The sequence below is a fragment of the Neoarius graeffei genome, chromosome 13 (assembly GCF_027579695.1).
Source record: "Neoarius graeffei isolate fNeoGra1 chromosome 13, fNeoGra1.pri, whole genome shotgun sequence".
In the NCBI taxonomy this organism is placed as follows: Eukaryota; Metazoa; Chordata; class Actinopteri; order Siluriformes; family Ariidae; genus Neoarius; species Neoarius graeffei.
The window spans coordinates 43,834,817-43,950,780 of NC_083581.1; the positions used below are offsets into that span (position 1 = coordinate 43,834,817).

A 115,964-nucleotide genomic window follows, 5' to 3' on the forward strand; every position below is an offset into this window, starting at 1 on the left:
GAGAAATAAAAAAATTATTATTATTATTATTATTATTATTATTATTAATTATTTAATAAATACTTTGAGATTACAAATAATGGGCCTCATCAAACTGGATACAAATGAATTTATTTGTGAATTGTTTGTATGAGTGTTTACACAAGAAATTTGGTGTTCAAGAAAATTCCATAAATTTGGAAAAAAACATTTTTGAAATGTATTTATCAAAACCACATCCTCAAGTTAATTCACTAGGCCAGGAACTAAGAGTAACATCAAGAATATTTAATGAAAACAAGTCCCTATATGGTGGCAGCACGGTGGTGTAGTGGTTAGCGCTGTCGCCTCACAGCAAGAAGGTCCGGGTTCGAGCCCCGTGGCCGGCGAGGGCCTTTCTGTGCGGAGTTTGCATGTTCTCCCCGTGTCCGCATGGGTTTCCTCCGGGTGCTCCGGTTTCCCCCACAGTCCAAAGACATGCAGGTTAGGTTAACTGGTGACTCTAAATTGACCGTAGGTGTGAATGTGAGTGTGAATGGTTGTCTGTGTCGATGTGTCGGCCCTGTGATGACCTGGCGACTTGTCCAGGGTGTACCCTGCCTTTCGCCCGTAGTCAGCTGGGATAGGCTCCAGCTTGCCTGCGACCCTGTAGAACAGGATAAAGCGGCTACAGATAATGAGATGAGATGAGAAGTCCCTATATGTCACATCACATCACATTATCTCTAGCCGCTTTATCCTTCTACAGGGTCGCAGGCAAGCTGGAGCCTATCCCAGCTGACTACGGGCGAAAGGCGGGGTACACCCTGGACAAGTCGCCAGGTCATCACAGGGCTGACACATAGACACAGACAACCATTCACACTCACATTCACACCTACGGTCAATTTAGAGTCACCAGTTAACCTAACCTGCATGTCTTTGGACTGTGGGGGAAACCGGAGCACCCGGAGGAAACCCACGCGGACACGGGGAGAACATGCAAACTCCACACAGAAAGGCCCTCGCCGGCCCCGGGGCTCGAACCCAGGACCTTCTTGCTGTGAGGCGACAGCGCTAACCACTTCACCACCGTGCCGCCCGTCCCTATATGTTATCAGCATTAATTTTTATTAAATTAAAACGAAATAAAGGGATTATTAAATGGTATTATTTGATATTTTAACTCGTGAATTTTACTGTATTTGTTTGTTTGTTTGTTTGTTTGTTTTTGGGGGGGTTTAAAAAACACCACTTCTTTCAATTTTAATTCTTGCAACACATTTTCAGAATGTTGGGACAGTAAAGCATTTAACTCTTTATAATGTTGCCATTCCTTCACACAAAGATGTTTATGGACTGAAGACACCAAGTGATGAAGCGTTTCTTTTTTTGTTATTTTGTCCCATTCTTCCTGCAGGTCTTAAAGTGTGCAACAGAACGGGATTGTTAGTGTATATTTTTCATTTCAAAATTCACCACACATTCTCTCTTGGGGACAGAGGGAACAGACACCCTCTTCTTCTGCAGCCATACCTTTGTAATGTGTGCAGAATGTGGTTTTGCATTGTTTTGTTGAAATATCCCTGGAAAAGATGTCACCTTGAAGGCAGCAATGTACTTTTCTGCATTAATGCTGCCATCACAGAAGTGTAAGTTACCATTTCCAAGGGCATTGACACAACCCCATAGCATGACAAACCCTGGCTTTTGGACTTGTTCCTGGTAACAGTCTGGATTGTTCTTTTCATCTTTGGTCCGGAGCACATGGCATCCATTTCTTCCAAGAAAGACCTGGAACACTGATTAATCTGACCAGAATACACGTTTTCACTGTGTGATGGTCCATCCTAGAAGTCTCTGAGCCCAGAAAAGTCAATGGCGCTTCTAGACACAGTTAACATAAGGCTTCCTTTTTGCACAGTAAAGTGTTAACTGGTATTTGTGGATGTAACTCTGTATTGTAGTGCTGGACAAAGGTTTGCCAAAGTAATCCCGAGCCCATGTGGTTATATCAGCGATAGATGAATGACGGTTCTTGATGCAGTGCCGTCTGAGGGATCGGAGATCACAGGTGTTCAGCTTAGGCTTGCGTCCTTGCCCTTTACGCACCGAAATTCCTCCAGATTCCTTGAATCATTTTGTGACATTATGACCATAGAGGGTGAAATATCCAAATCGCTTCTTATATTTATTTGAGAAACATTGTTTTTAAGGGCAGCACGGTGGTGTAGTGGTTAGCGCTGTCGCCTCACAGCAAGAAGGTCCGGGTTCGAGCCCCGTGGCCGACGAGGGCCTTTCTGTGCAGAGTTTGCATGTTCTCCCCGTGTCCGCGTGGGTTTCCTCTGGGTGCTCCGGTTTCCCCCACAGTCCAAAGACATGCAGGTTAGGTTAACTGGTGACTCTAAATTGACCGTAGGTGTGAATGTGAGTGTGAATGGTTGTCTGTGTCTATGTGTCAGCCCTGTGATGACCTGGCGACTTGTCCAGGGTGTACCCTGCCTTTCGCCCGTAGTCAGCTGGGATAGGCTCCAGCTTGCCTGCGACCCTGTAGAAGGATAAAGTGGCTACAGATAATGAGATGAGATTGTTTTTAAGCATTTCAATAGTTTTCTCACACATTTCTTGACAAACTGTAGATGCTCAGCCCATTTTTGCTCCTTAAAGACTAGGCCTTTCCTGGATACTGATTTTTACCAAATCATGATTACAGTCACCTGCTGACATCACCTGTTTCAAATCACATCATTATTTAATTGTTTTACCTCATTACTAGCCCTAAAATCCCCCGTCCCAACTTTTTTTTTTTTTGGAATGTGTTGCAGGCCTGAAATGCAGGAATGGATGTAAATTAACAAATGAAATGAAGTTGACCGGACAAAACATGAAATATCTTGCATTCATATTGTTTGTAATGAAATACAAGTCAAAGTAAATTCAGAAGTCACTGCTTTTTTTAATTGCATTTTGCACATTGTCCCAACTTTTTCTGATTTGGGGTTGTATTTATGCCGCATACAAACTGAACTTAACAATATAAAGTCACTGTGTAATTTCAGGAAATGATTATGTGGGTGGGGCGGCACAGTGGTGTAGTGGTTAGCACTGTTGCTTCATAGCAAGAAGGTCCTGGGTTCGAGCCCAGCGGCCAGCGAGGGCCTTTATGTGTGGAGTTTGCATGTTCTCCCCATGTCTGTGTGGGTTTCCTCCGGGTGCTCTGGTTTCCCCCACAGTCCAAAGACATGCAGGTTAGGCTAACTGGTGGCTCTAAATTGACCGTAGGTGTGAATGTGAGTGTGAGTGGTTGTTTGTCTCTGTGTCAGCCGTGCAATGACCTGGAGACTTGTCCAGGGTGTACCCCGCCTCTCGCCCATAGTTAGCTGGGATAGGCTCCAGCTTGCCTGCGACCCTGTAGAACATGATAAGCGGCTACAGATCATGGATCGATGGATTATATGGGTGAGTTTTTACAGAAAATATTTTAGGTAAGATCAGAGGAGATATGTAGGAATTTTAGGCTCATTACACCATTTTTGTTGAACTTATCCTCCAGGTTTAAGATTAAACTCTTTTTATTTGATAGTTTATGATTCATTAATAACAAGATTGTTGATGAGATGGAATGAACTCTGGTTTGCCTGAACCACACTCATACACTTGTGCGTGTTTGTATGTGTGACAGTTAGAGCTGTACCTGTGTAGTAGGGGAACACTGCTACTTTCTCCAGATGTCAGGAAAACCATGGATCTGGTCTTGACCTGCCAGCATGATTTGACACAGACCTTCAGTATATTACAGGTAGGAAGAATAGGGCTTCAGGAATTTTCAATGCCTGAAGTGGGGTGTGGCCTCATGTGCCCTTAACTGCATTTATTTATACTAACACCAAGCAGGTTCCCTTAATCCCTTCCCCGACTGCAGTAAGAATAAGTCGCCCCTACTTCCCCACTTCTATGACGTCATCAACAAACAGCTCCAAGTTAGAAGAGAACCATTAAATAGGGTTTATTCAATTATTTGGCCAGTGTAAAAAAGATAATAAGAATGAAAAGAGGAAAATACAGTATGACCTTATACTGTCAGTAAATTAGAAAAATAGCCACAAAAAAATGGTGAAAAATGACTCATACTGTACTCATCCAATCAGACACTCTCTAGAACACATTTGTCCCACCCCTAAACAAACTGTGTACTGTAAACAAATTGCTTTACAGTAGCAGCAAGTTAGCGTCAAACATGTTGTTTGTGCAGTTGTAGTTGTGCCATTCCCTGCATTTTATTCAACTTATTTCCAAAAAGTTTTCCAAAAGAAGTAGAAGAAAGCACAACTTTATTCATCACACACTTGTGAAATTTCCTCTCTGCATTTAACCCATCTGAAGCAGTGAACACACACTCGTGAGCAATGAGCAGCCATGCTAACAGCACCCAGGGAGCAGTTGGGAGTTAGATGCCTCGCTCAAGGGCACCTCAGCCCAAGGCCGTCCCATATTAACCTAACCGCATGTCTTTGGACTGTGGGGGAAACCAAAGCACCCGGAGGAAACCCACACAGACACGGGGAGAACATGCAAACTCCGCACAGAAAGGCCCTCACCAGCTGCTGGGCTCGAACCCAGAACCTTCTTGCTGTGAGGCGACAGCGCTAACCACTACACCACCATGCCACCCTCATTCCTCAGTACAGTTTTATTTTACTGCCTATTATTTACGTCAGTCTTTTGGTAAGTCATTGTGGAGTGTATTTACATTCGGTAGAAGGCATGGCCTATCTTCGACACTATCGGCTCTTGTGGAAATCAGTCGAGCCCTTTGACACACCTCATCCCTTACTTCCTGTTTCACCCTGTTGTTGATGATTTTGCGAAAACAGCATTAACCAGAGTGTATTATTCCTTTATTTATTCATTCTTTATGTGTAAATCCATGCTGGGAATATACCGTACAGTCCCAGTCAAAAGTTTGGACACACTTACTTATTCATAGTAATGTGTGTGTCCAAACTTTTGAATGGTACTGTATGCCAAGCCTTACTTTGTCTTGGTTACATAATATTTGCATTGTGGTTATACTTTCTGATCAAATCTACTCGAGAAAATAAAATAAAATAAATAAAGTGAGCACACATGTCTATGACTGGAGGGAATTCTGTATATATTTACTGCTATAATCTTTCTTTCTCTCTCTCTCTCTCGCTCTCTCTCTCACACACACACACACACACACACACACACACACACACACACACACACACACACACACACACACACACTTACCTCCAGGCTGGGTAAGATTAGGAATCCAATCATCATCACTTTCTTCAGTACAGGAATGAAAATTACAGCCTTAAAGGCATTCATATGAAGCTCATTACATACAACTCACTTTCTACATAATTATTTCATCCATATTCTGTATCACAAGGTTCTCTCTGCTCTTCCTTTTTCCTTTCGTTCACAATTAATTCCAAACCCTCCAGAATCTTTAGTGAGCAGCACATGAGCCATCGTTTCACAATATGACCAGTTAGAATGAGGACGCGCCAACTGGTGAGCTGGTGTCTTGATACACTCCAAGCCCGAAAGCAGTATGAACTTTAAAAATATCAAGCAAGTTCTGAGCTGTTGAATAAATTCCAAGAAGAACTGATTGTCATGCTCCTGTTATCCTCAAATTACAGTGGTGCTTGAAAGTTTGTGAACCCTTTAGAATTTTCTATATTTCTGCATAAATATGACCTAAAACATTATCAGATTTTCACACAAGTCCTAAAAGTAGATAAAGAGAACCCAGTTAAACAAATGAGACAAAAATATTATACTTGGTCATTTATTTATTGAGGAAAATAATCCAATATTACATATCTGTGAGTGGCAAAAGTATGTGAACCTTTGCTTTCAGTATCTGGTGTGACCCCCTTGTGCAGCAATAACTGCAACTAAACATTTCTGGTAACTGTTGATCAGTCCTGCACACTGGCTTGGAGGAATTTTAGCCCGTTCCTCCATACAGAACAGCTTCAACTCTGGGATGTTGGTGGGTTTCCTCACATGAACTGCTCACTTCATGTCCTTCCATAACATTTCGATTGGATTAAGGTCAGGACTTTGACTTGGCCATTCCAAAACATTAACTTTATTCTTCTTTAATCATTCTTTGGTAGAACGCAGACACGGGGATAACATGCAAACTCCACACAGAACCCCCATCGGTCACTGGGCTCAAACCCAGAACCTTCTTGCTGTGAGGCAACAGTGTGAACCACTACACCACCGTGCCGCCCTGTAAGAAATTAGTCACCACATATTCAAAGCTACAAGTGAGTAAGGCAGTATGGGAGGTGGGATTAACTTTTCTATATTCATTCTTATGGAATGTAATAAACTCAAGAGATTGAGATGATTATGGTTCCTCACAGTAATGTTGGTCTTCATGGTTCAGAAAAATTAAGTAGCATAATTTTAACTTGGCCTTAAATTATAACTGGAATATTACGGCACATTTTTGAATGAGTGATTGAGTGAGTGAGTGAGTGTATGATTGAGTGAATGAGATAGTGATCGAATGAATGAGTGAGTAAGTGAGAGAGAGAGAGACAGTGTATTGGTGAAAGTGAGAATAAAAAACGCTTTATAAACCTGGTACATGAGGTGCTATGATGCATAATAATTTAAAGTGTGGTAATTATGGGACCTGAGCCATTTTAAGAGCAGGATTTGAAATGTTCAGCACACTAAGAAGGCTTTTTATTCCTTCATGCTTCAGGAGGTAATTAGTTGCTCATTATAACTGACGTGGAACCTAAACTGCAAAGAGAGAGAGAGAGAGTGTGCATGAAAACATCATGTGACTTTATGGGAGCTTTCACTTTACAGTAACACAGGCCATGAACAAGTCAGATCAAAAATATCTTTAATGATTTTTTAACCGGCGGCACGGTGGTGTAGTGGTTAGCGCTGTTGCCTCACAGCAAGAAGGTCCGGGTTTGAGCCCCGTGGCCGGCGAGGGCCTTTCTGTGTGGAGTTTGCATGTTCTCCCCGTGTCCGCGTGGGTTTCCTCTGGGTGCTCCGGTTTCCCCCACAGTCCAAAGACATGCAGGTTAGGTTAACTGGTGACTCTAAATTGACCGTAGGTGTGAATGTGAGTGTGAATGGTTGTCTGTGTCTATGTGTCAGCCCTGTGATGACCTGGCGACTTGTCCAGGGTGTACCCCGCCTTTCGCCCGTAGTCAGCTGGGATAGGCTCCAGCTTGCCTGCGACCCTGTAGAAGGATAAAGCGGCTAGAGATAATGAGATGAGATTTTTTAACCAATTTCCTTCTCATCTCATTATCTCTAGCCGCTTTATCCTGTTCTACAGGGTCGCAGGCAAGCTGGAGCCTATCCCAGCTGACTACAGGCGAAAGGCAGGGTACACCCTAGACAAGTCGCCAGGTCATCACAGGGCTGACAGACACAGACAACCATTCACACTCACACCTACGGTCAATTTAGAGTCACCAGTTAACCTAACCTGCATGTCTTTGGACTGTGGGGGAAACCGGAGCACCCGGAGGAAACCCACGCGGACACGGGGAGAACATGCAAACTCCGCACAGAAAGGCCCTTGCCGGCCACGGGGCTCGAACCCGGACCTTCTTGCTGTGAGGCGACAGTGCTAACCACTACACCACCGTGCCGCCCGAGATGAGATTATTATTATTATTTTACACAATATTTAACCAGGCGGCACGGTGGTGTAGTGGTTAGCGCTGTCGCCTCACAGCAAGAAGGTCCTGGGTTCGAGCCCCGGGGCCGGCGAGGGCCTTTCTGTGCGGAGTTTGCATGTTCTCCCCGTGTCTGCGTGGGTTTCCTCCGGGTGCTCCGGTTTCCCCCACAGTCCAAAGACATGCAGGTTAGGTTAACTGGTGACTCTAAATTGACCGTAGGTGTGAATGTGAGTGTGAATGGTTGTCTGTGTCTATGTGTCAGCCCTGTGATGACCTGGCGACTTGTCCAGGGTGTACCCCGCCTTTCGCCCGTAGTCAGCTGGGATAGGCTCCAGCTTGCCTGCGACCCTGTAGAAGGATAAAGCGGCTAGAGATAATGAGATGAGATGAGATATTTAACCAAGGCTCCATTCCATGCAACTTCATGAAACTCCGGAGCTTCAAGGACATGACACAGAGGGATTAGACTGAGAAATAAACAACTCAAATTACATTTAAAAAGCAGAACAGGTAGACACATGGCTGAGATTTGAGATTTCCCACAAGTCAGCTGGTGCATAGAGCTGAAAATATCAGAGGGGCAGAGTTATCACTCATCATGAAGCACGAACATGATCAATATTGTGCTGTTTATTATTTGTAAAATAACAAAAATAAAATCCATGATATGATGTCACTCAGGATTTATTATCACAAGTAAACAGAAATGCCTTTAGCACACATATGAAGCTTTTTGCTTGCTACCAGATTTGAGAAAGTCACTCTTTATGTCACTGATTAGCATTTCAACAAAAAAAAAGCAGATTTCTCAAGATGCATAGCAAATAAAGAAAAAGGCTTCAAGGCAATGTTAGCATATGGTCGCTAATTACAGGCCATTAGGCGTTAGCTTGTAAAGTGCAAAAGCAAACACAGTGTTTGCATATGTTTGCTAATGTTAATTATAGCCTGAATTGATATTTTAGTAAAATCATAATTAAGGGCAAAACAATGATTTTTATGTTACCCATACTGTCAGATGTCTCTTCTACTTATTGGATGAAAAATGAGTAAAAGGATGAATAAATGTAGCAATAAATATGCCATAATAATTTTACAGAAATACATTCATTCATCTGTCTTTTTCCTGGTCAGAGTCATAAGGTTGTTTTGTTTGTGCATTTAATATTGTAAGTGCAACCCTGATAGTGCTCAGTATTCAGACTGGAAACATGGCCGCTCTCGATATTTACACAGGTTTCTTTACAGCAACGTGAGACTGGGGTGTGGTCTGTGCAAAAAATAAATAAATACATCATAAAGAAAGTAGCTGCATGTTGTGTGTTGATGCATTTGAATACCTGAAATGATGGTGCTGATGTACACATGGGCTCAGTTGTCAGATGGCTTGCATAACGTTAACCCTGAGAGTGTGATCCTAATGTTACGATTGATATTCATACTGTATTTGGGTGTCGGTGATGATATTGTACTCATTTTACTCGTAAAAATTCTCTGATGTAAGATGTCATGCTAATGAGCAGATGACACGAAATGACTTCACGATTAAATATCTGACTGACTTTAATTATGGGCAGCACAGTGGTGTAGTGGTTAGCACTGTCGCCTCACAGCAAGAAGGTCCTGGGTTCGAGCACAGAAGCCGGCGAGGGCCTTTCTGTGTGGAGTTTGCATGTTCTCTCCGTGTCTGCATGGGTTTACCCCAAAGACATGTAGGTTAGGTTAATTGGTGGCTCTAATTTGACCGTAGGTGTGAATGGTTGTTTGTATCTATGTCTCAGCCCTGCGATAACTTGGCGATTTGTCCAGGGTGTACCCTGCCTCTCACCCATAGTCAGCTGGGATAGGCTCCAGCTTGCCTGCGACGCTGCACAGGATAAGTGGCTACAGATAATGGATGGATGGACTTTAATTATCTTAATTAACTTCGTACGATACAAGTAACCTGATAAAACATTTTAAAGGTAAAACGCAGCACAAGGAGTTCATCATCAGCAGAAAAAAATCTCTTCAAATGACACTACGTCTTATCCAGCATCTCATCTCATTATCTCATTATCTCTCGCCGCTTTGTTCTTAATGATCAGCGGAGATTCTGATGCAACTGGGGTACCTAATGTACCTAGTTATCTAGTTCATTTTAAAATCAGCTTGCGAACATTATAAAGAATGAGTTTAGTCATGTAATTGGACACACTATTTCAACTGGGGAAACATAAACGCAGATAAATAAAATGTTCCATGACATCACTGACTGACTACTACTCACAAGGTTATACATTTCAGGATGAGTAGCGGTGTTGGTCTAGGTATTGAAGAATACCAAAAACATGCACTCACACACAAGTGCCAGTGAGGTCTCCCTACTCTTATGCCTTCAAAGGGCCATTTATTACATTGAATGTGAATCTTACAGAATTAGTTTTGTGAAAATAAACAAAATGTACTCGCTGTTCTCAACATGGCTTTCAGGCAAATCAGTTGCATTTGTTTATCAAAAATAGCATGATAAGTTATCTGGATACAGATTGTGGCTCACCCAACAACAGGAAATAATAAAAGTAGTAAAACAGTGGTGTGTTACCTGCTGTAAAAAATAAATAAATAAATAAATAAATAAATAAATATACAGTGCCTTGCAAAAGTATTCATACCCCTTGAACATTTTCACATTTTTCCACCTTACAACCATGAACTTCAAAGTTTTTTATTGAGATTTTATGTGATAGACCAACACAGAGTAGCACATAATTGTGAAGTGAAACGAAAATGATAAATGGTCTTCAAAATTTTAAACAAATAAAAATCTGAAAAATGTGGTGTGCATTAGTATTCAGCCCCCTGTACTCTGATACCTCTAAATACAATCCAGTGCAATCAATTGCCTTCAGAAGTCATCTAATTAGTTAATAGAGTCCTACTGTGTGTAATTTACTCTCAGCATAAATACACTTGTTCTGTGAAGGCCTCAGTGGTTTGTTAGAGAACACTGAAGAACAAACAGCATCATGAAGACCAAAGAACTCACCAGACAGGTCAGGGATAAAGTTCTGGAGAAGTTTAAAGCAGGGTTAGGTTATAAAAAAATATCCCAAGCTCTGAACATCTCAAGAAGCACTGTTCAATCCATCATTCAAAAATGGAAAAAGTATGGCACAACTGCAAACCTACCAAGACATGGCCGTCCACCTAAACTGACAGAGCGAGCAAGGAGAGCACTGGTCAGAGAAGCAGCCAAGAGGCCCATGATCACTCTGGAGGAGCTGCAGAAATCCACAGCTCAGGTGGGAGAATCTGTGCACAGGACAACTATAAGTCGTACACTCCACAAATCTGGCCTTTTTGGAAGAGTGGCAAGAAGAAAGCCATTGTTGAAAGACAGGCATAAGAAGCCATGTAGGGGACACAGCAAACATGTGGAAGAAGGTGCTTTGGTCAGATGAGACCAAAGTTGAACTTTTTGGCCTAAATGCAAAGTGCTATGTGTGGCGGAAAACTAACACTGCTCATCACCCTGCACACACCATCCCCACTGTGAAACATGGTGGTGGCAGCATCATGCTATGGGGATGCTTTTCTTCAGCAGGGACAGGGAAGCTGGTCAGAGTTGATGGGAAGATGGATGGAGCTAAATACAGGGCAATCCTGGAAGAAAACCTGTTGGAGGCTGCAAAAGACTTGAGACTGGGAAGGAGATTCACCTTCCAGCAAGACAAATGACCCTAAACATACAGCCAGAGCTACAACCCCGATTCCAGAAAAAGTTGGGACAAAGTACAAATTGTAAATAAAAATGGAATGCAATGATGTGGAAGTTTCAAAATTCCATATTTTATTCAGAATAGAACATAGATGACATATCAAATGTTTAAACTAAGGAAATGTATCATTTAAAGAGAAAAATTAGGTGATTTTAAATTTCATGACAACAACACATCTCAAAAAAGTTGGGACAAGGCCATGTTTACCACTGTGAGACATCCCCTTTTCTCTTTACAACAGTCTGTAAACGTCTGGGGACTGAGGAGACAAGTTGCTCAAGTTTAGGGATAGGAATGTTAACCCATTCTTGTCTAATGTAGGATTCTAGTTGCTCAACTGTCTTAGGTCTTTTTTGTCGTATCTTCCGTTTTATGATACGCCAAATGTTTTCTATGGGTGAAAGATCTGGACTGCAGGCTGGCCAGTTCAGTACCCGGACCCTTCTTCTACGCAGCCATGATGCTGTAATTGATGCAGTATGTGGTTTGGCATTGTCATGTTGGAAAATGCAAGGTCTTCCCTGAAAGAGACGTTGTCTGGATGGGAGCATATGTTGCTCTAGAACCTGGATATACCTTTCAGCATTGATGGTGTCTTTCCAGATGTGTAAGCTGCCCATGCCACATGCACTAATGCAACCCCATACCATCAGAGATGCAGGCTTCTGAACTGAGCGCTGATAACAACTTGGGTCGTCCTTCTCCTCTTTAGTCCAAATGACACGGCGTCCCTGATTTCCATAAAGAACTTCACATTTTGATTCGTCTGACCACAGAACAGTTTTCCACTTTGCCACAGTCCATTTAAAATGAGCCTTGGCCCAGAGAAGACGTCTGCGCTTCTGGATCATGTTTAGATACGGCTTCTTCTTTGAACTATAGAGTTTTAGCTGGCAACGGCGGATGGGACGGTGAATTGTGTTCACAGATAATGTTCTCTGGAAATATTCCTGAGCCCATTTTGTGATTTCCAATACAGAAGCATGCCTGTATGTGATGCAGTGCCGTCTAAGGGCCCAAAGATCATGGGCACCCAGTATGGTTTTCCGGCCTTGACCCTTATGCTAATTCTTCCAGATTCTCTGAATCTTTTGATGATATTATGCACTGTAGATGATGATATGTTCAAACTCTCTGCAATTTTACACTGTCGAACTCCTTTCTGATATTGCTCCACTATTGGTCAGGGCAGAATTAGGGGGTTGGTGATCCTCTTCCCATCTTTACTTCTGAGAGCTGCTGCCACTCCAAGATGCTCTTTTTATACCCAGTCATGTTAATGACCTATTGCCAATTGACCTAATGAGTTGCAATTTGGTCCTCCAGCTGTTCCTTTTTTGTACCTTTAACTTTTCCAGCCTCTTATTGCCCCTGTCCCAACTTTTTTGAGATGTGTTGCTGTCATGAAATTTCAAATGAGCCAATACTTGGCATGAAATTTCAAAATGTCTCACTTTCAACATTTGATATGTTGTCTATTTTCTATTGTGAATACAATATCAGTTTTTGAGATTTGTAAATTATTGCATTCTGTTTTTATTTACAATTTGTACTTTGTCCCAACTTTTTTGGAATCGGGGTTGTACAATGGAATGGTTTAGATCAAAGAATATTCATGTGTTAGAATGGCCCAGTCAAAGTCCAGACCTAAATCCCATTGATCATCTGTGGCAAGACACTCTCCATCCAATCTGGCTGAGCTTGAGCTATTTTGCAAAGAAGAATGGGCAAAAATTTCAGTGTCTAGATGTGCAAAGCTGGTAGAGACATACCACAAAAGGCTTGCAGCTGTAATTGCAGCAAAAGGTGGCTCTACAAAGTATTGACACAGGGGGACTGAATACTAATGCACATCACATTTTTCAGGTTTTTATTTGTTTAAAATTTTGAAGACCATTTATCATTTTCGTTTCATTTCACAATTATGTGCTACTCTGTGTTGGTCTATCACATAAAATCTCAATAAAAAACTTTGAAGTTCGTGGTTGTAAGGTGGAAAAATGTGAAAAAATTCAAGGGGTTTGAATACTTTTGCAAGGCACTGTATATATATATATATATATATATATATATATATATATATATATATATATATATATATATATATATACACACACACACACAGTACTGTGCAAAAGTCTTAGGCATCCTTTTTTTTTATACAAACGTTATAGATTTCTATCTTATGACTTCTACATTATGGAGTCAGTACAAAAACATTTTAGAGTTCCAAATGTTTGTTTTCCAGCACAAAATTAAATGTTACAGAAATTTTTTTTGTATCTGAGCAGCATATTACATAAGAGAGCACTTTTCAGATTAAAAAAGAAAACATAATGAAGGTGACTGGGTTTTGGTGCAAAATGAAGAAGCGAGTGTGACAGTCAAAGTGTCCAGAAGAACTGCGGCTGGTTCTGTAAGATGCTCAGTAAAACGTACAGCTCATTTCCTTATCAAACTGCACTCATTGTACCTGAGACTATTTTTTTTTTAAAGCAAGGAGTCGTCTCACACCAAATATTGGCTTTGTTTCATTTATTATGGCTTACTGCTGTTTATAGTATTTTTTTTAGGTTGAAACATTTAATTTCATTATTTTTAAGCCAGTTTTCATCTACAGCATTTCATTGCATGTGCCTAAGACTTTTGCACAGTACTGTGTATACACAAGTGGCAGTGTGAAACCAAAAAAGCTTGGACACGGGTTGTACTTTTCAGACAGAAGCGCATGAAGAGGCAGTCTCTTGGCCACTACGGGTCTCCATAAGACTGCCATATTTTTCTTTAAATATATATTCTTTTCTTTCCTGTAATTTAGAGCGAGTCCATAGTTGTTAACATACGACCCGTTTTTGCAGGGCATCCCCTTGTGGTCTGCAACTTGAGCGGTATGATAGAACGCAGGATAGGGTAGGATGTTCTTTAGAAGTACCAAAGTTTACGAATCAGAGCTGTAGGTGGCAATTTACTTTATGAAGGTCCCTCGATGTTAATGGTGGTGACGGTGGCCATGTGGCAGCGCTGAAACAAGCGCTCCGGGTTGGGTGGCTGGTTGTCACAGTGCAGTTTGCCTCTCAGAAAATGCTTACGGAAGCCTTGAGGTCCAGATGGAGCATTACTCGAACCCTCTTGAGGACCGGCCTCAGACCCTGCATCGCAAACAACAAACATTTTGAAAACTAAATCAGTGTGTCATTCCACAAAAATTAAGAAAAATGTATAAACATGTTTTTTTCTTTTTAACATTAAGTCTGATAATGTTCACTTTAAACTTATCAGTCTGTGCAACTTTGAAACTGACAGTGTTTGTTTACACAACAGAGAGTTTGACTGTTTAGTGTTCACTTTTTCAGACGTTCACTTTTTCAGCTGGGATAGGCTCCAGCTTGCCCATGACCCTGCACAGGATAAGCGGTTATGGATAATGGATATTAGCTCATTTTGAATTCGATGGCAGCAATACGTCTCAAAAAAGTTGGGTCGGGGCAACAAAAGGCTGGAAAAGTAAGTAGTACTAAAAAGAAACAGCTGGAGGAACAAGAAGGTCCGGGTTCGAGCCCCGTGGCCGGCGAGGGCCTTTCTGTGCGGAGTTTGCATGTTCTCTCCGTGTCCGCGTGGGTTTCCTCCGGGTGCTCCGGTTTCCCCCACAGTCCAAAGACATGCAGGTTAAGTTAACTGGTGACTCTTAGGGATGTCCCGATCAGGTTTTTTTGCCCTCCGATCCGATACCGATCATTTGATTTTGAGTATCTGCCGATACCGAGTCCCGATCCAATACTTCTTATAAGCCATAAAAAATAAAGACAAGGAAAGAAACGGATCCAGGATGTTCCTCATTTTTTATTTAACACCTTATTTTAACATCCAACAACTCCGTTAGCAAACAGAGCACTTACGTGAGGCAGTTTCAACAATAAATAACAAATTTAAAAAAATAACCTTAAAATACCTGGCAGGAATGTAAACAAATAAAAAAAATAAAGTGCCACAGTGCCGGTAATTTGCTTTTAAGAACACATCTCACAGTGGTGTACAGTAATTTCAATTAAGGAAATGAACGTTTTTCTTGATGAAAACAAGCATTTCTACCCTTTCAGGTTTGAGCCCGTTTCTTTTGTCATCCAACAAAAAAAAAAAAAGATCTCATGCTTTGCTTTCCGCTTCGAACTGCTTCCGTGTTCAACTTTGCCGGCAACAGGCAGCCAATAACCAATAGCGTCTCCGCTACAAAGTGATGTCATGCCGCACGCGTTGGTGTTGCTGTGTTGAGACAAGAGGTCTGGTCTCACTCTGTGCCAATGCATAGCTATTGATGTGTTAAAAATGAGAATATATTATATAGATATATATCCGATCCCTGATCGGGAGGCAATGCCCGATTCCGATCGAGTCTGAAACCATGTGATCGGGCCCGATTTCCGATCACGTGATCGGATCGGGACATCCCTAGTGACTCTAAATTGACCGTAGGTGTGAATGTGAGTGTGAATGGTTGTCTGTGTCTATGTGTCAGCCCTGTGATGACCTGGCGACTTGTCCAGGGTGTACCCCGCCTTTCGCCCGTAGTCAGCTGGGATAGGCTCCAGCTTGCCTGCGACCCTGTAGAAGGATAAAGCGGCTAGAGATAATGAGATGAGATGAGCTGGAGGGACATTTTGCAACTAATTATGTTAATTAGCAACAGGTCAGTAGCATGACAAGGTATAAAAAGAGCATCTTAGAGAGGCAGAGTCTCTCAGAAGTAAAGATGGGCAGAGGTTCACCAATCTGCGAAAAACTGCATCTACAAATTGTGGAACACTTTCAGAATAATGTTCCTCAACGTAAAATTGTGAAGACTTTGAATATCTTATCATCTACAATCAGGCCCGGATTTAGCTTTACCCACCAGGGTGGGCAGGAAGAAATGATAGGGGGGCGCCCCTCGTCGGAGTCAAATCCCTCAAACTTGCTGCTAAAAAACTGCTATTTGCTACCCTCTGCATTTGCCCAGGCTTGGGACTGGCACAAGTAGGACATTGGCTTGTGTCCCGTTGAGGCTGCATTCATATGTTTATCTATCTATCTATCTATCTATCTATCTATCTATCTATCTATCTATCTATCTATCTATCTATTAATTATCATATCTATCTATTAATTGTCATATCTATGTATCTATCTATTATCATATCTATTTATTAATTAGGCTGTCTGTCTGTCTGTCTGTCTGTCTGTCTGTCTGTCTGTCTGTCTATCTATCTATCTTTGTCTATCACATCAGTTTCACACCAGTATCATGTTTATCTATCTATTTATTAACTGTCTATCGATCTATTTATTAGTTATCTCTATCTAGCTATATATCCATCATTTGTATATCTTTGTCTATCACATCAATTTCACACCAGTAGGCCTATCATGTTTATCTATTTATCTATTTATTAGTCTGTTGTCACCTATCTATTTATTAATCTATTTATTTATCTGCTATCATGTATCTATTCACTAATTATCATATCTATCTATCATTTATCTATATTTGTCTATCACATCAGTTTAGCATTTGTATGTCTATCTTTCACATTAGCTTATCTGTCTATCAGTTACATTTGTATCATGTTTATCTGTCTATCACATATGTCTCCACCAACACCAACATCCTTTTTATATATCTTAGCATAACATCAGTCTTCTGTTTGTCTTTGCAAAAATTCTCACAAATTCATCCATGTCCAATGTATTTGTTATCGATTTCTCATGAGCCAAGATGACCAAATTTCTTTTTCTGCCATGCAACATGGTGCGACGATAGGGCGTTAGGACACGTGCCAGCATGGAGAAGGAACTCTCACATGAAGCTGAGGACACACCAATTACCAGGGCTGTCACATACAACTTGTGCAACACAGGAAAAGCCGTCTTATACACCTCCATGCATTTACACACAGTGGACAGGTCTGTTTCCTTTGGACATTCCTTGACCAACATTGGCTTTGCAACAGTAACCTCATTTTTCAAAGTCAAATAGTCTTCTCCAGTTCCAGCAAGTGCATGCAGAGGCTGCAATAAGGTGGAGTCTAGAAATACACTAGATGCAGGTACTAGGCTGGATATGGCTGTCATTAAGTCTAGATTCTCTTTTGAGAATCTGCTTTCCAATTCTGAAATGGCCCTGTCAAGGATGTTGAGTAGGGATCTTTTGAGAGACTGAGTGGGGGTGATAGTGGGGTTATCCGAATCTGTATGACCCACAGTTGAGAACACAACACTTTCACCAAGGTGTTTACTCAATGTTCTCCGTCTTTTTGGGTGATGTGACTCATCCTCATCAGTTAACTGAGAATGCTCAGTCCAGCAATGGTCTTTACGGATGTCTTTCAAAGACTCAAGTGAAGCACTAACAACCCCAGTAGCAGCACACATATCCACAGATTGAGACTGAAAAATTCCATTTGCTGGTTTCAAGACACCAAGCACCCGCACTAAAAAGTTGCCAGTCTCAAAGAAATGTGTCCTCTTTATTTGAATTAAAAGGCCTGATGCCTCAGTGCACAAATCAACTGAGGCCTCATCATCCTCGGCAATCTCAGACAGGATAGTACAAAGACGCTCTTCATTCTCCACAATGGACCTTGTCACATCATAATGGCTTGTCCAGCGAATTTCAATTAGTCGTCTGAGACAAGGACCATCATACCTTTGTGACACATAGTGGTGACGAAAGAAGTTATACAGGGAATTACAGAGGTCAAAAAACCTTTGGGCACATGGTCACCCTGCATAGCATGCACAACCACTAAATGCAACTGATGGTTGTAACAGTGAACATATGGCACATATCTACCAACCTTCTTTTGCAGTAGTGCTTGGACACCACCTCACACTCCACTCATCACCGAAGCACCATCATAACACTGGCTAACTATACTGTCAGCACTGTAGCCAGCATCAGAGAGATGTTTTAGTATTTTGGTGCAGATGTACTCTGCATCAAGTTGATGCAAGCTAAGTAAGCCAATCAGATGGTCCTCTGGTATGGAATTACTTACAAACCTTATCATTATGGACAAATTCTCAATATTACACCTGTCCCTTGTTCCATCACTTTTCACACAGAATCCTGCAGAGTCAGCTTCTGAATACCTCTTCTTGATCTCTGCCTGAACCATGCTGGCTAGTGTTTCAATTATTTCATTTTGTACATCCTTAGATGTGTAGGTAGCATTTTTTGGTATGCCTTTGGCAATAGCAGCTAGCTTCTCATCCTTCTCTAAGGTATAGGTAAACAACTTCAAAAAAAGACCAGAAGCAATATCATCACCTTCACTGCTGTCAGGGTGTATTAAGGTTTCTTTCGTTCCACGGAGTCCCAACTCATTAACACAAAGAAACTTAATAATGTCACCAATACTTCTGATATAGTACCGGTTCCTTTCCAGCGCTGTCTTTCCGACCAGCATGCTGTCAATTGTCACCCCTGTCACATCTCTAGATTTGTGTTCAGCCCAGGTAGCTGCAGCCTGTACATGACAGTAGCTGGACGCATGTTTCTGCAGTCCCCTGCCACTTTCGAGTGCTGCTTTCCAATTAGTAAAACCTCACACGGTAAAAACAACATCCTTTTCATTACCGGCTTTGCTATATTTCCGACAAGGGAAACAGAAACATGCGTCTTTTTTAACGGAGTACTTGAGCCATGGCCGTGTGCAGTACCAGGTAGGGTTAAACGCACGTAATGTGGCACCAAATGCACGTTTTGGGTATATGGTTAAAACGGGTTGGGATGGTACATCTTCGTTCAAGTCTGTGCTAAGTGGTGGGGCTGAGGCAGTGGAGTCTGGGGTTGAGACATTGGTTGTGGTGGGTACACTAGCCTCTGTATTCTTGCTAGATGTGCCACTGCTACTACTACTGCGAGGGGCACATTGTTCGCCAGAGGCAGAAGCAGCACTAGGCTTGCTTACAGGCTTAAAGAAATTGTACATTTAGCTCTTCAGTCAGCAGCAGTCGGGTGCACTGAGAGAGTGAATGACTCAGTACGTTTACATGCGCATCCAAATCGAGCTGCTGTCGGTAATCGAGCTAAGGGTCCCAGCAGGGGTGCCAGAGAAATCCAGTCCTACATGCATACTGTGAAATCGAGCTATTGAGTGAGGTGCATTGTGCACCCGAGCCACAGGTGGCGCTACACGCTCCATCGTGTTGGTACACTTCCGGTTGTCGTCATGAAGAAGAGCTATTCAAGAGTATAAACAAAGGGACTACAGGTGGAAATTAGCATGTACTGCTATAACCTGGTACAGACATCTGTCCTTACCACAAGGATAATGTTTAATTTGTACACTGTCCCTTTTAAAAATAAACTCTAAACTCTAAGAAGAGTGTTTGTAGTTTGTATGTATGAACAGAAGTGTTCCTAATAAAGTGGCAGCTAAGGTGAAGTGTCATGCCGACCGAGGCTGTTGTGTTTCCCACTTGTGGTCTCGTCACTCGTCACTTCCGGAAGGGGCAGTGCTGAAGTAAGTAGATCGAATACGTAGCTCGATAGGGTTTACATGCACTAAGGCCCAATCCCAATTCTAATTTCTACCCCTACCCCTCCCCCTTCCCCTCCGCCTTCCCCTTGGCCCTTCCCCTTGAAACTGAGCTACAAGGGATAGGGCTTGAAATTCAACCCTTACGTATTGGGATAGCCCTTCAACGATTGCATACGTCATCGCGTACCTCCATCAGTGTTTACGTTAGCAAAACGCGACGCGTCATTGGCTGCGACCAGCCGCTACAGTCAGAGCCAGAGGCAGAAATCTCTGCTGGCAGGGTGTGATTTGTTAACTAACACCACTGAATGGGATATCTTTGTCGCTTCGTGCACCACATCCGACAGAATGAGGTGTCAGAACACTCATGTAAACAATAAAAGCGAGAATAACGGAACAAAACGTACGCAGTCAAGCAACCGAAAACAATACTCACTCCCAAAGCTTTTTAGCAGCAGCTTGGATTTCAGAAATCGCTGCTCATTCTCAGCTCGAAAGCGAATCAAGCGGCGTGTTTCCTCTGGATAACAACTTAAAACACGTAAATAATGGAGAAAATACATTTATGACAATCTTTCGCCGCGGGAACCGCCATCTTTCTGAAATCCGCATGAAATCTCGCTGAAATCCGCATGGCATTGTGGGAAATCACTCAAACCCCTTCGTTCGGAGTCAGCTCCAGGAAAATCTCCGTTTGGAGGGGTACAGAAGCCCTCCCCCTTCCCCTACCCCTCCGCGTTAACTGGGATTGGGATACCCCTACCCCTTCACGTGAACGCGCAAAATGGAGGGGAAGGGCCAAGGGGTTGGTCCAAGGGGTGAAATGGGATTCGGCCTAAGTAGCTCGGCAGAAATCGCATAATCTAGGTCGTGTAGCTCGATTGCGACAAATCAAGTTCGGTTCAATTTCAGCCTAGCTAAGGTGTTTACATGCCATTTAGAACTTCGATTTCAGACAAGCAACGGCAGAAATTCGATTTTCTCTATGTGCATGTAAACGCACTGATTGTAACTGTAACTGTGAGTGTGTGTACGTGTAGTAAACTTTAGGAATTCGCTTCGGAAAAATCAACGTCTTCTGTGTCTGACAGAAATCTCTGATTGAATCATGCATCCGTTGCTGGGGGTGTGGTTATGTATAGGGTTGTTTTTTACATGCAGCTCATTGGTCTCAGTGTGTCCTGTGTGTTCTGATCTGACAAATGTGCACCTTTTGCTAGCCGTCGTCCGCCCGTCAGAGCCGCTACCAAGTCATACAGTTATCGTGGTATTTTTTTTAAATATTGACAGAATGTACATATACATTCCCCATATCTTGATTGGGTGGGCAGGACTCACGTTTGGGTGGGCACTGCGCCCCCTACATCCAGCCTTGGTGTGTGTGAGTGTGCAGAAAGAAACTGGCCACCCTACTGCTGCAAGTCTGGCCAAGTCAACCAAACCAAGTTCGCATCAAGCTCGAATCGGGTTTGGCAGTGACAGCGATGACTCAAAGTACATGAACGTACCCAAGTCTATGTTGCTGTAGTGCACGTTGTCAGGGAACATGTTTGCCACACTTCCACCTTTCCTACCTTTCATAATATCTGTAGTAAGGAGGCATAGCCTTGTTTAGAACAGCTGTCCCAGATGAAGAGAGCCAGGTTTCAGTCAAGTGTACCAAATCTAACTCTATTAGGGTTAGCCATGGCCTAATGGTTAGCGAAGCAGCTTTGGGACCAAAAGGTTGCTGGTTTGATTCCCTGGACTTGAATGGCTGAAGTGCCCTTGAGCAAGGCACCTAACCCACAACTGCTCCCCAGGCTGCTCTGGATATGTTGTATGTCGCGATCTGGATAAGAGCGTCTGCTAAATGCTTGTAATGTAACACATGATCTGAGATAAGTTAATTAAGAAAAATGTTTTGTTAAGAGCTACTCCAACCTTATTAGGTCATTCCTCTGTTACAGAGCTTAGTGGAATGCAGAATGCAGGTTCTGGCGAGCCCTAAATGAGATTTTCCTAGGGAGTCTGTTTGATATTATTTGCTCAAAAACTCAATATTAGACTGCTGCATAACCTCAGTTGTGTCTATGCTTAGTACAGTATGTCATTTTTCTGATGCAGAGGCTTGGGATAGTCATAAAAATGTAAGAAACTTTTAAATGTTCTCAGCTAGAATAAAAGTTCAGTTTAGGTGCAGACCATCTTTCCTGAAAAGTTTGGGTCTGGCCTAGAAGGTGTCCTAGAGCTCATTGTAATGGATGGTTTTGGATGTTTTGGATGCACACCACTGCTTTAGCCAGTCATTTAAAGCACTCAGGCAACTGAACACCTCATCTCATCTCATTATCTCTAGCTGCTTTATCCTTCTACAGGGTCGCAGGCAAGCTGGAGCCTATCCCAGCTGACTACGGGCGAAAGGTGGGATACACCCTGGACAAGTCTTCAGGTCATCACAGGGCTGACACATATGGCCCTTTTCCACTACCCTTTTTCAGCTCACTTCAGCTCACTTCAGCCTGACACGGCTCGCGTTTCGACTACCAAAAACCAGCACGACTCAGCTCGTTTCAGCCCTGCTTAGCCCCTAAAACTCGCACCGTTTTGGAGTGGGGCTGAAGCAAGCCAAACCATGCCGAGTGAGGCTGGGGGCGTGAGCAGACACTCCCCTGTGCACTGATTGGTGAGGAGGAGTGTCCTCACATGCCCACACACGCCCCGCGAGCGCGCTGGGATCTGTAAACACCGCAAACCCGGAAGGAGAAGAATTACGAATTACGAGAATTTCTGAAGCCTTATGCGCCTCGCCTCATCTATACGCTCTTGCCAGTATCTGTTGGCGTTGTCGGTGACAACAAGCCACAGCACCAAGACCAGCAACACTAACGACTCCATGTCCTCCATGTTTATTGTTTACTATTCGGGTCGTGAGACTACCGCTTAAAAGATCACTGAATCAGTGACATACAGAGCATCGTGGATGAGTTCGCGGAGCGCAAGGCTCGTCGTATGCCCTTCAAATAATGCGCGCAGTAGGCTATTGATGTTTTATTATGAGCCATGTACAGTATGTCACCTAATGTTTTTTTGTTTCTGAGTTACATGTTCGTTTGAAGGACTTAATGTACAAAATAACATAGTTGCACCCCGTAGTGTTGAAATTGGTAAACACAGTGCATTCAGTGAGGTTTGCACTGCCCTCCTTTTATTTCTGACTCTTCCTGTCACCGTTGCAACCTCTGAGCGCTCATTCGTATGCCCTTCAAATAATGTGCGCAGTATAGGCTATTGATGTTTTATTATGAGCCATGTACAGTATCCTAATGTTTTTTGTTTCTGAGTTACATGTTCGTTTGAAGGACTTGATGTACTAAATCCGGTAGTGTTGAAATTGGTAAACACCGCAGTTGCGGACATTTTGTAGCCTAAAATGATGTTATGATAAGCTTTAATAAAGGGCCCGGTCATTTGCCCCGCCCCCGGCCCGGCTCTGACTTATTTCGCCACTGTCACTGATGTCACTGTTTGCGCTGCTTAACAACATCACGTGACGTCCACCCACTTTCGCTAACTCCACCCAATGTGTCCACCCACTTCCAGCCAGCACGGTTCAGCGCGGTTGTAGTCGAAATGCAACTCCAACAGCCCCGCTCAGCTCGACTCAGCTCGACTCGGCACGGCACGGCTCAGCCGTGTTTGTAGTGGAAAAGCGGCATTATATACACAATATCATGATGTCATGCTAGTTCATAAGCTTGAATGGTTGGCAGAGGAGCTAGCTATATCAATTTTAGCTAGCAGTTCATTTATTTGTTCAGTTTTGGTTGTAATAATTGCTCCATAAACTACTTATTAAGAACCGGGTCAAAAACGACCCGAACACCACAAGTGCTATATTTTTAATTAGAGCATAACAGAATTTTGGAAAAAAAAAATTTTGTTTTATTTTGTAAAAATACAGGTGGCTGACAAAGTCAGAAAGCCTTGAGGCAAGAATCTAAACCCAAGGGCTTCGTTTACAAAGTCAAAGTTGAAAACGGGTCGGTGACGACCCGAACACAAGAGGAGGGATATATACAATATATGTAAAATGGAAAACAAACAAACAAACAAACAAACAAACAAAAAAAAAAAAAAAAAAAAAAAAAACAAGGGGTTTATGAAAGGTTAACTTCTGCTATGAATGTGTACAGTATATTTGCATGGGGATTGTTTATATATTTCAGACATTTTTGTAACAAGGACAGTTCATTCTTAAGAGCAGGCCATGAAGGGGGGGATTTGGCATATCGACACTTGTGTATGTAATGTTTTGTAAAAATAATGAGATTATTCACCAAAAAGTAGGTATCAGATCTACAGATCGGCTCAGGCGCCTGCTGGTGACGTCACACTATGTGATTGGCTGGACCGTTTGAAGGATGACGTACAAGTTTGTGGTTGGTCTGGACAAATTACGGAAGTAGTTATCGCGGGATTAGGTTTTGTGGGATTTCATGTCATTTTCATGTCGCGCGCATTGCGTTTTTGTTGAACACAACTTCAAAATAAAAGCAATGCACATTCAGTCCATGCATGAGGTAAAATTAGAAAATACGTTTATTTTGTAATTTCTAATTAACCTTTCGCGGACCGGTCAGAATGAACCAAAGGGCTGGATGCGGCCCGCGGGACGTAAAATGCCCAGGTCTGAGCTAGTGCATGGCTAGCTTCTCTCACCATGTCACCATATTGCAGTTAAAGGCCAAGGCAAAACCTGCCAAATGCATGATTGTTCAAATGACCACACTTCCCTTGTTTGATTATGGGGATATATTTTATAGGTTGACATGCAAAGGAACACTTTAAAATCTCGACACAATCTATCAGTCTGCTATCCGATTTGCTCCCGAATGCCTCCTTCATACACCACTGCTTTCTGCATTCTCTGGTCAAATGTCCCTCTGTGCATACTTGTTGCAACATCCATTGGTTTATGCTTATTTATAAAACTCTTTTTGGATAAACCACCCCATTTAAGTCAGTAATTGTAGCCAATATCTGTGCTCAAGTACAAGACACAGCCTTCCCTTTGCATCAGAGTAAAGACCCCTAAATCCATCACATCCTTTGGCCTGTTGCTATTCCAGTGCACTCCTGCTAATGACTGGAATTTGTTACAAAAGCACTAAAAGTGAATAATTTCATCTTAATCACTGCTTTTAAGGGCCCACTTGTGAATATTTTTTCATGATACTTGTAAAAGTATTACATCTGTTTCATTAATTAGCCATTCTTCTTTATTATGTCTGTCTTGTGGTTTTTGCATGTATGTGTTTTATTTCTTTATTTATTTCTTTATTTAAAAAAAAAAGGTGTATGTGTGTGTCCCCATACCTGCCACCTGCAGTGTGAGACCATTATCAAGTCCCCGGGGTTTGGTGGCGATGAATAGGTAACAGAGCACACACAATGTGATGATGAAGGCCAGCAGCACCACAGCAGCTATGGACAAACCCATCAGAGCACCAACACTGAGAGAGAGAGAGAAAGAGAAGACTTTATTTTTCACATGCACACTCAAACACAATGAAATTCATTCTCTGCATTTAACCCATCTGAAGCAGTGAACACACGCATGCACACACACCGAGCACACCCAGGGCAGTGGGCAGCTATGCTACAGCACTTGGGGAGCAGTTGGGGGTTAGATGCCTTGCTCAAGGGCAGTTCAGCCCAAGGCTGCCCATGTTAAAAAATCAAATCAAAGTCCTTCCCACACCATGTGGCGCATAGGGCAGCGCCGATCTCAGTTTCCGTAGCCCTCAGCCTCTCGCCTATTACATAGCTAGGGCATACCTGTCAACTTTGAGGTTTGAAAAAAAGGGATATTTCCCAGATTTTTAACTCAAAATAAGGGAAAATTTCAGAAAGTCATACCCTTCACCAAAAGTGGGTGTGTAGTTGAATGGGGGCAATTTTCTATCTAGTATTTGTGATTTCCTGTACTCTGGCGCATGTTGGTGATAGCCAAGACCCAAACTCAATATGCTTATGGTTTATAGAGTGCATTTGTGAATAAACTATACATTTATTTTTATTTGCTTTCAGTGGTACCAGTTATTTCCCAAATTAAGGGCTAAAATACGTATCTTATGTTAAAATAAGAAATGTCATTATATAACCAGTCAATAAATTCAATTCCATTGCAATTTATTATGGTTTTACCATAATCATGGCCTCGGAACACTAGATAGATAGATAGATAGATAGATAGATAGATAGATAGATAGATAGATAGATAGATAGATAGATAGATAGATAGATAGATAGATAGATAGAGTAATAAAGAGTAATATAAAATATTAAACCAAGAGTGATTTAAAATGGGTAAGTTTCAGATAGAAAATAAAATAGACAATGAGTGGATAAAACAGTTAATACACCAATTAGTTTACACTAGGCTATTTATGAGGTCTTAGCCAGGACATACTTAATGTAAACATGTGTAGCTTACCTTTGATTATTTGGGAGGCTTTCGTTTTCCCCATGGAAAATTTCTTTGCGATGGAAGAGTCTGGGAACATTCCAGCCACGCACTTGTTGAAATCATCAAAGAAAGAGAGGCTAATGTTTTTCTTAGCTATTAGCATCGCCATCTTCACCTCAGACCTAATCAGTGTTGCCAGATACTGCTGACGTTTTCCAGCCCAAAATATGTTCAAAACCCACCAAAATGCACTTGAAACCGCCCAACTTGGGCGGTAAACCGCCCAATCTGGCAACACTGGACCTAATCACTTGTTCAGCCTCGCCTCCAGACGTAGTTATGTAATGACTGATGCCTGAGAGGGTGGGGACGTGAATTCATGGCCCGACTTCCTGCTGTCAACTCCTGTCAGAGGCGCGTCATGAATTCTGGACCTACCGACTTTTTTATATTGTGAAAATACGGGACTTTTATCTCATCTCATCTCATTATCTCTAGCCGCTTTATCCTTCTACAGGGTCGCAGGCAAGCTGGAGCCCATCCCAGCTGACTACGGGCGAAAGGCGGGGTACACCCTGGACAAGTCGCCAGGTCATCACAGGGCTGACACATAGACACAGACAACCATTCACACTCACATTCACACCTACGGTCAATTTAGAGTCACCAGTTAACCTAACCTGCATGTCTTTGGACTGTGGGGGAAACCGGAGCACCCGGAGGAAACCCACGCGGACACGGGGAGAACATGCAAACTCCGCACAGAAAGGCCCTCGCCGGCCATGGGGCTCGAACCCAGGGCCTTCTTGCTGTGAGGCGACAGCGCTAACCACTACACCACCGTGCCGCCGGGACTTTTATATAATGTCAAAATGCGGGATATTTTCGGGAAAATAAAAAAACGGGAAGACAGCAGGAAATAAGTCAAAATAAGGGATTTCCCGGGAAAAACGGGAGGGTTGACAGGTATGAGCTAGGATTACAGTGGGAGGCTAGTCCTCTGGTAACCACAAGAGTTTGACTCCCTACTCACATCTGTATTGTGGCATGCCTCACCAGATGGCAGTAGGTACCATTTTTATGATGGTCTTTGGTATGACACAACCGTGAGTAGAACTCGCGATCTCCCGATCGAGAGGCAGACATGCTAACCACTAGGTCAACTCGCGGTGCCCCATGTTAACCAAACCACGTCTTTGAACTGTGGGGGAAACCAGAGCACCTGGAGGAAATCTACACAGACACAGGGAGAACATGCAAATTCCCCTGTCGGCCACTGGGCTCAAACCCAGAGCCTTCTTGCTCTGAGGCGACAGTGCTAACCACTACACCACTGTCTCTCTCTATCTCTCTCTCTCTCTCTTTCTCTCTCTTTTACTTGGGGGTTTGGTGTTATTGGAAAATAATCAACTTCAAGGTGGGAACAGAAACTACACTTCATCACACTACTCCATGATCCCGTGTTTTATTCCTTTTATATCACAGCAGTGTGTCAGTGATTACAATCTATTATTTTATTAAAGAATGACATGATCAGGTTAGCACTGATAGTGGCACAGGGCTACAGCACCTATAAACCACTGCACACAAAATGTTCACATCATGCACCAAGTCAGATGATCACAAACACCTGAATCATATTTATGCACACTGAGCACTAGTACTTTTATGCCTCTGCCACCGTAAGGTGCAGGAGGCATTATGTTTTCGGGTTGTCCATCTGTCCATCCGTCCGTGCGTCCGTCCGTCCGTCCGTGCGTGCGTCCGTCCCAAAACCTTGTGAACGCGATATCTCTAAGGCAAATGAAAGGAATTTCACCAAACTTTCACCATTTGTGCATTTGGGGACAGAGATAAACTGATTAGATTTTGAGATCAAAAGGTCTAAGGTCAAGGTCACTGTGAGGTCAAATGTCTGTCTGAAAACCTTGTGGACACAATATCTCCAAGGCTGATACAAGTAATTTCACCAGGTCAAGATTACTGTGAGGTCAAATGTCCATCCCCAAATCACAACTTAATAAGGTGTGTAGTCTACCAGGTGGAGGCATCCCCATCGACGCCGTTGGCATCGAGTTCTCATCTCATCTCATTATCTCTAGCCGCTTTATCCTGTTCTACAGGGTCGCAGGCAAGCTGGAGCCTATCCCAGCTGACTACATGCGAAAGGCGGGGTACACCCTGGACAAGTTGCCAGGTCATCACAGGGCTGACACATACAGTAGACACAGACAACCATTCACACTCACATTCACACCTACAGTCAATTTAGAGTCACCAGTTAACCTAACCTGCATGTCTTTGGGCTGTGGGGGAAACCAGAGCACCCGGAGGAAACCCATGCGGACATGGGGAGAACATGCAAACTCCACACAGAAAGGCCCTTGCTGGCCACGGGGCTCGAACCTGGACCTTCTTGCTGTGAGGCGACAGCGCTAACCACTACACCACTGTGCCGCCCGGCATCGAGTTCTATCTTTTTTTATGTTTTTTATGCCTCTGCCACCGTAAGGTGCAGGAGGCATTGTTTTCGGGTTGTCCATCTGTCCGTGCATCCGTCCGTTCGTGCGTCCGTCCCGAAACCTTGTGAACACGATATCTCAAAGGCTAATGAAAGGAATTTCACCAAACTTTCACCATTTGTGTGCTTTGGGACAAACATGAACTGATTAGATTTTGAGATCAAAAGTTCTAAGGTCAAGGTCACTGTGAGGTCAAATGTCTGTCCGAAAACTTTGTGAACACAATATCTCCAAGGCGAATGAAAGGAATTTCACCAAACTTTCACCATTTGTGCATTTGGGGACAAAGATAAACTGATTAGATTTTGAGATCAAAAGGTCTAAGGTCAAGGTCACTGTGAGGTCAAATGTCTGTCCAAAAACCTTGTGAACACAATATCTCCAAGGCAAATGAAAGGAATTTCATCAAACTTTCACCATTTGTGCATTTGGGGACAAAGATAAAGTGATTAGATTTTGAGATCAAAAGGTCTAAGGTCAAGGTCACTGTGAGGTCAAATGTCTGTCCAAAAACCTTGTGAACACAATATCTCCAAGGCTGATATAAGTAATTTCACCAGGTCAAGATTACTGTGAGGTCAAATGTCCATCCCCAAATCACAACTTAATAATGCATGTAGTCTACCGGGCGGAGGCATCCCCATCGACTCCGTTGGCGTCGAGTTCTATCTAGTTAAGTCATGTTTGTGTAGAACTCTTTGTATAGCGCTCTAAAACCTGAGTATATCCCATGTCTTAATCAGAAAATGCTAAATTTGGAATAAGGCCAAACTCAGAATATCCATCCATTATCTGTAACCGCTTATCCTGTGCAGGGTTGCGGGCAAGCTGGAGCCTATCCCAGCTGACTATGGGCGAGAGGCGGGGTACACCCTGGACAAATCGCCAGGTTATCGCAGGGCTCCAAAAGGAATATGCTATTTACATATCAAATACATGTCATATTCAGAATAAAAGTAGAGTACGAGTGTGCATGTAGATATACTGATTGTGTAATTTAAACAACTGATGAAGAATTAAGCTTTAGTCAATAGAAAAAAAATTAAACTCCCTCAAAGAGAAACTTTAATCCTTTAAGTTAGATCTCGGAGCCTTTTAACTGTCCTACAAATAAAATGTGTTTCTACAAAGGATTATGATTTTTAAATATACAGTATTGTACAAAAGTCTTAGGAACCCTATTATTTTTTCATACAAACTTTGCTATAGATTTCTATTTTATGATTTCTACATTATCCAGGCAGTACAAAAACATTTTAGAGTCCAAACGTTCATGTGGCAGCGGGGGCGTTGCCAAGCAGCAGTCTGTGAATGGAGGGCGGGGTCGGGGAAGGTAAGTGGCTAAGTCATTCCACCTGCTGTCAATTAATGTGTGTGTGTCTCTGTTTGTTTGTTACAGGGACGAAGCATAAAAGGAGAGAGAGAGCAGAGAAAGGGAGCTCTCTCCCCAACCACAATGCATGGGTGTGAGTGAGTGAGTGAGTGAGTGAGTGAGTGAGTGAGTGAGTGAAAGCAAACAAGCTGAAAAGCCCAAATAAAAGATATTGTACAAATATCAACTCTCACCTGCCATGCTTCTGTGCTCCACCCACATCAGGAACTGTTACAGTGGTGCCAAAACCTGGGAGCACAGAAAGGAACCACCCCATGGAGTCCCTGCCATTCAAAGAGCTCATCCTTGCCCTCGCTACCGCCCAGCAGAACCAGCATCAAGCGCTGATCGCCCTCCGAAAGGAGCAGGAGCAACGCTTCGAAGCCTTGATGCTGGCCCAGCAGGAAGATCGCCAGGCGTTCTGGCACCGGCTCGCGTCAGCAGGGGCGTTGACCACCGCTGCCACCACCATCACAAAGATGGGACTGCAGGACGATCCGGAAGCATTTCTCGCTCTTTTCGAGCAAGTAGCCGAGGTGTGGGGGTGGCCGCTGGAGCCTTCTCCCACTCCTGACTGGCGAGGTGGAGCTCGCAGTGCAGCAGCTCCCCACTGACAGCTGGTGGGTCTATACTGACCTGACAAAAGCCATCCTGCAGCGGCTTGGCCGCTCCCCGGAGCAACATCGCCAGCGCTTCCGGACGCTGGCATCGGAGGAAGTCAGCCGGCTGTTTGCATTCGGCCAGCAACTCCAGGACGCCTACTGGTGGTGGGTGAGGGTGGGAAACCGCGATGCCGATTAGATCATCGATCTGGTGGCACTGGAGCAGTTTGTCTTTTGACTTCCAGAAGGAATGGCGGAATGGGTCCAGTGTCATCACCCGGCGTCACTGGAGCGAGCCATCGAGCTGGCGGAGGACCATTTGGAGGCGGCTCCGATGGCAGGCAGACGAGGCATCTCCCCTCTCTTCTCTTCTCTCTCTTTTCTCCCCCTGTCTCTCCCCCCCCTCCCCACCCTGTTCCCCTGCCACAGAGGCGGTGGCTGGCTCCTCCCCAGCCGGCCTGTCGCACCCATGGTGTCCTCCCCTCTCCTGTGTCTGTGTTGTCTCCCCCTCAGGTGAGTGACACCCATAACACCAGTGCAGAGGGAAAGCCTGGGCCGGTGTGCTGGCACGGCGGGGAATCAGAGCATCTCCAAGGTCAGAGCTCCGCAAGGGAGGTGGGTGCTGTAATCCGGATCCCCGACATGCCAGAAACCGCCCCTGATCGGGCCGGAACGTATCTGTAGCGGTTGCTAGGCGTGGGTGGAGCACAGAGGAAGGCAGGACAGAGATCAGGTTCGTATAGGGTTTTTTTATTGTCAAATTTTCAGTCTACACAATGTATTATTCGGAGGCTAGAGACACAGACTAGCGGCTCGTCCGGTGATGATCTCCCCTGCTCTCCGCGCTCCTTCCCTAAATAGGGCGCAGTCACTGGGAAGACACACAAACATAGGTTAATTGCCATCAGGTGTAGTGATTCTGCCAGTTACCTTCCCTGACTCCGTCCTCCTGTCACAGACTGGCGCTTGACCACGCCCCTGCTGCCACATACCCCCACCGCCCGACTCAGGCCGGGCGGTTGTCCGGCCTGCAGGCAACCCCCCCCCCCTTGACGGGAGAGGAAGTCCACCATGACCATCTGCGCCCCCGGCCTGTAGATCACCTTAAAATTGAAGGGTTGGAGTGCCAGATACCAATGGGTGATCTGCGCATTGGCATCCTTCATGCGGTGGAGCCACTGGAGGGGTGCGTGGTCCGAACAGAGGGTGAAAGGGCGCCCCAGCAGGTAGTAATGGAGGGCGAGGACCGCCCACTTGATCGCCAGACACTCTTTCTCGATCGTGCTGTAGCGCCCCTCATGCACTGACAGCTTCCTGCTAATGTACAGGATGGGGCAGTCCTCCCCTTCACCTCCTGGGACAAAACCACCCCCAGCCCTCTGTCCGACGCATCGGTCTGCAACACAAAGGGGAGAGAAAAGTCAGGGGAGTGTAAAAGTGGCCCCCCACACAGTGCAGCCTTCACTTCAGAAAAAGCCCGCTGGCATTGCTCCATCCACCGGACCGGATCTGGTGCCCCCTTTTTAGTGAGATCAGTCAGCGGGCTGGTGACGTCCGAATAATTAGGTATAAACCTACGGTAATAGCCAGCCAGCCCCAGGAACTGTTTCACCCCCTTTTTGGTCTTGGGCCTCGGGCAGGCCGCAATCACTGCCGTCTTATTAATTTGGGGACGCACCTGCCCGTTGCCCAAGTGGAAGCCCAGATATCATACTTCCACCCACCCAATCGCACACTTCTTTGGGTTGGCTGTGAGCCCCGCTCGTCTCAGCGACCTAAGGACGGCCCTCATATGTTCGAGGTGCCTCTGCCAGTCATTACTATAGATGATGATGTCATCTAGATAGGCGGCCGCATAAGTGGCGTGAAGGCGGAGGACTCATCAGCCATCAGCCGCTGAAACGTAGCGGGCGCCCCAAACAGCCCAAATGGAAGGGTGACAAATTGGTGTAAACCAAACGGTGTGGAAAAGGCCGTTTTTTTCTCGGGATAGTGGAGTCAAGGGGATCTGCCAATATCCCTTCATCAAATCCAGCGTCGAATAAAAGCAAGCAGTGCCGAGTCGATCAAGCAACTCATCAATACGAGGCATCGGGTATGCATTGAATTTAGACACCGCGTTGACTTTTCTATAGTCCACACAGAACCGGACCGACCCGTCGGCCTTGGGTACCAAGACCACCGGGCTGCTCCAGTCACTGTGGGACTCCTTGATGATGCCCATTTCGAGCATGGTCTCAAGTTCTTCCCGAACCACCTTTTTTTTGTGTTCCAGTAGCCTGTAAGGGCGGCTACGCACTACTACCCCCGGGGGCGTCTCTATGTGGTGCTCTATGAGGTTAGTGTGACCGGGCAGGGGCGAGAACACATCCGAAAACTCGGTCTGCAACTGGGCGACCTCCGTGAGTTGGGTCGGGGAGAGGTGGTCTCCACAGGGGACCGGAGAGGTGCATGATGCCAATGCCCCCTTTTGAACCTCTGGCCCCAGCTCCACCTTCTCCGGAACCACTGACACCAACGCCACAGGGACCTCCTCATTCCAGAGTTTAAGTAGGTTGAGGTGGTAAATTTGTAGTGCCCCACCCCTGTCCGTTCGCCTCACCTCATAGTCGACGTCCCCGACTCGCCGTGTGACCTCAAAGGGCCCTTGCCACTTGGCGATCAATTTGGAGCTCGATGTGGGCAACAGTACGAGTACTTTATCTCCTGTTGTAAACTCCCTAAGGTGCGTACCCTTGTTGTACAGGCGGGCTTGCCGTTCTTGGGCCTGCCGCAAATTCTCCTGGGTTAGGTGGGTGAGCGTGTGGAGTTTTGCGCGCAGGTCCATAATGTATTGAATTTTGTTCTTACTTTGTGAAGGTCCCTCCTCCCAATTTTCCTGCAGCACGTCTAGGATGCCGCGCGGCTTATGCCCATATAATAATTCGAATGGGGAGAACCCCGTGAAGGCTTGGGGGACCTCTCGCACTGAGAACAACAAGGGCTCGAGCCAATGATCCCAATTACGTGCGTCCTCACTTACGAATTTTTTAATGATATTTTTGAGGGTGCGATTGAACTGTTCCACTAAACTGTCCGTTTGTGGGTGATACACACTGGTGCGGATCGGCTTAATCCCCAATAACCCATACAGTTCACGCAGTGTCCGTGACATAAATGTGGTGCCTTGATCAGTCAGAATCTCTTTCGGGATTCCAACTCGGGAGATAACGCGGAAGAGTGCCTCCGCAATACTGCGTGCTGAGATATTGCACAAAGGCACTGCTTCCGGGTATCGCATTGCATAGTCCACCAGAACTAATATAAAGCGGTACCCTCTTGCTGACCGATCTAATGGCCTGACAAGATCCATCCCAATTCTCTCAAATGGGGTCTCGATTAATGGGAGGGGGCGCAAAGGCGCTTTTGGAATGGCCACCGGATTTACTAACTGGCATTCGCGGCATGCCGTGCACCACCTACGAACATTGCCGCGAATCCCCGGCCAATAGAATTGGGCCATTATTCGGGCTAGTATCCTGCCCTAAGTGTCCAGCCATGGGATTAAAATGAGCCGCCTGGAATACCAATTCCCGGCGGCTCTTTGGAATTAAAAGTTGCGTGACTCGCTCTTTAGTCTGAGTGTTCTGCGTCATTCGGTATAACCTATCCTTCATAATCGCGAAGTAGGGGAAGGACGGGGTGGCATTCGGCTGGAGCGTTTGACCATCGATTACTCTCACTTGGTCAAACACATGTCGCAGAGTCTCGTCTCGCAACTGCTCTAATGGGAAATCGGCGAGGGATTCCCCAAGAGAGAGAGGAGGGGCCGGCGGCTCCTCACTCTGATGCGGAGATGATGTAGACGGCTCTGCAACAGCTGCTCCTGCCAAAGCGACACCAGGACCTCCCCCCGTTAAATGGCAGGACCCACTCTTGACTAAGTGTGTCATCAAATCCCGAAATCCCGGCCAATCAGTCCCCAAAATTAAAGAGTGGGTAAGGTGAGGATTAACCGCCGCCTTCACTATAACTTTTTCCCCTCTGAAAAAAATGTGGACTGACACCAAAATGGTAGCGGTGAACATCCCCGTGCACACACAACACCTTCACCCCCTGTGCTCCCCCCAATGCCTCGTTTTGAACCAGGCTTTGGCGAATTGAGGTCTGATTACAACCAGAATTCACCAACGCCTGATATGTAGCCCCTTGGATACTCACCGGTATGCGATACACTCCGGCCCGATTGAGGGCGGCCTCTGGCGCATCGGGGATCCAAACCACCGCGCCCACTTCCATTGCCGTGCACTGCTGTTGAAGGTGGCCCGGCTCCCCGCAGTGCCAGCAAACCGGCCTGGGCTTTCCCTCTGCACCGGTGTTCTGGGGCTCACTCACCTGAGGTGGGGGAGAGACAGACACAGAAGGGAGAAATGGGAGGGCACCACGGGTGCGGCGGGCCGGCTGGGGTGGTGCCGGCCCCTGTCTCCGCAGTGGGGGAATGGGGCAAGGACGGGACACAGAAGGAGGGGGAGAGAGAGAGAGAGAGAGAGAGAAGAGGAGAGAAGAGAAGATGCTGTCTGCTGTCCTGCTGCCAGAACAGCCGCCAAATGATCCTCCGCCAGCTCGACTGCCTCATCCAGCGACGCCGGGCAGTGGCACTGGACCCACTCCACGGTTCCTGCTGGTAAGTGAGCGATTAATTGTTCCAGCACCACCTGGTCGATGATCCCCTCGGCGTCGCGGTTGTCGGCTCTCAACCACCGCCAGCAGGTGAGAGCTGCTGGCCAAACATGAACGGCCGGCCGACTTCCTCCAAGCGTAAAGCTCGGAAGTGCTGGCGCTGTTGCTCTGGAGTGCGCCCCACGCGCTGGAGGACGGCCCGGCGGAGGTCTGCGTAGGCCAGCCGGCGGTCGGCGGGGAGCTGTAGCGCGGCCAGCTGTGCCTCTCCCGTTAGGAGGGGGAGGAGGTGCACCGTGCGCTGCTCCATCGGCCACCCCAAGGCTTCTGCGACTTGTTCGAATAGCGTGATGAAAGCCTCGGGGTCATCCTGTGAACCCATCTTGGTGACAGTGAGGGGAGACGGGCCCGCGGCCGGAGTGCTGGTGGACCCTGCCGATGCGAGGAGGTGCCGGAACGCCTCGTGGTCTTCCTGTTGGGCCAGCACCAGGGCTTCGAAGCGCCGCTCTTGTTCCTTCCGGAGGGTGACGAGCGCCTGGTGCTGGCTTTGGTGGGCCGTGGCGAGGGCGTGGACCAGGTCGGCGAACAGGGAGGACTCCATGGGGCTGATCGGCTGGTGCTCCACTCTGAATTCCCGGGTTTCAGCACCACTGTAGCGGTTGCTAGGCGTGGGTGGAGCACAGAGGAAGGCAGGACAGAGATCAGGTTCGTATAGGGTTTTTTTATTGCCAAACTTTTCAGTCTACACAATGTATTATTCGGAGGCTAGAGACACAGACTAGCGGCTCGTCCAGCGATGATCTCCCCTGCTCTCTGCTCTCCTTCCCTAAATAGGGTGCGGTCACTGGGAAGACACACAAACACAGGTTAATTGCCGTCAGGTGTAGTGATTCTGCCACTTACCTTCCCTGACTCCACCCTCCTGTCACAGACCGGCACTTGACCACACCCCTGCTGCCACAGTATTGCATACTGGTGAGTATCCAAGGGGCTACATATCACGCTTTGGTGGATTCCGGTTGTAATCAGACCTCAAGTCACCAACGCCTGGTGCAAGGTGAGGCATTGAGGGGAGCACAAGCGGTAAAAGTGTTGTGTGTGTGCACGGGGATTTTCACCATTACCCTCTAATGTCTGTCCAAATTCTATTCCGGGGCCAGATGCATAGAATAAAGGCGGTGGTTAGTCCCCGTCTCACCCACTCGTTGATTTTGGGTACTGATTGGCCGGGATTTAAAAACCTAATGGAATATTTAACACGCAGTGGGTCCTGCACTAGTAGGTCACAGGAAGATCCTGGTGTGGCGTTGACTGGAGAAGCTGTCGCAGAGCCGTCTATGTCAACACCGCGTCAGAGTGAGGAGCAGCCCGCTCCTCCTCCCTCTCTCGGGGATTCCCTTGGGGATTTCCTGTTAGAGCAGTCGCGAAACGAGACTCTGCGGCATGTGTTTGACCAAGTGAGAGTAATCGATGGTCAAACTCTTCAGCCAAGTGCAGCAACGACCTTCCCCTATTTTTCCATTATTAAAGATAGATTGTACCGAGTGATGCAGGACACTCAAACCAAGGAACAAATAACCCAGTTGTTAATCCCAAAAAGCCGTAGCAAACTCGTGTTCCATGCGGCTCACTTTAATCCCATGGCTGGACACTTGGGGCAAGATAAAACATTAGCCCAAATAATGGCCCGATTCTATTAGCCAGGGATTCGCGGGGATGTCCATCGGTGGTGTGCGGCATGCCGTGAATGCCAATTAGTAAATCCCGCGGCCACTCCAAAAGTGCCTTTACGCCCTCTTCCTCTAATCGAGACCCCGTTTGAGCGAATTGGGATGGATCTTGTAAGGCCATTAGATCGGTCAGCACAGGGATATCGCTTTATTTTAGTTCTAGTGGACTATGCAACGTGATATCCGGAAGCAGTGCCTCTCCACAATATCTCAGCATGCAGTATTGCAGAAGCGCTCTTCCGCTTTATCTCCCAGGTTGGGATTCTGAAAGAAATCCTGACAGACCAAGGCACTTCGTTTATGTCACGCACACTGCGCGAGCTGTATGGGTTACTGGGGATTAAGTCTATCTGCACCAGTGTCTATCACCCACAAACGGATGGCTTAGTAGAGCGATTTAACCAAACACTCAAAAACATAATCCGTAAATTCGTAAGTGAAGATGCGCGTAATTGGGATAAGTGGCTCGAGCCCCTGTTGTTCACAGTACGAGAGGTCCCGCAAGCCTCCACGGGGTTTTCTCCCTTCAAATTATTATATAGGCGTAAGCCGCATGGCATTCTGGATGTGCTACGGGAAAATTGGGAGGGACCTTCATCGAGTAAAAATGAAATCCAGTATGTTCTTGACCTGCGCGCAAAACTCCACACCCTCACGCACCTAACCCAGGAGAATTTACGGCAGGCACAAGAACGTCAAAGCCGGCTGTATGACGGGCACGTGCCTTAGAGAGTTCATGCTGGGAGACAAAGTGCTCGTATTATTGCCCACGTCAAGTTCTAAATTAGTCGCCAAGTGGCAAGGGCCCTTTGAGGTCACACGGCGAGTCGGGGACATCGACTATGAGGTGAAGCGAACAGATAGGGGTGGGGTACTGCAAATCTACCACCTCAACCTTTTAAAATGCTGGAATGAGGGGGTCCCCGTGGCGTTGGCGTTGGTAGTCCCAGAGAAGGCGGAGCTGGGGCCAGAGGTAAAAAGGATAACATCTCGGACCACTCCGGTCCCTTGTGGAGACCACCTCTCACCGGCTCAACTCACGGAGGTAGCCAAGTTGCAGAAGGAATTTTCCGATGTGTTCTCGCCCCTTCCTGGTTGTACCCACCTCATAGAACACCACATCGAAACGACCCCGGGGGTGGTAGTGTGTAGCCGCCCTTACTGCTTACCTGAACACAAGAAAAAGGTGGTTTGGGATGAACTCAAGGCCATGCTTGAAATGGGCATAGTCGAGGAGTCCCACAGTGACTGGAGCAGCCCAGTGGTCCTGGTTCCCAAGACCGACGGGTCGGTCCGGTTCTGTGTGGACTATAGAAAGGTCAACGCGGTGTCTAAATTTGACGCATACCCAATGCCTTGCATTGATGAGTTGTTTGATCGGTTAGGTGCTGCTCGCTTTTATTCAACACTGGATCTAACAAAGGGATATTGGCAGATCCCCTTGACTCCTCTATCCCGAGAGAAAACGGCCTTTTCCACACCGTTTGGATTACACCAATTTGTCACGCTCCCTTTTGGGTTGTTTGGGGCGCCCGCTACATTCCAGTGGCTTATGGACAGGGTCCTCCGCCCTCACACTGCCTACGCGGCTGCCTATCTAGACGACATCGTGATCGACAGTAATGATTGACTGCGGCACTTGGAACACCTGAGGGCTGTTCTAAAGTCGCTGAGATGAGCGGGCCTCACAGCTAACCCAAAAAAGTGTGCGATTGGGCGGGTGGAAGTACGGTATCTGGGGTTCCACTTGGGTCATGGGCAGGTGCAGCCCCAAATTAACAAGACCGCAGCAATTGTGGCCTGCCTGAGGCCCAAGACCAAAAAGGAGGTGAGACGGTTCTTGGGGCTGGCTGGCTATTATCATAGGTTTCTACCTAATTATTCGGATGTCACCAGCCCACTAACCAATCTCACTAAAAAGGGGGCTCCAGATCCGGTCCAGTGGATGGAGCAGTGCCAACAGGCCTTCTCTGAGGTAAAAGCTGCACTGTGTGGGGGGCCACTCTTACACTCCTCTGACTTCTCTCTCCCTTTTATTTTGCAGACTGATGCATCAGACAGAGGGCTGGGGGCCGTTTTGTCCCAGGAGGTAGAGGGCGAGGAGCGCCCCGTGCTGTACATCAGCCGGAAACTCTCGATGCGTGAAAGCAGGTACAGCACAATCGAGAAGGAGTGTCTCGCCATCAAGTGGGCAGTCCTCGCCCTCCGATACTATCTGCTGGGGTGCCCTTTCACTCTCTGTTCGGACCACGCACCCCTCCAGTGGCTCCACTGCATGAAAGATGCCAATGCGCAGATCACCCGTTGGTATCTGGCCCTCCAGCCATTTAAGTTCGAGGTGATCCACAGGCCGGGGGTGCAGATGGTGGTGGCGGACTTCCTGCCCCATCAGGGGGTGGAGTCAGCTTCAGGCCGGACAGCTCCCCAGCCTGAGTCGGGCGGTGGGGGTATGTGACAGCGGGGGCGTGGCCAAGCAGCAGTTCGTGAATGGAGGGCGGGGTCGGGGAAGGTAAGTGGCTAAGTCATTCCACCTGCTGTCAATGAATGTGTGTGTGTGTGTGTGTGTGTGTCTGTTTGTTTGTTACAGGGACGAAGCATAAAAGGAGAGAGAGCAGAGAAAGGGAGCTCTCTCCCCAACCACAATGCATGGGTGTGAATGAGTAAGGAATGAATGAATGAATTAATGAATGAATGAAAGGAAGCAAACAAGCAAGCAAGCTGAAAAGCCCGAATAAAAGATATTGTACAAATATCAACTCTCGCCTGCCATGCTTCTGTGCTCCACCCACATCAGGAACTGTTACAGTTCATTTTCCAGCACAAAATTAAATGTTACAAAAAAGAAATGTTTGTATCTGAGCAGCATATCACATAAGAAAGCACTTTTCAGATTAAAAAAAGAAAACATAATGAAGACTACTGGGTTCTGTTGCAAAATTAAGAAGTGAGTATGACAGTCAAAGTGTCCAGAAGAACTGTGGCTGGTTCTGTAAGATGCTCTGTAAAACCTACAGCTCATTTCCTTATAAAACTGCACTCATTGTACCTGAGACTACTATGTTTTTTTTAAAGCAAAGAGTCATCTCACACCAAATATTTACTTTGTTTCATTTATTATGGCTTACTCCTGTTTATAGTGGGTTTTTATTATTTTTTTATTTTTTAAAAAGTTGAAATATTTCATTTCATTATTTTTAAGTCAGTTTTGGTCTACAGCATTTCTTTACATGCACGTAAGACTTTTGCACAGTACTGTATATGTATTTCTGTTAAAGCATCTAATTTACAGCATTCAAAGTCTGATAGCATTTTGAAGTGCTTCAGGTGAAAAAAAGAATTTCAATTTTATTTAAACAAACATTTCAGTTACAAAAATTTCAAAATTTCTTTCTCTCAATTTTTACACCTGGAAGTTGTACAAATTACTCTACATTTACATCCATCTCCAACCAACCTGTGACTGACATGTTACACTTTTTTTATAGTTACAGTGGTGCTTGAAAGTTTGTGAACCCTTTAGAATTTTCTATATTTCTGCATAAATATGACCTAAAACATCATCAGATTTTCACACAAGTCCTAAAAGTTGATAAAGAGAACCCAGTTAAACAAATGAGACAAAAATATTATACTTGGTCATTTATTTATTGAGGAAAATGATCCAATATTACACATCTGTGAGTGGCAAAAGTATGTGAACCTTTGCTTTCAGTATCTGGTGTGACCCCCTTGTGCAGCAATAACTGCAACTAAACGTTTATGGTAACTGTTGATCAGTCCTGCACACTGGCTTGGAGGAATTTTAGCCCATTCCTCCATACAGAACAGCTTCAACTCTGGGATGTTGGTGGGTTTCCTCACATGAACTGCTTGCTTCAGGTCCTTCCACAACATTTCCATTGGATTAAGGTCAGGACTTTGACTTGGCCATTCCAAAACATTAACTTTATCCCTCTTTAACCATTCTTTGGTAGAACGACTTGTGTGCTTAGGGTTGCTGTCTTGCTGCATGATCCACCTTCTCTTGAGATTCACTTCATGGACAGATGTCATGACATTTTCCTTTAGAATTCGCTGGTATAATTCAGAATTCATTGTTCCATCAATGATGGCAAGCCGTCCTGGACCAGATGCAGTAAAACAGGCCCAAACCATGATATTGCCACCACCATGTTTCACAGATGGGATAAGGTTCTGATGCTGGAATGCAGTGCTTTCCTTTCTCCAAACATAACGCTTCTCATTTAAACCAAAAAGTTCTATTTTGGTCTCATCCGTCCACAAAACATTTTTCCAATAACCTTCTGGCTTGTCCACGTGATCTTTTGCAAACTGCAGACGAGCAGCAATGTTCTTTTTGGAGAGCAGTGGCTTTCCCCTTGCAACCCTGCCACGCACACCATTGTTGTTCAGTGTTCTCCTGATGGTGGACTCATGAACCTTAACATTAGCCAATGTGAGAGAGGCCTTCAGTTGCTTAGAAGTTACCCTGGGGTCTTTTGTGACCTCAATGACTATTACACACCTTGCTCTTGGAGTGATCTTTGCTGGTCGACCACTCCTGGGGAGGGTAACAATGGTCTTGTATTTCCTCGTATTTCCTTGTATTTCCTTGTATTTGTACACAATCTGTCTGACTGTGGATTGGTGGAGTCCAAACTCTTTAGAGATGGTTCTGTAACCTTTTCCAGCCTGATGTGCATCAACAACGCTTTTTCTGAGGTCCTCGGAAATCTCCTTTGTTCGTGCCATGATACACTTCCACAAACATGTGTTGTGAAGATCAGACTTTGATAGATCCCTGTTCTTTAAATAAAACAGGGTGCCCACTCACACCTGATTGTCATCCCATTGATTGAAAACACCTGACTCTAATTTCACCTTTAAATTTACTGCTAATCCTAGAGGTTCACATACTTTTGCCACTCACAGATATGTAATATTGGATCATTTTCCTCAATAAATAAATGACCAAGTAGAATATTTTTGTCTCATTTCTTTAACTGGGTTCTCTTTATCTACTTTTAGGACTTGTGTGAAAATCTGATGATGTTTTAGGTCATATTTATGCAGAAATATAGAAAATTCTAAAGGGTTCACAAACTTTCAAGCACCACTGTATATTTGATGTTGTGGGACGCCTGTAAAACTGTCATGTTATAGCAGCTATAAACAGCTGTTTCCTCATTAGCTTCTCTTTTTCCTTCTCTTTAAGTTAAGACAAAAAAGCTTGTGATTTCCTGTTACAGAGAAGCTGAAAAGAACTGTAAACTCTTCTGTCCTGAAGATGTCAGAAAACTTAAAATTACAGTGGATTGGGTGGCAGTCGAAGGCAGGGGCCTCGACGACCTGATCCCCGGACACAGCGGCTGGCTGTTGGGACATGGAATGTCACTTCGCTGGGGGGGAAAGAGCCTGAGCTTGTGCGGGAGGTTGAGAGGTACCGGCTAGAGATAGTCGGGCTCACCTCCACGCACAGCTTGGGCTCTGGAACCCAGCTCCTCGAGAGGGGCTGGACTCTCCACTTCTCTGGAGTCGCCCGTGGTGAGCGGCGGCGGGCTGGTGTGGGCTTGCTTATAGCTCCCCAGCTCAGCCGCCATGTGTTGGAGTTTACCCCAGTGAACGAGAGGGTCGCCTCGCTGCACCTTCGGATTGGGGAGAGGGCTCTTGCTGTTGTTTGTGCCTATGGCCCAAATAGCAGTATAGAGTATCCAGCCTTCTTGGAGGCCCTGGGAGAGGTACTGAGGAGTGCTCAGACTGGGGACTCCATTGTGTTCCTGGGGGACTTCAATGCTCACGTGGGAGATGACAGTGACACCTGGAGGGGCGTGGTTGGGAGGAACGGCCTCCCCGATCTGAACCCGAGTGGTGTTTTGTTATTGGACTTCTGTGCTAGTCACGGTTTGTCCATAACGAACACCATGTTCGAGCATAGGGGTGTCCATAAGTGCACATGGCACCAGGACACCTTAGGTCGGAGGTCAATGATCGACTTTGTAGTCGTTTCATCTGATCTCCGGCCCTATGTCTTGGACACTCGGGTGAAGAGAGGGGCTGAGCTGTCAACTGATCACCACCTGGTGGTGAGTTGGATCCGCTGGCGGAGGAGGAAGCTGGACAGACCTGGCAGGCCCAAACGTATGGTGAGGGTCTGCTGGGAACGTCTGGCCGAGCACTCTGTCGGGGAGGTCTTTAACTCCCACCTCCGGGAGAGCTTTTCCCAGCTTCCGAGGGAGGCGGGGGACATTGAGTCTGAGTGGACCATGTTCTCTACCTCCATTGTGGACGCAGCTGTTCAGAGCTGTGGCCGCAAGGTCTCCGGTGCCTGTCGTGGCGGCAATCCCCGAACCCGGTGGTGGACACCGGAAGTAAGGGATGCCGTCAAGCTGAAGAAGGAGTCCTATCGGGCCATGTTAACCTCCAGGACTCCCGAGGCAGCTGACGGGTATCGGCAGGCCAGGCGTGCTGCAGCTCGGGCAGTTGCGGAGGCAAAAACTCGGAACTGGGAGGAGTTCGGGGAGGCCATGGAGAAGGACTATCGGTCGGCCTCGAAGAAATTCTGGCAAACCGTCCGGCGCCTCAGGAGGGGGAAGCAGTACTCTGCCAACACTGTTTACAGTGTGGGTGGGGAGCTGTTGACCTCGACTGGGGACATTGTCGGGCGGTGGAAGGAATACTTTGAGGATCTCCTCAATCCCACCGTCATGTCTTCCACTGAGGAGACTGAGGCTGATGACTCAGAGGTGGACTCGTCCATTACCCAAGCCGAAGTCACTGAGGTGGTTTGCAAGCTCCTCGGTGGCAAGGCACCGGGGGTGGATGAGATCCGCCCTGAGTATCTCAAGTCTCTGGATGTTGTGGGGCTGTCTTGGTTGACACGCCTCTGCAACATCGCGTGGCGGTCAGGGACAGTGCCTCTGGAGTGGCAGACTGGGGTGGTGGTCCCTCTTTTTAAGAAAGGGGACCGGAGAGTGTGCCCCAATTATAGGGGAATCACACTTCTCAGCCTCCCAGGGAAGGTTTACTCCAGGGTACTGGAGAGGAGAATTCGACCAATAGTCGAACCTCGGCTCCAGGAGGAACAATGCGGTTTTCGTCCTGGTCGCGGAACACTGGACCAGCTCTATACCCTTCATAGGGTGCTCGAGGGTTCATGGGAGTTTGCCCAACCAGTCCACATGTGCTTTGTGGATCTGGAGAAGGCATTTGACCGTGTCCCCCGTAGTTTTCTGTGGGGGGTGCTTCGGGAGTATGGGGTTCGGGGCTCTTTGCTAAGGGCTGTCCGGTCCCTGTACGAACGGAGCAGGAGTCTGGTTCGCATTGCCGGCAGTAAGTCAGACCTGTTCCCAGTGCATGTTGGACTCCGGCAGGGCTGCCTTTTGTCACCGGTTCTGTTCATAATTTTTATGGACAGAATTTCTAGGCGCAGCCAGGGGCCAGAAGGAATCCTGTTTGGGAACCACAGGATTTCATCTCTGCTTTTTGCGGATGATGTTGTCCTGTTGGCTTCTTCAAACCAGGACCTTCAGCATGCACTGGGGCGGTTTGCAGTCGAGTGTGAAGCGGCTGGGATGAGAATCAGCACCTCCAAGTCCGAGGCCATGGTTCTCGACCGGAAAAGGGTGGCTTGCCCTCTCCAGGTTGGTGGAGAAGTTCTGCCTCAAGTGGAGGAGTTTAAGTATCTCGGGATCTTGTTCACGAGTGAGGGAAGGATGGAGCGTGAGATCGACAGGCGGATCGGTGCAGCCTCCGCAGTGATGCGGTCGCTTTACCGGTCCGTTGTGGTGAAGAAGGAGCTGAGCCAAAAGGCGAAGCTCTCAATTTACCGGTCGATCTACGTTCCGACTCTCACCTATGGTCATGAGCTTTGGGTAATGACCGAAAGGACAAGATCGCGGATACAAGCGGCCGAAATGAGTTTCCTTCGCAGGGTGGCTGGGCGCTCCCTTAGAGATAGGGTGAGAAGCACAGTCACTCGGGAGGAGCTCGGAGTAGAGCCGCTGCTGCTCCACATCGAGAGGAATCAGCTGAGGTGGCTCGGGCATCTTTTTCGGATGCCTCCTGGACGCCTCCCTGGGGAGGTGTTCCAGGCATGTCCCCCCGGGAGGAGGCCCCGGGGAAGACCCAGGACACGCTGGAGGGACTATGTCTCTCGGCTGGCCTGGGAACGCCTCGGTGTTCTTCCCGAGGAGCTGGCCGAGGTGTCTGGGGAAAGGGAAGTTTGGGCTTCCCTGCTTAGACTGCTGCCTCCGCGACCCGGTCCCGGATAAAGCGGAAGAAGACGAGACGAGACGAGACGAGAGAAGCTGAAAAGAACTGTAAACTCTTCTGTCCTGAAGATGTCAGAAAACTTAAAATTACAGCTTTACCTCTGACTGTTACACTGACACTGGAGGCTCCTTCCATAAATGTTACATAAACATTTATTTATTTACTACTTACAGAAACACTTCACCATATCAACAATTCCACATTATGTTTTTGTGGCGAGTCCACTGTACAAGCTCCTGGCTTAAAGTTCGAGAAACAGAAATTATGACATTTTTGTAACCGAAGTGAACAAAAAAGAAAAATGAGTTTTTTCCAGCCTGACGGATCATTCCATTTTTCATTCCTTCTGAAGCATTTTCCAATATATCATTCTCTAAATGCTGTGGGTTTAAAGCTTTAGTATATTTCTTCTTCCCATAGCCTGCAAGGGCTGTTACAGCACCACTGATGACATTTTAAAGTACATATCCTGGACCAATTTCTTTTTTTTTTAAATATAAAAGTATGTCCCTTTACACACTCATCCAGAAGAGTAATTTTGCACAAAGCCATCTGTCTACAGCAGAAAAAAATTAAATTAAACGCATCTGGAAAAATCCCAAGGGAGTCTGGAGCCAGATTCGTGACGTTACCTGTGGATCCACCAGCAGGCTGAGAGAGCTTGCACGGTTTCAGTGCACAGCCTGTGTAGATCAAGTTTAGCAGCGAGCGATTTTGCATTGAAATATGGAATTGTCACCTGAGCGCAATGTTACTTCACCTTTGGATGAAGAATATAATGAGATGTCAGAATTGGGGCTTCATTGGTTTGGATTTGATGATGATTCAAGTAGTGAAGATGATGGAGACAACACTGGGGATGTAAATAATACGGTTGTTTTCTCATAAACAAACCAGCGCTGACGTAGGATTCAGAAGGAGGCATCCCGCACGTGACATCACGAAAATCAGTGTTTCCTGGAAAATTCAAATGCCAAGTTTTTTCAGAGGCAGACCAATTTGCCTCAAATGGCTTGATTTCAACTGAATTTTTCTCGTATTGTGCAAGGTAATAAAAAATTGCACAAAATGCAAATTGTAACAGATATTTGACCAAAGTTTAATATAAAATAGGAGAATTACATTGATCTTGCTCCTGAATTTACCTGTGATATGCACTAAGGCCCAAAGTGCAGACTTTAGTCTGCAATGAAATCCCTCCCAAAGTGAATAAGGCTACATCCACACGACAACGGCAAAGAGATTTTTTTTTTTTAAATATCGCGTCCACATGGGCAACGGATCAGTAAAATTTCAGGTACATATGGCAACTCAGCGCTTGCTGAAAACGATGCAATACACATGCCACACCTCTAGGTGTGCTGTAAGACGGTCCCATCAGAGACACCAGAACAATAGAAGAAGTAGACGCATGCGCATAAACCCCTTCTTCTGTAGCATTAGCCACATAAAGTTTTGATTATTAATCAGTAGCGTAAAACGAAAGACGCGGAAAGAGGAATGAATGGGGGTAGATGGAGAGAGAGAGGAATGAATGGGGGTAGATGGAAGCTGGTACACCAACATTCTGATACTGTATCCTCCAGAACAGGGGCGATTTCTCAGAGACAACAAGGGAAGCCGAGCTTCCCCTAAAATTCTCTCCCCAAACTGCGGCATCTATGACGTTGAATTCTCATTAAAACAATAACTTGCATAGCATAATATATGCCCAAGATTGTATTTACGTTCATAACTATCCTGTAACTTATTTGAGTGATGTCTGATGAACTTGCAGTTCGCTACAAGAATCACCTTTGCTGCCAGGCTGTAACCAGCGTTGCCAGATACTGCTGACGTTTTCCAGCCAAAATATGTTCAAAACCCGCCAAAATGCACTTAAAACCGCCCAATCTGGCAACACTGGCTGTAACCTTTCTTATTTCAATGGGCTCTATGTGCTGGCAGCCGGGTATCCGTTGCAGTCTATGAGAGGGCTCTGAACAGCCAATTTCAGCTAGTTGTTATTGGTTAAAATCGACAAAATCGTCACTTCCAGGGAAGCCGGGCTTCTCTGGGACTAACGAGACAGTGGGAGGGGCAAGAAGCCGGGCTGATGAAGGATTATTGGAGGTAGTGTTGAAAGACATGAGGAGGGCGGGCTCTGTACTTCGGCGTCGGCGAGGAACACAGTAAGCGCATGATCAGTCAGTCCCTAGCGGATGTCGAGAAAGTGTAGTCGTGTGCCAAAGTGCTGTCCGAATTTCTTTTCATATAAACGTTTCTTCTCATTGATGTCTCTGTACATTACTCTGTAAATAAATGTAAATATTACTCGTTGTGCTCCGTTAACTTTCATCCATTCTATCAGTTTGATCATTCGTGAATTCACTCGTTTATTTAATTTGTAGTTCAATCTGGTTGTAGGCTAGCTTGAGCCTTATTGGGATCTGCAGTGCTAGCTGCTAACAGAAATTGGTGAAGTCTCTGGAAAGCACAACCAGCTAGTATGACAGGGTCACAGACCATTTTCTGGAAAAGGAGCGGAGGGCAGATTTTGTGTATAAATAGTGTGCATCATATAATGATCATGAATCTGAAGTGTGTATATTGTTCAGTAATGTTAAGAGAATGGTGGGCTCTGTGTTATAGGTTATACCTGGGTATAATATTCAAGGTTCTGTGTGTTGCATAGCCTACCTGGTTATGAATTTCCAGACTGTGTTGCAGAAGATGTTCAAGGATGTGTTGCACAGCTGGGTGTTGTGTTAAAGACTCTGTGTTGCATATCAGGGTATGATGTTCAAGGCTCTTCGTTGAATAGCCAGTGATTTTTGGATGTTTGATATTTTTGATTAAGGATATGAGGCACTAGCCTGGCAAGCCAGACTATAACATGAAATGTACAAGCAAAAATACTTTCTGCCACTAGGTAGGGTTGTCTAGTTCACTATGCTAACGGGGCACACCTTTCTATGCTTTGATATCCGGCCTACAGGTTTTACGATGAATGCGTAAAATGGGCTTCCCCTGTTTTAAAAACCAGCAGCCGCCACTGCTCCAGAATTCTTTAATGGTCCGGAATAAATTGAATGCTACACATTGATGGATTACTTTGTTCTTCTACGCCCTTTTTGAGGAATGTATTGTCGGACTTAAACCAACATCTGAAGAGGTGAGATCGCTCCTTTTTTTTCTATTTTTGCTGGCGGGATTGTTTTTGGAAAGCGCACGGGCGGTGCGTGGTTTGGTACTGCTTCCGCAGTGTTTGGACTAAAGATTCTGCCCTAAGGGCTATTCTCTCACTCTCTCTCTCTCTCTCTCACTTTGCACCATTACACAATAAATATTCACAGTGAAAATATTTTGTAAGCGCGTTTCATGAACCAAGTTATAGGATTTGTTGACAACTCGCATCGCGTTTGTTACACTTCTACCCGGCGTGAAGCACTGACAGTCATGTGGTTGTGACATCATCGTAAACAAATCTGTTCTACTCATCCAGACGACTTCGCAACGGGGCCATTGCCAGATTTTTCCACTCTGGAACCCGTTCTCAAAAGATTTCGTTTTGGGGCACCCAAAACGCCGGTGCCGTGTGGACGCCAGGCCGAAACGATAAACAATTTTATCAGATTCACCTGAATCCGTTGCCGTGTGGACAGGGCCTAAGTCTAACATACCACTAACTGCCTCCCATTGTTGTGTAAAGAAGCCTAATTATTGAGCTGTGTCCCTGCCAGCACCCCACACACTGGATATTCTGCAGGCCAGCAACTCTGATGTGCCCTTCTGTAAGAATCACTGGCCATAAAAGGCACATAACCAAAATATTTGCCATTTTTCCACTATAACATTTGTAACAAAAACCGTGCTGGCATTTGACAAGGGCATAAGACAAATTGTGTTACCTGAGAAATAGCCTCTGATGTGCCCTTTTGTAAGACTCAATGGGCATTATGCAATTTAGATTTGATGAGGGAAGGGAGGGGAAGGGAGTGTCGTAAAAGGTGTGAATGTTGTGGGCGAGAAACAACCATAAATGGAGCACTTGCATGTGACGTCACAGCCGATCCAGATTGTGACAGACGCCATCTTGTCGGTCAAACACCATATTCCGCCTTCTACTTCTACTTCTACTTCTGGTTCTACTTCTGCTTTTACTTCTACCTTTTCTTCTGGAAAACCCTACTATATACAATTCTACTACAACGGCTGCGGCTACAAGCTCTCCCTACCTGTGCACATTTTTTATGTTTTTTGTGTGTATTTTTGCGTGTTGTTCATCTGTACCGGACTTCAATATCCACTACAACCGTATGGACTTACTGGACATTGGTTTCCAGCAGAAAATGACGGTTTGTAGCGATTTCCATCGCATGCACAACATTCCGGACAAGAAAAAAAAAAAAACATTCCGGACGAGATAGCGAGACCAGTGGGGTCTCCGTGGATTGTTATCGGAAGCAAAGCGAAGGAGGCGGTGCCGGGAGCGGAAGCAAAAGCGAGGCTGCAGAGCCGGCCTGTTGACTAAGCTCAGAAAACAGCTACTCAAATCTCCACTGCTAAGCCTCTACCTCTCCAACGCCAGATCCATGTAAACAAGACGGACGAGCTGGAATTACTTTATTCTATTCTATAATCGGCTGGTCAGTGCTATACTCAATACTTAAGTGACTTACCCATCCAATGAGGATTCTTGTTTACAAGATGCCACATCTGAGTCGCTGACAAATCCTGAATTTCTGTAAAGATAACTGTCCAGAGATTTATAAGCACGCAGTGCTTCACCACTGAACAGCGAGGGAAAGTTAATGAGGTAATTATACACATCCGGGTATTCCGCTGACAGTTCAATATCCGGTCATGAAAACTCCGTCCGGTAAGCCATAAGGGTCACAAATCTGTAGATTGTTTATTTTAGACATATATCTAGTTTTCTGTTCATTAGAAAAATGAGCCGTGTAGTCCGTCGGTTGAAATTGATCCATTCTGCACATGAGTGCAGCAGTATTCAGCGGTGTTTTTGACCGACAAGATGGCGGTTGTGTACCTTCCGGTCACGTGACTGCAAGATCTCTATTGGGAATGCCTGGCACGCAGACCCAGACTTCACAATGTCACAACCAAGGCAACCAAGAAGGATCAGTGCTCAGGAGGCTTTAGCAATTCTACAGAGCATGTCAGACTGTGAATCTGATGGTGGAGATGTGGCCCTCGCATTTCAGAATGAAAACGTTGTCACAGATTCGTCAAGTGATGAGGATGCGACTGCTCTTGCACCATGGTGCTTGCTCTTGCTCCTCCCCTCCAAAGACGCACCAGGAGACAGGTGGTCAAGTATGTGATTGAGCAGGACAGTTCAGACACAGAGGCCATGTCAGATGAGGAGGAAGACACAACGCATGTCAATCTCCCCTTGTAATAAAAAACAAAAAGTTGCAGATGTGGGCATAACACCTGGATCCACAGAGAAGGCGAAAGATGGCACTGTATGGTTCCACCACAAAGTTGGAGACTTTTCTGCTCATGAAATTCCACAGACAGCATTCAATGGATCTGGACGGCCAACAGAGTTTGCAACATGCAAAATCACGAGTCGCCTTCAAAGCTTCCTGTGTTTGTTGGATATCAGCATGCTGTTGACCATCAGAGACTGCACAGTCCAGGAGGGCTGTAGAACAAATCCCAGCTGGCAGATGAGTGGTCTTCAAACTGCCAAGGGCTACATTGGTGCCATGCGACTCATGCGGGCCAATAGATTCAGCAACCCAGATATCAAAGCCATAATGCCCCTTAACCGCTTTCTTGAAATAAAGCGGTACCTTCGCTTCGACAACAAGGACACCCACAAGGAACGCATACAAACGGACAAATTTGCAGCAATTTCAGACATCTGGCAGCAGTTTGTTCAGAATTGTGTGTCATCCTACAGTCCAGGGCAACATGTTACCATGGATGAGCAGTTATTTCCTTCAAAGGTTTGTTGTCCCTTTCTGCAGTACATTGCATCCAAGCCTGACAAGTTTGGAATCAAGTTTTGGATTGCAGCAGATCTGGACACAAAATACATGTGTAATGCCATCCCTTACTTGGGAAAAGATACCACTCGTCCGACGGGAGAGAGGCTGTCAGAGAATGTTTTTTTGAAATTGATGGAACCATTTATGGACCAGGGAAGGACTGTAACTATGGACAATTTCTTCACCTCTCTGTCTTTGGCTAACAGGCTTCTTCAACAAAAAACAACTCTGCTTGGCACCATCAACAAAAATCATCGGGAGCTACCAGCAACTGCAAAGGAAACCTCGGGGTGCCAGTTGTACTCCACACAGGTGTTCACATCTGGAAGTGCCTTGCTGACAGTGTTTGCAACAAAAAAAAATAAATCTGTTTGTCTTCTGAGCACCATGCATCAGAACGTGGAAATTGTGGACACCCAAAAACAAAAACCAAACACTGTTGTTGATTACAACCATTTCAAATGTGGCATTGATATCATGGACCAGAAATTATGCAACTACTCGGTGCGTGCAGGAACACGGAGATGGCCCATGGCTGTGTTTTACAACCTGCTTGACATGGCTGTCACAAATGCACATGTCTTGTACACAGCATGTACAGGATTCAAAGAAAGTCGCCAATTGTTCATGCTGGAGCTTGCAGAGGAACTTCAAAACAGGCTTTTGCAGGAAAAGGCACAAGGGGAAGAACACAAACAGCAGCGTCGTGAGATGAGAGTTTCTCAGAAGAAAAAGACACAGTGCCAGGTGCGCATACTCTGCAATAATAACAGAAGCACCGAACTTTGTGTATGCTGCCGCAAATACACCTGTGGCAAATGTAGGAAATACTCACCATGGGAATGTGGAAACTGCTAGATGGGACAACTGTATGCTACATTTCTGTGCTTTGTATAGCCTCCATATGTAGTGACCCTGCTTTTCTTAGTGTGAAATAAACATTTATTTTCTTCCTGAAGTTATACCGTCTGTTTGTAGTTTTTCCAAGCTGAAATTGTGTTTTTTGGGGCACTAATTCCAGTCAGAATCAGAATCAGAAGCCCTTTATTGTCACTAGTCACATGTACCAGTGAAATTAGCCGTCAACCTGTCCGTACATATACAACATACAATTGACATAGGGTAGACAGGACAGGAAGACAGGGAAAAAGATTAAAAGGAAACACAACATGAGGAGAGATAAGGGGAAAAAAAAGAACACCCCCCCCCCCCACTATGCTCCTGTCAGGAGTACAGTGTGGGAACATTAAAAAAACCTTTGCATAAGCACAACTACAACAAAGGTACACTTTAAACACGGGACTTGAGGGGGGGAATCAGGGGTAAGGGGTCTCATCTCATCTCATCTCATCTCATCTCATTATCTCTAGCCGCTTTATCCTGTTCTGAATGGTTGTCTGTGTCTATGTGTCAGCCCTGTGATGACCTGGCGACTTGTCCAGGGTGTACCCCGCCTTTCACCCGTAGTCAGCTGGGATAGGCTCCAGCTTGCCTGCGAACCTGTAGAACAGGGGTAAGGGGTGAGGGGGGGAATCAGGGGTAAGGGGTAAGAGGGGGAGGGGGGGAAGGGGAGGAGGTAATCCAGCGCAAGCAAGCAGCTGTCCGCTCCTGCAGCCATGAAGGCGCTGGTCACGCACCCGCTTGTCACACTGGGGGTAAAAATGGCGACCACGGAGAGTTAGAGAGGAATTTGAAAAATGAGAGTGTCTCCCAGCATTGACCTTCAGGGGGAAATATTTTCTCAGCAACGGCCTAAAACAAGGCCGGTTCTGTCTCAGGGCGCCGAATGTCAATAAGATATGAATTGTTTGGTCTTTCCAGACGCAGTCTTTGCACGTCCTCACCGCTCATCCATATCTGTCCATTCTATTCAAATTCAAATTGATCTCCGAAAAACATATTCCTTGCAAAGCTGAAAGCTGCTCCGAGATGACAACCATTTTGTGGTTAAAGTTCTGAATGTCCACAGTCCGAGTGCCAACAGCTTTGCCTACCACTCCAATATCGGGCAGCTTTGTGGGGCTTTGAACAGCTGTCACCGTTGTCTACTAATTCCAGTCCTCTGTCCTCTGACATTGTGAGCTTGGCAGAGTAAATTGTCATTGAAATTGGGGTGTAAGCTATAACCAGATTACCATTCATGAAGAATTTAGTATGTCCCTTCCTAAAATGACAGGCCATTATTAAAATAAGTGTTTTCATGACAAATAGAAAGCGTTTCTCGGATCAACTGACAAAATAGGGTGAATGTGTACATCTGTTTGTTGGCTAAATAAAGTATAAAATGAAAAATGGTTACTCTTAGTTAGGGATGTCCCGATCAGGTTTTTTTGCCCTCCGATCCGATACCGATCATTTGATTTTGAGTATCTGCCGATACCGAGTCCCGGTCCGATACTTCTTATAAGCCATAAAAAATAAAGACAAGGAAAGAAACGGATCCAGGATGTTCCTCATTTTTTATTTAACACCTTATTTTAACATCCAACAACTCCGTTAGCAAACAGAGCACTTACGTGAGGCAGTTTCAACAATAAATAACAAATTTAAAAAAATAACCTTAAAATACCTGGCAGGAATGTAAACAAATAAAAAAAATAAAGTGCCACAGTGCCGGTAATTTGCTTTTAAGAACACATCTCACAGTGGTGTACAGTAATTTCAATTAAGGAAATGAACGTTTTTCTTGATGAAAACAAGCATTTCTACCCTTTCAGGTTTGAGCCCGTTTCTTTTGTCATCCAACAAAAAAAAAAATGATCTCATGCTTTGCTTTCCGCTTCGAACTGCTTCCGTGTTCAACTTTGCCGGCAACAGGCAGCCAATAACCAATAGCGTCTCCGCTACAAAGTGATGTCATGCCACACGCGTTGGTGTTGCTGTGTTGAGACAAGAGGTCTGGTCTCACTCTGTGCCAATGCATAGCTATTGATGTGTTAAAAATGAGAATATATTATATAGATATATATCCGATCCCTGATCGGGAGGCAATGCCCGATTCCGATCGAGTCTGAAACCATGTGATCGGGCCCGATTTCCGATCACGTGATCGGATCGGGACATCCCTACTCTTAGTACAACACACACAACTCAACACACAGTATGTTGGGCTGATCAGAGTTCATTCAAACAGCAGTATGGCCTTTGTCATTACAGGCAGCAACCTCAGTGGGGGGTGGAGTGGCTGTTCACAATACAATGGAGACAGTTAGCACCTTGAGAGGAATACACAATTTTTGCAGAGGGGAGGGGGCATGCAGCAGAAGTGAAAATCTCTGGCCCTGCTAGTGTTTAGAGTCCATCATTGGTATGTTGAGGGCATTTAAACTTGGCAAAGCCCATCCCTCTTCAAGCTTGATCAATGGACAATTTAGAGTAGCCAGTTAACCTAACTGCATGTCTTTGGACTGTTGGAGAAACTGGAGCACCCAGAGGAAACCCACACAGTCACGGGAAGAACAGGCAAACTCCACACAGAAAGGCCCCTCATCAGCCGTGAGGTTCAAACCCAGAACCTTCTTGATGTGAGGCGACAGTGCTAACCGCTACACCATCATGCCACCCTTAGCATGTTTATATTACAATAAATGACAGGTGATTGAAAAGGTTTTCATGTAGCACATAAACGGCTTCAGGTTTTTTTGTCTTGAAGAATTTGTAAATGATGTAGAGTATGTCAGCCGTCGTCAACTGGCAGCAAGTATTCCCTTACAAAAAAGAAGTTTATTCAAGTGTGCTTCTAGTATACTTCTTTTAAACTAAAAAATAAGAGGGTATGCTTTCAGTTTACTTTTTATTTACTTATCAGAGATATACTTAATAAAGTTGTACATAAGTATACTTGGCTTATACTGAAAAATATATAGAAAAGTCTAAGTATATTAAGCTTATAATTAAACTTTTGATCAAGATATACTTAACAAAAGTGTAATAAAGTATTAAAATATTTGTGCCTTATGTTTAAGTGTACTTGCCCTGTAGCTGTGCTTCAGCATTGTTGACTCTTAGGTATGTCTGTGGTTCCATATAAGTTTTTTTTTTTTTAATTTCTCCTGAGTGGGATAATAAATTTTTTATTTATTTATTTTTCTTTAGTGCTTGAATGTCAATTTCAGTTGTCATTGCCATGTTTTTATACTTTGGCATTTAATCCAATGTTGCTTTAAATTTGGATTTTTAAAGAAAATGAATATGTTCTTAATCCTAAGTATCTGTTGTTATTTTGTGAATTCTTACCTTTATAACTTCATTGTAACTTAAGGTACGAAACACTTAAGTTGTCTACTGAGCACGGTCGCCTCACAGCAGGTTCTGGGTTCGAGCCCAGCGGCCGGCGGGGGGCCTTTCTGTGCGGAGTTTGCATGTTCTCTCCGTGTCTCCATGGGTTTCCTCTGGGTGCTCCGGTTTCCCCCCACAGTCCAAAGACATGTGGTTAGGTTAATATGGGACGGCCTTGGGCTGAGGTGCCCTTGAGCGAGGCACCTAACTCCCAACTGCTCCCCGGGCGCTGTTAGCATGGCTGCCCACTGCTCTGGGTATGTGTGTGTGCTCATTGCTCACGTATGTCAATTTCACCAAACCTAGTAGAATTACTTCTCACTGTGTCACATTAATAGATAACATATTTACAAACAGTATGGAAAATAATACAGAAAGTGGGCTTTTATATAATGACATCAGTGACCATTTGCCTGTATTTATTGTCTATCACTGTAATTACTGGAAACCTAAGGATATGAATCAGCTGAAATACAAACGGGTAAGAACCGAAGAAAACATAAGGAGACTTAAGAGTGAATTACTTAAACAGAACTGGAAAGTAGTATATGAGGAAGAAGATATTGACAAAGCATACAGTGGATTTCTAAATATCTTTAAAACACTATATGATAAAACCTGTCCTGCAAGGAAATACAATGATGGACAAAAACAAGCAAATGGTCTATGGCTCACCAAAGGATTAAAAAATGCCTGTAAAAAAAAAGAACACGCTGTATAGACAATTCATAAAAAAAAGAACTTTAGAGGCAGAAATTAAATATAAAAAATACAAGAATAAATTAACCAGCATTATGAGGACATGTAAGAAGGAATATTATAATAAATTATTAGATAGTAATAAAAATAACGGGGCGGCATGGTGGTGTAGTGGTTAGCGCTGTCGCCTCACAGCAAGAAGGTCCGGGTTCGAGCCCCGTGGCCGGCGAGGGCCTTTCTGTGCGGAGTTTGCATGTTCTCCCCGTGTCCGCGTGGGTTTCCTCCGGGTGCTCCGGTTTCCCCCACAGTCCAAAGACATGCAGGTTAGGTTAACTGGTGACTCTAAATTGACCGTAGGTGTGAATGTGAGTGTGAATGGTTGTCTGTGTCTATGTGTCAGCCCTGTGATGACCTGGCGACTTGTCCAGGGTGTACCCCGCCTTTCGCCCGTAGTCAGCTGGGATAGGCTCCAGCTTGCCTGCGACCCTGTAGAAGGATAAAGCGGCTAGAGATAATGTGATGTGATGTGAGATGAGAATAAAAATAACATGAAGGGGTTATGGAATGTACTGAATAGTATTATTAGGAATGGAGCTAAAAACAAAAACACAAGCTACCCTGATCATTATATTCAGAATGACAGATCAATAAATAATATGGAAGAAGTGGTAAATGGTTTTAATAGATTCTTTGTAAATGTGGGACCAGATTTGGCAGAAAAGATTCAGGATACAGACACACCTGGAAGGGCGGAGGCTGCTCGATGGGAGAGAAATCCTAAATCTATATTCGTTGGTGCAGTTGGCATAAAAGAGGTCATAGACATTGTAAGGAGAAGTGAAAGTAAAACCTCCACTGACTGGAATGATATTGATATGAGTTTAATAAAAAAAAAGTTATTGAAGAAATTGCAGAACCATTTACTCACATATGTAATATGTCTTTTCAATCTGGTAAATTTCCAAACAACATGAAAATAGCTAAAGTTATACCTTTATATAAATGTGGGGATAGACACCATTACACAAATTACAGGCCAGTTTCTTTACTCTCTCAGTTCTCCAAGATCCTTGAAAAACTGTTTACAGCAAAACTAGACAACTTCATTGAAAAATACAAACTTTTAGCTGACAGTCAATACGGATTCCGGAAAGACAGATCAACAACCCTGGCATTAATGGAACTTATCTAGAAAATCACAAATGGTATAGACAATAAAAAACATGCTATGGGAATTTTTATAGATCTAAAGAAAGAATTTGACACAATAAATCACAACATTCTATTCAACAAATTAAAGAGGTATGGTATCAGAGGGGTTGGTTTGGACTGGGTGAGGAGCTACTTAAGCAACAGGCAGCAATTTGTAAAAATTGGAGATCACACATCTGATTATTTGCCCATAACATGTGGAGTACCGCAAGGGTCTGTCTTAGGTCCTAAACTGTTTATATTGTACATTAATGACTTATGTAATGTATCATGTATAATGAAATGCATTTTGTTTGCTGATGATACAAACATCTTTTGCACCAGGGACAATGCACAGCAGCTTATGGAAACAATCACAACCGAAATGAATAAATTAAAAAGGTGGTTTAATGTAAACAAATTGTCATTGAATTTGAGTAAAACAAAGATTATGTTATTTGGAAAATATAAGTCGAACCCTCAAGTTGAATTGAAAATTGACAACATAACCATAGAAAGAGTTTATGAAATAAAATTTCTGGGTGTGATTGTTGATCATAAAATCTGCTGGAAACCACATATTAATCATGTTAAAGCAAAAATAGCAAATACTGCAATTTTGGGGAAATCAAGACACATTCTGGACTATAAATCACTACATACTCTGTATAATGCACTCATACTTCCATATCTGAGCTACTGTGTGGAGATATGGGGTAACACCTACAAATCTAACCTGCAGCCATTATGCACATTACAAAAAAGAGCAATAAGAATCGTCAATAATACGAGATATCTTGAGCATACAAACGCATTATTCGTGAAAGCACACACTCTGAAATTGACTGATCTGGTTAAACACAAGACTGCACAAATTATGTATAAAGCAAGACATAACCTTCTTCCAGGTGAGGTACAAAATATGTTTATGGAAAGGCAGGGTGGGTATAACCTGAGAGAGGAAATGAATTTTAAGAGAGTAAATGTTAGAACAACTATGAAAAGTATGTGCATAACAGTCTGTGGGGTGCAATTGTGGAATGGTCTGGATAATGAACTCAAAAATAGCACCAACATAAAACTGTTTAAAAAATTATATAAAAACGTTACTAAAAATATATGAGAATGAGGACAGGCAGACTATATAGGTGATGATGAAATTGAGAGTAAGTCTATGACTGGTCTCCTTGTATTTAGTGTATAGCTATAGGTATGTGTATATGTATGTACTGTATAGATGTATTGTACAGTATGTGTGTATATATGCATAACATAAGTATCTGTATATATGATTTGATTTGGTCGATATTATACCATGTCGGTATGTCTTGGTATGTTGGTATGTTTTCTTTTTGTTTGTCGCTTTTGTTTTCTTTTGTATATATAGTTTATTATGGCGGAAAGTGATGTTTGATTAGCGGTGGTATAGAGGGTTAGGATTGGATAAGTTATTACTTCTTCCTAATCCTTTCTGAACATTATTATGTTAGTGCCTTGTGGCTATGCTATTCTGTTTGTTTATGACAATGTTTTGATTATTGCATTTTTTATTTAATTTTTTTAATTTTTATATCTTTCTTCTTTATTGTTCAGAATAAAGTAATCAATCAATCAATCAATCAATCAATCAATCAATCAATCAATCAATCAATCAATCAATCAATCAGTGTGTGTGTTCACTGCTTCAGATAGGTTAAATGCAGACAGGAAATTCACAAGTGCACTGTAAGAAGTCTTTCAGTGGTATTGTCCATTTTACTTTATTTTTAAAAGTATATTTATTCTAATAAATCAATTTATATTTCTTTTTTAGTTTTTTGAGTTATCTATAAGTAAAAAGTGTGAATATTTTTGTAACTCACTTTTTTTGTGATAAAATTAATTTTATTGGACTTCAACATAAATTGATTTAACAAAACTCAGTTTAAACATTTATATCAGACGTAAAACGTCACGACCCGCCCACCTGCAGCAACGGAAGAACAAGCCCAGGCAGGCAAGCTTCACTGTCGAATGTTCCTGAATGTGAAGACACATTTTTTCACGGAGCTTAAGGAAAACACTTTACCAAACTCATGTAAGTAACAATTTATATTGTTAAAAGTCAGATTTTGCTAGAATAGAATTGAGAGACAGCAGGTGGAGGGGCTGACTGGCAGAGATGAAAGATGATGAAACCTGTTTTAATTTTTTATTTTTCTGTGAGAGACTGTGGCGGGCCTAATGGGAAACACACAGTCAGTGCGTTTACATGCACACAGAGAGAATCGAATTTCTGCCGTTGCTCGACTGAAATCGAAGTTCAAAATGCCATGTATACACCTTAATTTGGCTGAAATTGAACCGAACTTGATTTCTCGCAATCGAGCTACACGACCTAGATTATGCGATTTTTGCCGAGCTACTTAGTGCATGTAAACCCTATCGAGCTACGTAGTCGAGCTACTTACTTCAGCACTGCCCCTTCCGGAAGTGGCGAGACCACAAGCGGGAAAAACAACAGCCTCGGTCGGCATGACAACGAATCATGACAACGGCATGATTTTGTGGCATTGTTTGCACTGTTAAAATTTAGCTCACTTACTGTATCACCAAATACATCTGTACAGCTGTTGCATAGCTGTGAATTGTGTACATAAACAAGTCATTGTATTTGTGTGTGTGTGTGTGTGTGTGTGTGTGTATATATATATATATATATATATATATATATATATATATATATATATATATAGTGGCGGCTGCTGGTTTTTAAAACAGGGGAAGCCCATTTTACGCATTCATCGTAAAACCTGTAGGCCGGATATCAAAGCATAGAAAGGTGTGCCCCATTAGCATAGTGAACTAGACAACCCCACCTAGTGGCAGAAAGTATTTTTGCTTGTACATTTCATGTTAAGGCCTCTGCATGCTCTTGCGACAAGGCTTTCGCAGATAGCTTTTCGCAGACAGTTGTAATTTATCGTTGAGCGGGGAGTATAGGCGTGCGCGATGTTATTCACCGGCACAACGCAAGGGGGCGCGAAGTCGCTAGGAGTAGTTGGTGGGTGTGGTTAGTGGAGTGTTTATACTCCGGTTACTTATAATGACTAGAACTTTTTTTTTTAATAAGGACTAGAACTGGAGTCGTATAGATGTACGTACTTCCTCAATCAACCGCTCTTCGTGCTGCTCCATCTTTGCTCGTGTTTTTAAAAATGCCGGTCGTGAAAACAAACCAAACCGGGAAAGTAGGAAAGCGGAAGTGCGTGTACAGCGGATGTAGAGTGGACCAATCAGAGCCCTCTTGTCTGTGACGCTGTCTGCGAGGCTTCTGCGGTGGTCACAATTTTTGGGAGGTGCGCGCAGAGCGTCTGCGAAGGTGGGGGGGCTACGCAGACACTGTCTGCGACGCTATCTGCGAGGACTGGGTTGTCAGCATAAATTGGCCTTTATAGTCTGGCTTGCCAGACTAGTGCCTCATATCCTTAATCAAAAATATCAAACATCCAAAAATCACTGGCTATTCAACGAAGAGCCTTGAACATCATACCCTGATATGCAACACAGGGTCTTTAACACAACACCCAGCTGTGCAACACATCCTTGAACATCTTCTGCAACACAGTCTGAAAATTCATAACCAGCTAGGCTATGCAACACACAGAACCTTGAATATTACCCAGGTATAACCTATAATACAGAGCCCACCATTCTCTTAACATTATTGAACAATATACACACTTCAGATTCATGAACATTATATGATGCACACTATTTATACACAAATTCTGCCTTCCGCTCCTTTTCCAGAAAATAGTCTGTGACCCTGTCATACCAGCTGGTTGTGCTTTCCAGAGACTTCACCAATTTCTTCTCAATGGCCAGCAGAGCAAGGCTACGTTTACATTACGTCGAATTAGCGGATCATCAGATTAACGTTCTTAAAACGATTCGCGTTTACACTAAAACCGTTAGCCGTGCACACAGCAACGCCAATACGCGGATACGCTAATCACATGACTTTAGACGGCGCATAACATGACCCCAGTGCATTTCAGACGGCGCGTAACATGATCCCAGTGCATTTAGGGCATGCGCAAGGCTCACCACTTGCAAGTAGAAGGATGGCAAGCCGCGCAAGGCTCACCACTTGCAAGTAGAAGGATGGCAAGCCTAATACACGGATACGCTCGGCTCCGCAGGCATCCTGCGCTCCAAATCACTCCGCCCTGAACAGCGAGTGCCCTCTGGAGGGTGCGCACTCCAGCCCTGCGCAGCTCACACAGCGCACGAGTGAAGTGCACAAGCCACGATTCGGGACTGAGCCACTGTGTGTGTGATCCCAGTGCACATCACTTATTACTTGCAAGTGGAAGGATGGCAAGCCTAAAGACAATCATAACTACACAATGGGCAGTATTTGCATCAGTATTTGCGCACACACGGACTGGCCAGCGGGAGTTTTCCCGGTGGGCCGGTGGTTCAGTGTGGGCCGGCGGAGAAAAAAAAAAAAAAAAACAGTTGCGCGCTGGCCTTTAATATGATAAGCAATGTTAACAGTTTCTTTAAGAAACTGTTAACACTGCTTATCATATTAAAGGCCAGCGCGCAACTGTAATAAGCAATGTTAACAGTTTCTTAAAGAAACTGTTAACATTGCATATCATATTAAAGGCCAGCGCGCAACTGTTTTTTTTTTCTCCGCCGGCCCACACTGAACCACCGGGAAAACTCCCGCTACTCCCGATGGCCAGTCCATGTGTGATTTGCAGTATTTTCATACTTTTATACTCTTTAATGAAAGGTGATACAAGGCGGAAGTCCGCGCCATTTTTCAGCAGTCGCCTCACATGACCAACGCCAGCGAATCAGGAAGGTGGATGTCACAGTGACGTTGTCCAATGAGACGCCAGCTAGAGCTCAGCACAGCGTATTTGCATATTCTCAATGTTTACACAGCACCGGAGCTGACACGATCTGGATTGAATACGTGGACGCTGGCGGATTCCCGTTTCCTGGCTTTTCCAGGGGGTTTAATGTAAATGGACAGTGCATCCGCGAAGAAAACGAGACAGATATGGTCTAATGTAAGACTACTTAAAGACTACTTAAACGGTGTTGGCCCATTGTCTTTCGAGTGAAAGACTTCACTCTTTTTAAACAAGAGAAGCTACGCTCTACTCCAGCTGATGTGGCGCCAATAGTTGCAACTAAAGACAGCAGCTTGTATAGCTGGGGCATTGAACTGTCCAGCTCTATGTCTTTGAAAAACAACAGAGAATCACTCAGTTTGCCCAGAGTGCCCTGCAAGTCAGTGTTTTTGTACCAAACCTGCAGCTCAGACCGTAGTCTCCCTAAATAAAAAAAATGACCATAAATTTTCTCAACACTCTGGAATGCTTCCTCTGGAAACACCATCTTCATTTCATCAAACCTTCCTGGGTTAACCAGTTCAAGGAAGCGCAGACTTTCCAGATTTGCAAAACGACGAGAAATCTGTTCAATTATGTTATCAAAGATGGCCATATACAAATTTCTGTAATGCTCCTGTGGATCTGACAACGTGGAATGGCGCTTTCTCAAGGGCACATCTCGAGGGTCTGTTGTCATATTTGCAGCTTTGACATACACAGCTTGAAAAGCCTCCTCTGACCTTTTCTGCACTGCAAAAGAAAGCAGGGCCTCTACTCTCTTTTTGCAGAAAAGGACATCCATGGCCTTGGCTTGCACAATGTCAAACACAACATCTGTCTCACAAATGATGTCATAGTAGGACTGCAGCAGGAAGGCAAACTCAAAGTCCTCCATCCTCATCACATACCCCTTGGCACAGTCAACTGTATCATCATCCATGCTTTTATCAGCAATTAAGCTGTCAAAAATCCTGATCAAAGCATCATAATTTTCAAGCACAGTGCCCACTATGCGGGAACTAAAATTCCACCTAGTAGGTGCATTTCGGGGCAGCCTTGAACATTCTGCAGATTCCAGAAAAGATGTTCTTTTAGTTGATTTTGCAAAGAATGTCGCAAACCCAGACAATGTTGCAAAAAACACTCTTGCTTGAGGTATGCATTTAGCACCCTGGGACAACACCAAGTTCAGTCTATGTGCATAACAATGCACAAACATGGCACTAGGAGCTACTGCCCTGACTCTGGCTTGCAGGCCATTGAGAGATGATGCCATAACTGCAGCCCCATCATATGTTTGTGCCACAAGTTTTTCCTCAAAATTGTAAGCATGCATATTCTGCTGCAAAACCTCAAACACAGACTGAGCATCGCGGCCTTCTGACACATCAAAAAATCCAATAAAATGCTCCTGGATTGCACCTGCCATATCCACATAGCAAACAATGACAGACATTTGGGCATGACAGGATATGTCTGTGGTCTCATCCACCTGCCAAGCAAAAAAGGGAGCAGCCTGCACTTCACTGGTTATCTCGTCAGAAACAGTGGCAGCAAGTGCATTGATCAGGTCATTTTGAATGGTGTGAGACACACCAGTAAACACAGCTGATGACTGAAAACGTGTGGCTAGGACAGAGTCATATTTTGCTAATGTTTCAGTAAATTCTCTGTAATTCCCCTTGTTGTCTGATTCATGACTCTCATTGTGCCCCCTGAATGACAGTTCCTGACGGCCAAGCAATGAGGTAACATCTATCAAACGTTTCAGGAAGGCCCTGTTTTGAGTGACTATTTCATTATGCCTTGCACACTGTATACAAGCACCTTCATCGATGGCATGTTCCACCCTGACCCTCCCCAGACAGCTAAGTCTTGCACATGAATTGACATGCTCATTGCTCGTTTCATGCCTTTTGCAAGCCCTTTTGAAATTCATCAGGTCCCCAAACCCATCTTTTGACCAAACTAAATTTCCCTGAGAGGGCTTCATCAAAAGACATGGCCAACAGTACATTTTATTAGTCACAGGAGACCCAGTCAACCAGTTCACGTTTTCATACCAAGACACCTGAAAAGACCTGTTATGACCTGCTGATTTTTGAATGAGATTAAGCTTGGGCTTTGGTCTGCCTTGCTCTTTAATTCTCACTTTCTCCTCATATGGCAGCGTGTCAAAACGTTTTGACAAAAGCATGTCCACGACATTTGCCATTATAGCAGATAGATACCAGCTGTAGCAGCTAGCACTGCAGATCCCAATAAGGCTCAAGCTAGCCTACAACCTTGAACTACAAATTAAATAAACGAGTGAATTCACGAATTTAAAAAAAAATTCACGAATGATCAAACTGATAGAATGGATGAAAGTTAACGGAGCACAACGAGTAATATTTACATTTATTTACAGAGTAATGTACAGAGACATCAATGAGAAGAAACGTTTATATGAAAAGAAATTCGGACAGCACTTTGGCACATGACTACACTTTATCGACATCCGCTAGGGACTGATCATGCTTCCGTGTTCCTCGCCGACGCCAAAGTACAGAGCCCGCCCTCCTCATGTCTTTCAAACACTACCTCCAATAATCCTTCATCAGCCTGGCTTCTTGCCCCTCCCACTGTCTCGTTTAGTCCCAGAGAAGCCCGGCTTCCCTGGAAGTGACGATTTTGTCGATTTTAACCAATAACAACTAGCCGAAATTGGCTGTTCAGAGCCCTCTCATAGACTGCAACGGATACCCGGCTGCCAGCGCATAGAGCCCATTGAAATAAGAAAGGTTACAGCCAGTGTTGCCAGATTGGGCGGTTTTAAGTGCATTTTGGAGGGTTTTGAACATATTTTGGCTGGAAAACGTCAGCAGTATCTGGCAACGCTGGTTACAGCCTGGCAGCAAAGGTGATTCTCGTAGCGAACTGAAAGTTCATCAGACATCACTCAAATAAGTTACAGGATAGTTATGAACGTAAATACAATCTTGGGCATATATTATGTTATGCAAGTTATTGTTTTAAATGAGAATTCAACGTCGTAGACACCGCAGTTTGGGGAGAGAATTTTAGGGGAAGCTCGGCTTCCCTTGTTGTCTCTGAGAAATTGCCCCTGATATATATATATATATATATATATATATATATATATATATATATATATATATATATATATATACAACCCCGATTCCAAAAAAGTTGGGACAAAGTACAAATTGTAAATAAAAACAGAATGCAATGATGTGGAAGTTTCAAAATTCCATATTTTATTCAGAATAGAACATAGATGACATATCAAATGTTTAAACTGAGAAAATGTATCATTTAAAGAGAAAAATTAGGTGATTTTAAATTTCATGACAACAACACATCTCAAAAAAGTTGGGACAAGGCCATGTTTACCACTGTGAGACATCCCCTTTTCTCTTTACAACAGTCTGTAAACGTCTGGGGACTGAGGAGACAAGTTGCTCAAGTTTAGGGATAGGAATGTTAACCCATTCTTGTCTAATGTAGGATTCTAGTTGCTCAACTGTCTTAGGTCTTTTTTGTCATATCTTCCGTTTTATGATGCGGCAAATGTTTTCTATGGGTGAAAGATCTGGACTGCAGGCTGGCCAGTTCAGTACCCGGACCCTTCTTCTACGCAGCCATGATGCTGTAATTGATGCAGTATGTGGTTTGGCATTGTCATGTTGGAAAATGCAAGGTCTTCCCTGAAAGAGACGTTGTCTGGATGGGAGCATATGTTGCTTTAGAAGCTGGATATACCTTTCAGCATTGATGGTGTCTTTCCGGATGTGTAAGCTGCCCATGCCACACGCACTAATGCAACTCCATACCATCAGAGATGCAGGCTTCTGAACTGAGTGCTGATAACAACTTGGGTCGTCCTTCTCCTCTTTAGTCCGAATGACACGGCGTCCCTGATTTCCATAAAGAACTTCAAATTTAGATTCGTCTGACCACAGAACAGTTTTCCACTTTGCCACAGTCCATTTTAAATGAGCCTTGGCTCAGAGAAAACATCTGCGCTTCTGGATCATGTTTAGATACGGCTTCTTCTTTGAACTATAGAGTTTTAGCTGGCAACGGCGGATGGCACGATGAATTGTGCTCACAGATAATGTTCTCTGGAAATATTCCTGAGCCCATTTTGTGATTTCCAATACAGAAGCATGCCTGTATGTGATGCAGTGCCGTTTAAGGGCCCGAAGATCACGGGCACCCAGTATGGTTTTCCGGCCTTGACCCTTATGCACAGAGATTTTTCCAGATTCTCTGAATCTGTTGATGATATTATGCACTGTAGATGATGATATGTTCAAACTCTTTGCAATTTTACACTGTTGAACTCCTTTCTGATACTGCTCCACTATTTGTCAGCGCAGAATTAGGGGGATTGGCGATCCTCTTCCCATCTTTACTTCTGAGAGCCGCTGCCACTCCAAGATGCTCTTTTTATACCCAGTCATGTTAATGACCTATTGCCAATTGACCTAATGAGTTGCAATTTGGTCCTCCAGCTGTTCCTTTTTTGTACCTTTAACTTTTCCAGCCTCTTATTGCCCCTGTCCCAACTTTTTTGAGATGTGTTGCTGTCATGAAATTTCAAATGAGCCAATATTTGGCATGAAATTTCAAAATGTCTCACTTTCGACATTTGATATGTTGTCTATGTTCTATTGTGAATACAATATCAGTTTTTGAGATTTGTAAATTATTGCATTCTGTTTTTATTTACAATTTGTACTTTGTCCCAACTTTTTTGGAATCGGGGTTGTATATATATATATGTCCAACATCTGAAGAATGTCAATAAAAACAAAACAATTGAACTTTTTGTGTGTTTATTAAGACATAAGTTAAATTGTAAGCAAAAAAAAATATTTTTTTGTAAGCAAAAAATGGACTTTAGAAAAATATACAATTGTGCAAAATAAGTTGTCTTACAAAACAGTGGTCTGCGCAGGACAGTTTGTAGCCATACAGTCTGTTAGAGCAAGCCTAACAGCTTGAGCACGGAACTTGTGAACACGGAACTGCCAGTGTTGCCAGATTGGGCGGTTTTAAGTGCATTTTGGCGGATTTTAACACGTTTTTGGGCTGGAAAACGTCAGCAGTATCTGGCAACACTGCTGATTACTTTGTTTATACTCTTGAATAGCTCTTCTTCATGATGACAACCGGAAGTGTACCAACACGATGGGGCGTGTAGCGCCACCTGTGGCTCGGGTGCACAATGTACCTCACACAATAGCTCGATTTCCTTGTGTGCATGTAGGATTGGATTTCTCTGGCACCCCTGCTGGGACCCTTAGCTCGATTACCGTCAGCAGCTCGATTTGGATGTGCATGTAAACGCACTGAGTGCGTTTACATGCACATAGAGAAAATCGAATTTCTGCCGTTGCTCGACTGAAATCAAAGTTCTAAATGGCATGGAAACACCTTAGCTAGGCTGAAATTGAACCGAACTTGATTTCTCGTAATCGAGCTACACGACCTAGATTATGCGATTTTTGCCGAGCTACTTAGTGCATGTAAACCCTATCGAGCTAGCCTGGGAAATCCCATGCTGCTTTGCACAATCGTTCCGATCTGAAAAGACAGCATGGAAACTATGGTCTAAAGGCTCGCCTGAGTTAGGGAGCCAATCAGAGAGTGGGGAGGGGTGGAAAGACGGTGACGTGTACTACTCGACAAACGGAAGCTTGTAGTTTATTTGGGACTGTTTACGGATCACATTTAACATGGCGGCGAGCGATACAAACCAAACTTTCAATCAAGCTTTGTCTTGCACAAACGGCAGTAATTGTTCGGTGCCATTGTTTTCCTATTTTTGTTTTGCCTTCTCTTTCTCTTTCCTTCTCTTCTTCGCCTCTTCGTCTTCTTCGTCGCTCTAACTACGTCATCGGGTACAACTGCCATGATTGGCCATGGGCTACGTATACGCCAAATGATAGACATTCTCAACGTCCAATAAACGGCCATTGACAATCGTAAACCACACCTCCCCTCCGAGAAATTCAATAGGCGGATTCCAGACCATATTTCACTTGTGATATGGTCTGGTGTTAACCAGACTACTGTCGAGCTACTCACTTCAGCACTGCCCCTTCCGGAAGTGACGAGTGACGAGACCACAAGCGGGAAACACAACAGCCTCGGTCGAAAAAAAAAACAAAAAACAGCCTCGGTCGGCATGACACGTCACCTTAGCCGCCCACTTTATTAGGAACACTTCTGTTCGTACATACAAACTACAAACACTCTTCTTAGAGTTTAGAGTTTATTTTATTTTTAAAAGGGACAGTGTACAAATTAAACATTATCCTTGTGGTAAGGACAGATGTCTGTACCAGGTTATAGCAGTACATGCTAATTTCCACCTGTAGTCCCTTTGTTTATACTCTTGAATAGCTCTTCTTCATGACGACAACCGGAAGTGTACCAACACGATGGGGCATGTATAGTGTTGCCACCTGTCCCGGTTTTTCCTGATTGTCCTGGATTTTCATGGTCTGTCCCGGAAAAAAAAAAAAATCCGGGACACTGAATGTCCCGGTTTTTTGTACATGATGGGCAAAATGTGTATTTCAACTTGCGAGCCAGCTGAGAACCAGTTTGCTTTTCCGTAGCTCGCCGTGCTAAGCGGAGGCACGTCATTACGTTGCTGAATACGTCATTACGTCGCTGTATACATCAGTTACGTCGCTGTATACGTCAGTTACGGCGCTACGTTTACATAAACCTTGGCGCGAATATCAAAGCAAAAACAACACGGAAGAAGCAGCAACAACAACAATAATAATGGATGACTTCACGTTTGTACAGCTGCTGCTTCTCGTCGCTTAAAAATGGTGATCTTTCGCGGTCTTGTTATTGTTGTTGGTTTTATCAACTCCGCCCCCTCGCTGACGTAAGCTGTTCTTTCCTCTGGCCCAGCAGAGAGTTTTTTTTTTTTTTTGGCCCAGCAGAGAGTTGGTGCTAGCCTGGAACCAGTTTTTCTGGCCCCAGAGCCAGTTCTTTGTCAGTGGAAACAGAAAACCCGGTTCCAAACTAAGCACTGGCCCCGAACCAGCCCTGGAACTGCTTTGGTGGAAAAGGGGCAATGGAGGATGCTTGGACTGATAAAAGAAACAGACTCTCTGTTGCAATGGTGAAGGCTGAGCTTCAAGTCAGGCTAAATTTTCAGTTGTCCTCAAGACATTCATTGAAAATCAGCCAGGACTCATAGCAGCAGCAAAGAAAAACACCAAATATAAATGGAAGATTAGGTAAGGTTTTGGTGAATTAAATGAAATCCAAATAGTCTTATCTGCCTACTCCTGTATGTACTGTATGTGCCCAGTTATATCAGTTACATGTCCTCCTATGTATTTGTTTAGCCAAGAGCAGCAAGCAGCAGAGGCACAGGCAAGCACAAGCAAAGCACACACCACACTCTAAGCAATCAGGTAAGCTGTTGGACACTACACCTTACATTGTTACATTCAGGTATTCTTAGATACAATGAAAAATTAGATTATTTATTTTTATTCCACATAAGCAAATAAACAGAACTTAATTATGTATTCCCCGTTTACCTGTGCCCACTACTGCCCCCAGGTGTCCACAACCAAAAACTGTTGGAAATAAACCAAAATAATGAAGACCTGCTATATTATGTAAAGCAATTAACTAAACAAATAACTAGCAAAAGCGTCATTTTTACTAATTAGAGCAATACAATTTCAGCGTAGAAGGGGTGATTTTTGTCTTGGGTTAGATGTGCGAAGGGCGCCATTGCTTACAAGCAAAAAGGGTCGATTGGATGGTTGAAATGTCCAGGATTTTTGTCAGACACAGGTGGCAACCCTAGGCATGTAGCACCACCTGTGGCTCGGGTGCACAATGCACCTCACACAATAGCTCGATTTCCTTGCGTGCATGTAGGATTGGATTTCTCTGGCACCCCTGCTGGGACCCTTTGCTCGATTACCGACAGCAGCTCGATTTGGATGTGCATGTAAACGTACTGACTGAGGTTGCTGTATGGTATTTTTGTAGGCCAACCCGGAAGTTAGCATCACCCTGGCTCATTTTGACAGGAAGTCAGTTGGGTTTTTACATCATGTTTTGGATATTGCCTTAGAAAATAAGCTCTGTGTGTCACATAAATCATTCTTTAATGTCTTGTTCAGCAGGATAATCTTCACAAATGAGTATATTAGGGTGTAAAAAACTGATCTTTATAAGGGCTCTCATCAGGCTTATATATCCAAGAGGTTAGAGATGAACCATAACTTGTCTTTTTTCCCTCTGTCTCTCTCCAGTGACAGATGGGATGGCCCTATTTCAACATATACACACTGAAAGACACTAATGTGAAGGTGTTCTGCTTGTGAATTGTTACAGAAGTACAGATCATCTTAATGTTAAATTGTTTTAGTAAGAAACTGTACTGTGAATGTTCTAAGTAAAACTTGTGATGCTGAGGTCATGCATTCTTTTATGCACTAAATACTGATGTTCTTGACTGTTAATACTGTCCAGCTTATTGGCATGGTTTGGATATGGCTTGTGAAAATGTTTTAATAATATGTATATGGTTAAAAAAAGAAAACTGTATTGTGAAGGAGTTCTACGCAGCACTTTAAAAAGTTGAGGTCATGCATTCTATGCACTAAATATGGATGTTGACTGTTCATACTGTCCAGCTCATTGCCACTGTTTTGATATGGTAATGATTTAATAAAGGTTGGAATTTGATATGTCTTGATTTTTTTATTATTATGCTAACTAATTATTTTAAGCAGTTTCCATTTTCAAAACAAAGAAAGGGTGAATTGGTCAAAATTAATAAAATAGAGTACAAAAATTATTTTTTCATTTAAATGTTACTTATTTTAATTAAGTCTTGTGTGTTTAATATGCTGATGTTTTTTGCATTGATTTTAATCAATTTCTTGGCTTTTTCTGTAAACGCAACTTAATCTTTTTGCATACATCTAAATGCATATTATTAAGTTCTCCTTACTCAAAAATACCATTAGTTGACTAAACTTACAAAAAGTGGTTGGAAAATGTTGCCTTATTTTTACTGATTTAGATCTAGGCAACAGTTTTTGCAGTGTGTATGATGAATAAAGTTGTCCTTTCTTTCTTTCTTTCTTTCTTTCTTTCTTTCTTTCTTTCTTTCTTTCTTTCTTTCTTTCTTTCTTTCTTTCTTTCTTTCTTTCTTTCTTTCTTGTCTTTCTTTCTTTCTGTCTTTCTTGGAGGCTAATGCACCTAATAAGTAAATAAAAACTTATCGTCTCCACTTTAAACATTAGATTTAGTATATGAGCTAAATTGGTAGCTTTAGACTTCCATTTCTGTTAGCTATACCTCCAGCGACTTGGCAAAATGGCAGCCAAGCGCTTCATCATAAGTGAGGAAGAATCGCAAATGATGAAAGAAAATGCTGTTCCTAAAACCACTAAAGCTGCTACGAAATTTGGTCTAAAACTATTCAAAGGTAAGGCAGAATTGTGATTTATTTTATCTATTTCAAAACAAAGTATTTTATGTGAGTTGGCATAGATAAGTGACACAAGCTTGTGCATATTACATTTGCATGTCACTCTTGAAGCTTGAAATAAATGATTTTTTAATACAAATTTAAAAAAAAAATAATCACCTTTGTATTTATACTAAAACAATTATCCACCTCAGGCTCAGTGAATATCAGTGAATAATAACCTTGACTTCATCTCGGTTATTACTCACCGATATTCACGTCACCTTCAGTGAATAATTGTTAACTGTAATGCACTGCTTCACATCTGAAGTTTAAGGTCTTCAAAATCTATAAGTAATCCTTCAATACATTTAGGAAAACATGTTGTTATCCAGTTTTCCTCCATGGATAGTGCATTTGATAAATAAGTAGAGATAGTGCTACATACTGAAAGAATAACAGGTCTTGATGGATACAATCACAGGTAATGATACGTACAATAATAGGTACCATGCATACAATAATAAGTATGGGGAGGTAACAGGTAATGACATGTACATTAACAGGTAATAACACATACACTCAGCACCACACATGGCATAAATATATAAACATGTCATTTCTACTTGGCCTTAACTATCTGTAGCTCTACAGTACTTCATGGAGGAGATTACGGTTCTAAAGTGGACTTTCTGATAACAGCCAGCTCCAAAATTATTGGCACCCATTAAAAAGGGCAGAGGAAAATTACAGAATGGTCATTGCGTACAAAAGTTGATTGCATGTTTTAAAATGCTTCTTTTTGGATAGAAAGGTTTCTTAAGTGTTGTGAATGAGTAGTGTGTGAAACATTGTCTGACAGTGAGTTTTTCTGGTGTAGGGTTCTACAAAGAACCTTAAAGCATCAACCAAAGAAGCCTTGAGGGTTTTAGATTGACGGAGAAAAAAGTATCATTTATTGTGTGTGTGTGTGTGTGTGTGTGTGTGTGTGTGTGTGTGTGTGTCGTACCTGAGCCACCACATGTACTCGTACTCATAGGGGAAGAAGCTGTTAGGATCATCGCAGCAGTACTTGACATCGTTGAAGCCACAACAGTACACGGCGTGTGCGTCTCCTCCCGGTCTCGGGCAGGTGAACGAGCTGATAAACTCACGCTCTGCGTTGTAGTAGCCAGTGCATTCTGCACTCACGCTCATGCTGCTGACCGGTGCGCGTGAAGGAGGGGAAGGAGGAAGAGTGCAAAACATCAAAAGCACGAAAGAGCAGATCAGATCAGATCAAAGGCTCAGAACGGCTGTGCTGTGTGTGTTTAAACAGAGCGTGAAGCAGAACAAGGAGGAGAGAGGGAGGAAAAGAAGGAAAGAAGCAGGGTGTGCACTTGTAGATTCTCTCTCTCTCTCTCTCCCCTCCCACTTTCTCCTTCCTCTTTTTTGTCAGCCCCTTTCATGTTTGTTTCTTTTCTTTCACTCTATCCTCCTCTCTCCATCACTTTGTTTTCTCTTTCTCCTTCCTCCATCTCTATCTATCCACATCTCTTGCTCCTCTCTTTTCTTCTTATTTTTCCTTCCTTTTTCCCTCTTTCTTTTTTCTTTCCTCTTTCTTCTCTAAATCTCCCTCCATCTCATTTCATCTTAACGGTAACTGGTTGCTAGACTTCCTCTCTGAGAGACCGCAATCAGTAAGGATCGGCAACAAGGCATCAGCCACCATCATATTAAGCACAGAGCCCCCCAAGGGTGTGTGCTCAGTCCCCTGCTGTTCACCTTACTGACCTATGACTGTGTAATTAAATTACAAAAGTGAGGTGAACCAACCTGATGCATGAATAACAATCTCTCCCTAAATGTGGAAAAAACAAAAGAGATTGTTATGGACTTCTGGAAAGCCCGCACCCAGCACCCCCTGCTGTCCCTCAGTGGAATTGCTGTGGAACAGGTGAGCAGGACCAAATTCCTGGGGGTGCACATCACAGTGGACCTTGCCTGTAAGAACAACACTGCATCACTGGTCAAGAAAGCCCAGCAACACCTCTATTTTCTCTGGAAGCTGAAGAGAGCCAGAGCCCCAATACCCATCATGCATGCTTTCTACTGCAGCACCATTGACAGCATTCTGACCAGCTGCATCACTGTGTGGTTTGGAAGCTGAACAGCTGCCAATTGTAAGACCCTGCAGTGCATAGTGAATGCAACTGAGAAAATCATTTTGTGATTTTTTTGTGGCTCAAAAGCGCAAGGCGCAACGGCAGAAAGCCCAACGTGACAAAGCTCTATTGAGCAATATACCAAAACTAACAGGGTTTTTTAAACCTAATGAAACCCAACTGGCACAGTGATGCATTCTGACCAGCTGCATCACTGTGTGGTTTGGAAGCTGAACAGCTGCCAATTGTAAGACCCTGCAGTGCATAGTGAATGCAACTGAGAAAATCATTGGTGCCTTACTATCCCTTCTCCTGGACATCTACAACACCCATGCCTGGATCACCGCACAGGCTTCATATGGCTTCAGCCTAGGGGCCCCCACGCCCCCCGCCTCGCAGGGGGGCCCCCAATTGGTCAAAAAAACAAACAAACTTCATATTCATTGGCTCAAAATGAATATTTAAATAAACGGACGCTGATTGGGTGAGGCAAATCCGCCTTCCATATATAAACATTAGACGTCACGCACGACATCACTCCACAGTTGAACAGTGAACATGTGTGACAGAAAATATGAGAGCGGTGCTCAAAAGCGCAAGGCGCAACGGCAGAAAGCCCAACATGACAAAGCTCTATTGAGCAATATACCAAAACTAACAGGGTTTTTTAAACCTAATGAAACCCAACTGGCAAGTGCAAGTCATCATGACACTAGCATTTAATAATGTTTATATAATGTTAATATATATATAATTATATAATATAATGATATAATGTTTAATAAGTTTAATAATGAAAAAAAAACCTTTAAAATGTAGAAAATAGACAGTTCTTTACAGGTAGATGGGATAAGATGGTGGTGGCCGGGGGGACCTACAGCAACTTGTAGCCTAGGGGCCCCTGGCCATGTTAATCCGGCCCTGACAACACCCGCCTAGCTCGCAAAGCCATCAGCACTGTGAGTGACTCCACCCACCCTTCATACACCTTATTCTGTCTCCTGCCTTCTATAGACCCCTTGCACATGACGTCACACGTCACGTGATAATTACACCTGGGGGTCAAACAGACACCGTCTTTCATGTAAGCAAGGTTTAATCTGTCTTCAATATGGTTTATTTTTGCGCTGTTTTTGGTTGTTCAAATTGAGAAAAACGAATTACCGCCTCCCCGCTATCAAGAAAAGTGTTAACAAAGAGAAGCAAATGCTTCAAGAGCAATGAAGAAATGAGTGGTTAAAGAGAATATGATAAGAGGAGCTAAGCCTGAAAACTCTAGATACATTTGTGATTGTATTTAAAATGTATTTTTAAATACACTGTAAAAATAATTTGTTGTGTTAATGTAAAAAAAGTGATTAACCTGGTTGCCTTAAAATTTCAAGTTTGTTGAAACTCATATAGTAAGTTAGCATAATGCAACTTGGTTGCCTCATTATGCTAACTTATGAGTTTTAATGAACTCAAAATTTTAAGGCAACCAGGTTACTCACTTTTTTAAATTAACATAACAAATTATTTTTTATAGTGTAATAGAAAGTCAGACGTGAGTAAGAGTTTGCTTAAAGCATATACGCAGAGCCATGGCCTCACTTTCGCTTATAAATGCCTTGAGACCTCAAGAATGGCACAGGAATAGTTTTAAGCATGAACAATAAATCTAATATAGTAATTTTTACGATTAAAGTGATTTATATATCACTGTAAAAAAAAAGTGACCATCTCAACTTAAATTTTCTAGGCAACATGATGCAAGAGAATTTTGTGTTGAGATGGTCAACAACAAAAGGTAAGTTGGTTGAACTCAAATTTAAACACGAAAATCCTTCTTAAGTTAACAAAGATCCTTGTTAAGTCAACAAGGATTTCTGAGTTGAAATTTGAGTTCAACCAACGTACTATTTGTTGTTGACCATCTCAACTCAAAATTCTCTTGCATCATGTTGCCTAGAAAATTTGAGTTTACATTTGATTTCAACCAACGTATTTTTGCTGTTACCCAAATTAGGTTACTCTTCTTATAATAACAAATAAATGTTTGCTATAATAACATGTATTTCTACATTTCATATGATGTTTTTTTCAAGTTACTTGTACCTTAAAACATACAATAAATCACTGGCGCAAAAAAGACACAAATAATTGTCAAAGGAAAACACTTTTATTTGTAAGACTGTGTCTCTTGCAAATGAAAAAGAATTCTGCAATGTGCAGGAAAAAAGTGATCCACTTCCAGACAGATTGCTACATGTCAATCTCACATTTCAATTTTAGAATGAAGAACTAAAGACCTTTGTTGAAATTTACCTGAACATTAAAGTCAAGTTGGATTACAGACTATAATTTGAAATTTTGAACACATTTGTTGAATGAGTCTTTCACAAGTGTTCTGGAGTAAACTGACATTTATACCACAATAAAAAAGGGGCTCAGGCTGCATCACAAACAAGTGCTCAGGCTCCATCAGCTACTTGCACTTGACAAAATAAACTAACTGTGACTGCTGTGTCAATTTCAAAATTCAATTTTACTACAAAAAACTAAAAAAAAAAAAACTTAAACCTTTACCTGAGTATTCAAATCAAGTTAACCTTCACAGCTGAGCGTCAGTGTTAATATATGGACTACACACTATGATTTGAAATTTTGCAAACATTTGTTGAATGATTAAGTTCTTCAGAACAAGCACGTTCCTCCTTGATGTGATTTGCCCCTGCGCAGAGGTAAGGAAACTCCATACAGCACATGTATATATGCGTCATTGGTTCTACCAACAAGGATACCAACATGCAGCGTTGCAACAGGTTGCAGCTAGTTCTATCAACAAGGATATCTTCGATATTTGGATGTTAAAATTCTTGATAGCTCAACATGATATCACAATGAGAGAAAGTGTATTAGGCCGACCTGGTTTAGTTGGTTGTAAGTGAAAATGACATTTCTGAGTCAAATGATATGTAAAATCTATGTTCAATCAACACCCGCCCATAAAATTTTTTACAGTGTAGGTAGCGGTCTGAGTGAATGACCTTGAAGTCTGTAACATCACAGCAGGAAGTCTATCGGTCTCATCACCATTTCCGCTGTACTAAAACACAGAGCTGACTGCAACTTCAATTCTCCATTTTGAGCTAATTTATCGCCATGCCACATAGATGTGTTGCTGGCCGGTGCAGCAACACGACAGAAGGTGGATTTATGTTGCATTCATGGCTCAAGAATGTTCAAACTGCAAAGATTTGGACGCGTTTTGTGAGAAGTTCACGGGCACATTGGGTGCCTATGAAGTGGTCTCTCCTCTGCTCTGCACATTTTACTGAAGACTCGTACGAAACCTCTGATTTGTTGAGGAGCGTTGGCTATAAGCCTGTATTGAAAGAGGGTGCAGTAGCAACAATTAAAGGAAAAGAAAACTACAAGAAAAGGAAAGTATTTATTTTATTTTTATTTTTTTAAAGGAAAGTGAGTTCAGTTGCACCAGTTCTCCTGGAGTGAGCCGAGGGTTGTTGCTAAAACCCAGGACGGAATGGGACGGGACATATCACTCGGGCAGTGACCTCCCCGTGGTTGTTGCTAAAACCGGTGACATCCCATTCTGTCCCGGGTTTTAGTAATTGCCTGAGTCTAGCAGTAATGGCGGAATACACAGTATGAAGAAAAGTGAATAATTGGACCGGCCGTCTGATTTCTAAACTGGATATTGCTGCCATCTTGCCCTTACATGGAAGAAGGGAATAAACGGAAAACTGAACGAACAACTGAAAGTCAGATTGTTTCAAAAACAATTGGCCCCAAGATCGGCCTTCAAAAAGCAAGAACACAGATGGGGTAAGCGCCGACTCTCATTTGGATAAAAAAACATGTTTACCTGCATTTAGATTAATACATGTAACTTGTATTGTGTGTTTAAGTTACCGGTATAAGATTATTTAATTTGCTTCAGAATGTGATTGTCTCAGTTTATCTGATTATTTAATTAGCCTTTTACGTTTTATCAGTGAAAATGCATGCATGTACATGTATGTTGCATAAGTTATAACACCTATCCTGTTTTAATGAGAGTCAACCCACAATCAGTGAAGTCAAATCAGTCTTAGTTGAGCAAGTCGGTAACGGTATTTCTTACTTTCACCGTGAATTTTTATTTATGGTATATGACTTCGGTCTATAGCTGTCAAAGGCCTTGGCCTTAAAACCGGTTACCACAGTGACGTCACGCACTCAGGCATGGCTGGCTCAGCGGGGCAGCTCAAATGCCAACTTTGCAGTCGATTTTAACTCTCAAAAATATATATTTTTTAAATTCCCATTTATGCAGCATACAAGAGTCAAGGATGGAGATATTATCCACTCAGAAATTTATTTAAAAATAAAGGCTCTGTGTATCTCCTTTAAGAATCTCATTTTATTTTTTCTGCTCGCATTCGAGTTAGCTTCTTCATGAAAGTGTTTGATTTTCTTACAGGTGAAGCAGCTTCCTTATTCAACACAGAAAACCCAGATTGGTTTCAAATAACTCAGACATAACTCAGTAAAAAACAACAACAACAACAACAACAAGGAGCGACATGCATGATATATCCTGAAAGAACAGAAGAGATTAATAGCAGAGAGCGCTGGAGCTTTGTTTCTGTTATCAGAGGAATCCAGTCATGTGCAAAATGTCACCATGGAGCCAGAGTGTAGAAATGAACCTACAGTTTGAGAGAGCCCCTCCTAGAACTGCCACCTTATTGTGGTGGAGGGGTTTGTGTGCTTGAATGATCCTAGGAGCTATGTTGTCGGGGGCATTATGCCCCTGTCAGGGTTTCCCAAGGCAGACAGGTCCTAGGTGACAGGCCAGACTAAGAGCAGTTCACCAAAACTCCTATGGAGAAAAATCAGAGGACCGTGACATCGCCCGGGATGACGCAGCCGGGGCCCCACCCTGGAGCCAGGCCCGGGGTTGGGGCTCGTATGCGAGCGCTTGGTGGCCAGGCCTTTGCCCATGGGGCCCAGCCGGGCTCAGCCCAAAGAGGTGTCGTGGGCCCGACCTCCTGTGGGTTCACCACCCACAGAGGTAGCAGTAGGGGACTGGTGCAATGTGGATTGGGTGGCAGTCGAAGGCAGGGGCCTCGACGACCTGATCCCCGGACACAGCGGCTGGCTGTTGGGACATGGAATGTCACTTCGTTGGGGGGGAAAGAGCCTGAGCTTGTGCGGGAGGTTGAGAGGTACCGGCTAGAGATAGTCAGGCTCACCTCCACGCACAGCTTGGGCTCTGGAACCCAGCTCCTCGAGAGGGGCTGGACTCTCCACTTCTCTGGAGTCGCCCGTGGTGAGCGGCGGCGGGCTGGTGTGGGCTTGCTTATAGCTCCCCAGCTCAGCTGCCATGTGTTGGAGTTTACCCCAGTGAACGAGAGGGTCGCCTCTCTGCGCCTTTGGATTGGGGAGAGGGCTCTTGCTGTTGTTTGTGCCTACAGCCCAAATAGCAGTATAGAGTATCCAGCCTTCTTGGAGGCCCTGGGAGAGGTACTGAGGAGTGCTCAGACTGGGGACTCCATTGTGTTCCTGGGGGACTTCAATGCTCACGTGGGAGATGACAGTGACACCTGGAGGGGCGTGGTTGGGAGGAACGGCCTCCCTGATCTGAACCCGAGTGGTGTTTTGTTATTGGACTTCTGTGCTAGTCACGGTTTGTCCATAACGAACACCATGTTCGAGCATAGGGGTGTCCATAAGTGCACGTGGCACCAGGACACCTTAGGTCGGAGGTCAATGATAGACTTTGTAGTCATTTCATCTGATCTCCGGCCCTATGTCTTGGACACTCGGGTGAAGAGAGGGGCTGAGCTGTCAACTGATCACCACCTGGTGGTGAGTTGGATCCACTGGCGGAGGAGGAAGCTGGACAGACCTGGCAGGCCCAAACGTATGGTGAGGGTCTGCTGGGAACGTCTGGCCAAGCACTCTGTTGGGGAGGTCTTTAACTCCCACCTCCGGGAGAGCTTTTCCCAGCTTCCGAGGGAGGCGGGGGACATTGAGTCTCAGTGGACCATGTTCTCTACCTCCATTGTGGACGCAGCTGTTCGGAGCTGTGGCCGCAAGGTCTCCGGTGCCTGTCGTGGCGGCAATCCCCGAACCCGGTGGTGGACACCAGAAGTAAGGGATGCCGTCAAGCTGAAGAAGGAGTCCTATCGGGCCATGTTAACCTCCAGGACTCCCGAGGCAGCTGACGGGTATCGGCAGGCCAGGCGTGCTGCAGCTCGGGCAGTTGCGGAGGCAAAAACTTGGAACTGGGAGGAGTTCGGGGAGGCCATGGAGAAGGACTATCGGTTGGCCTCGAAGAAATTCTGGCAAACCGTCCGGCGCCTCAGGAGGGGGAAGCAGTACTCTGCCAACACTGTTTACAGTGCGGGTGGGGAGCTGTTGACCTCGACTGGGGACATTGTCGGGCGGTGGAAGGAATACTTTGAGGATCTCCTCAATCCCACCGTCATGTCTTCCACTGAGGAGACTGAGGCTGATGACTCAGAGGTGGACTCGTCCATTACCCAAGCCGAAGTCACTGAGGTGGTTTGCAAGCTCCTCGGTGGCAAGGCACTGGGGGTGGATGAGATCCGCCCTGAGTATCTCAAGTCTCTGGATGTTGTGGGGCTGTCTTGGTTGACACGCCTCTGCAACATCGCATGGCGGTCAGGGACAGTGCCTCTGGAGTGGCAGACTGGGGTGGTGGTCCCTCTTTTTAAGAAAGGGGACCGGAGAGTGTGCCCCAATTATAGGGGAATCACACTTCTCAGCCTCCCAGGGAAGGTTTACTCCAGGGTACTGGAGAGGAGAATTCGACCAATAGTCGAACCTCAGATCCAGGAGGAACAATGCGGTTTTCGTCCTGGTCGCAGAACACTGGACCAGCTCTATACCCTTCATAGGGTGCTTGAGGGTTCATGGGAGTTTGCCCAACCAGTCCACATGTGCTTTGTGGATCTGGAGAAGGCATTCGACCGTGTCCCCCATAGTATTCTGTGGGGGGTGCTTCGGGAGTATGGGGTTCGGGGCTCTTTGCTAAGGGTTGTCCGGTCCCTGTACGAACGGAGCAGGAGTCTAGTTCACATTGCCGGCAGTAAGTCAGACCTGTTCCCAGTGCATGTTGGACTCCGGCAGGGCTGCCCTTTGTCACCGGTTCTGTTCATAATTTTTATGGACAGAATTTCTAGGCGCAGCCAGGGGCCAGAAGGAATCCTGTTTGGGAACCACAGGATTTCATCTCTGCTTTTTGCAGATGATGTTGTCCTGTTGGCTTCTTCAAACCAGGACCTTCAGCATGCACTGGGGCGGTTTGCAGTCGAGTGTGAAGTGGCTGGGATGAGAATCAGCACCTCCAAGTCCGAGGCCATGGTTCTCGACCGGAAAAGGGTGGCTTGCCCTCTCCAGGTTGGTGGAGAAGTTCTGCCTCAAGTGGAGGAGTTTAAGTATCTCGGGATCTTGTTCACGAGTGAGGGAAGGATGGAGTGTGAGATCGACAGGCAGATCGGTGCAGCCTCCGCAGTGATGCGGTTGCTTTACCGGTCCGTCGTGGTGAAGAAGGAGCTGAGCCAAAAGGCGAAGCTCTCAATTTACCAGTCGATCTACGTTCCGACTCTCACCTATGGTCATGAGCTTTGGGTAATGACCGAAAGGACAAGATCGCGGATACAAGCAGCCGAAATGAGTTTCCTTCGCAGGGTGGCTGGGCGCTCCCTTAGAGATAGGGTGAGAAGCACAGTCACTCGGGAGGAGCTCGGAGTAGAGCCGCTGCTGCTCCACATCGAGAGGAATCAGCTGAGGTGGCTCGGGCATCTTTTTCGGATGCCTCCTGGACGCCTCCCTGGGGAGGTGTTCCAGGCATGTCCCCCCGGGAGGAGGCCCCGGGGAAGACCCAGGACACGCTGGAGGGACTATGTCTCTCGGCTGGCCTGGGAACGCTTCGGTGTTCTTCCCGAGGAGCTGGCCGAAGTGTCTGGGGAAAGGGAAGTTTGGGCTTCCCTGCTTAGACAGCTGCCTCCGCGGCCCGGTCCCAGATAAAGCGGAAGAAGACGAGACGAGACGAGATGAGACGAGTTTGAGAGAGTTCTACACAAATACACTGAACTTTACAACAGCTGCAAGCATGTGAAATGGAAATAAATCGACAAGGGCAGGAAAAACTATTTTGGATAAAATTGTTACTGTCCATTACACACTTATCAACCTGTGTGACTCAGTTGTGCCTTTGAATAGAGAATAAATGAAGAAGGAACTGAACATTAACCATTTATTGAAATTATTATTACAAGGGTAATTATACTGTAGTTTCTGTATGACTATAGCTAAAACTGGAATGTGCTGATTCTGTTAGCGTTTGTAATTATTGTACCATCCACTATGAGATAAAATTAAAATAAAATCTTACAACATTGTCTGAAAATCTAGAGGAAGATATTTTGTTATTTTATAAATAACACTTCAGATATTGTTTTAACAATGATAAGCATCACTGTATAAATGACAGAGTGCAAATAGCGCGGTAACAAGATGTCCTTGGAGTTGTTGAGACATGGAGGGGTGGGGATACCATCCAGCCCACAGTTCAGGTCGGAGTCCTTTGAGAGTAAATGCTTTGGCTTTCGCAACATTCTGTTTCTAAAAGCTGATGTAGGGAAAAAGACTTTACACAAAGAAGGTTTTCTTGCTTTTGTAGTTTTTTTTTTAACTGTTCTGTTGTGTCAGGACTCTTTGGGAAAAAGAACGTATATTGCAACATGTAGCTAATACTAACACCAGGCCACAAATCTGCACCCTCACTCCAGTCGTTTTGAGGAATTTTGTATGAATCATAAATGCTAATAAACTCTAATTTCCACCAGGGGCGTCACTAGGAATTAAGCTTTACTGGGGCACTGCCCCCCCCGACACACACACAAAATGCCCCCCCGCACAATGCACCTTAACGTTCCTGATATACATCTACTGGTAAAGTTAAAAAGGGAGAGTCTGTTCAAGAATGCATTAAGATGTTTATTTAAACATACAACCCCGATTCCAAAAAAGTTGGGACAAAGTACAAATTGTAAATAAAAACGGAATGCAATAATTTACAAATCTCAAAAACTGATATTGTATTCACAATAGAACATAGACAACATATCAAATGTCGAAAGTGAGACATTTTGAAATTTCATGCCAAATATTGGCTCATTTGAAATTTCATGACAGCAACACATCTCAAAAAAGTTGGGACAGGGGCAATAAGAGGCTGGAAAAGTTAAAGGTACAAAAAAGGAACAGCTGGAGGACCAAATTGCAACTCATTAGGTCAATTGGCAATAGGTCATTAACATGACTGGGTATAAAAAGAGCATCTTGGAGTGGCAGCAGTTCTCAGAAGTAAAGATGGGAAGAGGATCACCAATCCCCCTAATTCTGCACCGACAAATAGCAGAGCAATATCAGAAAGGAGTTCGACAGTGTAAAATTGCAAAGAGTTTGAACATATCATCATCTACAGTGCATAATATCATCAAAAGATTCAGAGAATCTGGAAGAATCTCTGTGCGTAAGGGTCAAGGCCGGAAAACCATACTGGGTGCCCGTGATCTTCGGGCTCTTAGATGGCACTGCAGCACATACAGGCATGCTTCTGTATTGGAAATCACAAAATGGGCTCAGGAATATTTCCAGAGAACATTATCTGTGAACACAATTCACCGTGCCATCCGCCGTTGCCAGCTAAAACTCTATAGTTCAAAGAAGAAGCTGTATCTAAACATGATCCAGAAGTGCAGACATCTTCTCTGGACCAAGGATCATTTAAAATGGACTGTGGCAAAGTGGAAAACTGTTCTGTGGTCAGACGAATCAAAATTTGAAGTTCTTTATGGAAATCAGGGACGCCGTGTCACTTGGACTAAAGAGGAGAAGGACGACCCAAGTTGTTATTAGCGCTCAGTTCAGAATCCTGCATCTCTGATGGTATGGGGTTGCATTAGTGCGTGTGGCATGGGCAGCTTACACATCTGGAAAGACACCATCAATGCTGAAAGGTATATCCAGGTTCTAGAGCAACATATGCTCCCATCCAGACGACGTCTCTTTCAGGGAAGACCTTGCATTTTCCAACATGACAATGCCAAACCACATACTGCATCAATTACAGCATCATGGCTGCATAGAAGAAGGGTCCGGGTACTGAACTGGCCAGACTGCAGTCCAGATCTTTCACCCATAGAAAACATTTGGCGCATCATAAAACAGAAGATACGACAAAAAAGACCTAAGACAGTTGAGCAACTAGAATCCTACATTAGACAAGAATGGGTTAACATTCCTATCCCTAAACTTGAGCAACTTGTCTCCTCAGTCCCCAGATGTTTACAGACTGTTGTAAAGAGAAAAGGGGATGTCTCACAGTGGTAAACATGGCCTTGTCCCAACTTTTTTGAGATGTGTTGTTGTCATGAAATTTAAAATCACCTAATTTTTCTCTTTAAATTATACATTTTCTCAGTTTAAACATTTGATATGTCATCTATATTCTATTCTGAATAAAATATGGAATTTTGAAACTTCCACATCATTGCATTCCATTTTTATTTACAATTTGTACTTTGTCCCAACTTTTTTGGAATCGGGGTTGTACTCTATTGTCTTTCATATGCAGTAAACCTGCCAAACATTTCATGGAACAGCTAAACAGCTGAATAACCTAACTAATTTTGTTATGTATTTGATTCAAGTTTTCTATTATGCAACCTCAACTCTCACGATTCACGAACTTAGCTGGTTAGTTATGACTGACTAGCACATAGCCTACAACCTTAATCTTACCTCTCTCACCCTCCTCCTCATCTGTCACTGTTTCCCTGCCCCTGTCTCTGCTTTGTGAGAAGAATTGTCTGATATCCATCTGGAAAAGTCATTTAATATCGTTTAATTCGATGTAGTTTAATGGGTTTGTTAGAATATGGTTTGCTTAGTTTTGTTGCAAAAACTTCATGCTACCTTAACTCATCCAGAGCCCGTTCTCTGACTCATCCAAAGAGTAGACTCATCTCTCCAGTAGGCTAAATGGACTCATGGCACGCTGCACGCACACTACGTTTACAGTGAGAATCTCCCAGACCAATCAGAAAATTAGTTAGAAAGAAGAGGCGATAGAAGTTTGAAACACACTCTGTCCTACAACTTACAGTAGATAAATGATCTGTCAAAGAAACTAGTTTGTTACGAAAATCTTTCAACATTTTCTTACTGGGGCACAGCTGATTTTTACTGGGGCACGTGCCCCAGTAAAAAAGGCCTAGTGATGCCCCTGATTTCCACATATCTCTATCATTCGCTTTTTTCTAAGATTATCTAAGTAATCCGGTAGCTTTTTTAGCTGTAGTTTTCTTCAGACAACAGCAACAGACACGATAAATCTTCGCTTGGCTGCAGTATGTGAACAGTATGGAAACAAAATTCGCTTGTCCTCCAAGCATAGGGTAGCAACAGTTGCTAAGGTAAATGTGATGTCAGTGCAAGGGGTCTAAGGCCGAATCCCATTTCACCCCTTGGACCAACCCCTTGGCCCTTCCCCTCCATTTTGCGCGTTCACGTGAAGGGGTAGGGGTATCCCAATCCCAGTTAACGCGGAGGGGTAGGGGAAGGGGTAGGGCTTCTGTACCCCTCCAAACGGAGATTTTTCTGGAGCTGACTCCGAACGAAGGGGTTTGAGTGATTTCCCACAATGCCATGCGGATTTCAGCGAGATTTCATGCGGATTTCAGAAAGATGGCGGTTCCCGCGGCGAAAGATTGTCATAAATGTATTTTCTCCATTATTTACGTGTTTTAAGTTGTTATCCAGGGGAAACACGCCGCTTGATTCGCTTTCGAGCTGAGAATGAGCAGCGATTTCTGAAATCCAAGCTGCTGCTAAAAAGCTTTGGGAGTGAGTATTGTTTTCGGTTGCTTGACTGCGTACGTTTTGTTCTGTTATTCTCGCTTTTATTGTTTACATGAGTGTTCTGACACCTCATTCTGTCGGATGTGGTGCACGAAGCGCCAAAGATATCCCATTCAGTGGTGTTAGTTAACAAATCACACCCTGCCAGCAGAGATTTCTGGTTCTGCCTCTGGCTCTGACTGTAGCGGCTGGTCGCAGCCAATGACGCATTTGGTCGCGTTTTGCTAACGTAAATGCTGACGGAGGTACGCGATGACGTATGCGATCATTGAAGGGCTATCCCAATACGTAGGGGTTGAATTTCAAGCCCTATCCCTTGTAGCTCAGTTTCAAGGGGAAGGGCCAAGGGGAAGGGGGAGGGGAAGGGGTAGGGGTAGGGGTAGAAATTAGAATTGGGATTGGGCCTAAAAGTACCAGAGCCTCTGAGCTAGCTCCACCAGACTGACAAACAGCTTTACACATCAGGCTGTCAGGAAACTGGAATCTCTCTTTCTCCTGCACCTCCACATAACTTAGACTGTTACTGCAATTTATCTGTAGTCTTTGTGAAATAAATCAGGCACTTGTCACTTTACTATTTTTTTCAACATCTACTCATTACTCATCCTGTGAATGAAACATTATTTGCACATTGTACAGACTCTCATATCCGTTAAGCTTTTTGCACTATTTACTCCATTTGAACTATTTCTGCTTGTGTGTTTTTGTCTGTGTGCCTTTCTTGAAATGCATTATATATATATATATCAGCTGGATAGTACAGTGGTAATGCTCACTGACTACGACGCAGGAGATCGGGGTTCGAATCCCGGTCGGGGCAAAACATCATCCAGTAAGGGTCCTTAGGCAAAACCCCTCATGATATATCAGCCTACCTCAGGAATGAGTGAAAACATAACTGATAGAGTCATACCGGCTCAGACGTCGCCCGGGTCAACAAGGTCTGCGTCAGTTGCTAGGGAACCAGGGCAAACTGATGATAAATGGGCTACTGGAACAAGACATCGATGGACGAGGACAGAAAATATGGATTTGCTGGAATGCTACTATACAAGCAATCCCAGAGAGAGGGGATACATGCAGAGAATGTGGGACCATTGGATACTTCGAAACTCACAATCAAGGCTAACAAAGAAACAGCTATTAGCCCAGTGTTCCAACATCCATAATCGAAATCTGCTATCACATTATCACATTAATGAAATACAACAACCAGGAAGACAGGTCAGCGGGGAGATGTCATCATCCCCACAACCAGAGATTGGGTACCAAGCCCCAACAGCTAACAGCCTCAACACAAGAGCTGCTGACCTGAGAAGGAAGATCGTGACCCAACTGGAAACCTGGAGCCCCCGACAAATACCGAAGCTGAGTTGCCAAGTACCTTCAGAAGATCTACTAGTAGATGTGAATGCTGCTCTGAAGACAATCTCCACAAGAACCATCACTGAGACCAACAAGCTGATACACAGTACAGCAACAGTAATCATGGAGATGCTTGGACACAAGGTGGGCTCGGGACATAACAAACAGTATCCACCATGGAAGAGACGATTAGAGGCCAAGATAAAGGCAGCAAGGAGAGAAGTTAGCCAGCTAGCTGAACTACAGAAAGGGAACATGGTGAATAAAGGGGCGCCCAGGAAGTACAACTCACTCTCCATACCAGAGGCACTCGAAACTGCCAAACAGCGACTAACAGCTCTGGCCACCCGGTTGAGGAGATACACCAAGGAAGGAGAGGCCAGGAGAATAAACAAGCTGTTCTCCACTGAACCAGCCAAGGTGTACTCTCAATGGCAGGGGAACAACAACCGGTCAGACCCACCAAGAGCTGAGGTGGAAAAATACTGGAAAGACATATGGGAAAGAAAGGCATCACACAACACGGATGCCCAATGGTTAGTGGACCTAAGAGCTGACCACAGCAACCTCCCAGAACAAGAACCAGTAACCATCTCAATGGCAGACGTCCAAGAAAGAGTGTCAAAGATGAAGAGCTGGACAGCACCAGGCCCCGATATGATCCATACGTACTGGCTGAAGAAGCTAACTGCACTCCATGAATGCCTAGCAGCACAGATGAACCAGCTGCTGAGGGATGGGACCCACCCAGAATGGCTAACCCAAGGCAGGACAGTCCTAATCATGAAGGACCCCCAGAAGGGACCCATCCCATCCAACTACCGGCCAATTACCTGTCTCTGCACAACATGGAAGGCCCTGTCAGGCATCATTGCGGCAAAAATGAGTAAGCATGTGGCTCAATACATGAGCGAGGCACAGAAAGGAATTGGCAGTAACACCAGAGGAGCCAAGCACCAGCTACTGGTCGATAGAACAGTCGCCCGAGACTGTAAGAAGAGACAGACCAACCTGTGCACTGCCTGGATTGACTACAAGAAAGCCTACGACTCAATGCCACACACATGGATACTGGAATGTCTGGAACTGTATAAGATCAACAGGAACCTAAGGACCTTCATACAGAACTCAATGGAAATGTGGAAGACAACCCTAGAGACCAACTCAAAACCCATTGCCCAAGTCAACATTAAGTGCGGCATATACCAAGGAGATGCGCTATCACCACTGCTGTTCTGCATAGGCCTGAACCCCCTCAGTCAGATCATCACGAAGAGCGGCTACGGGTACCGATTCCGTAGTGGGGCAACAATCAGCCACCTGCTCTACATGGATGACATCAAGCTGTATGCCAGGAACGAGCGAGAAATAGACTCGCTGATCCACACCACCCGGATCTACAGCGATGACATAGGGATGTCATTCGGATTGGACAAGTGTGGCCGGATGGTCTCAAAGAGAGGCAAGATGATCCGGACTGAAGGGATTGACCTACCAGAGGGCAACATAGGTGATATCCAAGACAGCTACAAGTACCTTGGCATCCCACAGGCTAATGGAAACCATGAAGAGGCCACAAGGAAGTCAACCACAGCCAAATACCTCCAGAGAGTAAGGCAGGTCCTGAAAAGTCAGCTGAATGGTAAAAACAAGGTCCGAGCCATCAACATGTACGCACTACCAGTCATCAGATACCCCGCTGGTATCATAAACTGGCCAAAGGAGGAGATAGAAGCCACAGATATCAAGACTAGAAAGCTCCTCACCATGCATGGAGGGTTCCACCCCAAGTCCAGCACCCTGAGACTATACACTAAGCGGAAAGAGGGAGGCCGAGGGCTAGTGAGCGTCAAGACCACGGTCCAGGATGAAACATCGAAAATCCGAGAATACATCAGAAAGATGGCCCCAAAGGATGAACTGCTAAGTGAATGTCTCAGGCAGCAGAACCCTGAAGAGAGTGCAGAGGAGGAGGAGGAACAGACAACCTGGAGAGACAAACCCCTACATGGCATGTACCACCGTCAGATAGAGGAAGTGGCTGATATCAAGAAATCCTACCAGTGGCTGGATAATGCAGGACTGACAGACAGCACAGAGGCACTAATCATGGCAGCACAAGAACAGGCCATAAGCACAAGAGCCATAGAGGCCAGGATCTACCAGAGTAGATCAGACCCAAGATGCAGACTGTGCAAAGAAGCCCCTGAAACAGTCCAGTACATAGTAGCAGGGTGTAAGATGCTAGCTGGATCAGCGTACATGGAGAGGCACAACCAAGTGGCTGGGATAGTATACAGGAACATCTGCAACCAGTATGGAATAGAAATACCCAAGTCCCAATGGGCCATACCACAGAAGGTGGCTGAGAACAACAGGGCCAAGATTCTGTGGGACTTCAGCTTCCAGACTGACAAACAGATCCTGGCTAACCAACTGGACATAGTGGTGGTGGACAAAGAGCAGAAGAGGGTGGTGGTGATAGATGTGGCGATCCCAGCTGACGCCAACATCAGGAAGAAGGAACATGAGAAACTTGAGAAGTATCAAGGGTTGAAAGAGCAGCTGGAACGGATGTGGAAGGTCAAGGGTTGCGTGGTCCCCATGGTAGTGGGGGCACTTGGGGCAGTAACCCCCAAACTGGGAGAGTGGCTCCAGCAAATCCCAGGAACAACATCTGAAGCCTCAGTCCAGAAGAGCGCAGTCCTAGGAACATCGAAGATACTGTGCAGAACCCTCAAACTCCCAGGCCTCTGGTAGAGGAAACCGAGCTTGAGGATGACATGGATACCACCCCCCCGCCGGGGGTGAGAAGGAGAGAAGATATATATATATATATATATATATATATATATATATATATATATATATATATATATATATATATATATACTGTATATATAATCTGTGCACTGTGCACTTTTTGTGTTTGTGTACATATATGTTTACACTGAGAGCCTGGGAAAAATGGTATTTCAATCCTGTCTATGTCCTGTACATATGGCAGAGCTGACAATAAATTTGATGACCTGATCTTGTCATATTTTACACTGTAAAAACTTGCTGTAAAAATACAGCCAAATTATAACAGTTATTTGTAATTGACTTTGTGAAATGCAGTAATACTGTAAATCACAACACTTTAAAGATGGGAATTTGGTGAGGTAGGGCCCCAGTAAAGCGTTTTACGGTATAGAAGAGTATTTTTCTCAAAGTCATCTTCAGCTCTATCCCTTGGTCCCACATCTGTGGAGAAAACGTTTGTAAGGATTCATTTCTCCACCATTAACATTAGCATGGTAAGATGCCTCATTAAGATAAATTGTTGTTTTACTATGTGTGGAAGTTTGGATTGATTAAGATTATATATTGATTATATGATTGAATGTATTGATATCTTGATGATACAGTGGTGTTTGAAAGTTTGTGAATACTTTAGAATTTTCTATATTTCTGCATAAATATGACTGAAAACATCATCAGATTTTCACACAAGTCCTAAAAGTAGATAAAAAGAACCCAGTTCAACAAATGAGACAAAAATATTATACTTGGTCATTTATTTATTGAGGAAAATGATCCAATATTACATATCTGTGAGTGGCAAAAGTATGTGAACCTCTAGGATTAGCAGTTAATTTGAAGGTGAAATTAGAGTCAGGTGTTTTCAATCAATGGGATGACAATCAGGTGTGAGTGGGCACCCTGTTTTATTTAAAGAACAGGGATCTATCAAAGTCTGATCTTCACAACACATGTTTGTGGAAGTGCATCATAGCACGAACAAAGGAGATTTCTGAGGACCTCGGAAAAAGCGTTGTTGATGCTCATCAGGCTGGAAAAGGTTACAAAACCATCTCTAAAGAGTTTGGACTCCACCAATCCACAGTCAGACAGATTGTGTACAAATGGAGGAAATTCAAGACCATTGTTACCCTCCCCAGGAGTGGTCGACCAACAAAGATCACTCCAAGAGCAAGGCGTGCAATAGTCGGCGAGGTCACAAAAGACCCCAGGGTAACTTCTAAGCAGCTGAAGGCCTCTCTCACATTGGCTAATGTTAATGTTCATGAGTCCACCATCAGGAGAACACTGAACAACAATGGTGTGCATGGCAGGGTTGCAAGGAGAAAGCCACTGCTCTCCAAAAAGAACATTGCTGTTCATCTACAGTTTGCTAAACATCATGTGGACAAGCCAGAAGGCTATTGGAAAAATGTTTTGTGGACGGATGAGACCAAAATAGAACTTTTTGGTTTAAATGAGAAGCATTATGTTTGGAGAAAGGAAAACACTGCATTCCAGCATAAGAACCTTATCCCATCTGTGCAACATGGTGATGGTAGTATCATGGTTGGGCCTGTTTTGCTGCATCTGTGCCAGGACGGCCTGCCATCATTGATGGAACAATGAAATCTGAATTATACCAGCAAATTCTAAAGGAAAATGTCAGGACATCTGTCCATGAAGTGAATCTCAAGAGAAGGTGGGTCATGCAGCAAGACAATGACCCTAAGCACACAAGTGGTTCTACCAAAGAATGATTAAAGAAGAATATAGTTAATGTTTTGGAATGGCCAAGTCAAAGTCCTGACCTTAATCCAATTGAAATGTTGTGGAAGGAGCTGAAGCGAGCAGTTCATGTGAGGAAACCCACCAACATCCCAGAGTTGAAGCTGTTCTGTACGGGGGAAAGGGCTAAAATTCCTCCAAGCCGGTGTGTAGGACTGATCGACAGTTACCGGAAACGTTTAGTTGCAGTTATTGCTGCACAAGGGGGTCACACCAGATACTGAAAGCAAAGGTTCACATACTTTTGCCACTCACAGATATGTAATATTGGATCATTTTCCTCAATAAATAAATGACCCAGTATAATATTTTTTGTCTCATTTGTTTAACTGGGTTCTCTTTATCTACTTTTCGTACTTGTGTGAAAATCGGATGATGTTTTAGGTCATATTTATGCAGAAATATAGAAAATTCTAAAGAGTTCACAAACTTTCAAGCACCACTGTATGTCTAGCTAAGAAAACCAATATTACATAAGCCAGTTAGTTTTAGCTTTGAATGTGAGCACATGAATGTGACTGGTTTGCTAATGCTAATCCTTGTTTAGTAGCTAGATAGCTAATGTAAAACAATATGTTTTAGACTATATTAAGTTATTTTATCTATCACTGTACGTCAGTAATTGAAAGCTAAAAAAATCTAAGAAAAGGTAGTTTACTGTGATAATTTTGTTTTATTTTGTCTTGTGTGGGAGTCATTAATCACTGACAGAACATATCTAGCTGACTCAAAAAAATGCACAAGTAGATAAATCAGAGATTTTATCCAGGTAGTTTTCATTTGCTGTTGATAACACACATAATTTATTTCTGATAATAATGTAAAAATTGGGGCGGCATGGTGGTGTAGTGGTTAGCACTGTTGCCTCACAGCAAGAACGTCCTGGGTTCGAGCCCCGGGGCCGGCGAGGGCCTTTCTGTGCGGAGTTTGCATGTTCTCCCCGTGTCCGTGTGGGTTTCCTCCGGGTGTTCCAGTTTCCCCCACAGTCCAAACACATGCAGGTTAGGTTAACTGGTGACTCTAAATTGACCGTAGGTGTGAATGTGAGTGTGAATGGTCGTTTGTCTCTATGTGTCCGCCCTGTGATGATCTGGTGACTTGTCCAGGGTGTACCCCGCCTTTCGCCCATAGTCAGCTGGGATAGGCTCCAGCTTGCCTGCGACCCTGCACAGGATAAGCGGTTATGGCCCATACAAAAAAGAACAGTAAAGAACTTATAAGAGTTTACCACTGTCTTAGTAGTAAATCCTTATAAATATAAGGATAAATCCTTATAAGGATTTATAAATAAATATATATATGCCATGTATGAGTTACTCCTGAAAGTGGCCCATTTTGCATTTTCCTCATACAATTTTTTTATGAAAATCTAGTATGTATGAAGTGAACATTGTGCATGGTTTTTACAGATAATGTGTATGATGAATTACACCATCTTTGTATGCTTCATGTAATGTTTGTAGTTTTAAATTATATTTTACAGTTTAAAATGTATATGCCTTTTATATGTAAATCCACATATGTTTGTGTTGGATTTACATATAAAAGGCATGTACATTTTAAACTGTAAAATATAATTTAAAACTACAAACATTACATGAAGCATACAAAGACGGTGTAATTCATCATACACATTATCTGTAAAAACCATGCACAATGTTCACTTCATACATACTAGATTTTCATAAAAAATATGTATGAGGAAAATGCAAAATGGGCCACTTTCAGGAGTAAATCATACATGGCATATATATTTATTTATAAATCCTTATAAGGATTTACTACTAAGACAGTGGTAAATTCTTATAAGTTCTTTACTGTTCTTTTTCGTATCGGGGGTAATGGATAGATGGATGGATGTAAAAATTGTGTTCTTGGTTGTTTATTGGATACATGACACATCCTTCAAGTGATCTGCGAGGTTTGTGGACATGAAGCTTGTACGATCGAGGCACGTTTTCAGCGCATGCAAATTCACAAACATGTTGCTAATGAAGCTTTTACTGTGTGTTTTTTCTGAGTGGAAAAGAACCTTCCAAAAAAAAATCAGCATTTAAAATTCATACATATCGACATAAACACAAGTCTGCCATTAAGTCTTGGCCTTTTGCCAAATTAGACTTATCATGTTGATTTATGATATCAGGTGTGAAAATTTTAAGAGCTTTTTTGCTCATTTGAAAACACACGTTAGAGAGGGAGAAATGTATGAGCAGGCAATATTCAAAAGTGGTGCTGGGGCTTTGTATTAATTACACAGCGTGTCCTTATAATAATTCAAACAATATTTTTGTCCCAGTAAGTCCCAGGTGGAACGAAGCTCATCGTTCAAGGCTGGATGATTAATCTTGAGGATCATGTTGTTTGTGAAGGTCATCCTTCCTACATTCCTGACTGAGCTTCTAACTTTGTTCACAGTGTACTACCTGTTCAACTTACAATACCAGGAGCAGGCCTCTTGTACTTTGAAGTTCATTCACAAGTAAGACAGCTTGTCCTGTAAATATTTCTTTTTGTTCTTTGCATGCCTCATTTCTGTGCAGAGGATTTCATGCCACCATGAAATGTGAATGGGATGAGGAGAAACACAATCACTATGACATATTGTTTTGCAGTAAGCAGCACAAAGAAACCATGCCATGTAGAAATGCAATGCATTTTCAGTCATTGTTTTTCATTGTGTGATGTAAGGAAAACATGCCTCAGTCTCATCTCATCTCATTATCTCTAGCCGCTTTATCCTGTTCCACAGGGTCGCAGGCAAGCTGGAGCCTATCCCAGCTGACTACGGGCGAAAGGCGGGGTACACCCTGGACAAGTGGCCAGGTCATCACAGGGCTGACACATAGACACAGACAACCATTCACACTCACATTCACACCTACGGTCAATTTAAAGTCGCCAGTTAACCTAACCTGCATGTCTTTGGACTGTGGGGGAAACCGGAGCACCCGGAGGAAACCCACGCGGACACGAGGAGAACATGCAAACTCCGCACAGAAAGGCCCTTGCCGGCCACGGGGATCGAACCCAGACCTTCTTGCTGTGAGTCGACAGTGCTAACCACTACACCACCGTACCGCCCAACGTGCCTCAGTGAAAATCAAAATAAGCATTTCATTGTTTTGCATCTTGTTCAACCAATAACCAGAAAAGCAATGCTAAGGGAATATATTACACACAATTTATTGATGAAATTATGCCACACCATATTGAAATGCAATAAGCATCTTCAGCTCATGTTCCTTTTCGAAATAGTCCATCCCCTGTCTTATTCCCATGTGCCTCAGCCATGTCAGTGTGTGTCTGGTTAGTGTAGTACAGGGAAGCTTGTCCTGTTGGCTAATCCATTCGATCTTGAGTGACGATCTCAGGCCATTTTCCTCAAACACACCCACTATTTGCTCGAGAGCTGTGATTGGACATTTCCTGGTGATACGATTTCAGCGTGTGCTTTTCTGGTTAATCGTTGAATGAAATGCAAAACAATGAAACGATGATTTTACTTTTCATTGTTTCTATACATTTCCTGCTTTTCCTCCATTCTGTTCTCTTGCCTCTCCAGGGTTTCCCATACATAGACCATTGATTCCTATCGCCACACAATCAGACTCGCGATTTTGAAAAAAAAAATTCCATTGCGTATCGTTCCGTTCATTCATAGTGCTCTTTCTTCTCGTTCACGCGCACACGCACACACACACCCACACACAGAGACAGAGAGAGACGTAGAGGTGTGTACACAGGCCTGCCGTTGCACATATACCCGGACTGCAAGTAGGCCTGTTAGGCTAATTAAAAATAACGCAGCCTTCCCGATTCGCCTTCCGACCCCTTATTTTAAAAGGTAGCCTACGTTGTGCTCGTGATGAGCTTTATCATAGCCTTCTTGGCTTACATGAAACGGACATCCCTGAGTCAGGCTATAAACCAATTTTGATGCATACAGTAGCAGCTTGACGCAAGGAACCGGCCTTATTGCATTATCCTGTTTATCCCACTTCAGCATTCATGCAAGTTATTAATAATGGCTTGACATTCACAATAAATAAAGATTTCCCACTAGCCTAAATAAAATGTTGTTATACTCGCGGGGATGCCTAGTTGATGCTATCTGAAGCATAAAATCTGAATATTTTAAGAAACATCTTTATTAGCTTTATTGGTGAAGTAGATAAACCATCACTGCATCACTGATATGCACACACACTGGCAGCTGATTCGGCCACTCCTCCTCTCCACGCATACTGCTCGAGGGCTATCAAGAGGAAAACCCAATGCTGCGTGATATTTAGCACAGAGAAGACAGTCAACGATATCCGGAGTCTACCAAAGGTTAGTATGGTGTACTGTGCTCAAGCACACCTGCCCAGTATGTAACTCAGAAAAGGTAGCCTTATGCTAGCTTTATGAACTGCTAGCCTTATAACGTTATCAATATTGAACATTGGCTTTGCACCAATTAGGGTAATGCTTTTTCATTATTGTTAGTTGCCTTGGTGTTACCTTAAGTGGTTTCTTACATCTAATTATGACATTTTATTTTATTATTATTTTGTTGTTACATTATACTATTTATTTCATTTTAGTATTGGTTGAGGTAAGTGTTGAGTTCAATATTTAAAATAAAAACCTCCAGCTTGTTTTTTGCAATTTATTCTTTGAATGTCAACTAAAGAATGATTGAACGATTGCCACCAAAAAGGCAAAAAACTAAGGTAAAAACTAAACTTTAACTTCAATTTTGGTGAGTAATTTTCATAAATTTAAAAGACAGGTTTTCCACCAACATCAAGCCCAGCAAACTAATGGCCTGCCCTGTAATGTAAAGTTGGGTTGAGGAATGAAACCAGGCAGGGTTCTGGTAAAAATTGTTTTAGCTGTCTTCTCTTAAAGAACTTAAAAGAATTTAGATTGAACTGAATAATCTCAAATGCTTCTTGTAGCTTTAAAATAGTCCCAGCAGGTGACTGAAGAAAAATACTGTGTGTTTGAACACCGCCCGCTGTAAGCACTTTGCATACACCCCAATGACCGACTCCACCGACCGCCACGACACCACCGCGCATGATTCCCTCATCGGCACAGTGGAGCACCACAAATTGCTACCTGGTCTGTGGGAAACACTGCTCTCTTCTTCTTCCTCTCACTCTTTCTTCTTTCTCTTCTTCCTGTCTATTCCTCTCATCTCTTATACTTTCCCTCTCTTTCTCCATCTTATTTTTTATCTTCCTCTTTGTCTCCATCCTTCTCATTTCTTTGTTCCTCTCTCTCTCTTTTCCTTCTCCTCTTTGTGTCTTTTCGTCACATTCTCCTCTCCCTTTCTCTCCTCTCCCTCCTCTTCTTCCTCTCTTTGTCCCTCTTCTCTTTCTCCTCTCACTCTCTCCCTTTCTTTCCTTCTTTCTCTCCTCTGTCTGGCTCTATTATGTAGCTTATGAGTCGACTCAAAGTGATATGAATAACTAATCTAATTAAATAATTATACAAATTAGACTGAGCGAGCATGATGTGAATTTCAGTCTTACCTTGTACAAATGAAGGATGAAAAAGTATCAAATAAAAATATTCATGTAACTATTTTGCAAATGGAACAAATGATGATACTTGGATTAAATCTTTATTTGTGGTAAAAATGTTTTTATTTTAGAAGTTGTTCTTTATCATTGCAGGAATTTTCTCTCTTACAGTATTTCCTCTTTCAGTTCATTCATTCTTTGTGTAGTACTATATGTTCTATATCAAATCTCTCTCTCTCTCACACACACACACACATACATACATTATATATATATATATATATTCTCCTTCTCACCCCCGGCGGGGGGGTGGTATCCATGTCATCCTCAAGCTCGGGTCCTCTACCAGAGGCCTGGGAGTTTGAGGGTTCTGTGCAGTATCTTCGATGTTCCTAGGACTGCGCTCTTCTGGACTGAGGCTTCAGATGTTGTTCCTGGGATTTGCTGGAGCCACTCTCCCAGTTTGGGGGTTACTGCCCCAAGTGCCCCCACTACCACGGGGACCACGCAGCCCTTGACCTTCCACATCCGTTCCAGCTGCTCTTTCAACCCTTGATACTTCTCAAGTTTCTCATGTTCCTTCTTCCTGATGTTGGCGTCAGCTGGGATCGCCACATCTATCACCACCACCCTCTTCTGCTCTTTGTCCACCACCACTATGTCCAGTTGGTTAGCCAGGATCTGTTTGTCAGTCTGGAAGCTGAAGTCCCACAGAACCTTGGCCCTGTTGTTCTCAGCCACCTTCTGTGGTATGGCCCATTGGGACTTGGGTACTTCTATTCCATACTGGTTGCAGATGTTCCTGTATACTATCCCAGCCACTTGGTTGTGCCTCTCCATGTACGCTGATCCAGCTAGCATCTTACACCCTGCTACTATGTGCTGGACTGTTTCAGGGGCTTCTTTGCACAGTCTGCATCTTGGGTCTGATCTACTCTGGTAGATCCTGGCCTCTATGGCTCTTGTGCTTATGGCCTGTTCTTGTGCTGCCATGATTAGTGCCTCTGTGCTGTCTGTCAGTCCTGCATTATCCAGCCACTGGTAGGATTTCTTGATATCAGCCACTTCCTCTATCTGACGGTGATACATGCCATGTAGGGGTTTGTCCCTCCAGGTTGTCTGTTCCTCCTCCTCCTCCTCTGCACTCTCATCAGGGTTCTGCTGCCTGAGACATTCACTTAGCAGTTCATCCTTTGTGGCCATCTTTCTGATGTATTCTCGGATTTTCGATGTTTCATCCTGGACCGTGGTCTTGATGCTCACTAGCCCTCGGCCTCCCTCTTTCCGCTTAGTGCACTGGTGCCATGGTGGCGGCCCGCGGGCCGGATCCGGCCCGAATGAACATCTAATCCGGCCCCCTTGCTGATGGCCCTCTAATCGTTCGGCAGGCAGAGAGCCATCAATGTCTGCCGCACCCCATCGAACAATTATTACAGAACAATTGCCTGTCTTTCACTGCCGATCGCATTGATGTCAGAGGCGGAGATTTGCCTGATGGCGCCTGCCATTTGCATCGGTCCAATTCGCGCCACAGACTGTTTAAAATTAAATGAAAATGACATCCACCGGGGCCTTCCCTATCACACTGATGTGCGTTGGTTGAGCCGAGGCGCAGTGCTCAAACGGTTCTACAAATTGCGCAAAGAGATAGCCGAGTTCATGCAGGCGAAAGGGAAGCCTGTGGAGGAATTGGACAACACCGAATGGACCAGGGACCTTGCCTTTTTAGTGGACATTACCGAACACCTGAACTTATTGAATGTTAATATGCAAGGTCGCAACAAACTCGTTACCGAGTATTACGACGGTGTCCGTGCATTTCAACGTAAACTTGCGTTATGGAAGGCACAGCTCTGTCAGCGCAATGCAGCCCACTTCCCCTGTTTGAAATCTCTGTCTGTCAGTCATCAGAGCATGGACAAGTATGCAAACTTGCTTTCCGGTCTCATGCACGAGTTTGCCAATCGATTCACGGTTTTCACTGAACTGGAAAAGGACTTTGCGTTTTTTGGCTCTCCATTCACCACGGATGCTTCCGAGGTCCCCGAGGCGATGCAAATGGAACTGATAGACTTGAAATGCTGCACACGGTTGAAGGACATGTACAAATCTGTTGGTATTGAATCATTCTACCAATCGTTGCCACCTGAGTACCCGACTGTCACTGCATTTGCAGGTAAAATACTCTGTATGTTTGGGACAACATGTTTATGTGAGCAGGCATTTTCAGTTATGAATATTAATAAATCGAAAATGCGATTTATGACACATGGACATCTCAATGATGTCATGAAAATAGCCACGGCCCAGAGCCTGTCCCCCAGTGTGGACAAGCTGGTGAAAAATAAAAGGCTTCTGGCTTCGACATGTAAAATGTAGCTGGCTTGTCTGCCCATGTAACATAGTGCTGTGAAGTAATGATTGGGAGGGTATGTTTGTGGGAGTGGGAGTTTGTGGGAGTTGTTTAAGTTAATGTACCATCTGTTATTTATGTCTTTTTATTATTAAGTTCTAGTGAATATTTAGTCACTTGGCCTGTTGGTGGAGTACTTAACCTTGGCACATCTTTTGACTTCTTTAGGGCTACTTAGGGCCATCTTTTTTAATTGGCCTAATTAGGCCTGTGTATTGACATGGTTTTATGTGCAAGTTGTCAATAAATCTTGATCAAAGTAATTTACAGTTTAGTTGTGTTTTTATGTGTCCTTGTCCATTTTGTTGTTTTTTTATTAGTTAAAAAAACAAACATTTATAAATAATATTTATATTCATAAATGATATCAAATAGTATGTCTATTTGTTTAGTGTTTGGTCTTGTCACGCCAGTAATGCGGCCCTCTGAGGTCCCACTTGAAAACAATCTGGCCCCCTGACCAATTTCACCCTGGCACCCCTGGCTTAGTGTATAGTCTCAGGATGCTGGACTTGGGGTGGAACCCTCCATGCATGGTGAGGAGCTTTCTAGTCTTGATATCTGTGGCTTCTATCTCCTCCTTTGGCCAGTTTATGATACCAGCGGGGTATCTGATGACTGGTAGTGTGTACATGTTGATGGCTCGGACCTTGTTCTTACCATTCAGCTGACTTTTCAGGACCTGCCTTACTCTCTGGAGGTATTTGGTTGTGGTTGACTTCCTTGTGGCCTCTTCATGGTTTCCATTAGCCTGTGGGATGCCAAGGTACTTGTAGCTGTCTTGGATATCACCTATGTTGCCCTCTGGTAGGTCAATCCCCTCAGTCCGGACCATCTTGCCTCTCTTTGAGACCATCCGGCCACACTTGTCCAATCCGAATGACATCCCTATGTCATTGCTGTAGATCCGGGTGGTGTGGATCAGCGAGTCTATTTCTCGCTCGTTCCTGGCATACAGCTTGATGTCATCCATGTAGAGCAGGTGGCTGATTGTTGCCCCACTACGGAATCGGTACCTGTAGCCGCTCTTCGTGATGATCTGACTGAGGGGGTTCAGGCCTATGCAGAACAGCAGTGGTGATAGCGCATCTCCTTGGTATATGCCGCATTTGATGTTGACTTGACTTGGGCAATGGGTTTTGAGTTGGCCTCTAGGGTTGTCTTCCACATTTCCATTGAGTTCTGGATGAAGGTCCTTAGGTTCCTGTTGATCTTATACAGTTCCAGACTGTGGCAGCGGGGGCGTGGTCAAGAGCCGGTCTGTGACAGGAGGGCGGAGTCAGGGAAGGTAAGTGGCAGAATCACTACACCTGAGAGCAATTAACCTGTGTTTGTGTGTCTTCCCAGTGACCGCGCCCTATATGAGGAGGGAGAGCGAGAGCGGAGGGAGCTCATCCCTGAACCAGACGCTGGTTGTGTGTGTGTCTGTGCTAGTTTGGTTATTGTTAAACTGAAAAGTGTGGCAATAAAGCCAAGTGACAAACCTGATCTCTGTCCTGCCATCCTCTGTGCTCCACCCACACATAGGGAGTCCTACAGTGGTGCCGAAACCCGGGAAAGTGGAGCACCAACCCCGCAGCCCCATGGAATCCTCCCCGTTCGCCGACCTGGTCCACGCCCTTGCCACGGCTCAGCAAAGCCAGCACCAGGCGCTCGTCACACTCCGAAAGGAACAAGAGCAGCGCTTCGAAGCCCTGGTGCTGGCCCAGCAGGAAGATTGCAAGGCTTTCCGGCATCTCCTTGCATCGGCGGGGCCCACCAGCGCTCCGGCCGCGGGTCCGTCTCCCCTCACTGTCACCAAGATGGGCCCGCAGGACGACCCCAAGGCGTTCCTCACGTTATTTGAACAGGTCGCCGAAGCCTCGGGGTGGCCGATGGAGCAGCGCGCGGCGCGCCTCCTCCCCCTGCTCACGGGAGAGGCACAGCTGGCCGCGCTACAGCTCCCCGCCGACCGCCGGCTGGCCTACGCGGACCTCCACCAGGCCGTCCTCCAGCGCGTGGGGCGCACCCCGGACCAACAGCGCCAGCGCTTCCACGCGCTGCAATTGGAGGAAGTCAGCCAGCAGTTCGCGTTCGGCCAGCAGCTCTGGGACGCCTGCTGGCGGTGGCTGAGGGCCGACGATCGCGACGCCAAGGGAATCGTCGACCAGGTGGTGCTGGAACAGTTCATCGCCCGCTTACCAGCAGGAACCGTGGAGTGGGTCCAGTGCCACCGCCCGGCGTCGCTGGATCAGGCAGTCGAGCTGGCGGAGGATCATCTGGCGGCTGTCCCGGCAGCAGGACAGCAGATGACATCTTCTTTTTTCTCCTCTTCTCTCTCTCTCTCTCTCCCCCTCGTCCTGTGTCCCATCCTCTCCCCATTCCCCCACCGAGGAGGCGGGGGCCGGCACCACCCCAGCCGGCCCACCGGACCCGCGGTGCCCTCCCATTTCTCCCTTCTGTGTCTGTCTCTCCCCCACCTCAGGTGAGTGAGCCCCAGATCACCGGTGCAGAGGGAAAGCCCGGGCCGGTTTGCTGGCGCTGCGGGGAACCGGGCCACCTTCAACAGCAGTGCACAGCAATGGAAGTGGGCGCGGTGGTTCGGATCCCCGACACGCCAGAGGCCGCCCTCGATTGGGCCGGAGCGTATCGCATACCGGTGAGTATCCAAGGGGCTACATATCAGGCGTTGGTGGATTCTGGTTGTAATCAGACCTCAATTCGCCAAAGTCTGGTTCAAAACGAGGCATTGGGGGGAGCACAAGGGGTGAAGGTGTTGTGTGTGCATGGGGATGTTCACCGCTACCCTTTGGTGTCGGTCCACATTATTTTCAGAGGGGAAAAATTTATAGTGAAGGCGGCGGTTAATCCTCGCCTTACCCACTCTTTAATTTGGGGACTGATTGGCCGGGATTTCGGGGTTTAATGACGCACCTATTAGAGAGTGGGTCCTGCCAGTTGACAGGGGGAGGTCCCGGTGTCGCTTTGGCGGGAGTAGCTGTCACAGAGCCGTCTACGTCATCTCCGCGTCAGAGTGAGGAGCCGCTGGCTCCTCCTCTCTCTATTGGGGAATCCCTCGCGGATTTCCCATTAGAGCAGTCGCGAGACGAGACTCTGCGGCATGCGTTTGACCAAGTGAGAGTAATCGATGGTCAAACGCTCCCGCCGAATGCCACCCCGTCCTTCCCCTACTTCGCGATTATGAAGGATAGATTATACTGAGTGACACAGGACACTCAAACTAAAGAGCGAGTCACGCAGCTTTTGATTCCAAAGAGCCGCCGGGAATTGGTATTCCAGGCGGCTCACTTTAATCCCATGGCTGGACACTTAGGGCAGGATAAAACACTAGCCTGAATAATGGCCCGATTCTATTGGCCGGGGATTCGCGGCAATGTCCGTAGATGGTGTACGGCATGCCGCGAATGCCAGTTAGTAAATCCAGCGGCCATTCCAAAAGTGCCTTTGCGCCCTCTACCGTTAATCGAGACCCCGTTTGAGAGAATTGGGATGGATCTCGTCGGGCCATTAGATCAGTCAGCATGAGGGTACCGCTTTATATTAGTTCTGGTGGACTATGCAACGCGATACCCGGAAGCAGTGCCTCTGCGCAATATCTCAGCACGCAGTATTGCAGAGGCACTCTTCCACGTCATCTCCCGATTTGGAATCCCGAAAGAGATTCTGACTGATCAAGGCACTACGTTTATGTCACGAACACTGCGCGAACTGTATGGGTTATTGGGGATTAAGCCGATCCGCACCAGCGTATATCACCCACAAACGGACAGTTTAGTGGAACGGTTCAACCGCACCCTCAAAAATATTATTAAGAAATTCGTAAGTGAGGATGCACGTAATTGGGATAAGTGGCTCGAACCCTTGCTGTTCTCAGTGCGAGAGGTCCCCCAAGCCTCCACGGGGTTCTCCCCATTCGAATTATTATATGGGCGTAAGCCGCGCGGCATCCTGGACGTGCTGTGAGAAAATTGGGAGGAGGGACCTTCACAAAGTAAGAACGAAATTCAGTATGTTATGGACCTGCGCGCAAAACTCCACACGCTCACCCACCTAACTCAGGAGAATTTGCGGCAGGCCCAGGAACGGCAAGCCCGCCTGTACAACAAGGGTACGCGCCTTAGAGAGTTCACACCGGGAGATAAAGTACTCGTACTGTTGCCCACGTCGAGCTCCAAATTGATCGCCAAGTGGCAAGGACCCTTTGAGGTCACACGGCGAGTCGGGGACGTCGACTATGAGGTGAGGCGAACAGACAGGGGTGGGGCGCTACAGATTTACCACATCAATCTGCTTAAACTCTGGAACGAGGAGGTCCCCATGGCGTTGGTGTCGGTGGTTCCGGAGAAGGCGGAGCTGGGGCCGGAGGTTCAAAAAGGGACATTGGCATCACGTACCTCTCCGGTCCCCTGTGGAGACCACCTCTCCCCGACCCAACTCACGGAGGTTGCCCAGTTGCAGACCGAGTTTTCAGATGTGTTCTTGCCCCTGCCCGGTCGCACTAATCTCATACAGCACCACATAGAGACGCCCCCGGGGGTGGTAGTGCGTAGCCGCTCTTACAGGCTACCCAAACACAAAAAAAAGGTGGTTCGGGAAGAACTTCAGACCATGCTCGAAATGGGCATCATTGAGGAGTCCCACAGTGACTGGAGCAGCCCAGTGGTCTTGGTACCCAAGGCCGACGGGTCGGTCCGGTTCTGTGTGGACTATAGAAAAGTCAATGCGGTGTCTAAATTCGACGCGTACCCAATGCCTCGTATTGATGAGTTGCTCGACCGACTCGGCACTGCTCGCTTTTATTTGACACTGGATTTGACGAAGGGATATTGGCAGATCCCCTTGACTCCACTATCCCGAGAAAAAACGGCTTTTTCCACACCGTTTGGTTTACACCAATTCGTCACCCTTCCGTTTGGGCTGTTTGGGGCGCCCGCTACGTTTCAGCGGCTGATGGACAGAGTCCTCCGCCCTCACGCCACTTATGCGGCCGCGTATTTAGATGACATTATCATCTATAGTAATGACTGGCAGTGGCACCTCGAACATCTGAGGGCCGTCCTTAGGTCGCTGAGGCGAGCGGGGCTCACGGCCAACCCAAAGAAGTGTGCGATTGGGTGGGTGGAAGTACGGTATCTGGGCTTCACTTGGGCAACGGGCAGGTGCGTCCCCAAATTAATAAGACGGCAGCAATTGCGGCCTGCCCAAGGCCCAAGACCAAAAAGGGGGTGAGACAGTTCCTGGGGCTGGCTGGCTATTATCGTAGGTTTATACCTAATTATTCGGACGTCACCAGCCCGCTGACTGATCTCACTAAAAAGGGGGCACCAGATCCGGTCCAGTGGACAGAGCAATGCCAGCGGGCTTTCTCAGAGGTAAAGGCTGCACTGTGTGGGGGGCCACTTCTACACTCCCCTGACTTTTCTCTCCCTTTTATGTTGCAGACCGATGCGTCGGACAGAGGGCTGGGGGCGGTTTTGTCCCAGGAGGTGGAGGGGGAGGACCGCCCGGTCCTGTATATCAGCAGGAAGCTGTCAGTGCGTGAGGGGCGCTACAGCACAATAAAGAAAGAGTGTTTGGCCATCAAGTGGGCGGTTCTCGCCCTCCGGTACTACCTGCTGGGGCGCCCTTTCACCCTCTGTTCGGACCACGCGCCCCTCCAGTGGCTCCACCGCATGAAAGATGCCAACGCGCGGATCACCCGTTGGTATCTGGCGCTCCAACCCTTTAATTTCAAGGTGGTCCACAGGCCGGGGGCGCAGATGGTCATGGCGGACTTCCTCTCCCGTCAAGGGGCGGGGGGGAGTCGGCTGCAGGCCGGACAGCCGCCCGGCCTGAGTCAGGCGGTGGGGATATGTGGCAGTGGGGGTGTGGTCAAGCGCCGTTCTGTGACAGAAGGGCGGAGTCAGGGAAGGTAAGTGGCAGAATCACTACACCTGAGAGCAATTAACCTGTGTTTGTGTGTCTTCCCAGTGACCGCGCCCTATATGAGGAGGGAGAGCGAGAGCGGAGGGAGCTCATCCCTGAACCAGACGCCGGTTGTGTGTGTGTCTGTGCTAGTTTGGTTATTGTTAAACTGAAAAGTGTGGCAATAAAGCCAAGTGACAAACCTGATCTCTGTCCTGCCGTCCTCTGTGCTCCACCCACACATAGGGAGTCCTACACAGACATTCCAGTATCCATGTGTGTGGCATTGAGTCGTAGGCTTTCTTGTAGTCAATCCAGGCAGTGCACAGGTTGGTCTGTCTCTTCTTACAGTCTCAGGCGACTGTTCTATCGACCAGTAGCTGGTGCTTGGCTCCTCTGGTGTTACTGCCAATTCCTTTCTGTGCCTCGCTCATGTATTGAGCCACATGCTTACTCATTTTTGCCGCAATGATGCCTGACAGGGCCTTCCATGTTGTGCAGAGACAGGTAATTGGCCGGTAGTTGGATGGGATGGGTCCCTTCTGGGGGTCCTTCATGATTAGGACTGTCCTGCCTTGGGTTAGCCATTCTGGGTGGGTCCCATCCCTCAGCAGCTGGTTCATCTGTGCTGCTAGGCGTTCATGGAGCGCAGTTAGCTTCTTCAGCCAGTACGTATGGATCATATCGGGGCCTGGTGCTGTCCAGCTCTTCATCTTTGACACTCTTTCTTGGACATCTGCCATTGAGATGGTTACTGGTTCTTGTTCTGGGAGGTTGCTGTGGTCAGCTCTTAGGTCCACTAACCATTGGCCATCGGTGTTGTGTGATGCCTTTCTTCCATGGTGGATACTGTTTGTTATGTCCCGAGCCCACCTTGTGTCCGAGCATCTCCATGATTACTGTTGCTGTACTGTGTCTCAGTGATGGTTCTTGTGGAGATTGTCTTCAGAGCAGCATTCACATCTACTAGTAGATCTTCTGAAGGTACTTGGCAACTCAGCTTCGGTATTCATGGGGGGCTCCAGGTTTCCAGTTGACATCTCCCCACTGACCTGTCTTCCTGGCTCCCCCTTGCCATAGCATCGTTGTTGTATTTCTAGTTGTGATAGTAGATTTCGATTACGGATGTTGGAACACTGGGCTGTTTATTTGTTAGCCTTGATTGTGGGTTTCGAAGTATCCAATGGTCCAGCTTGATGTCATCCATGTAGAGCAGGTGGATGTATCCCCTCTCGCTTCATGTGTACTGTGAGCTGCAAATCCGTATTTTCTGTCCTCGTCCATCGATGTCTTGTTCCAGTAGCCCATTTCTCATCAGTTTGCCCTGGTTCCCTAGCAACTGACGCAGACCTTGTTGACCCGGGCGATGTCTGAGCCGGTATGACTCTATCAGTTATGTCTTCACTGTTATGTCTTCCATTCCTGAGGTAGGCTGATATATCATGAGGGGTCTTGCCTAAGGACCCTTACTGGATGACCGGGATTCGAACCCCAATCTCCCGCATCATAGTCAGTGAGCATTACCACTGTACTATCCAGCTATATACACACACACACATATATATATATATACACACACAACACACACCATCCACTTATAGCCCACCTCGTAAGTCCTGAAAGTGTGTGTAATTGTGATTTTAACACACTGATGGACTCAGTGATTTTTCCAACTCAGGTTGGATTTTTCTCCTTTTTCAGTGTGAGATGAAGCTATTTCACGAAAAGGTGGATTTCTTCTAACCCTTCTGACATTCTGACCGATTTTTAATTGATTGTCATGTCTGCACCTGCTCTGAGTTTGCAGTGGCCTTCAAATATGGCTGCTGCAGACTATAACAACCATCCTGTACTTCACCACTCTCAATCTCTAGAGTACTGATTAGCACACGCACCTGTTCCTGATCACAGCCACATCACCACTCTGCATATAAGCACTCTCACAACACTCGCCCTGTGTCTGAAATTGCTCACTACTCACTATATAGTGGACTATATCGTGAGTTCACCATTTTGTAGTGCTGTCCGAATGTATAGTGAGAATTATTACACCCTATATAGTGCACTCAAAGTATCCCACAATGCATCATGAAAAGTAGTGTACAACCGATGGTCACTAACCAAAGCAATATATACCATCATGCATTGCGAAAAAAAGTCTGTTGGGTGAATGGACGGAGGAAGAAACACATTATAAACGGATATTCAAGTACAATTTGTCACAGTCTGGTCCGGTCCATCCATGCCTGAGTTTGTGGGACTCCCATGCCGGATCCGGGGCAGGAATTCAGTCCTGCCTTGCTGAAGGCCATTTTCCCTGAAGCGGTACTCCCACACCTGCTACCACTCCTCTCCCATCAGCTAGGGCCTTTTTAAGAACTGTTTGGAGCCACTCCAGTTGCCAGACTGTCTCCTGTAGACTTTCCTCGCCTCGCTACAGCCTTTTGATATTGTGCCTTCTTGATTCCCCCTGCCTGAATTGTTCCTTGTTTTTTCTTGTCCAGTTTTCTATCCAGTTTTTTGCCCCTATTGTACCTGCCTGTTCTTTTGGATTGTGTTTTCGCTTCCTCTGCCTGGATTTCCCTTGTCCCTGTGTTCTTCATTTTTTTTTTTGTGAAGATTTTTCTGTCCTGTTTTTGACCCTGACCGTGCCTGCCTGCTCCTTCACCTCAGCTCGCCATTCCTGACACAATTAAAAATAGTAAGAGAAGAGAAAATAAGCTAAAATAGTCAAGTCAAGTTTATTTGTATAGCGCTTTTAACAATAAACATTGTCGCAAAGCAGCTTTACAGAATTTGAATGACTTAAAATATGAGCTAATTTTATCCCTAATCTATCCCCAATGAGCAACCCTGTGGCGACGGTGGCAAGGAAAAACTCCCTCAGACAACATGAGGAAGAAACTTCGAGAGGAACCAGACTCAAAAGGGAACCCATCCCCATCCGGGCAACAACAGACAACATGACTATAACATTAACAGTCCTAACATAAAGTCAGCTTCATTGAGGCTATAAACCCCCCACTGATGGAAACCTGAGCGCAAAACAGTTCACGACAACCGCAGTCCCAAAGTCAGCAAGTCAACTGCAGTCCCCAGCCACAAGAGCACCACTGCAAGAATCCAGAGCGTCCTCCAGGCGCGACCCCCAACTGTCCACATGGGGCCGCCCTCCACAGGAGCGATGCGATGAGACTCCAACCAGACACAGGGCACCAGGATGGATCAGGCAGGTCCGAGGAGCAGAAGTGGTCAGCATCTCGATCCCAGGACCGACATGTAACTCAGAGGGACAGATTTGTGTGTGTGTGTGTGGGGGGGGGGGGGGGAATAGAATAAGACAGATAAAATACAAGAATAAAAGTTACAGTGCAGAGTGAGGAATTAATCAAAAGCCTCAAATTTGATTAAATAAAAGGCAGCAGCAAAGAAGAAAGCATTCAGATTCATTTAAAAGAACTGAAACATGCAGCAGACACAAAGTACTTTGTATTGATTAATGAGGGAAATACACTCAGTATAATATGTATTTATCACAAATATACATGCATGTATTTCTTATATTCAAAACCCACCAGCCGACTGATCTGGCACGTTTTAATTGTGCGACAGAAATGACGTACATAACGGCATGGCAGAGTAGCATCCAAAAGTGTTTTTTCATTTTACCAATGACCTCACTATATACAGTCATGTGAAAAAGAAAGTACACCCTCTTTCAAGTCTAGGTTTTAAGTGTCAGGACAAAATAAAAAATCATCTGGTCCTTACCAGGTCTTAAAATTAGGCAAATACAACCTCAGATGACCAATAACACATGACATATTCACCCTGCCATTATTTATTTTACACAAAGTAAGCCAAAAATGCAGTAGCAGCGTGTGAAAAATGAAGTGCACCCTTACTGCTTCCATAGAAATTATGAAGGCAATTAGCATCCGGGTGTTGCTGATCAAATGAATTTGATTAATTGATCATCAGCAAGTGTGGCCACCTCTTAGGCTACGTTTACATTAGACCGTATCTGTCTCGTTTTCTTCGCGGATGCACTGTCCGTTTACATTAAAACGCCTGGAAACGCCGGGAAACGGGAATCCGCCAGCGTCCACGTATTCAATCCAGATCGTGTCAGCTCCGGTGCTGTGTAAACATTCAGAATACGCGGATACACTGTGCTGAGCTCTAGCTGGCGTCTCACTGGACAACGTCACTGTGACATCCACCTTCCTGATTCGCTGGCGTTGGTCATGTGACGCGACTGCTGAAAAACGGCGCGGACTTCCGCCTTGTATCACCTTTCATTAAAGAGTATAAAAGTATGAAAATACTGCAAATACTGATGCAAATACTGCCCATTGTGTAGTTATGATTGTCTTTAGGCTTGCCATCCTTCCACTTGCAAGTGGTAAGTGATATGCGCTGGGATCACACACACAGCGGCTCAGTCCTGAATCACAGCTTGTTCACTTCACTCGCGTGCTCTGTGAGCTGCGCAAGGCCGGAGTGCGCACCCTCCAGAGGGCACTCGCTGTTCAGGGCGGAATGATTTGGAGCACAGGATGCCTGCGGAGCCAAGCATATCCGTGTATTGGTATTGCTGTGTGCACGCAAATCGTGTATTGGTGTTGCTGTGTGCACACTAATCGTTTTAAAAACGTTAATCTGATGATCCGCTGATACGGTCTAATGTAAACATGGGCTTAAAAAACAGAAGTTTTGGCAGTTTGCTGGTCTTGAGCACTCAGGTGTATGTTAACACAATGCCAAGGAAGAAAGACATCAGCAATGATCTTAGAGAAGCAATTGTTGCTGCACATCAGTCTGGGAAGGGTTATAAAGCCATTTCCAAACAATTTGAAAGCCATCATTCTACTGTGAGAAAGATTATTCAGAAGAGGAAAACATTCAAGACAGTTGCCAATCTTCCCAAGAGTGGATGTCCCAGCAAATTTACTCCAAGGTCAAACTGTGCAATGCTCAGAGAAATTGTAACTACATCTAGGGACTCTACAGGCCACAGTTAGCATGTTAAATGTTAAAGTTCATGAAAGTACAATTAGAAAAAGACTGTGCAAGTATGGGTTGATTGGAAGGGTTGCCAGAAGAAATCTATCTAAAAAGAACATGATAGCATGGCTTAGGTTTGTAAAGATGCATCTGAACAAGCCACAAGCCTTCTGGAACAATGTTCTTTGAACAGATGACACCAAAGTGGAAATGTTTGGCCGTAATGCACAGCGCCAAGTTTGGCAAAAACCAAACGCAGCACATCAGCACAAACACCTCATACCAACCATCAAGCACGGTGGTGGAGGGGTGATGATTTGGGGTTGTTTTGCAGCCATAGGGCCTGGGCGCCTTGCAGTCATTGAGGCTACATTCACACGACAACGGCAACGAGATTTTATTAAAAAAATATCGCGTCCACATGGGCAACGGATCAGTAAAATATCAGGTACATATGGCAACGCAACGCTTGCTGAAAATGATGCAATACACATGCCACACCTCTAGAGGCGCTGTAAGACGGTCCCATCGGAGACACCAGAACAATAGAAGAAGTAGATGCATGCGCATAAACCCCTTCTTCTACCCGGTGTGAAGCACTGTCAGGCATCTATGCTGTCAGGAACAAACACACAAGAAGAAGAAGATGGCTGCGACAACGCGAGGAAATCGTGCCTTCTGTATTAGTTTTATTAGTGTGCATAGTTTTATATAACTTAATTTTCTTATTGTTTGTGAACATTTTGAAAAGCATTTTTATATAATTTATATAACTTTTTATATTGTGTGTGAACATTTTGAAAAGCAGTCTTATCCAATAAAAAAAAGAAATTCAAGAAATGGTTCAGTTACTTGTTTATTTAAAAGAAAAGCTGTATACAAAAGTGAATGCAATGCAGTGGTTCATACAAAACAGCGAGAGTGCTGCTTGTTCTAGTCATGTGGTTGTGATGTCATCGTAAACAAATCCGTTCTACTCATCCAGACGACTTTGCAACGGCGCCATTGCCAGGTTTTTCCACTCTGGAACCTGTTCTCAAAAAATATCGTTGTGGGGCATCCAAAACGCCGGTGCCGTGTGGACGCCAGGCCGAAACGATAAACAATTTTATCAGATTCACCTGAATCCGTTGCCATGTGGACAGGGCCTGAGTCAACCATGAACTCCTCTGAATACCAAAGTATTCTAGAGGCAAATGTGAGGCCATCTGTTCAACAGCTAAAGCTTGGCCGCAATTGGGTCATGCAACAGGACAATGATCCCAAGCACACCAGCAAATCTACAGCAGAATGGCTGAAAAAGAAAAGAATCAAGGTGTTGGAATGGCCAAGTCAAAGTCTAGACCGCAACCCAATTGAAATGCTGTGGCGGGACCTTAAGAGAGCTGTACATAAACAAATGCCCTCAAACATGAATAAACTGAAGCAATGTTGTAAAGAAGAGTGGGCCAAAATTCCTCCACAATGATGTGAGAGACAGATAAAATCATACAGAAAATGATTTTCACACATGGATTCTGCATTTTCACTTAATTTTTGTTAAATAAATAATAACACGGTGGAATCTGTTGTGTGCTGCTTTACACTTGAGGTTAGGTTTGCATAATTTTAGGACCTGGTAAGGATCAGATGATTTTTTTGTTATGTCTTGATTGGTAAAACCATGTAACTGGAAGAGGGTGTACTTTCTTTTTCACATGACTGTAGTTCTCTATATAGTAATTCCCCATATAGTGAGTAGGGAGGAGTGAACAAGTGAGTGATTTCAGACACAGGGTCTGTCTGTCTGATGCCATCCTCATAGCTGAGGGTCAGTGATCCAGGACGCCATCAAGTAGCTTCCCCTGAATTCTCTTGGGTGAATATAGCACACCCGAGAGACCCAAACGCTCATCTAGTGGCTGGTACACATAGACACCTATATGTGCAATTTAGAGTAGCCAATTAACTTAACCTGCATGTCTTTGGACCAGGGGCGCCGCCAGAAATTTTGGGCCCCATGAAAAATTAGAATTTTGGGCCCCCCAACTTTGCCCACCCTCATCACAATTACACTATTGTCATTATTTGACTTTTGATAGCCCATGGACCTTGAGTTTGTGACTTTGTTATTACTTTTTATGTATTAACCTACCAGGGACTAGATGAAAACTGGTCAGTGACTAATTCTGGTGCATTTACAATCACAAATGAAAATTCAAGATTTTGCCACATGCCTTCTTGTGCTAGGACAATTGGTAGTGAAATGTGTGATGTGACTGCTAATAAATCATAGAAAAAGTTTTCTACCCAGCATCAAAATACCTATGGAAATCCCATGGATTGTTATGTGTTAGGTAGAAAGCTGTGTGTACTGTTCTGCAAAAAGGGAATATGTTCAAAGCAAAGTGTGTCTAGACAGAAATTTGAGCGTAAGCAGAGTTAGACTATTGGTTGCCCCTCCATGGACCGTTATTAGCAACACTTTAATCTAGCAAACTGTATATGGCGCTCATTAAAAACTTCAATCCTAAAGCATTTATGGGTTGTATTGCTGCTTACCTCCTTCTCCAAAGGGGGGTTCAGTGGTTTGGTAGGGCGGAGGTCCCCCTGAGGCTGAATCTGTGCTTATTTAGGGCACCCCATTAGTTATGAAACTGGTTATTAGCACTAGTTATTAGCACCAGCATAACGTAATATTTCATCTTGTTTATCACACAAGTCAGTTCAGTTATTAAATTGGAAAAAATGTCACTGTACAAACTGTAAAAGTGTTCTCTTGATAGGCTAATCCAACCACGTTCATACTGTTCATTTACCATTCGCTAATATTTTGAACACACATGTGAGCGATAGCTACCTTTGGGAAAAACTGAGTGACCAGGTGCCTGCCTCTCCAGTCCCTCTCAGCTTTCAGCTGCCTTTCTTTACGTTTTTGACAGCCACTCTTCATATTTAGCGATCATAGACTGTACGCACTCCACTGCTGGCTGGCTGGCTGCTGCACCGCGACACAGCAGCAAGTAGCTTTGCACTGATCAGCACATAGATTTAACGCATCACGCTTCTACCAGAACTAGACCAAGAGCCTTCAGTGGGCCTGACCTCCATCCAGCTCACAGTTCCCGAAGTACTGGATGTCTTGCTCAACCTAGACACTAATAAAGCTTGCAGACCGGATGAAATTCCTGGGATTATTCTAAAGAACACGGCACCTGAAATATCACCTTCACTGTGCCGGCTGTTTAACCTGTCGCTTTCCAGGGGATCCGTTTCTGCGTTATGGAAGGAGGCAAACATCACTCCTGTTTTCAAAAAGGATGACCCCACCCTCGTAGAAAACTACAGGCCCATTTCCCTGCTCTGTATTGTATCAAAAGTCCTTGAGCGCTGCGTCTACAATCACTGCTTCAGCTACATTTCACCCTTCATCTACCATCTACAACACGGATTCCTTAAGGGAAAGTCTACTGTAACACAACTTGTCGAAGTCTATCATGACATTGTGAACAGGTTAGCAGTAGGGGACGACATTGATGTTATTCATCTAGATCTCTCAAAGGCTTTTGATAAGGTCCCTCACCATCTGCTCTTGTTCAAACTACAGCGGTATGGGATTGCAGGTTCTTTGTTGAAATGGTTTGAGTCCTACCTGGGTGGAAGACGACAACGCGTTGTCCTTGAGGGTGTTACCTCCTCTTGGCTGCCGGTGACATCAGGGGTCCCGCAGGGATCTATCCTCGGGCCCCTGCTGTTTTTGATTTACGCAAACGACATGCCAAACTACGTGCAGCATGGTTCGGATATTGCCCTTTATGCTGATGATTCCAAGCTCTACCGCTCTATAGAGTCTGCAAGTTCGTCTCTCTCTTTGCAGGGTGACCTTGACTCACTGTACAATTGGAGTATAGAGCACGGTATGGAGTTCAGCGCATCTAAGTGTAGGGTTATGCATGTGTCCAAGAAGCGTTCGACAAAGCGTCCACCGCACTGTTACCAGCTGTGTGGCCGCACTTTGGATGCAGCAGCGCAAGTAACAGACCTCGGAGTCACTGTAACAAACGATCTGTCCTGGGGTCCACATATAGAGCTCATGTGTGCAAAAGCTAACAGGATGCTTGGGCTGGTGAGGCGGGTCTGTCATGGCATCTATGACCAAAGTACAAGGAAATTGCTTTATTGCACCTTAGTTAGGCCTCGCCTGGAGTACGCCTCAAGCATATGGTCACCTTCAACTGCTAAGCACAAGGCTCTTTTAGAGAACATTCAGCGCCGCGCCACAAAGTTTATCCTGAACTACCCCCCTGATGTGTCCTATACCGATCACCTTAAGTCGCTCACTCTTCTCCCTTTAGAGTATCGCCGAGAAATTAGTGACGCTGTCTTGCTTTACAAAATCAAAAACGGTACTGTTAGTGATAGTTTAGCTAGTTTGCTTGTTCCAACTACATCTAGATATTGCACCAGAAACTTCCATCCAGCTGATCTCCGCTTCTTCTTCAATCACAAGCAAAACTACTATCGGAACTCTTACTTTCCAAGAACTGTTAAATTATGGAACAGCCTTCCATCTGCTATAAAATTCTCCCCCACGCCAATCTCCTTCAAAAGACAAATATCTGTTCACTTCTTTGAGAAACTTGCTTTGTACCATCCTCCGTAACGTATGATTTTTTTTCTACTATCCTAAATGCGTCATAAGTCTTTATATTTTTGTAATCTGTGGGGGTTGAATGTCAATTGGGGCTTACGCCCTGTTTTCTTCTCCTGTCACGTTTGTATTTATTTATTTTTTTTTCTTTCCTTATTTTTGTTATACACATGTATATATTTATTTTTTTGTTGTAATTTATACTTTATGTGTAATCCATATTTTATGTGACAAATAAATTAAACTAAACTAAACTAAACTAAACTAAACTAAACTAAACTGTATTTTGCAAAAGGGGGAGGGTTAAATGACAATATGTTGAAGAACTCAAGAAATAGACAACCTTGTTCAATTAGCTCATTTTACCAGATGGAAT

The 115,964-nt window shown here is 44.7% G+C and overlaps 1 protein-coding gene and 1 long non-coding RNA gene across 2 annotated transcripts; one reads left to right on the plus strand and one right to left on the minus strand.

The window, feature by feature from the left end:
* Positions 1–14,398: 14,398 nt before the first annotated feature.
* LOC132895918 (protein shisa-like-2A) lies at positions 14,399–73,291 on the minus strand. Its single transcript, XM_060936660.1, has 3 exons — positions 73,104–73,291; positions 25,306–25,442; positions 14,399–14,577 (listed from the first exon to the last, which is right to left on the minus strand). The coding sequence occupies exons 1-3, from the start codon at positions 73,289–73,291 to the stop codon at positions 14,399–14,401; spliced, it is 504 nt and encodes a 167-aa protein (XP_060792643.1).
* LOC132896745 (uncharacterized) lies at positions 59,715–71,364 on the plus strand. The gene is made up of 3 exons (XR_009656155.1): positions 59,715–59,798; positions 70,002–70,070; positions 70,929–71,364. It is a non-coding gene; the product is annotated as an uncharacterized LOC132896745 (long non-coding RNA).
* Positions 73,292–115,964: the final 42,673 nt, after the last annotated feature.

What these genes read in the sequence shown, in the direction of transcription:
- LOC132895918 (XM_060936660.1), bottom strand. Translation starts at nt 73,291, where the DNA reads ATGAGCGTGAGTGCAGAATGCACTGGCTACTACAACGCAGAGCGTGAG. An exon ending in GAGTACATGTGGTGGCTCAG is followed by an intron (nt 25,443 to 73,103) that starts GTACGACACACA and finishes TCTCTCTCTCAG; the next exon opens with TGTTGGTGCTCTGATGGGTT. An exon ending in TCTCACACTGCAGGTGGCAG is followed by an intron (nt 14,578 to 25,305) that starts GTATGGGGACAC and finishes TTTGCGATGCAG; the next exon opens with GGTCTGAGGCCGGTCCTCAA.